The sequence below is a fragment of the Gossypium hirsutum genome, chromosome A06 (genome assembly GCF_007990345.1).
Source record: "Gossypium hirsutum isolate 1008001.06 chromosome A06, Gossypium_hirsutum_v2.1, whole genome shotgun sequence".
NCBI classification, from domain to species: Eukaryota; Viridiplantae; Streptophyta; class Magnoliopsida; order Malvales; family Malvaceae; genus Gossypium; species Gossypium hirsutum.
The window spans coordinates 16,919,313-17,063,491 of NC_053429.1; the positions used below are offsets into that span (position 1 = coordinate 16,919,313).

The window sequence follows — 144,179 nt, forward strand, 5'->3', positions numbered from 1 at the left end:
TAAGTTTAGCAAGAGTGAGTTTTAGCTTAAAGAGGTAGGGTTTTTGGGTCATATTGTTTCGGGTGATCGCATTCAAGTTGATCCAAGTAAGATCTCTGCTATTGTTGAATGGAAATCACCTAAAAATGTAACCGAGGTTAGAAGCTTTTTGGGCTTAGTCGATTACTACAGAAAATCTCCAATGACGAGGTTGCTACAGAAAGACGTTAAGTTTGAGTGGTCAGAAAAGTGTCAGTAGAGTTTCGAGAAGTTAAAGATATTGCTGATTGAAGCTCCAATTTTAGTATTACCCGAGTCGGGAAAAGAGTTTGTAATCTACAGCGATGCGTCCTTAAATAGACTGGGTTGTGTGCTTATGCAAAATGGTAAGGTGATTGCTTATGCTTCACAGCAGTTGAAGCCACACTAGAAGAATTATCCGACGCACGACTTAGAGCTTGTCGCCATTGTTTTTGCCTTAAAAATTTAGAGGCATTATCAATATGTTGAGACTTGTTGTATATTCACAGACCACAAGAGTTTGAAGTATTTGATGACTCAAAAAGAATTGAATCTAAAACAACGGAGATGGTTAGAATTAATTAAAGATTACGAGCTGATCATCGATTACCACCCGAGAAAGGCGAATATAGTGGCTGACTTGCTAAGCAAAAAATTTTTGTTTGCATTGAGGGCCATGAATGCTTGATTGGCGTTGTTTGATAATGGTTCGGTCTTGGCAGAGCTAAGGCCTAGGGCGACACTTCTTCAAGAAATTTATGATGCTCAAACTAATGATAATGACCTGCAAGCTAAAAGAACTCAATGTGAGTCGAGCATCGAATCAGATTTTCAGATCGGTTCTGATAGATGTTTGATGTTCAGAGACAAAGTATGTGTATCGAGGAATGATGAAATTATTCGGAGAATTTTGCTAGAGGCACATGATAGCCGTTTGTCTATTCATCTTGGAAGTACCAAAATGTACAATGATTTGAAGAAAATATACTGATGGAACGGCATGAAAAGAGACATCTCCGAATTTGTATCGAAATGCTTGATATGTCAGCAAGTCAAAGCTGAACATCAAGTACCTTCAGGTTTGTTACAACCTGTGATGGTCCCCGAATGGAAGTGGGACAGATATACGATGGACTTCGTGACAGGACTACTATTGACCCGAAAAAGAAAGATGCTATATGGGTTGTGGTGGATAAGTTGACAAAGTCAGCTCATTTTATCCCGGTAAGGACAGATTATTCACTTGATAAGTTGGCCGACCTGTATATATCTGAGATTGTTAGATTACACGGGGTACCGCTATCAATTATTTCAGACAAAAACCTAAAATTCACTTCAAGATTCTGGAAGAAGCTACAAGAAGCCTTGGGTACTAGGCTGAGCTTTAGTACAGCTTTTCACTCGCAGACTGATGGTCAATCTGATCGGATGATTCAGATTCTTGAGGATATGTTACGATGTTGCATCCTCAAATTTCAGGGCAGCTGAGAAAAATACCTGCCATTGGTAGAGTTTTCCTACAAAAATAGTTTTCAAATGAGTTTTAAGATGGCGTCTTATGAGGCCTTTTATGGCAGAAAGTGTCAAACTCCATTGTATTGGATAGAACTCAAAGAAAGTCAGATTCACGGAGTTGATCTGATTAAGAAAACTGAAGAAAAGGTTAAAATAATACGTGGCTTCTTAAAAGCGGCATCTGATAGGTAAAAGTCATTCGCTGATCTGAAAAGAAAAGAAATCAAATTTCAAGTTGGAGAAAGAGTATATTTGAAAGTATCTCCGTGGAAAAAGGTATTGAGATTTGGCTAGAAAATGAAACTGAGTCCGCGATTCATCGGACCATACGAGATCACTGAAAGAGTTGGACCATTAGCCTATCGTTTAGCATTGCCACCAAAACTGGAAAAGATTCACGATGTATTCCATGTATTTATGTTAAGGCGATATCAATTAGACCCCTCTCATGTGATTTCATCGATGGAGATTGAAATTAGACCGAACATGACATATAGTGAAGAACTGGTCAAGATTTTGGCTCGTGAGGTTAAACAGTTAAGAAATAAAGATGTAGCTTTAGTAAAGGTTTTATGGCATTGACATGGTGTGGAAGAGGCTACATGAAAGCCAGAAGAAACCATGAGAAGCCAATATCCGAACCTGTTTACTGGTAAGACTTTCGAGGATGAAAGTCCCTAAGGGGGGAGAAATGTAACATCCCGAAATAGGGCCTAGTCGAAATAGTGGTTTCGGGACCACAAATTCGACATTGAAATATTTGTTTTATGATTATTATAAGGCCTAGAATATGAAAAAAAGCATGTGTTGAAGTTTCCTGAAGAAATTCTATGAGTAAGGTGTCCAATTGGGAAATAAGGAGCAAATTGAATAAATTGCAAAACTTGGATTCTAGAAGCAATTTTCATGAAATTACTATAAATTATTAATTATAAGGTCTTAAAGAGCAATTTTCCCAATTTTTAAGTTTTTGCACAAAAATTGGCATGCATGGAAAATTTTGGAAGTTTAGTAAAGAGGGGCGTTTTGGTCATTTGGTAATAAAATCAATAAAAAAGGCAAAATGAAGGAAAAAATAAGCTATCTTCTTTCTTGTACCAGCCGAAATTCTCACACCCTCCATAGCTAGGGCTTTCAACATTTTCAAGCTCAATAGTAAGTGACTCCTAGCCCTATTTTTAATGCTTTTTTGTATTTTTGAGATCCTTATAACATGTTCTCTCAATTTCTACCTATATTTTAAGCTAGGGTTCATGTATGCAAAGTGACCCATGTGTGACATGTTTGTTCTTTGATGTTTTATGGGGGATATGAAAGTTGGATGTGTGTTAAACATATTTTCCTAAGTGATTTTCATGAAAAGCCCCTAAAATGACCTTTTTGTAAAAGGTACAAAATATGTGGTAGAAATGTGAAATAGAGAAAAATGTGGGCTAGTATGAGTGTATAATGCATTCGACTAGGCTTGGGTAACCAAGAAATTTCATGTATATTATTTTACCAGCCTAGGGATTAAATCGTTAATAATGTGAAAGGTTAGAGGCAAAACGGTCATTTTGTCAGAGGGTGAAATTTAGGCTCGAAAAGAATAATGTGAGATATTGATAATTCATTTTTATAGTTATAGACCTTGAGGAACAAATTTCGAAGGTCAATCGAGGAAAACGAAAGGTTTTGGAATAACTGAAACGCGAAACCAACACAAATACCAGGTAAGTTCGAATAACTTAAGGTAAACCCATAATATGCCTAAATGTATGTTTTATGAATGTGTGTTAGTTGTAGATAATGATGGCATGAAAATCCATGAAATGTGTTAATAATAATGAGAAGATGATAAATGTCCTAGTTGAAGTTAAAAGGGAAATTCGATGGATAACCATGGCTTACGTGACTTGAGATCATGTATGTGTTGTAGAAAAAGATTTAGCCCAGACAGGTAATCCGTTGATCTCAAATATAGAAGGGATCTAGCCCGGACGGGTGTTCCTTGAGTGATCGAGCCTCCCGAAAACTATGTGTGCATTAAGGATTTAGCCCAGACGGGTAATCCAATTAGGGTTTGAATTTAGCCTGGACTGGTAATTCTGACTCGAGCTCAATAAGGGTGTTTGTCACTATAAGGGATTTAGCCTGGACTGGTAATCCCGACAACACTCCATGAGTTTATCTTACGGGGGATTTAGTCTGAACTGGTAATCCCACCATAAGATGTGAGGTTCGCAGGAGTGCGTACTTGAGAAGATCACTCTTATGACTTGACGATAAATGGATAATCCATCGAGATTTTTGAGGTACTCAACGAGATTAACATGAGATAAAAAATGAAAATATTGGATGATGAGCTCATCTAAGACAAATTACATGATGAATTATTATGGGACTAACTTGATGCTTGAGTGCATGTAATAGGGAGCTATCCTATATTTATTGGATTGGTTGCCTAACATGGTTGTATGCTAATTAATCAGTAAGTTTCCTTTCCAGTTATTCGGGCTTACTAAGCATGTAAATGCTTACCCCTCTCTTTTTCCTGTCTTATAGAGCTTGAGGACTCGTAGAGATTGGAAGACGGTTGGAGTATTGTCAACAGTATCCACTTGTCCTGTTTTGGTATATAGATACTTCTATTTTGTTACAATGGCATGTATAGGTTTTTGGTTACTTGGTATTATATGTCATTGGTTGGCCAATGTAAAGGCTTAAATGTTAAACTTATTCTTTTTGTATATGGCCATAAGACATGGCTCATTTCGTTGTAGGTTATAACCTACCACCGATACATGTTTATGTTTGAAAATGTTTTTTTTTCTGATGATTAAATATGGTATATTATAAATAGGCATTTGTAATGTGGCCAGGAAATTTGGAAATGATTAGGCCATAATTGGCAATAAATTGTAATAATGAGCCAAGCCTAAATATGTTTCGATGGGATGGAATCCTTAATTACAAAAAGGGGAATATTTGAGTATGTATTTAACGGATGAGATGAGGTTGACGTACAATGGATTTATTGATGATAGCCTTTGAGTATATTTGGGTTATGTTAAATGCAATTGGGGTTCTTATATGTGAGGAAATAATAAGGGTGACCATTGGCTTGAAATTGTAGCCTAAAAAGGGTCCACACGAGTTGACACACGGGTGTGTGTCTAGGCCGTGTATGACACACGGTGCCCCATGGGCGTGTGGTACAGCCGTGTGTCCCCTGTATCTAAAAATTTTTAGTCAGATTGCATGGTAGTAAACACACGGGAAGAGACACGGCCGTGTGTTTCAACCGTGTGGAGGGCACGGCCAAACACACGAGCTTGTGTCTTGGCCATGTACCCCTAAATACTGCTGAATTCATAAACAGAATGTCCAGGTTTTTGGACACGAGTGATCACATGGGCGTGTCTAGACCGTGTGAAAGACACGGGCCAGGGACACGGTTGTGTGCATGGCCGTGTGGAAACCCTTGTAGGTTCGAAATAGAAAATAAATTCAATTAATTCCACAAGGGTTAGGGACACGGGCGTGTCCCAAAGCACACGGGCGTGTGAGTCTTAACCTAGAAAAGTTTCTTTGGTTCTCGGTTTAGTCCCAGACCATCCTTAATATATGTTTTGGGCCTTTTAGGCCCATAAGAGGGACACTAAGATGTTGTTTGATTGGTTTTAATTTGGTAAAAAATTTTATAACCCGTATTTTCAGAAAATGTTTGAGTATGCGTCTGGTAACGCCTCGTGCCTGGTCCCAGTCTTGGGCACGGGTAAGGGGTGTTACAAATCATAGACAATGGTTTCTTTTTCTTAATGATGCTAACGTTAAAGAACAGTCGATAGAATTTACCTTCTCTTCTGTCATTTATATATATACATTTTTTTTATTTTGTGAAGAAAAAAAATAAAGATATGGTATAAACTCTTATTAGATCGAGTGGTAAGAAATTTGATATCTTTTAATCAAAGTGTCAAGTTTAAGCTTTATGAATGGTGAAACATCAATAAAATAATTTTGATTAATATTTGTTATTAATTCCTATAATTTATGAAAGTTGGGAATTTAATCCCTATATTTTAATTTGGCTATTTTTAATCCTACAAAAATCAACCTAATTTCTTATTTGATATCCATTTTACAAAGAGTGTCGAAAGAGAAAAAGAAATCCAATATAGACCAACACAAAATCCACCAAAATGCCAGTACATTACTAGTCAGAAAAGGAATGACTTGTTGATAAGATAGTGACAGTGGAACGTTAAGACCAATTTTGTTTAGGACCAGCCCCACTTCCCTAGTTTTTGTACAGTACAAAACGTATATGTTTCCTAAGCTCTGTACTATCAATGGCGTTTTCAACTCACCATTGTTCTTTAAAACAAAATAAAACTACTTAAAAAGACCTCGTGAAATATATTTTGTGCAATGGATCCTTGCCCATTTGTTTGTTTAATCGTCGAGTCGTTAGCTCTGGAACTCTTACAAGCCACCAAACTAGCAGGTTCTTGCATTTACTCGACTGTGACGCTGTGTTTTTGCAAGCTCAGACTCAAGAAATTCCCTTCTCAAACTACTTGGTTTCCTCTCAACAACAGCTCTGGCGACTCTCCCTTTGAGTCCTCCACCTTCGCCCTCGACGCTCTCACACTTCGACCAAGCCCGACTTTAGGGGTTATTTGAGAGTGCAGTTGCTCATGCCTAAGGCTAGAAGGGGCCCAAAAAAATATTTTTTTCAACTTTTAATATGGGAAAAATCTCAAACTAAAATAAATTAATTAAATGCTTAGGGCTTTCAATTTTTCATTATAAATGTTTCATCTCTTATGACCCTAAAATTTTTTTAGTTTTTATTGTATTACATTTTATAATTTTTTTTAAAAGGGGCCCAATTTATAGTTTCACCTAGGCCCCCCAAAATATTAAAAATGGATCTGACTCTGACATCTATCTAACAAGCTCGTCACACTATGTATCGATGTCTACACTAGTCATATGGGTCGCACTTATGGCGTCAATTGTAGGAAACTAATGGGTCGGATTCAGGTTACTATGGACTTGGGTTTATCACAAGCCAAGCCTTCAGTGTTTCGAGATGGGCGAACGAAACTAGGTAATGAATTAGATAAAGCAAATGCTAAACTTCATTTAACGGTCCGAGCCAAACTTGATTCCCAATTTCTCTTCCGATTCGGTGAAGAAACGAAATATAGCCCCGTTTTGTTTCAAATTCAAGGCAACATTAGAAAACCCATATTCAGTTACAAGTTTAGCGCCAATCATACAAAATTTCGGTAAGTTCCTTTTTTCAGTTCTAATATGGTTGCAATGTAATGGATGATTTAAGAAATTTAGTTTGTATGAATTTTTCATGGTATTTGTAGATTACTTTGTTTAACATTTGTGAAATAGTTATAAACACCATATCATTCCCACTAGATTTTACGATCAAGAAGAGAGGATGGATGACAACATTATCAGGAGAAAAAAGAAAGGCGAGGAAGAAGGGATGGATGATAATGATATACGATCTCTCAAGCTCACCTGTTACAGTTGCCTCAATGATCACACCATTTGTACCTTCCCCTAGTTCAGACCGTGTTTCTCAATCGAACCTTGGTGCATGGCTAATACTCAACCCATATGGCTTCTCCGTCAACTTCTGGAAACCACTAGGTAATCTTGAGACATGGAGAGAACGAGGTCCAATTGATGCTTAGGCTACAAGTTTGAACTTATTGCTAGTCAGCATGGAAGTAATAATGGAATCCCCATTACTGAGGCTTTAATTAATGTGAAAAAAGGTGGCTAATTTTGTATAGATAAGGGAGTATTAAAGTCATCTGTGAAGGGATTCGTTAAGGGGTCGACTGTTGAAGGTGAAGGAAAAGGTAGCAAGCCGATGGTACAAGTAGGGATCCATCACGTAACATATATGACTGATGATGCACTGTTTGTTGCGCTTTCAACTGCCATTGATCTTAGCATGGTTGCTTCATGTAAACTTAGGAAAGAGCTTTGCCATGATGAAGAGGATCCTTCTTCTTAAAACCCCTAATTCATAGCAAATTTCTCCCCTGCGCTATTGTGATTCTATTTGTAGATTGGGCTTTTGTTAACACAAAATATACAAGGAACATATTTTTTGTTGTTAGGTTCATACCTTAGAGATTGGAATTTTATAGATAAAATGAATTCAATTGTTTTAATTCATTGTTATACCTTCATTCTCGCTTTATCATCATAGGCCATTGGGCTTTGCAGTAGACCTATCCACCGGCCGAGCCACTCAACCTTGCTCGAAGTCCTACTCGAAAAGTGAGAGGGTTTGGGTAAAAATGGGCTTAGGCAAAAAACATAAGGCTCATTTAAAAAATGGGTCGGGCTTTGGGTAAGATTTTTTTGGCCCGAGCCCAGCTTGAATATGCAAAAAAAAATTATTTTTTTATTATTTTCTCTTTTTTTTTACTGTTTTGTTATTATTTTCTTATTGTTTTTTCACTATTTTGCTACCATTTCATTATTATGCTGTTACTTTTTGGATATTGTATAACTCTTGTTTTATTGTTAATTTATCTTAGTGTTATTTAAGTATACATATTATTTTTAAATTTATTTTGAATTTGTTGGGAAACATTTATTTTAATATTTTTATTATTTTTGACGTATTATCTATATTTTTAAAAATTATATAAAAAATTAATATGATCAAGTTAGGCTGGGCTCGGGTTTTAGTATTTTTATCCGAGTCGAGCTTAGAAAAAATTTTAGACCCATTTTTTGGGCCTGGCTCAACCTTAATAAACGATTCTAAAATTTTAGTTAGATTCGACCCGGCTTGTAAACTCCTCAACTCCAATATAGTACCTTGCCTAAACAATATATAAGCAATTATGAGGAATATATTACTGTAATTATTCATTTCATGATTAGTTTATCTTGCATTTCTTACAAGTCTAACATGTATTAGCTGATGTATGGTATTTTTGAGTTTGAATTAGGGTTGGTGGGTTTTGTTTTGTTTTAGGACAAATCATTTTTAGTTTAGCCCTCAAGTTGATATTTAATGTTGCAAATCATTATACTTGTTAGTTAAATAAGAAAAAATAAATTAGTTTATCATTTTTTTGGGTAAATTACATCAACAGTTACTTAAGTGTGAGGTAGCTAACAAAACAGTCACTAATGTTATAAAAAAGTGACAAAACAGTCACTGATTAACAGTTTCCGTTAGTGCTTTAACAGAACTGCTGATGTGGCAAGTTAACTAGCTGATGTGGATAGTTAACTTGCCACATAGGATGTCCACATCAGAAATTGAAAAAAAAACCCTTAACAGAGAAGAAGAATAAGAAACAGCAGCAGAAGAAGACTGTAAAAAAAAGTCTTATTTGCCTAATTTTTCTGGGTCTGATTCTTTGTCATTGAAATACCATATATTTGCTCTTCTTTTTCTTCTTCTTAGCTTTCTTCCTCTGTAACTCTGTAACCTTCCGCCATTGTTGGCAGGGTCTTGTGGTTTAGCCAAAAAAGAGCAGGATTTCGAAGAAAAAGATACATCGAAGGGAAGTTTCATGCTAAGGAATTTGCATATTTGCTTACTCGATTTGATTAATTTTGGCATTTTCATCTTCTTATTGAAATTTAATCAACCAAATTTGCACCAAAAATGAAATGCTTTAGTTGAACGTTCATCTTCTCAATAAGAAGCAGTACACTTAAGCACGCTATTCAAATGATGCCTCTTCGGTTTTCTTCATCTCAGATTGCTTGACATTCAACGAAACACAACCATATCTTCAAGTGAACCAATTATTCTACAACATATACCACTCACTGCATATTTTGTTCTAAAAATTTTGCTAATAATATCATTCAAACACTCTAAAAATGCTTCGTTCACTAGGGTAATTTCAGCAAAATTATTGGAAATTATCATTAGTTGTTTCACTGCAGACTTTGATGCTTCCTCATTTAACATACAGTCTTATGCAAATTAAGGTTGATTGTACTCACCAATACTGATTGTGAAATACGAATGAGTTAGTTGCCACTTTTTTCCCATCATTATTGCGATTTCAATGGTAGAATGCATGGGTCCTATTTTGGATTTCTAGTGTCGAATGACCATAACTAGCTTCTCAGAATGCAAAATACTCTGGTTGGGGATCTAAAATCTGTAGAATCAAAAAACCATTTGCTTAATTTAGCGAGGTATTTAGTTTGTAACAGATTAACTGTAAACAAGTAGCTAAATATCATTCCTGTATTTGTTGCAATATGCCATCAAACTAACCTTCCAACTAGACCTTCTTGATTTCCACCATCTCTGTTAGTGATGTAAACTGGAGTTGATTTTTCTGGTACAGGGTAATATTCTCCACTTGATAATTGTACCTTATATTTGATATTCGAACATGAAAATTTAGAGGAAAGAAGCATGAGCCTTCCTTCCATAAAATAAACCAATGATTTTACTGAAATAGATACAATGGACAATAAATTATGCATGAAAGAGTTCAGTATAAAGAATTCAAGTGGCTCAAAAATGACTTGAATCCATTGATGATCCAAGACCTTCAGCTTTCCTGCACAATGCATGAAGGAACATGTATCAGTAGAGATGACATCCACAATCTCACATCACATTAATTGAGTTTCACAGAAAAGATGAATAAATTGGATTCTAGGTGCTAATGCATGAACCAACCCATAAGTCAATTTTGGTTATTAGTCATAAAATTACAATGTGGCAACATGGTATTGCCAGTTAAAGATAAACATGCCGACATTATATCAAATGATGACTAGTGAGGTTAAGGTAGGGTGAGAGTGGTCTTACCTTTCAAGGAGACCTCTCTATCAAGAAACCCAAAAATTGAGGAGACTTTGTTTCGTATAGAATCAGGAGCTTCAACAGCTTGAACCATGTCATTGGTCTTGAAGAAAAGGCGCCCCATTGTACTTCTATAGCTACCTCCTGGTCACATGAGATTCGAACAGTAAACCACATCCCAATCTAGAAAAATCATAAGACCTCGTCAACAATGGCGGAAGGTTACAGAGTTACAGAGGAAGAGAGCCAAGAAGAAGAAGAAGAGGAGCAAAGACATGGTATTTCAATGGCAAAGAATCAGACCCAGACAAATTAGGCAAATAAGACTCTTTTTTTTTACAGTTTTCTTCTTCTGCTGCTTCTTCTTCTTCTTCTCTGTTAAGGTTTTTTTAGGGTTTTTTTTCAATTTCTGATGTGGACATCCTACGTGGCAAGTTAACTGGCCATATCAGCTAGTTAACTTGCCACATCAACAGTTCTGTTAAAACACTAACGGAAACTGTTAATCAGTGATTATTTTGTCACTTTTTTATAACGTTAGTGACTGTTTTGTTATTTTTCAAAAGTTGAGTGACTGAAATGAAACCTTGGTGACTGTTTTGTTAGCTACCTCAAAGTTAAGTGACTGTTGGTGTAATTTACCCTCTCTCTTTTTTTTGTTACAACAAGAAAAAGACATGGTGGGCTAAGAAAGTGTCACGTTAATTACGTAAAATAAATTTAAAAATTTGGAAAATTTATTCCAAGTATAGAAAAAACAAAGAAGTTTTAAAAAATTTAAAAACAAAATATTGGATTTTTTAAAACAAAGCTGAATCTTTATTAATTTTGGGGCCAAAAAAGTCAAAACGATGTTACAACTTCTTAAAAAATAATTCAAAATAGAATAAGCAAAAAACAATAAACAAATGAAATCAACAAATTAAAGAACCCCCATTTTTTATACTATCAAGAATCAGTCATTGAACTAAGTTCCCTCCCCTTCCATCGAGCAACACGTCTGTTTAAAAACCAGGACCCCTTTTGATGATAATACTCCTCATCCTGTTGATCCATCTTCCAGATACCTTTCTTCTCCTTACCATTTTCTCCTGGATTTTTTAATATTATAAAATTTCTAAAAATTATAAAAAATATTTTAAAAAATACATTAATTTTAAAAAATCGTGAAAAAAGCAATAAAAAACAGAAATCAGATCAAATGAATTTGAAAAATATTTTTTTATCTTTTATATTCATATTTTATTATGAGAAAATATTTGGTACATTATCAATGTACTTTTTAAACTTTATAAACAAGGTTTGAGAATTGACAGGTATTCTATAAGGATGTATTTAAATATTAAAAATAAATTACATGACAATTTTTTAAAACTACTTGTGGAATAAAAACAATATACTGTCAGAGTACATCAAATTGTAACCCTTTTTATTATTATCAAAATATGTGTATGAAAAGTTATTTTTTAGAATAAGTTTTTTAAATAGTACCTCGACACCCACCTTTAAATTTTGTATGGATGTCAATGCTGCTAAGTTTTTCATGCTCCATCCAGGTAATCATTATGATACGATAATAGAACCTCTACATCTTTGTGTGTCAGATTCATTGTGAAATATTTAAAATATAAATAGTAACATTTAATTTAATTAAAATTTGAAACGTATGAGGATAACATTCAATCCTAAACTTGATATTTACATATGTCAAGTTATGAATGATAATTTTGAAAAATAGATAACGTAAGCAGATTCAATTTTAATAAAAATTTAAATGGGCATTGATGCCTGTGCCCCTAGTAGAAGATTTATTTTTAAACCTATAAATAGGTAATCAATTTTGCTAGTTTTCAGAGAAAGCAAAAACAAATCATCTCCCATGCTCTACCCTAAACCCTACATAACTATCTCAAAATTATATATTCTAAGCATACTATAATGGTTGCTTACTTATTGAAATCCAAATGAGGACATGTTGTTGATAATGCAACAACATTTGGGTATTCTCTTACGACTTGACTTTGCGGCAATATAAATATAGATCTCACTTATGACAAAATCCTTCCTCAATTAATGGATGCTAGTTTCTATCACCCTAGTTGGGAAAGTTAATTTCCCTATTGCCATTTGTGTCTACTCCAATTGAATAATGGAGACTTGAGATTTGTGCATTTAATCTCTAATGTGCCAAAACAACAATAACACTAGAAGATGCACTGTTGTTGATAGGGTTTCCTGTGGAACTGGAAGATCTAAAAGCAATCTAGGACAAGTCATTTATAAATAATTAAGAGGAGGTACTAGCCAAAATACGGGAAGGTTTATACAAAAGTACAAAGCTCGAAAAATGCAATCAAACAAAAATTTGAGTTCTTTTTTTATCCCAACCTTGAGTAGAATTCTTTTGACCTAATTAGAGTGTCGCTTAATTCTATATATATTAATTATTTATATAGTGGCATTGCTGACAAAGCTTCCAGTGGATGGGCATCCTGCAATTGGAAGATCTAAAAGCAATTTAGTACAAGTCCTTTATAAAGCATTAAAAGTAGGGACTACCTAAAATATGAGAAAATTTAGACAAAAGATATAACTTAAACAATGAGATAAGATAAAATTGAGTTTTTTTATTCAAGTCAAATCTTGAATAGAATTTTTTTTATATAACTTGAGCTCATCTCGAAATTTCGGTGGAAAATGATAATTGAAAGGTAATTATAAATTTTATTTTTACATAAAAGAAAATAAGGGTCATTTTACCTAAAAAGGCCTTTTTATAAATTTAATTAGAGAAATGGGTCATTTTTTGGGTTATTTACTAGATTAGGCCATTTTCCACGAACACGCGTCCACGTCAGCGCGTTTTCAGAGTACGTGTCAGCAAAATGCTCCCTCAGGGAAGCGTTTTGCCCGTGTTTTTTAGGGTTAACGTTTTTTAAGGTTTACTTGATTTATGGTTAGGTTTTTTAGGATTTAAGGTTAGGGTTTTTTAGGGTCAGGGTATTTAAGGTTTAGAATTTAAAGGTTTTGGGAAAAAATTTAATTGATTTGGGGTTTAAATTAACTATTAATTTTAAATACTAAATGCTAAATTAGAGTTTAGGGTGTTAGGGTTAATTGATTAAATTTAGAGTTAATTAATTAATTTAGGTTTAATTGATACATAATTGTTTAAACATGCTATTTTAATATTTTATTTCTTATAATATTTTAGTAAAAAACACTTAAATAACTTTTAATGTGTAAACAAAAACTTGCTAATTCGATTATTTCAGCGTTTAGGTTTTTTTCCCTTATCAATGGCTTAGATTATTTTATTTTTGATCCACCGGCTAAGTTTCTTTTACCTTTTAACAAGCTCATTTTTTTTTATTTTTTTTAATTATTAATTTCCAATATACATACACGAAAAAGAAATTCTCAAAGATAACATGATTGCAGCATATATACATACTGGTGCTATGTTAAGTTTAGGGTTTTGAGGAAAAAATTAATTGAATTAGGGTTTAGGGTTTAAGGTTTAGGGTTTTAGGGTTTTAGGGTTAATTCATTAAATTAACTATTAATTTTAAATACTAAATATTGAATTAGAGTTTAGGGTATTAGGGTTAACTGATTAAATTAGGGTTTAGTTTTTTTAAATAAATTTGTGTTTAGGGTATTAGAAAAAACATATAAGCAATATAAATTTTTTTGTCTTAGGGTTTACGATTTCTGCAAGAATAATTTTGAGTAGACGTTTCTGAAGTCAGCAAAATTTCTGAAAAAAGCTCTCATGTAGACGCTTTTTTGCTACAGTAGTTTGCAGAAAAATAATTCTGAGTAGACGTTTCTAAACAAATAGTGTCGAAAACGCTTCAAGCAGGATGCACTTTCAGCAAAATTTCTGAAAAAAGCTTCCACGTGGACGCTCTTTTGCTACAGTAGTTCGTAGAAAAATAATTCTGAGTAGACGTTTCTGAACAAATAGTGTCAAAAACACTTCAAGCAGGATACACTGTCAGCAAAATTTCTGAAAAAAAGCTCCTACGTGGACGCTCTTTTGCTACAGTAGTTTGTAGAAAAATAATTCTAAGTAGACTTTTTTGAACAAATAGTGTCGAAAATGCTTCAAGCAGGATGCACTATCAGCAAAATTTCTGAAAAAAGCTCCCACGTGGAAGCTCTTTTGCTACAGTAGTTCGTAGAAAAATGAGGCTATAAATGAGCCACATTTTATTCTTAAGTTGCATAACTTACAGTAAAAAAATTAGAGAGGCTAAAAAGAAAAGAAATTGAAGATGAGTGAACGTATTAGTGCTATTATTTACTATGATGGTGAGGTATGTAACACCAAGAACGGTGTTATTTTTTTATTGGAGAACACAGCGACACTGATTTTCAGAACTTCGTAAAAGAATTAGGCGTAAAATCTTCGGAATGAAGCCAATAAAAGTTTTGTCTATTAAGTATTGATTTTGTGCTTCAGTTGATCCTATGACATATGACTCATTCGACATCAAAGGCACTTGTAGCTTGGAGGCAATGGTGCAGACTCATCTCGCTAGTGGATCACCCTATCTTGAGTTATATGTACAATTTTCATTGCCAAATGATGCATTTGCAGCTTCAACATTTACTGCTGGTAAAGAGGAATACACGACCTTGCTCGACACTCCGTTAGTGGGTGAAAAAACATTGAAGCGCCCGTATTTAGTAGCAGTATGGAATACCTAACCCCTGCAGGACACTCCGTAAGTGGATGAGACATGTACCTCAGTGGGTCGATATTTGATGCTGGAAATACGTACTGGGGAATGACATCAACTTCTAGTGGTTGGCAATCCACATCTGATTAGAGACGTTGTGAAACGTCCATAAGGAAGGATGATGTACTCCCTACGACGTCCACCGGCAAGGGGACCTTGTACGTTGAACATGATGATGGGTCAGATGATGAGTCCGATGCAAATCCACCTCGAGAGGCCGGCCTCGATGGTGCAGAAGTTGCATTATTTTCTGAACCAGAGCCTGTTCTAACCATACCTGAAGATGTTGAAGGGGTTTCAGATGATGATGAAGAAGATTCACGATTCAGGACGTACTCGTCTCCAGCCTACATGCATAATGTCGATCTATCTCAAGATGATGCGTTGGAGTTTCCAGATCTACTACACAGAAGGTGTGACCATACAAGTTCCTCATTAGATTCGGTGATTTGGAAGTTGGTAAGGAGTTTTCTAATAAAGATAGTTTTCTTGGTACATTAAAACAACATAGCATCATGAACGGGGTTAACTACAAAGTGGTTAAATCCAAATTCGATAAGTTTGAGGTCAAATGTGCAGTGCAAGACAGTACATGTTTATGGAAAGTCATGGCCTCGTTGAGGAAAAAGATAGGCTTGTAGGAGATAAAAAAGTACAAATGTCTACATACATGTGTTACTGGTACAGTATCACTAACTGTTTAGAGTTTTTTAATAGTATTGTTATTACATGCTGTTTTATTTTTTAACATACTTCGTTGACAGGTGTTTCAGAAGATCATCCCAAGATGGATTCAGATATATTAGCTACCTTAATACTATTAACGGTGAAGGCGAATCATAGAATTTCAGTGTCGATCTTAATTGCCAATATTCATAGCCAGTTGAGGTACATGCCCTCTTACCACAAGGCTTGGATAGCTAAGCAGAAGGCATTGGAAAAGATGCATGGTGGGTGGGACGCTTCATATAATGAAGTGTGGCAGTGGTGTCACGTACTGGAGAGATATGTCCCAGGTTGCGTAACAGACCTTGAAACGAAACCTACGTACTACAACGATCGATTGCTCCGTGGATGCCAAGTATTTAAGCGTCTATTCTAGAGCTTTAAGTAATGTCGAGACGTATTTCTATATTAAAAGCCATTGATACAAATTGACGGTACCTTTATGTACGGTAGATATACCCATCGGCTATTGCTAGCTGTGACACAGGATGATAGTGAAAGAATCCTTCCAATTGTGTTTGCAATAACACCGGGGGAGTCAGCTGATGACTGAGAGTTCTTTCTTTCTAGGTTAAGGAGGCATGTTTGCCCCTAACATAATATCTGCGTCATATCGGATCGGGGCACCGGAATATTAGCCGCAATTGAGCGACAGGAAGCTTGTGGCATCTCACACACCATCAGTATTGCCTAAGCCACGTTGCGTTCAACTACTACGGGCAATTTCGATTTACAAGTGAAAAACGATAAGTGACCAACATGAGTATTTAATATCTATTAATATAATTTCGTTTGTAATATTGGATTTATTTTAAATGGAAAAGTGATAAGTAATTTTTGCTATCAACTTATATTGGCAGGGTATAAGATAAGTAAGGACCATTTTCATGAGATGTTGGCGGTTTTGCGTTCAGTAAACGGAGAAGGTGCAGACTACCTGTAACAGTCTAGTTTTGACCCTAGTCGGAATAGTGGTTTCGGGACCAAAAATCCAAGTCTGAAAAATATTTTAGTATTATTTTCTATATCTGTGATATGTGAATTTACATTTGTGAAATTTCTGTGAGTTAATTTGTTTGTTTCTGTGCTTAATTATGAAAAAGGATTAAATCGCGTAAAGTGTAAAAGTTGAGTACTAGATGCTAAAGCACCTATTTGGCTTGGCTTTTAAAATAAAAGTCCTTGCATGTCAAATTTACCATTTGCTTTAATGGTGGACAAAAATGGTCATGTAGTTGGTGAATTTAATGTTATATCATTAAGGGTAAAATGGTAAAATATGATTATAATGCTTATTATAATAAAATGAAAACAAAAATGTGGCTTATTATCATGCATATTAGCCAAAAATCAGCCAAAGAAAGAAGGGTTTGAAGCTTTTGTACATTCGGCACTATGGTAGCTAAATTGAGGTATGAAATTTGTTCGGTTTTTGATAATTTCTACGTTTTCTGTAATTGTTGCTTCGTGTTCTTCAAAACCCATGCCTGAATTTTTGTTTCTATTAAAGATTTCATGAAATGCCATTATTGATATCATGAGTTTTGTGATGTTTTTGAATGAATTATGAAGGCTTGGTAGATGGTTCATAAGTTTTGTCTTTGAGTTTTTTATGAAATTGAGCTATTTGGGTTAAATTTTGAAAATGAGGTTTTGAAGGACTAAATTATAAATTAAACATGTTGTTTGGGCTTATATAGAAGCCATGAAAATTTGGCTAGCCGTTGTTGCAAAGAAATTTTGCATATTTGTGATTTTATGAAAAATGGACTAAATTGTCAAAGTGTGAAAATATAAGGGCTAAAATGCAAAGTGCCCTAAATATGTCTATATGGATTATATTGAATGAAATGAATGATTGAATGGTTGAATTTGTATTGTATTAGATCAAGAACAAAGAAAATCGATTTAGATCGGGGGAAGTCCAAAATAGTTGAATAGTCGACTCGTTTTATCCAAAATCCGTCTGAGGTAAGTCAAATTACAATTACGTGTTAATTGAAATAAATTCTACTCATATAAACTGTAATCTGTATTGGATGGCCTTGAGTGTCGAATGAATATATTTGGAGTAAAGTAAGATAATATGCTAGTATCTGAAAAGCTCTGTATGTTTCTAAGAAATGTTGACATCTGTCTGAGACATCGTGTAAGACCGTGTCTAGGACACAGGCTTCGATTGAGATTTACGTATAAGACCATGTCTGGGACATTGGCATCGTATCTGATTTCGTGTAAGACCCTGTCTAGGACAGAGGCATCGATATTGAATTATATGTAAGACCACGTCTAGGACGTAGGCATTGCACTTGTTTATAAGCATCTATATCGCTTCTGACCCGTCTAATGATAGCGTACGAAATTTGATATTGAGTATATGAAATGTATAACCTATACAGTTACATTTGTATCGTACTAAATTTCTGAATATGAAAAACTTTGTCTCTGTGAAATATGTATGGAAATGAAGCATGACATATATGCAAACAAAGGAGCATTGTTAAGTTTATGAATTATTCTATGAAATGGTTATGAATCTATATGGGTGAATTGTATTTATATGCTTTAGTAGTTAGACCAATTGTATTTGGCTTACTAAGCTCTTTGTAGCTTACTCTGTGTGTTTACTGTCTGTTTTACAGTTATCGTAGCTACTGAAGGCTCGGGGATAGTCGAGGATTGTCACCACACTATCGATCTCATTTTGGTACTTTTGAAAGTGTACATATTTTAAAGTATGGCATGTATAGGCTAGAAGGTTTAAGTATTAAGTTTTGAATTGTAAATATAGGTTATGCAATGAAAGTTGGCTATCAAATGGTATGTTTGTGTTAAGTTCTGGCATGGTTTGAATGAGTTGTTGAATGATGATGAAATAGTTGTAATGAAGCATGTTTTAAGCATGAATTGGCTGAATATTTTGTATGAATGTTGTTTAATTTGGCTTGTAGGAATGACCCATAAAGGGGTGGCAAATTGGCTTAAACCAAGCCTGCATTGTGCCACACGACCATAGCACACGGGCCTGTTTGTTGGCCGTAGGCTTAAGTCAGTAGCTAGCTAAGAATCACATGGCTGTGGCACACGGGTGTGTCTGTTGGCCGTAGGAATAAGTTAGTATATAAGCTCTATTTTGGAACGGTTTGTTCACATGGGCGTATCTGATGCTCGTGTAGGGCACACGGCCTGGTCACACGGGCGTGTGACCTCTATAGAATTAAAATTTTTTAAAAGTTCTGAACTTTATGAATGTGTTCGGTTTAGTCCCGAATGTCTCCTAAAAGTACATTTTAGGTCTCATAGACCATCTTAGGAGATGATTGCTTATGAAATGATGTTATATGATATCTGTGATTCTGAATTGGTTTAAAATGTACTGTCTGTCTGGTAATGCCTCGTAACCCTAATCCGATGTCGGTTACGGGTTAGGGGTGTTACACTACCTTTGTAACATACCTTTCAAACAGTGGACTCAAGTATACGACGGCAGCTTACGATATGGTCATATGACCTCAAACCTAGCTGAATGCATAAATTCTATTTTAAAAGGAACACATCATTTGCCGATAACATCGGTTGTTTGAGAGACGTATTTTTGTTTAACGGCACTATTTCCAAAGCGAGCAACGAGTTATAAAGGCCAAATGCAAGGAAGCCATGTATGGTACGCTAAAGTATTGTAAGAAATTAACAAGCGAAGGCGCGGGTGAACACCATGCACACAATCTGTCACGATCGAGATAACCTATGGTTTCGTGTGACGGAGTTTGACAGACTACATAAAGGTATTATTGACGGGCAATCGTGTATACTTGAAAAATAGGACTTGCGACTATGGGTAGTTTGACGCACTTTATTATCCATACGCTTATGTAATTGCAGCTTGTCAGGATCTCCGTCTAGATCCCATAAGCTACGTCGAAGAAGTGTACAAACTAAAAACCATATACAATGTGTGGAGACACGTATTCCCACCTATCCTAGATGAACGTAAGTGGCTGCTTGTATCGCTTGCTCCGTTTAAGCTGTTACCGGAGAGAGAATTGCATCGCAAACCAAATGGTCGACCTTGCTTGACTAGAATACGTACCAATATGGATATCCGAGAAACAACCAATCAACAGAAGTTGTGTGGATGGTGTAAGAACCCAGGCCATACAAGTAGATCATGTCCAAATCGAAATACTTGATAGTTGTCATAAAAAACTATGTTGTATTATTTATATTTTATTAAATGAAACTATATTGTATTACAATTGTCTTATTCAAAAGAACTTTTATTTTATTAAATGAAACAATGTAAAAAAGTTTGTACAAATATATTAAAAAAAATCAATGTCCGTGGCGGTCGAAATCAGTGCCACATGAGGGTCGTCGACTGGTCTGTATTGGATTCCTCCTTAGATCAGCTTCTGGCGGGGGTTATGGTTCCTTCGATAGAGGATCTGGTTGCGTGTGTTAGAAGGGTGACCCACATTGATAGAATAATGACTGCGGCGATGTTTACATCACCCATGGCGGAGGTGTTTGAATCCTATAAGGTGATAGGGATTAGTAGAAAGAAGAGCTTCCCGATGGTGCCTCCTGCGATCCTTCATGCGACGGCGGCCTATAGATCGGCGGTTGACTCGAAGAAATCGAGAATGGAGATGGATCGGGCCATGGATTCCAACCTGCCATAGGACTAAGAAAAGGAAACATATAAGGGTTAGGATACATATAAGGGCTAGGATAAGCACCTAGCATAATCTGAAAAGGCTGTGATATGGGTGTCATTAGTTGAACTGTTGGGCCTAGTGATTGTGTGGGCACTATTGATAGGTCTGTGTCGTCATCCCTTCTTCTTGGATTTAAAGGGCCCTGTTGTTCTCTTTGGGCACGAATTTGTCATCGCCTTTCCTCTTCCGACAATAAATATGGCTTGCCATGGATCCTAAACCATGGTATGTATTCCGGTACGTATGCTAACTCTGAAACAATGATCATTTCCCGAATAGGTATATAATCATACTGATTTTCCCACATTTCGATATAATGTGACTAGAATCTTGGCCAATCCGTATGCAGTTGCTGTAAGTCGACTTTGTGCTCATCATCAAACACCTCGGGTGCCACGGGAATCTGTTTTCAGAATCTAAATTTCCGCAATACTCTATTTGACTGGTGCATCTCCCGGTATCATAGTTCACCAATAGGACCTTCACATGCCAAACATTTGAATTTTGAAAGAATTCATCAAGAATTATTGCCCGAATTACCGGATCATCGTACGGTGTCTATTGAAACTATATGAACATGATAAAAATATTACTTATATACATAATACTAAATACTAAATACTAAATACGAAACGACTATTTTATTATGTATATATATTTTATTTAATACTTACTTGTGCTTCTGATCGTTGGTCTAATAGAAGTCGTATATCTTCGAGAGAGGTAGGTATTCCGACATAACTCGTCGAATGGTTCCACCTAATTAAATAAATTTTTATCATACAATTATATTCTAAATCTACGTAATAATTGTAAAATCTAATATAAAATTTACCTAGTTATGAGTGGAAATGTATATGGGTGGTCTACTCGAGGACGTAAAAATGGAAAGCGAAACCGTGCCCATGATTGCAGTAGTGATAGGCAACCTCCTATTTTGGTTTTGTTCGGTCGCGTCGCCCCGCATATTTCCTTGTACAATGTTGCCAGCACGACAGACCAACTCAATTCGCCAGATGCTCTAAAATCTACGAGTTTCAGCAGCCATCTCAGATGTACGAGGTTTCGTGACAAGTCCGGCATCAGATAACCTCCAATCATCTCAGGAATGTATTCCCGAGCATATCGTATTCTTTCGAGTTCAGTCGAATCATTATTTAGCTCCGGGAATGTGTCTCGTAACCAGCCTATTTCGATTCGACCTCCGTTAATATTATCCGGTATAACACCTAAAAGCTCGTAGCATACGACTCCCCAATCAGTAGATGATGCGGACTCGATGACTGCGTACCCGTCCACCAGCAATCCCAATTGCAAATCCACGTCTTCCACAGTGATAGTACACTCTCCGCATGGAAGATGAAAAGTGTGCGTCTCGGGTCTCCACCTCTCTATCAACGTACTGATTAGTTTCGGGTCCAACTTGCATCCCCGGTCTATCGTGGCCACGTGCCAAAATCCCGCTTCCCGCAAGTAATTCTCGATCAACTGCAATGATGGACCAAACATATTACGGATGTAGCATTGCAACACCTAATCTACAAACTATTATAAAAATTTATAAAAAAATTAATTAAAATTGCATAAATTAATTAATGCAAACATCATAAATGAAAAACAAATCAAGCAGTATTGAAATTTTAATTATAATTGCATAAATGAATAAAATATCAAATAGTATTGCAAATTTAATTAAATTTACATAAATTAAAAAATATCGAATAGTATTGAAATTTTAAAATTATCACTTACCATTGTCATTTGATCAATGGAGATGTGCTTATTATCGAGATGGATTAATTCTCCGGCTATTGCTAATAAGATTGGATTTTTTTAATTTAAAAAAAAATTAAATTCAAAAAAATTTAAACAAAGAATTTTGATAGAATTTTGAGAAAATTTTAATGAAATTTGATAGATTTTTGAAGGGAATATTGAAAGAATGTTGAGAATTATGAGAGAATTGTGTGAAAAATAAATGAAGGGAAAGGAATTTTGAGAGAATTATAGAAATTGTGAGAGATTTGTGTGAAAAAATGATTTGGGGGGCCTTTTTATATATTTTTTTGGACCGTTGGAAGCCAACGGTTAAATTTTTGACCGTTACAGTGGCAAAACGCTTCTCCGGGGGAGCGTTTTGCTGATGTGGACACTAAAGCGCGCTGACGTCAAAGCGTTTTCAGGGAAAATAGCCTAATCCGGTAAATAACCTAATAAACGGCCTAGTTCTATTATTAATGTTTAAAAACAGGCTTTTTAGGTAAAATGACAGAAAATAAGCAAGAAAAAAATATTTATTATGTGAGCAATTGAGAAAGTAGAAATATATGGGAGATGTTTGGGTAAAAGCCAAGGTTGTGATTACCCAATCAATAATTCTTCCAACTCTTAAAATATTAAGTTAATTTAGATATTTAATTTGGTTATTATAATTTATGAAACGAATATGCATGTTTCTATTATTATATATTTGGAATTTTTAATTTATTTTTTATAATTAAATTCAGAACGACAAAATTGGTAAAAAACCTTACAATAGCCGCACCCCTGCCTCTATTAATTGTACGGTTGATTTCCTTTCTAAATCGAGATTTTAATAGCGTTTCTCTTTTTAGACGCCTATCCATGAGGTCCTCAACAATATTTGTGTTAAACTAATGACCACCCACAACAATGCATTTTGTTATATTTGGATAAAATATTAATTTTATATTTCAAGTTGATATCATCCATGGATAAGTTTAATATTAACATGATTGTTTGAATGATGTATTAATTCAAAAAAAAAAGTCAATTGAATTTATATTTTTTAAATTTCTTATGAATTTTTTACTAATTTATTTGATAGATGAACTGCAAACCTAACTCTGAAAAACTTTCAATATCAATCAATAGTGTCTAGGTTGCTTTTGCATTTACGGAAGCTATTGTTTCAATCTTAATAGCCTAGGATCGTTTCAAATTATTATTTGTTATGCTTCATATAGAAATCACGAAAGGGAAAGTTGGCCAATGATACCACTCGTCACACCACATCATAATTTATTAAACTCAGCACAAAATATGCCTAATTTGATCAATTTTAAATTTTAATCTTTATATTTAAAAAAGTTGAAAATTAAATCTTTTTTATCTTTTTCATTTTAAAATATCAACCCAATCACTAAAATAATAAGTATTTCAATCAAAATTTTGTCAACTTGAATTTTTTTACTAAACTATAATTACATGACATAACATATGATTGATAGGAAAATAAACATGATAAATTGATAATTTTTGACAGAAACTATCAATAGCAATAATGTTTGAATTAAAATTTTTAAATTGAAAAAGTATAGATTGAATTTTTAACTTTTAAAGTATTGGGACTAAATTCTAAATTTTATACAAGTATAGGGACTAATAGCATATTTTAACCTTACCATAAATACAAATTCTAAACAATGATTGGAAAATGAAGGGTTAATATGTAGTTTGCTCCCTAAACTTGTCCATAAGTACCTAGTTGATACTTGAGCTTATATTTTATCACTCAAGTTGGTACTTTCGCATTAATACCGTTAGTTTATACTGATGTGACACTAATGGTCAATCTAACAATGACATATAACAATTTCTCAATACGCCATGTGACGAGTATCAATTAAAAAAATTAAAAATAGATTAATTAATAAAAAAGAGTATAATTTTTTTGTCTAAGTTCATTCTTATTGTAAAAAAATATTTTTTATTAATTTATATATATTTTAAAGTTATTTTAAAATTTTAAATTTATTTATCACGGGCATACTAAAAAATTATCACATGTCACCAACAAATTAATTATCAGTGTCACGTGAGTATAAATTAACGGTATTAGTACATAAATACAAACTTAGGTGAAGGAAATACAAATTCAAAAAACAGTGAATTCTAAAAAAATTCAAATTACTAATTATGTAAATTTGGAGAAACTCATGTGGAAACTATTAACCCAAAAATGAATGGTTAAAATGTGAAGAGAACCAACAGTTTTCACAATAAATTATAGAAACTTTTTCTCACAATCAATGAGCCACTGCTTGGGAGAGGTAACGAAAAAGAAAAAAAAACACTCTCCCTCCTCAAATACTGAATTCAACTTCCAATGGCGTCTCAGCCCCTAACCTTCCTATTCTTACTCCTCGTCACCACCTCCGTTCTCGAATCTTCGGCTTCTTTTGAACCCAATATCCGCCTCCCGACAACGGCAACGAGCGTTCCTCGATCCAACATTGACGACGACCTTTACTGTGCCAGCTGGCAGTTAGCCGTCGAGACCAATAACGCAGGAAGTTGGGCCGCAATCCCCTCCCGCTGCGTTCCTTTCGTCAGAGCTTATATGACCGGTCAACGCTACGCTTCCGACTGCGAGGTCGTCGCTAATTACTCCCTCGCTTACGCTTCCACCGTCCAGATCGCATCCGACGGCAAAGACGCCTGGGTCTTCGACGTCGACGAGACTTTGTTGACCAATTTACCCTACTATCGGGATCACGGGTTCGGGTATGTACGTCAACCCTGCCCTCTTTTTTTTTAACACCATGAATCGGATAAGATTCGAATGAATGCGCTTTCTTTGCTTTTGGTAGGATTAATGGTATAGAAATCACGGGTTCGGGTATGTACGTCAACCCTGTCCTCGTTTTTTTTTAACACCATGAATCGGATAAGATTTGAATGAATGCGCTTTCTTTGCTTTGGTAGGATTAATGGTATAGAAATCACGGGTTCGGCTATGTACGTCAACCCTGTCCTCGTTTTTTTTCTTAACACCATGAATCGGATAAGATTCGAATGAATGCGTTTTCTTTGCTTTTGGTAGGATTTATGGTATAGAAAAAAAACACACGCCCAGATTTGTCTTGGCTTGGAAGGTTAGATGGCCTTTCTTGGTCAACCATAAATGAGGAAACCAGTCGCAAATTTTTAACATTAAATAATGCTAGAGTCCCTATCGGATGCATGATATGCTCTCTTCTTCTTGGCAAGATAACTTTTGATATGATTATGAATCAGGCGATCATTAAGTTATGATTATTAAGGTAACCTCAACCATTGTCCTATTAAAATTGGATATTTGAGTAAGGAAATTGAAAATTATTGTATACTCTATTCTTTTTTCTTGAATATAATGACTAAATTTAGAGGTTAAAAAAAGTGATTTTGCTACTTAATATCCTTTGATATTATTTAAAATTAGTTAAGACTTTTTTTTTTTGAAAGAAAAATTAGTTAAGACTTAAAGATTATATAATATGTTATTTATACTTATGCATTTGTATTGAATACCCTTCTTGGCAATTTCGTTCTCTCATGATTTTCAATGCATTGGTTTGAAATAAGAACTTTATATGGGGTTTTACTTATGCTAGAATTTTCTTATTGTAACGTCAGTATTGTAAACTAAACAATTATTGATTTGTTCATGATAAAACAAAACAAAACAAAAACCTTGGTTTGAAAGATTTTGGGTAACATTTGCCGAAAATGAAAATTTGACATCTAAGTTAAGCTTTTTGCCTATTGGCAATTTGTCATGTTATAGATGATTAAACTGTGTTGGGTGCTTTTGAAAATGATTTCATCCGACTTGGTTGTGTTTTGGCATTGGAGAAAGAATCTGAATATACTATGATCCTAGTTACTAGTTTTGAATGTGCTTATGGCTTGTGCAAAGTTCAGTGTAGGGAATCAAAGGATTCCCCTGAACATTTGACACTTCATTGTGCAAAAACACGAGCACGGTGAATCATGTTTAAAGAAATTGCTTAATCTGTTTACTTTGTCCTAAATTTTTATGCTTGTGTTCATTTGTTGAAGTTGCTTAGCTATCTTGTGATGAATGTAGATCAGAAATTTTTAACGAGAGCTGTTGGGATGAATGGGTGGCAGAAGCCAAGGCCCCAGCTATACCATCGAGTTTGAAATTGTATAATGGCTTGAAGCAGATGGGGTTCAAAATATTTGTGCTTACCGGCCGGAGTGAACATCAGAGGAATGACACCAGAAAAAATCTTGAGTTAGCTGGGTATACTGGCTGGGAAGGGCTTATCTTGAGGTCTGTCTAGTTTTCAAGCAAGCAGTTCCCGTTTTGGTTCTTTTTCAATGGAAAACTACGTAGGACTAGTTTTTAATTAAACAAAATTACTTGGTAAGAAATGGGTGATGAAATTTTTGGTTATGGTACAGGGGAGCCTCAGATGGAGGGACGCCAGCGACCATATTCAAATCTGAGAGGAGATCAGTTCTGGTAAATGAAGGTTACAGGATTCATGGGAATTCTGGAGATCAATGGAGTGACTTGCTGGGTTTTGCAGTGGCTAAACGTTCCTTTAAGCTGCCAAATCCAATGTATTACATTGCCTAAACAAGCAATCCTTTTGTTGTAATTCTTCACTTCTAGCATGCAAATTTCATGACTAGTTTATCTTAAACAAGTGTTTTTTTTTTCTTTTATTTTCTGAGAATCTTGGATGGCTTACAAGTCTAAGCGGGCCTTGCAGATCTATGGATTTTGCCTGTCCTGAAAATCTTTTCAAATCATCTTTGTCAAAACAAGAAAAAGGAAAAAATTTGAAGCATGATGCCGCTACACCAGAAAATAATAATCTTAAACCAGAATAAACGTTGAATTGCTGAGTGAAAAATGGAATTAGTGTTTGAATGCGCGCAAAACATTGCTTTGGATTTATGGCCAACCTGTTATACTAAAAAACTAGTAACGTAAGGAGATGAGATCATGGAGATGTTGAGGTTACATTAACCTCCAAGTTCCCAAGCAATGCCCCACAAACCAGAGGCTGTGCAGAAGGAATTCTCAGACAACTCAACCCCCCACCAGGGATCACCAAGCACTCTGGTTGTGGTCTCTGCATGTCTCTCCCGGGTAAGCAATTCAACGAGAAATCAAACCCTCCCTTCCTAAACGACAACTTTGAACATTCCTGGCTAAACCCAGAGAAGAAATTGTATGCTACATTCAAATTCATAAGGCTCCCTAAAGAACAAACCAAATCGGGGAGTACCCCGGATAGTTTATTGTGTGCCAAATTCAGAACCTCAATGTCACTCAGGCAAGATACCGTGTCTGGCAAATGACCCATCGGTGAGTTGTGGCTCACATCGAAAACTTGCATCTCTGAGAACAGTCCAATACCTTGTGGAATGCAGCCTGTTAACTGGTTGTTAAGCAGTAAAATCTCCTTCAACTTGGAACTGGCTATGCCAAAACTAGCTGGGATGTTCCCACTGAATCTGTTGTTAGCCAAGTTGATCATAGAAGCTGGGGAATTACCCAGATTTTGAGGAAGTTCACCTTCAAACTGGTTGTTGTTGAGGAAGATAGCATCAAGTCTTTTGTTGAATAGGTCTTCAGGGACTGGTCCTGAGAAGCTGTTGAACCTAAGGTCTAAGTAAACGAGATTGGGAATGTATAAAGTAACTGCAGGGAAAGGACCTGAGAAACGATTGTTACTAATGTCCAACTCTTGAAGTGACGAAAGGTCTTTGAAAGTATCGGGAACGGTGCCTGAGAACCTGTTGCTGTTAAGGTGGAGGATTGAAATATCAGTGAGGACTGAGAGTTCCTTAACCAGAGTGCCTTGCAGATTGGCATGGTTGAGATCTATGCCTGCAACAAATGGTCCAGGGCCTGCACAAAATACCCCTTTATAAGTACACACATCTGAGCCAACCCAAGTCTTCAAAATCCCCAATGGGTCATCTGTGATTGCAGATTTCCATGCTTGAGAGCAGTGTAAGCAGTGGTGAGCTTTGACACTGAAGGGCTTGATGGAGTTGGGCCGTTGTTGATTCCTCCACCAATCCAAACACCTGCACCGCCACCACCAGCATTGCCGATATTAATGCCAACACCACCACCTCCCACAGTGATAGCTGCTTGTGTCGGAATTATCTGCCAAAGGATAAAAGCAAGGAGCCATAACATCCCCATTTTTCCCCCTATGTTGAAGACAGTAAGATGCTTATTGTGATGGGGTTAGTTTGCTTGTAATGTCGTGCAAATGAGGCTGTGTTGCATTGAAGAGAGTACATGGTGGGGTTTATTTCTCTTGAATGCTTTCTTTATTTATTTTTATGTGTGGTTGGTTGGTTATAGGGTTGGACCTATTGTATTGTACGAGTAACTTTTTCCCTGTGCAGAAGTTGACTTGAGAGACTAATGTTGCAGAAAAGGGTGGCTGTTGCTGCGCTGAGCTCATGAATATGATGAGTTGCTTAGCCAACATCCATGGCCATGCCTATAGTGTAAGACAGGCCAGAGCGTTCTACAGGCTTAACGCCATCAATAAATTATGCAAAACAGATAGAACCAATTTTGGTCATCATTTTCAGGTTTGGGCTCAAACCAACCAGTACACACGACCGGATTCATATGTAAAATAGTTCACATGTAATGGTCCCTTCCGTGTGTGATGACTGATGAGTGGGAGTGTGGTTCACAAACATTTATCCAAAGAAAGAAAAATGGAGAATTCCATGTGAATGTGAATGACTAAAGCAAAATGCATGCACCATTTGTTTCCATTTTGTATGGCTAGCTTACATTCAAATCTCAAATAACCAAAAAGGGAAAAACAAAACACTATTTATTGAAATGTTGGTAATAACAACAGCGGCGTGGGTAAGTTAATTAGTAAATTTTTTTGTCGTCTAAATTAAAAATTACAAAATAATTGTCCAATTATTAGTATTATTTTGAGTTATCTAATTATTCAATTTTATTTTTTCTGATTATGAGCAAATTAATAGCAAAAATTTTTAAAATTGACATATAAAAACTTTAACCTTCGATATGTATACATGAAACAACTATTTTGTTACGATTGATAATTAGAAAAGAAATAAAAGGAGCGTAGCTTAGATTACCATCCAGTCCAGAATACCAATAAGGTGGCAGCAAATTGTTTGAAACACATTTACTCAAGTCGCCTGGATTTGAATAATGGAGATGGGTGATGGCTGCAGCTTTACATGCTTGTTGGTGGAAAGCGGTTAATTGGAGTTACGGCACATGGCTCAATAAGGTGGGTGCAAGAAGCATTTAGGTCATTGCAGAGGATTAATACATAGATATTACTAATCTAATCATTCACATTTAATGTTTCACACCAAATATTTCCATTTATTATTTGATATTACCATTTTTTTTTTAAAGTTGAATGAAAGATTAAAATCCAGTGATATGAATTATTGTTTTAATGTCTTAATATAATTTTATTTTAAATGTTTTTAGGATTATTATTCATATTTCTAAAAATCTCGAAATGAAGAATAGAAAAGGTTCAGCTTGAATGTATTGTTGTTCGATGGCTGGCAGGTTTAATATTAAATGAATCTATTGCTTATGGATATAGTTAGTTTAATCATTAATAAAAGAAAAAGGCAGTTGGGTTTGGTAAAACAATGGGAATGGCTACTTTTAAAATTTTTTTTCCTGAAATAAAATATTTAGTAAAGTAGTCATTTTTTTTCCATATTTAGATAATAGGTGGATTTTAAAGATAGAAACAACAAAAACACTTCTTGCTAGAATAACATGATACATCAACTTTTTTAGTTAGATGGTTGAATGTTTTAATATTATTTTCAAAATTTTTAATTAATAAACTCTTTTGTTTATATAAATAAAATAATAAATATGTAACTATATATTTTTATATTTATAAATATATTTTATTTTTAATTAATATTTTTTATATAATAAATATTTATTGGTGATTTTTATTATTTGAAATATCATTATGTTATTATGTTATGGGTATGATAAATTCTAATATTATAAAATTAAAATTAATTTTTATTATATATATAAATAAAGAAGTTATAAATTGAAAATATTATTAAAGAGTCTTAATAGGAAGGGAATTGCATGGACCAGTTAAGGAAAACAGCAGGGAATTACTGGAATGGGCCACTTACCTTCATTTGGGTTAGGCCATCTTAAATATTTGGGATGAAGAATTGCCCTTTTTGGCCACTAAATTTTGTTTATACAATGAATCATCGATTTTTAAATCATGGTATAGTAATAGAGTTGAGCAGTTGAGGCATGCATGCATGGTTAGACAGATGAGTTCAACTAAAATACCAAACCCAATGAATCTAATGTTCTATTCTTCTCCTACAAAACGTGCATCACCTACCATTATTACATGTCTACTTGTCTCCATTTCCATTCCTCTCACTTCCCTCATTTTTTGTTTTTTTTTTGTTTATATGTATTTCTAACTTGATTTTTAAATAATTTTTTTAGACTAAAATTTTAAGATTAGAGAATAAATACTAAATTTATTATTATAAAACTACTAGTACGGATTAATTTAATGGATTTAATTGCTACCTTTTATTTCATAATTAAAAATTAAAAAATATAAGAATTAAAATACAAATATTAAATTCATAATTTACGCATAATACCAAAATTAACTATTATAGTATTTTTGACGCTAATTTAATTAAAAATAGGTTGTAAAAATAAAAAATAAATTGTAGTGGTGGGTTTTTGGTAATTAGCAGCATGAGTAGTAATTACATGAACATGAATGGGGTTGGTAGTTGAAGGCTTATGTTTGTCTCAAGTGGGTTGATGTTATCATTTTCATAACATAACTTGAAGGCATGTGGTTTTAATGAGAAATGAATTTCACTATACTAATATTTATTTCCCTTTTGAAAGGAAGCTGAAGCCTATCTATTCTTCAAGATTCATCAGTCAACCCCACCAATTGTATGACAATATATGTTCTACGTTTAGATTGGATTATATTTTCTTAAATTAATTATTGTATATTAGATTAAGAAATTAATTAATTTTGTTGTTACAAATTTTATCTATTTATACTATTAAAAATTAATCAAAATACATCAGAATTAGGCACACATAATATACCATGTATTATTGCATGTTTTTCCTGTAAACTATATTAATTTTGAACAACACAAATAAATGAAATTTTAATAAAAATAATCGATTTACTCTTTAATTCAATGTACTTATTTTTATACAAAAAGCAACTTGTGGATTGGATTGAATTTTAAATTTAATATGAGTCGAATACGGAAGGATCTGAACTAAAACAATAAAATGAAGTGTATATTAAAGCAATTCAAAGGGCTTTTATAATTCATTATAATTTATACATGTTATTTCTTTTCAAATTGGTTTTATTATTAAATTAGCCCCTAAACTATATCCAAATTCTCAAATTGGTCTTCACTTTTGTTTTTGGCCAGAAATGATCTTAAACTATCAAACGATATCACCTAATAAAAACATAATATGCGATACATTTTTATCAAATTCCATATATTTATAGGTTTTTAAGAAACACTTCTTTAAGAAAAAAAAAATTAATGACCAATATGAACCGAAGGGTCAATTTACTATTAGAACTTTTTTAATTAGGGGTGAGCAAAACTCATTTCAATTCAAAAAAAATTAAAAAAATTTTAAATTTTGAGTTATTAGAATCCATTTATTTGAGTTTTAAGTTCGAATTGAGTTGAATTTTATAGTTCAAATAATTTGAATAATTTGAAAAATAAGTTGGTGTAAATACCCTTTTGGTCTCTATTAAGTTTGAAAATGAGTAAATTGGTCTTTTTCTCACCAAAATTACTAAAAAAATTCCAAATTATATTTTAAAAGTTTCAAAAAGAATTCTAAAAAATATATAAAGAAAGTTAAAAAATTAAAATTTTTCTAGAATAGTAATTTTGGAAACCTAAATAAGTTAATTAATGATTCAAGTTTACCTCTCTTTTTTTTCGAAATTATTTCCTCAAATTTGGTTAAAATTTGCTACTAGTCTTTATACTTTTTGTGAAAGTTGTGGATTTTGTCATTGTACTTTAATTTGGTCATTTTTAGTCCTTATACATTTTAAAATTTAAATCTTCAATCCTAACCAAACAATAATTATTAAATTCATTAAGTTATATTCTTGTATTTCGAAAATCTAATGCAGTAAACATGTTATTAAATGTGTAATGCCATGTCAACTTGTTATTTTCACAAATTACTCACTAAAATTCAAATTAATGGATTAGCGGATGTCATTTGTGTCAATACTAAAATTTCAAAAATCGAAAAGCATAGGGACTTAGAATGATCCAATTGGAGAATATGAACTAAATCTATAATTGTTCACATATTATAGGACTAGTAATTGAATTTAAACAAATGGATTTAACAACTATTTTTTGAGACAAGACTAAAATTGACCAATTCGAAAAGTACAGAGATTAAAATTGATCAAACTAAGTACAGGGACTAAATTCACAAATTTGACAAAGCATAAGAATTAACAGCAGAATTTAACCAACAAATTTATAATAGTTTTTTCTATCGACTTTTTTAAAAATAAAAATAAAAAAATTATTATTCGCATCAAAGTGAGATAGACGCTCTCTCGTATATTTCTCAAATTCCCAATAAATTGGGATGTTTGATTTCATGCTATTAGCTCTCAATACTTGCTAGTTATTTTTTATTTGTTCAAGTTTACCCAATTTCAGTTCTATCTAAAGAGCAGAAAAGAAAATTGGGTTGCCGTGAGATGAAGATCGAGGATTTGGATGACGTGGAGAATGAAGACGGCGATTACGGCGCGAAGCAGTTGCAGATAGTCAGAGTGGACGAAGCCAAACGACTCCTAGTCGGAGCCGGTGCTCGTATCCTCTTTTACCCCACCCTTTTGTATAATGTCTTCAGAAACAAAATCCAATCCGAATTCAGATGGTGGGACGAAGTTGACCAGGTTTCTCTTTTCATCTTATCCTTAAATTTTTCTACTTCTTTCATGATCTTTTAAAATTTCTTACTTTCTTTGCTTTTCCTCTTCTATTCAGTTTCTTTTGCTGGGGGCAGTTCCATTTCCCAAGGATGTTCGACGATTGAAGCAGTTGGGCGTTGGCGGGGTCATCACTCTCAATGAGCCCTTTGAAACTCTGGTTTCCACTTCCTTATATCATGTAACCTTTTCTTCTTTTGAAATGTTTAACTGAGGTTTTTTTAAATTCATCATAAATAGCTTGACTTCACTAAGCATGTAAATGGTTTCCAATTTTATTTATTGGGTATAGATGTTTACTTTTATTGCTCTATGGTTTATCGACAGGCTTATGGAATTGATCACCTTGTAATTCCAACAAGAGATTATTTGTTTGCTCCTTCAGTTTCAGATATTAGTAGAGCTGTGGACTTCATTCATAGTAAGAATATATTTCTTTCAACTACCTGTGTTAGTCGCTGTGGTCTAGTGGCCGTCTCACTCACCCAAATTTGGCTGCAGACAATGCATCTTGCGGTAGAACCACCTATGTACATTGTAAAGCTGGACGAGGAAGGAGTACCACCATTGTGCTTTGTTACTTAGTAAATGTCTATCTATTGGATACTGCTTGTTGGCACACTGTTGTCAATTAATCTTTTATTTGATTGTTATTTTAATGGTTGAATTTGTTTTAAAACTCTGACAGGTAGAGCATAAGCAGATGACACCTGCTGGTGCCCTCGAATATGTTCGGACTCGAAGACCTCGAGTTTTGCTTGCCCCCTCACAGTGGAAGGTAAGTTTTGTGGTGATATCATTTGCAGAGTGTGAAACCTTCTTAGAAATCATGTTTTCTGTATGTTTCTCGCCTGTATCCCTCCGCAAGACTTTTATTTATTTTCACTAGTGTCTCTGTTTCTGTTAGTCAGTTGTAGGTTATGCATGAATTGGCATCATTCTCTTGTTGCAAAAGATAAAACCTCATGTCTCCATTGCCATTTACTGTTTGCTCGGGAAAAGGAACAAGATTTTACCAGTATTATATATGAACTAAGAATAGATCTATATTTCCTAATAGAACTAATCACCAGATTTCTTCCAGTTACGGGCAACAATGAACTATGTCTGTCTGTTCCCGCTTGTTAATTCCTTGCTTGTTAATGGTTATGAGCAGGCAGTTGTGGAGTACAGCATGCACCGACAACCGGCTACTATACACTCTCCTTCAGTAGATGCAGTTATGATTACAAAAGCCGATCTTGAAGGTTACCATAGCACATTTGATGATATTACTAGTAAGGAGCTTGTAATCGTACCGAGGATGGTGAGGGCCAGGCCAATTATAGCAAGATTGTCATGCCTTTTGGCATCATTCAAAGTCTCTGGTGTATATGGACATGTAAGTGGGAGGCTTCATGAAGCACGTGCTTGCTGACTGCTGCTACTTGAAAACATTTTGTTGTTGTTATTGCTTGTATAGAGAAAAGCAAATAAGCATAAGATTGTAGAGGTCTGCTAAATATGTATTTAAGTGTGTATGACAGAAATAGGAGGAAAACTATGAAACACAGAAACCTAGAAGACTTCTTCAATGGTGATTGATGTGTAGCATATGTTCAATCATACAATCAGCTTTACTATTTTATATACTCAAAGTTTAAATTGTGCAAAAGTTTCCATTTGTGAAAAGGCATATGCTTTGCATGTTTTGTGGGAATGGACTAACAAAAGAGAGATTCTAGCAGTTTCAAGTGTCCTGATTAGCCTGGTAAGAAGTAGCATGATGCTTCCCTGTTTTTATGTGGTGCCTTTTTCTTTTGTCGTTTAGCTGAAACTGTTCAACGAAAGCAACTTTGCACTTAGGTCATTTGGATCCTTGCCTGTAGTTCCAGACAGGTCTCCAAGGGAGTGAGCAATGTTGCATTATACAGTACCCTGTAAGTTGCCAAAACCTTATCCTATTTTGATGTGACGCCTAAGGTACCATGGTCTTGTCAAATAGCTTCTGAAGTTTCCAGGCTGAAGTGTTTGTGGACTTACTCCAAAAGCAAAGATTCTTTGCATGACCTAGTCGTACCAAAAAGGAGATTTAGCAACAAGATAGCTATATATGGAGCATTGTCATACATAAAACCAACTTGATGCAGACCATTAATTCAAGCATTAGACCTGAAAGATTGACCTTTGGTGCATCTATCTATTCCCTGTTTTATACGATCCTGAGCCTGTTCAAAGAGACTTTAACATTCATTGAACAAATTGATGAAAAAGAGAGGAACTGATTAGGGAAAGAAGGAAACTTCATCATGGTGAGATGGAAATAGGATTATCCTCTGTTTGCCAGTTGTCTCATAACAAGTAGAAATGGCACCTGCTATACGGATAGAAAGGATCCAAACAAGTCTTTATTAAAGGAAGCTACTCGCAGGTATACTGCAAGATTTGATCATTCTTTGTTGGCTACCATTCTAATACTACCATCTTCTTCCCCTATTCACTTTTGCTTACTATATTGATTGGTTTCCATAACTTATCTTACTGTTCCTTTTCCAAAAGGTGATTCATTTTGAAGGAAAAAAAATTGTCTGGTATTGTTTGTTTATATATGAGCTGACGCCTTTTTAAAGACTATTATTTGGTGCAACATCACATTAAAGAATTTACTCCCATAAAGTCATTTTGGTATTTGCATACATTTTCAAACATCTAGATGAAAGGAGCTGGATATAATTTTATACATTATTCTCTACCTTATCTTCATCCCACAATATTATACTTTAATTCAAAACTTTGTTTTGTGCATCTAAACAAGGTGTGAAATTCTAACAGTCCTTCCAAAACCCTCAAAGGAAAATGATATATTTATTATAATACTTTAAGAAAGAAAATGGTTGATGAGCATTTGCCATCCCAGTTGATCCTTTCAACTTTGCTGCTTCAATTACTTTTCTTTACATAAAGTCTGATTCTGTTAGGCTCTATAGCATCAGTTACTTGTTACATCATTGATTGTAGTACTATATGTATTTATATATATGTAATATTACTCTATGTTTTGAATTATTATTTTATTTGTTGTCTTCGATTAAACTATTCATATATGCATGAAACCCTCACCAAACTTTCCTAAGTAAAAACCAATTTATACAAGTGATTTGACAGGGAAGACTGTTACCTACCATACATCAGCAATTGAAGAAGTTTTGCCTACAGCCAAAAAGACCATGTCAAGAGTACAAATCAAACAAAAGGTACAAAACAGGATGATTACTTTAGTGAACTTAGCTCTCTTCAATAATACAGTACAATTCCCTTATATATATAAATATTCATGTACAAACAGAGAGATGGCCGGGATGACAGGACCTTAACCCTAATCATCTACGTGCCAATGAAGCCAATGAAGAGCTTTAACCACTTGCTTCAAAAAATAGCTCATCACGTAAAGTAGTGATATCTAATAGGTCTAAGTGAAAGCAAAAATGACTAAGTCTCTTTGAAGTACATAAATATTAATCTCGAAAAATAAACGTTTAAGCTGAGATGAGAATGGAGAAGGGTTGGATTTAGTATGTAAAAAGCATGGTTGGCCTCACCGGGCTGGAGCGGCCATCCATGACGTTGGTGTTGGAGAATCCAAGAAAGGCAAGAAATGGCATGTTGTGATATTCCTTATTGCACTACACAAATTCTACCTGCAACTTCTTTATGGGACCAAATCTTTGCAAACTCAGAAACCCTAAACAGTACTGCTAATACTGATTTCTTTATTTGTCTTTTAAAAGCATCCGAAATCTTCAGCAAAAGCGAAAGAAATTGAATATCACCTTTTTAGGTTGAACAAGACATGTCAATATTCTTTTTCTATTTTCCTTGCATGTGTAACAACACATTCTTTTATATTATATACTAACCTCAAGCATCTTTGCACCACAGTATTTGGATTCTCCCAACCCTCAAACCCCTTTTTTGCAAATATAATATAAATTTACTTACCAAATTATATATAGTTAAAATGGGGGGAATGTATGTCATTTTGGAATAGTATAATGAATTTTTGCATCCTTTTTTAGGTATATCAGGATATGCTTAGTGCACAAGTTGATATTTTATTGGCACTTATAAATGGGTATATATATAAAATGTACTAAGACATTCATGTTATGGGAATAATTATAATACCAAATGGATATAGATCATATAGTATAATAGTACAGTATATTTACATATATATAATATGACAAGAAAAAAGAATCTTTCCAATAAGATATGAAGGGTCCTTTCAAAGCTTAAAGGTTATAATTGTCTCTCTGCTCATTCCCTTGTATTCCATGCTTTATTCCCCTCTCAGAAACTGCAACGAAGCTGCCTCACCTCTCCATCTTGCATTTCATGCACGTCCCTTGAAAGGCAAAGATAACATTTATGTACGTTACTCTCTCTACATATATGTGTATACAATAGTAGTATAATATACAAAACAAAGAAAAAAAAAAAGGAGCTCGAATCTAGGATAAGAGCAGTAAAGAAGTTTCCCAAGTAGCAAAAAGACAAAGAGAGAACGGTACTTTAAAATGTGATTTATGCTGCTGTCCTATTGAAAGATTCGAAGATTCCAATAAGAGACTAAAGAAACCCAAAATTCTCTTCTCTCCTCCTTTTGATATTTGTAAAATCCACAGAACCAAACAAATTAACTCCTTTATTTGGAGGATGACAAGCACTTACGGAAAGAAAAAACCATGGATAAGAACACATGCAAGTAAAATTCATCGTGGCAATCACCCATTTGTCACCTCAAAATGATGTTAGTGAAGGCTACTTTTTAAAGGGTAATTGGAATTGTTAACAAGGGCAAATTTCCATTTAGGCAGTATTTTTTTTTTTGACCTTTAAGAAACTGTTTGGAATGTCTTTTAGTGTGAGGACCCAACATTTAAACCCCAAAACCAGGTAAAGTACATTTACTTTTGATTAGGCTAACATCAATACCAATACAAGCTCCAAAGGAAAGGAGTTCTCATTTAAAGCTCCCCCCCAGAACATCTCCACCATTTGTCATGCTAAAGGCAGTCCAAAGCATAAAAAAAAAAAAAGAAAGAACACTTGACCTGATAAAAATCAATTGCACCAACTTTCTTCATGCATCATTAGCAATAGTAGTTTCTTTTTTTTTTCTTTTGACATTGATTTGGTTAGCATATATAATGGTAGCAGTAGCACTGCTGTCCCCATAGGTGCTTATATTGTAGGGAAAAAGCAATGGAAGGAGCTAATTTTACTTCAAATAAGGGATTTGACTATGGAAAAAATATTTAGATAATGAAAAGTTGTAATGATCATGGTCTACAATTTCTAATTATTGAAGGGCTAATTCTCTTCTTCTATAGGCTATTTGCATACATATGGCCTGCAGAGACAATTCATAATCCCTACCTACTTGATCTAATTATCTAAATCTCTCTTTAGAAGTTAGAACCATCTTTACAATTCTTATTCATTTCATAATATAACAACTGGAGAACAAAAAAAGAAAAAGTGGCACAGCAATGAAATAAACAATTCTGAAATCGATATTTTTCATTTCTCTATATATGTAAGGGAATCCATACATATACTTACTAGAAAAGCGACTAACAACACAACATAATCAACAAGTAATTGTTGCAATTTGCACAAACTCTTTGGTATTTTTGTTTGACAAAAAAAAAGATAGAAAAGAAATAATACAAGAGTCTTGAAATAATAAAATAATAAGAATAGAGCCAGATAAAGATGATATTGTCATCATAATGGTGGTGATTTTCATGCAGGAAGGATATTTGCTTTGGGTCTTTGGTTATATCCTTCTATTTGTCAGTATAGAGACCAGCCTTTTTTCTTGCTTTTTTTTCTTCTTTTCTTTTCTTTACTTTACTTTCTTCTTCTTCTTCTTCTTTTTTTTTCCCTTTTGTTCTTTCTCTCTTTCCAACATGGACTGTTTTACAGTTAGTTCATTTGAGACTTGAGAGCCTTTGAAAGTCATAAACCAGGTCCCTCTGGTCCTCCCCCATTAGAAGAAGAAAAAAGAGAAAGAATAAAAAAAAAAGGAGTAAACTATAGTAATAGATGGTTTTGTTGGCCTCTCTCCTTGAAAAGAACTTGACCAGAGCTAGGCTTCAAGTACTAATAATGATGTCCGTAAGGAATTTCCTTTGTTTGTCTTAAAATTTTGCTTCTACCCATGATGATCCTGGTTGTCAGGGTCAGGCCAGAATGAGGAGTACTTCAACCATTCAGCTTCTTGTGGGTTTGTAATGGATGATTCCTGCCCAAAAAAAAAAAACACCCATGTTTTAAAAAAAAATTAAAAACAACCACCGCCTAGACTTAGGGTTTTTTTTTTTAACCACAAAAATTTCACCTATTATATAAACACAACAAATGAAGAAGCTGCCTTTTCTTTGTCCTCTCTCTCCCACTCCACAATCAAATTGTTTGTTTGCTGTATCTATCATAGGCTACACATATGATAATAAGGATTTTCATGCATATGTTGCTATCATTCACTCTTACAAGTCTCCTTTCCTTTCCCATGAACCCAACCAAAAGAATGTTATCACTGACTACCTCTTTTCTTTGCTTTTTACACTTTTTTTCCATGCTGAGATGATTTCCAGGATTTACAGCTCTTCTCAAAAACATATATTCAAATTAGACATAACAAAGGAGGTGTAGGGAAAGTGGCGTAGGCTTTAGTTTTCCAACTACTTTTTCTTTTTTTGTCCTAAAGAGAAATATAAAAGAAGATTCTATTTTGTTTTCAGGATTTGATTTAATTTGAAGGCTTCATGGTTTCACATTCTAATATATTTGATTTAATCTTTCTAATTGAATCTTATGACAATGATAAAGGAGAATTAAGGAATTATTGTTCATTTCAAGAGGCAGTTTATGTTTTAATTAAATTTCCCATGAAGAAAAAGCTGTGCACTCTATTCAACAACACTTTATTGTAGTGTGATAGCTACGTGCATTTCTTTAGAGGATGCTGAATGCCATGCTAAACTCTCTGATCAAAACATGAAAAACAAAAAAGGAAAAAGAGATAAAGAGAAAAAGAAAAGAAACTATGGTCGTTTCTCTCTTTATTCATATATATATATTACTAAAGGATTTGGTATATGTATTCTCTTCTTTTTATCCTTTTTTTTTAATAAAAACTATCCTTCCCACACTTTTTCTTTCTTTCTTCCTTTCTACCATTTGCTTAGTTGGTATTATGAAAAACAATGTTCATGGATTTCAGGGTCAAAAAGTTCATACTCACTTCTTTGATATCAGATGAAGTGCAACCCATTATTAGTTCCTCCAAACCTGATACAGACCTTCCTCCCAGTTTATAATGTTGCTGCTGCTGTTGTTGTTGCTGCTGTTGTTGATGCAGCTGCTGCTGCTGCTGCTGCATTTTATACAATTCAACTATATATTATGAACAAAAAAGGATTTAAAAGTGAAAAAAGGCTGTCCATTGTTCCCAACTTAGCTGACACATGGCTAAAAAAGTAGCATGACTACATTGAGTCTGCCACTACCTACACCCCTCAAGAAACCAGTGAGTCAGTTTCATGGTCGAGTTGCTTCCATATATTCATTTATATTTAAGGTCTCATTTAATTAAAAAAACAATAAACGAAAGTTGGGGGAAAAAACCTTCAGCTTAATAAGTACCGTACTTAATATGTAAATGTGGCATGCATGTGTAAAACACTGTGTCATTTTGTTCCTGCTGAGTACATAGACATTATATCAGAAACTGGAATTTTTTTTAAAATAAAATAAAATACCACTTAAAATTGTGGTTTCTAGAGAAAGTTATTGATTACAATGAATTATGCATAAAATTTATTGTTCACACACAAAGTGAGCTTGTTTAAAATATTGATGGATTATTATATCGAGGGAGAATTTATGGAGTCTAATTTGAGTGACAAAGATATACACAGTTATATACATTACCTGGAAACTTTCATTTTGAAGCATTATTCTGGAGACATGAAAGGAGTCCTCGTCGAGAATGATAGAAGTGTGATGGAGGGGAGGTGGGGTTATAATGGTGGAGATGGGATGTGAAGGCCTGCTTATGTGGAAGGCCGTCGTAGCTATCTGATGATGTGCGTGATGCTGATGATGTTGCTGTTGCTGTTGTTGCTGCTGCTGGTGCTGCTGCTGTTGCTGATGATGATCATGTGCCATATGATGTGGCCGTGGATGCTCGGGTATCTCTTCGCAAGTGCCTTGAACTGGAGCTTCCCTCGCTGCCGAAGCTTCTCCGACCCCCACCTGCAAAATACATCCCCCGGAACCATTTTCAAACACAACCATTTTCCATTGCTTTATTCAAGTTTTTCTATAGTTTTACTCTCGGTTTAAATATTGGTCCTATTGGTGGATTAACAAAGTTTTGTTTAGATAAAGAAGTGAGGTCCATATAGATATTTCATGTCGTATATCAAATTAATTTCCATTGTTTGTTTTTGACTTAGAACTTGTAAGTTGATAGATATTATACAACATTTTTGCATAAAATTACAAGGAATAAAGGTCGATGTCAGTTTATGCTTTTATTTCATGGTCGATGATGAATGTTAAAAGTAGTGGTCATATGAAAAGTTTTTGGAAGCTGTAGTGGGAAGGAAACACAATGCATAAATTGACATTATAATAATATGAACAAAATTCTACCTCATCGAAGCTTTTCCTGAATGGGGTGAAACTGAAATGATCAGATTTTAACTGTTGGATATCCATGGCACCGGCGGCATAACTCGATAAAGCAGCGGCAACCCCAGCTCCGGTAACTTCATCTCTGAGAGGGATTACTTCCTTTGAAGAACAACTCCCACTGCCACTGTCTCTTCGGCTATTAGGATCATTGGCATTGCTTACTTCAACCGCCGTTGCAGTTCGATCCGACCAGTTGCACTGCCTCGGTTGAGTCTGATAAAATATCTTCGACACCACAAGCTCCCCTTCTTTCTCTTCCTCGTGTTGACCCAGATGGTATTGGTGCATCACCCAATTGGTCTTTTCGGGTTTTCGGTTCTTGCCGAAATTGGTGTAAAGAACAAGGATTTTCTTGCACCCTTTTTGTTTACCATTCAACATCACCGGCCTTGTCTTGCCGGTTTTATGCCACCTGGTTTCTCCGCCTTGTAAGTCACATTCGGTTTGTATTTTCCTTCTTTTTCTTGTCCCGGTAGTGTAGGCCTTTGATGGTCTGTGGAAGAAATGCCTGCTCAACCCATCTGTGGTCACTCCTGCAAGTAATGTAATAAAAATCAAAGTTAGGTTCACTTAGGTGCAACAAACAATATGAAACAATGTATATATATTTATGCATGTATAGTTATAATATAATATATATATATGTATGTATGTGTGTATAGTGAGCTACCTGGGAGTTTCTCAGGATGGGTATAACAAATCCCATCTTCACCTTCAATAGTAGGGATAAACTCATCAATCAAAGGGTGAGACTTCATGTCTTTGGCTTCAACTTTAGCTTCAAGGTGTTCTATCAGTTCTTGATCTGTGGGATCAAATTTCACTCCAGCTGGCAAACCTAACCAGTCCTGCAATTTTTCATACAAGTTTAAACTTTTTTTTTCTTTAAAAAGGGAAAAAGAAGGCGGCTTTAATAAAAAAATCCTGGTGTTGAAGCAAAGAATATGTTAAAGAGTGATTGGGTACCGGCTTTCCTTCAAGCTTGTGACCGCAGCCAGGGCAGTGCTTGGATCCGCACAGCTGATGCTCTTCAAGCTTTGCATCGATGAGATCAGAGCTGCTGACAGAACCCAAATTACTCTTATTCATTGCTTCTTTAATTCTCCTTTGTTTTGTTGTGGCAGATGCTTCAAGCACTTAAAATCTTGTATCAGATCACCAACTTCATACACCAGCCAACTACTCATATCCCAGTTATAGCTTTCTCTATATAACAGAAACCATAAAAGCTGTTTTGAGATCTGATATTCCTTAAACTAGAGGGAAAAAAACACAGAAAAAGACAAATAATTAAACAGTGATGGGTCTGAATAAAAAAGTAGTTTGGTTTCCTAGTGAACAAAATGATTGAAGAAGAAGAAGAAGAAGACAGTGGGATTTTTATCATCAACCAAAGGTGGTATATAACCAAAAACAAGAAATTTGAGGAAAACCCAGATGAGAAGTATGGTTCAAAAGAAGATATTTTTCATGTACTGTGAAGGAAGAATAGAGGAAGAAAAGAGAGAGAGAAAACTGTGACACAGTGGGATAGAGAGGATTATAAAGAAACCTGCTTTAACCAAATGGAAAAAAACACACACCAGAATTCCCTCACATAGCCTTTACTTTAACTGAATCCCCCAAGTGAGCAAAAAGGAAAAGCAGCCTGCCCCTTCCTAATAACACCTACACACTCCACCTTTAACCCTTTGCTAATTTAAGTGAGCTCATGTAGCTAGGCGGTTTAAGAGAGAGAAACCAAGCCAAACAAATATAGAAAAAAATAAAAGAATAAAATAAAAACACCACCCCCCAGTTGGCTGTTTTAATGCATATTTTTGGGTGCTTTTCTTCCTTCTCTAAAGCTTAAGGCCTCCCACACCTTTGTTTTTTATTTTTATTTTGAAGGTGTTGCTTGACTGCTAAAGCAAAATAAAGGAAGAAACGGTCTTCACAGCTGTTACTTAAGGCACACATCCAAAAGCATGGCAAACCCTATCTGTATCTCTATACTTAAAATATACATCATCTTTTTAACCCCTCCTACAATTAAATAAATTAATATTTTTATTCATATATGTATGTATAGGTATATATAAAAGTAAGCCATGATGTTAGACGTGGCACTGAAAAAACTTTGAGTAACGAAGACGATATACGGGAAAATTACAGTGTTTTCTTTCTTTCTTTCTTTCTTTTTTGGTTTTTCATAATATTTGTGAGTACTTAATTAAGAGATTAGAGTGAGACCATATCATGAAAAAAAGGGGCAAAAAATCTTTATGTTTATAGAAGGCGAGATTGTGGAAAGATATATAGCGTTAGAAGAGAAGGGGGGGGGAATAAAACGAACTCACATGGGTATAGAGATGGAGTTGTGATGATTATTCTTTTCGCCATTAGTGTTGCAGAGAGAGAAAGAAAGAAAGAAAGAAAGAGATGGAGAGAGAAAGAGGAGAATTACGGAGTTGCTTGATATACAAGGCAAATGAGCAGTGTGTACTCGATGGACCACCACCACCCCTCATTACTATATTTAAATCATATACTTTAATCTTATTCATATACATACAGATATATATATATATATTGCTTGCAATTCATACATATATTTATATAAAAGAAGAAAAGGAAAAAAAAACGTGTAGGAAGTAAAAGATTCAAGTTTTAAAGGTAATGGATTTTTTTTTAGTTTAAATTTCGTAGGGAGAGAATATAATTAGAAAAAAAACTGTTCTTAATTTATAAGTTTGACTTAATTCAACTCTGAATTTAATCTATATTTAATGGGAATTTCAAATGAAAAAATAAAGTTTTGTGGAAATAACTAGGAAACTAATTTTTATGGAAAAAAGGAAATTAATTATTTTTTTATTAACGAAATTTCTTTTTTTGTTATTATTAAAAAGCATAGTAATTTATTTAATCTTTCAATATTATAAAAAAAAAGTCATTTTAACGTCTATTTATTCTTTTTATCTTTTGAATTTTCGTTGCTCGTCAAATCATCTCAAAAGAGATGAAAAAGTTAATATCTATTAACTTTGCTGATATAGCAGTCCACGTGTATGCCACGTAAGCAATTTAATTAAGTTTTTAAAATTTAAAAATATTTTTTATAATTTTAATATTTTAAAATATTTTTTAATTTTAAAAATTAATTAATTGCTATGTGACATCATCATGGCAATTTAATGTATACTAAGTCAATAAATTAAGATAATAGATGTTAATTTCTCCATCTATTTTGAGGTGATTTGACAAACAATGCAAGTTCAAAGGGTAAAAGAGATAAAAAAACTTAAATAGAAAATTAAAATGAATTTTTCATAAAGTTGAAGGACTAAATAAGTAAGCTAAATTGTCTAAATATACCTTTTTTTTGTTAATTGGCAAAATAGACCCTTTTTTTAAAAAAAATTTAAGGAAATAGGTCAGTTTTGGAGAGAGATTGTATGAAAGAGCGTCTAGCTGGGCGTGCTTTCTGTATAGATGGCAAAAAAGCGCGTCCAGTTGGATGCGTTTTTCCTTTAAGCACATTTTTTTACTTTATTTAATATAATTAATTTCTTCAGTTAGATAGTTAAATAAAAGTGGTTTTGTCTTTAAGTCTTATGTTCAATTCTTTTGCCACTCACATTTGTATTTTTTTATTTCATATTGTTTAAGTTTTTTATTATACTTAATTAATATTTTTAACTCTCTTGATCAAATGGTCAGATAATAATAATTTTATCTTTGAGTCCTATGTTCAATTTCTCCTCTTCTAAACACATTTGTAATTTTTATTTCAAGTTTTTTTTAATTTTTAATTAATAAATGTATTATTTTCAAAAGTTTTATTTTTAATTCATCTTTTTAATTAATAACTCTTTTATTTATAAAATCAAATAATTATTAAAAATATAATTATTTTTAGTAAATATAATTTTTAAATATGTAATATTTATTTTTCAATTCATATAATGAGTAAAATTTTAGTATTATATATTTTTGTATGTGTATTTAAAATATTTCACATATAAACATAATGATATTTGAAATAAATAATTAAAATATTTTAAATATAAAAATATTTGAAATATCATACCCACAATGTAGATGAAAAAAATTAGATTTGAAATATTTTACATATAAAATAATAATTATATTTGAAATAACTATTTCATTTTAATACTATTAGAAATTACGATACCCACAAAATACGTGGAAAAAATAAATATTTGACATATAAATATTACATATGAAGAAAAATATATCAAAAAATTAGTTGATGTTTATATTATATATAAAGGAGTTATATTAATTTCAAATATTTTTGACATAATGATATATGTAAAGTATATATTTTTATTATATAATACATATTTATTATTTAATTTTATGAATAAAAGAGATATTAATTAAAAAGATGAATTAAAAATAAAAAAAATTGAAAACAATATATTTATTAATAAAAAAAGAAGAAGCTTGAAACAACATGAAATAAAAATTAAAAATGTGTTTAAAAGAGGGGGAATTGAACTTGAGACTTAAAGATAAAATCAATATCATCTAACCATTTAACCAAGGGAGCTAATATGTTAAAAATAAAAAGCTTAAAAAAATGAAATAAAAAATACAAATGTGAGTGGTAGAGAAATTGAACCCAGGACTCAAGGATAAGACCATTAATATTTAACCATCTAAAATTAAAGAAACTGATTATATTAAAAATGTAAAAAGAAAAATGCAACTTAAAGAGAAAACGTGTCCAGCTGAACAAACTTTTCTAGTACTTGTTTCTAAATTTTATTTTAAAAATGATTTATTTAAACAATTAAAAATGAGACATATATGTAATAATTATTCTTCATTTGAAATTTTTGTTTATTTTGGTATGAAAAATACGAGTCTCTTATTTATTTGTTTGTTTAATTAAATAGAAGTTATAAAAGAGATGGCTATAAGTGAGAGTTTAGAGTGGTAATTAAGGTTGTAAAGTAGAAAAGAGAGATGATGGTTTATAACATTCATGTTTTTTTGGGTTTAGTCAAGGACGAAATCATTCCTTCCCCTAAACAGTGAATGATGATGGACCCAATTTTATGTTTGCAATTCATTCATTGCTTCTTTCTCTCATTCTTATTTTTATTTTTTACTATTTTTTTAAAAGAATACATATTTTAGGTAATTATTTTATATATTGTTATTAGTGTAAAAATTTAAGTTTAGAATGTTGTTAGTTAATTTTTAATGGAAATTGAAATTTTTATGACATTTTCACAGTGGCTAAGGTGTTTTTGGCTCCCATTAAGTTTCTTGTCGGCTAAATTTTAGATTTGTTGGCAACAGTATTATTGTTAATGCAAAAATATGTAAGTTTGAGCAGAAGTGAATCTAAAGGGGTTAGCAGGGGCCTTGGCCTCCCCAAAAAGTGATTTTTTTTAATTTAATCCTATAAATTGATAAATTTTAAATTAATATAGCGAAATTGTACTTTGCCTCCCCAAATAAAAAAATTTTCAATTCAGTTCTATTATAAATAAAGAAATTATAAATTAATATATAGTAAAATTTCACTTTAGCCTCATAAAAATAAAATAAAAAATTTTCTATTTAGTCCCTTCAAAAATGATGAAATTATGAATTAATACATAATAAACTTATATTTTGATCTATGAAAAAATTATAATTAAACTCCGACCCCTACTAAAAGAAATTCAGATTCGCCCCTGAGTTCAGGTGTACTAAGGTGAGTTTATCTTTCTATTTAAGAGTTGAAAATAATTATGAATAATTTCAAACATTGTATAAAAAAATAAACGATATTCTCTAGGAGTGAAACTTGGTGTTGTTGGGTGGATGCAAAACGACTTTTAATGAGGAAAGAAAGTGTGGAGTAAGCACAATCATTTACAAACAATGTTGGAAGCGTAATGAAAAAAAATTACTAGCTGAGATACTAATTTTATTTCACACAAATAACTTACAATACAACTATATTTTGATTCTATACTAGTTGCTGCTAGTTTAAAACTCTCATTTTTTTTTTCTTTCTTTTTCTTCTTAACACTCACTCACTTTTCTTTTCTTTTTTATCTCAACATCCACTCACTTTTTTTTAGCTGCGATTATACTAACTCATAAACCATATTTATAGACTTATTAAATCGATTTAAAGTGTTGCCGCCACAATCCATTCTTATCATTTAAGCTTCATGAAATCCAGTTGCTTATTGATGATGCTTATGCATTTGCTTAAGGTTGCCACTTTGCAATTATTTTGAAGCCACGTTTTGCAGAAACGTATAAAAGCTTGCTCTTGTTTTTATGTTTTTTCTGACTTTAACATTCCCCCTCAAACCGATCTTACATTCCAAGCTTTTCTTTGAGTTTGTGGAATATGTCCGCTTTCAATGACTTCGTAAAAATGACTATCAATTGATCTTCTATTCTGTAGTAGACTAACTCCACATTTTTATTCTTCACTTACTCTTGAATAAAATGATACTTTGTATCGATATGCTTGCTTCGACTATGAGATATTGGATTCTTTGCAAGAGATATTGTGGACTTGTTGACAACATAAATTGTAATTGGATTTTCATGTATAATAGATAATTCACCCAAAATATTCTTCAACCAAGTTGCTTGACACGTTCATGTTGTAACTGTTGAGAAATATGTCCATATTGTAGTAAACATGTAATTATTTTCTATTTATTTGAACGATGAATAAATAAATAAAGTTAATTTCACATTTCACTATTATGTCTTTTGTATTTCTGTCTTTTATATTTTGCATATATAGTGAAATTGTGGCAAGCAAAAATTAGCTCATTGATTGTCTAAGTTCAAATTGAAGATAAATGGCATTGTAAGAATGTTTACATTGCGAGAAAGGCAACTTACTTCAGTAGATAATCTAAACAAGTCGTAATCCTGTAAAAGAATCAAAGTGGGTATTTGATTCAAATAATGAGAATGATTATTATGTCATCTACAATTCCAATTGAGGAGATGGCTAGTCTTGGCTATCGGAGCAGTTGACTCCACGGGTAGAGACGTAGATGTATTCATTAGTAGAATGATATATTGGACTAAACCTAAGATGAATTAATTCTGAATCTGTTTGTGAATTAATTCACTTATGACGTTAATGGTGTGATTTATCTAAATCCTAAGATAGTCATTGACCATGCATATGCAACTCATGTGCTTTGATATAAATGAAGGCTTATGCTATAAAGATGATTGAGCCTATAGCCGGTGTGTTGGGTACATAACTTGTATATGGCATGGCGTTACTAGCAACAATGGAATTCATAACTCAATTAAAGAGTTAATGATATCCTCTCATTGGTATTGTGTGGATTGATAAATATGGAACGTGGCCACGGGTTACTTGTTCTCGAACGGACAATTTATCACAGTCATTTGTTAATAGTGATAATATTAATCATTAAGAAGATACAATGGTGACAATGAGATCAAATAGGATTGCATTGAGTGAACGGATTTAACTTAAAGAAATTAAAAATATCATATGAGGGTAACACACACATGACGAGGTGAGGGTAACACACACATGACGAGGTCATTGGACAAAGCAGTTGGATGAATTGCTTTCGTAAAGATTATACAATAAGGAGTTTTCAATCATGGTACTTCTTGTAGATTGACTCCATGAATAAAGTAATTGTGAATTATCGGAACGATACTGGACATAATTGCAATTACTAAGTCTAATTGTATGTCTGATTGGTCCATCTGTTAGCTCAACAAAAGCTCGATTGGACTGTATTTGAATCAGAAGAAAATTCTATGACTTTGAAAATAATTTAATTAAGTTGATTTATTTTATGTGAAATTAAATTAGGTGGTCATGAAAATTGTTTAACTAGATAATTGATTGAAGAATTTTCTTGAAAAATTAATTTGGAAAATTTAAGTGATTTTTGAGAAAGTTAATTTTGATCAAGTAAAATTGAATTAACCAAATTAATTAAAATTAATATGATATTTTTGGAAATTAACTTTCAAGTCAAACAATTGACCCAATGTGTAATTAAACTTGAAAATTAGACATGAGATCATAAATTGGGCTTGGGAGCCAAAAACCAAGACTAAGACCTAAAAATTGGTTGAACCAAGCCCGATATGTGAAATCGAGCCGACGGTCCAACTAGTGGCTAGACTAGACCAGTCGGATTGTCATTGACCCAGACCAAACCGGCTTGAGGTGCCGTAAAGATGTTGCACCTACATCACCAGACACGGAGGTTCCGGCGGTTGCGATTGCCGCGTTCCAATGGTTGGCGGCGGTTGGTCTTCGGTGGTTGAACAGTGGAAGAGTTACACTCCTACTAGGACTCTACCAAAGAATTTGATTTCAGATTAACTGTTTCAAAAATAATATTATTTTAATAGTTTAATATTAAATTTAATTTCATACTTATCTTAGTAGTATTCTATTATTTTAATAAGATTTAATATTGAATTAATATAATATTTATCATTGTTGAACTCTCTAAACTCTCCCTATATAAAGAGAGCCTTGGGTCATTATTTTTCACACACTTGAATTCAAGATAAAGTTGTAAAGAGAAAATTCTCTAAAGAGATTATTTCAGAAAATTTTTAGAACTATTTTTCTGATTTGCAACTTAACCCAAAAATTTAAAGAAATTACGAAATTACCTCATTGGTAATTTTTGTGAATTTTTTTCTGATTTAAAGCGAATCCACATTTGGCATATCTGAGCTTAAGAATAGCAGAGAAAATTACTCGATCGAAGTGCTTATCTTAGATGAATCGAAAAGGTACAATTTTGATTAAGTGTTTATTACTTTAGATATCACAACCAAGATATTATTTTAGAAAAAAAATTTAAAACTCTGTTTTCCCTAAATTTATTTTTCGCTGCGTTTTTCAAACTTGTATTTTCCAACAGTAACAACCATGTATTCTGCTTCACACATTGAGATGGCTATTGTTTGTTACTTTTTCGATGACCATGAAAATGTCGCGAAGCCAATATGGAATAAATATCGGAATGTGCTTTTACAATCATCCAAATCACCACCATAATCACTATCTGAATAACCAACCAATTTTGAACTTTGTGAGTGTGTATAAAATAAACCATGATCAATCGTACCTTTGATGTATCTCAAAATTCTCTTTGCTGCAATCAAGTGATCTTGTTTTGGCTTCTCTATGTATCTGCTAACTATTCCCACTGCGTACATGATGTTTGGCCTAGTGATAGTCAAGTACCTTAAACTTCTAATGATATTTTTAAACAACATTGGATTTATCGGCTCTCTAAATGAATCAACACTTAATTTCATGCCTGGTTCTGCTCGTGTGGCTACCAATTACAATTTTTCATTCCGAATTTTTTAAAAATCTATTTTGCGTACTTCTTTTAAGACATAAATATTTCATCTTTCATTTGTTTCACTTTGACTTTAAGAAAGTATGACATTTCACCAATATTTATCATTTCAAATTCTTTAGTCATAGCTTTTTTAAAGTAATTGAACATACTTGGATTGTTTCCTGTGAAAATCAATCATCCATGTATAAGCACGCGATCATGATGTCGCCAAATTCATTTTTCTTCGTATATAGGGCGCGCATGCTCGTATGGGCTTTTCATAAACTTGTTCTTTTGAAAGTATTCATCTATTCTTGTGTTCTATTCTTTCGGGGCTTGCTTCAGCCCATATAAAGCTTTCTTCAAGCAATAAACTTTGTCTTCTTGTCCTTGTTTGCTATATCTAGGTGATTGTTCAATGTAGACTTCTTCTTCTAGGTATCCATTAAGGAATGTTGACTTCACGTCCATCTGATAAATCTTCCATTTATTTTGTGCTGCAATTGTCGTGAGAAGCCTTATAGTGTCAATTCTGGCTACCAGAGTAAATACTTCATCATAGTCCACTCCATATATTTGCTTGTAGCCTTTTGCAACTAGTCTTGCTTTATATTTCTCCACTTTTCGTTCTTTGTTGGTCTTCGTCTTATTGACTCAAAATGGACTATGTCTTTCTAGTAGACTTGTTAACTCCCACATGCCATTTCTTTTTATTGTTGTAATCTCTTCATCCATTGCCTTCTTTCATTTGCATCTTCATATGTTATTGGATCACGTTCTGACATAAAGCAGAATGAAGAATAATCGACTGTTATTTTTATGGGTTATATGATATTATAAACATCGTGTATACTACGCATTCTTGCATGTGCTTCCTCTAAGTTACTGGTACATCTGTTAATTGGTGATGATGATGATGTTGTAGGAGTTGTTGCAACAAGACTTCGTGGAAGGCTTTGATCATCACCTTATTCTTAATTGATAAAGTCGTCATCTTTTTCATCACTGAAAAATAATCCTTTTTCTTTCTTCTTCGTTCCATCTCTAGTAATCAGCTTCATCAAATTCAACATCTCTTGAAATAATAACTATCTTGGTGAGAGGGTTGTATAACCTATATGCCTTACTTCTTTTTTCATAACAAATGAAAATATATTTTACTCATTTATTGTCGAGCTTTTTTCTCATCTGGTCAGAAACATGAGCATATGTAATGTATCTAAAAATCTTAAGATGTCTAACTCTTGGCTTTTGATTACTCCGGGCTTCATTTGACGTCTTGTATTTCACACTTTTTGTTGGACACTGTTTCAACAAATAAACAACACATTGAACAACTTCGACACAAAAAGTTCTTGGTAAATGCTTATTGTTTGTTTCCATTTCAAGAATAGTGCAATTCTTTCTTTTAACGACTCCATTTTATTGTGTCCTGTACGCAGTTGTCAACTGGTGAATAATATATGCTCCTTCCAAAAGCTTTCAAATAGCTTTGAAGTATACTCATCACCTCTATCAGTTCTGAGTATCTTAATATAATGTCCACTCTATTTTTCTACCACAGCTTTGAACTCGACAAACTTGTCAAATGCTTCTGATTTTGTTTTAAAAATATATATCCAACTTTTTCTACTAAAAATCATCAATAAAAGTAAAATAGCATCTATTCTCACCAAGTTATGGTTTATCAAAAGGACCTACATGTCAGAGTACACAATCTCCAATGGTCTCCTAGCTCGTCGAGATTTTCTAACTTCAAAACTCTATCTATGTTGTTTTCCTTTAATGCAAACTTCAAATAGTTGATCAGTAGGATTAATTTTTGGCAATCCATTTATCATCTTCTCTTTTAACAATAGCTTTAGGCCAGAAAATCCAAGATGCCCGAACCTTAAATGCCACAACCATGAATCATCTTTTATTGTATTCTTCATACACTTCACTTCTCCAGATTCAATATCAATAGTAAACAGACGATTACGTGTCATATCAACTTGGGCAATTAATTCACCACTCTTATTTTTTAGAATGAGCGTGCAATTCTTCATATGTACTTTATATCTTTATTTTAGAAGTCGTTCAAGGCTAATGTTGTTGTTTTTCAAAGTTGGTACATAATAAACATCTGATATGTACTTCTTCTCTCCGTTCTTTTGTGTAATAGTAACTTTGCCTTTACCTTTGATTGTGGCGTATGATTCATCTCCAAGTGTTACTTGCCTGTGAATATTCTCGTCCAACTCTGAAAATAAGTCTTTTCAACCACACATGTGATTGTTGGCGTAATTATCAAGATACCAAATGTTTTTACTTGATTTTTCACTTTCTCTATAAGTGAGGAATACACTGGACTCTGCATTTTCTTCTTCTTTAGCTACTGCTACATGATTTCTCTCTTCCAGCTTGGGAGTTTATCTACACTCATAACTAAATGGTTATATTTATTGCAATTATAACATTGTATCTGAGATTTATTTCCTTGTTGAAATCTACCTCTTCCTCAACCTCGGCCTCAAACTCCTCGTCCACGACTTGATGTCTGATATTCTTCAATTGTTTAGCCTCTACCATATGATTGATTGCCTCGTCCACCTCTATTTTTGCCTCTATATCCTCAATGATATCCTCAATGATTGCTTGTACCCTGTCCAGAACTATTGCTAGCTCCATTTTCATTGAATGACAACTTGCTTTGCAAGACTTTCTCCAAATTTTCAGTATCATCATTTTGTTTCATTTTATGCTCATGGGCTTGGAGAGAACTCACAAGTTCATCAATTGATATTTGTGACAGATCTTTTGATTCTTTAATGGCAACTACCACATAATCAAATTTGTGTGTTAATGACCGCAATTTTTTTCCATTACTCTTACGTCATCAAATGTTTCTCTATTCCTTTTCATTTCATTTACCACCACTTTCACTCAAGTGACATAATCATCAACACTTTCTGAAAGTTTCATTTTCAACTTCTCAAATTTGACTTTAAGGGTTTGTAAGCGTACTTTTTTGGCCTTTTTCCACTCCTTAAAAGGATTTTTGCAAAATTCCCCATGCTTCCTTGGATGTTTTCGCATCAAAATTTTTTAAATGTCAATTCATTAATACCTTGGAAAATAAAGAACAATGCCCTCTTATCATTTTTACAAGCTTTTCAATACTTTTTTCTTCATTTGTCAAAGTTGTTTCGACAGCTACATTTTCGGGCTCGAGATATCCTTCTTCAACAACGTCCCAATAGTCTTGAGAGCTGAGCAAAGCCTTCATTTGGATGCTCCAATTGTCATAATTTATCTTTGTTAATTTTGGAATTTGCGGTTGAATCATGTTTGCCATCGTGACGTTGACACGAATCTAACTCTGATACCACTTGTTGGAAGCATAATGAAAAAAAATACTAACTGAGATACTAATTTTTTTACACACAAGTAACTCATAATACAACTATCTTTTGATTCTATACTAACTGCTGCTAGTTTAAAACTCTCACTCTTTTTCTTTCTTTTTCTTCTCAACACTCGCTCACTTTTTCTTCTTTTTTTTTCTCAACATTCACTCACTTTTTTCAGCTGCTATTATACTAACTCATAAACCATATTTATAGATTTATTAAACCGACTTAAAGTGTTCCCGCCACAATCCATTCTTATCACTTAAGCTTCATGAAATCTGACTGTTTATTGATGATGCTTATCCATTTGCTTAAGGTTGCCACTTTGCAATTATTTTGAAGCCACGTTTTGTAGAAACATACAAAAGCTTGCTCTTGTCTTCATGTTTTTGCTGACTTTGAAAGTCAATTTGACTTTAACAAACAGGATAGTTCTTTCGTTCAAGCAGGTGAAGGGACAATCTTTATAGACGCACAAGATGTGTTCTTCAGAGTCGGATTGGTTTGAGTGAGTTTGAGCGATATTAAGCTTGTATGAGGCAGCTCATAGGCTTATCGAAAATTATGTTTTCTTTGACCGATATATGACCTATGATGTTGTTCCTAGTTGTATTGCTGATATTATCTAATAATATGCAAATTTAAAAAAAAAAACACTCTAAATAGACTTGTGTGAAGGTTTTTTTACGCCATTATCAGTCAACAAGATAATAGTTGTTTTTTTTTATATAATTTAGAAAAATAAGGTTAGGAGAAAAAGAAAGAAAGTGGCCAGATAAAATTCAAGGAAAGCTTAGAATAGGTTTTCCTTTTTGTCCCAAATTAAATTTCAATAGAAAGAATTAGATTATCCTTTATCAGTAGCTTGGGTTTTCAATAATTAGGATATTTTTCTTAAAAATACATAATAATTTTTATGATCATATAATTATTTTTTAGTGTAAAATTTATGTTGTCATTTTATTTCTCAAAGTTTGACCTTAATCAGAAAAAATAATCATTTCAAGGTTATTGTAATTAGAAAGGGGTGGTAGGGTTGTTAGGCAGAAGAGAAGGCGACATTGTACGGTTAGTAATCAACTAGGTACAGTGCAGTATGAATGTTTAATTAATTAAGATGATTATAAAAAAAGAAAAACAGTGCAACTTTATTAATTAAATTAGGTTGACATTCCTATATGCCTATGTCCCACTTTCAAATTTTCTTTTTGACATTAATAATACATATAAAAGAGGCCAAATATTGTTGAGAATCCATCTTTTATAATTCAGACATTTCTAAAGTGACTCTCTTTAGATTGATTAGAGTCCCAACTTCCTTTTCTTTTCTCTTCGGTAGTAACTAGAAAAGGAGAAGTCCATTGTTCAAACAACATTAAACCTTTCTTTTGCTATTTTATTTTGCATAAGTAAAATTTTTTTTTTGTTATTTTTCTCATGCGCCTTTATATATTCAAGTAGATTTGAATCTATAGAAACCTATGGCAACAAAACTAAATTTTTTTTGCATTTGAAAATGTGAGTTCGAATACATAAATGTATATCGATTACAAAACATTGAGAATGCTAAAAGGAAGATATTTCTAGATTATACGCATTCATGACAAACGAGTCAAGCTATTTTACAACAGACAATAGCACTTTAAGTGAGTGAAGAATGAAAAAAGAAAAAAAAGGAAAAGAAATACCTTCCAAGGAAAAAACTTGTAAACAAACAAGTTTGAAAATTAAAGAAAGGATATTAGCTGCTGCTTACCAACCTCGTTTGTTTTCACAAGAATGGAATACTGCCACAAGTGTGTTAGTATCATTTGTCGCCAATAAATAAATAAAAAAAGAATTCTCCGTTCCATAAGGAAGATTCCGCCAGTGGAGTCGGGTTTTTAAGATGTTAGGTTCATCTAATTTCGGCCCTAATTGCTTTTATTTTGTTCCAATCCAATTTCATGTTTATGGTGCTTTCCACCCTTCTTTCTTCACAACTTCCTCACCTTTCTTATTTCATTTTTGGGAATTAGAAAGGATTAAGCCAGTGTATGAACTACATTAATCACAAACTTATGCAAAACAGAGTTTTTGTCCCATCTATTGATAATAAATCTAGGGATTTATGAATAGTACAAAACTAAACTATTTGGGTTAAGACTTAAAATTTTAAATTTTAATAAATACAATAACTAAAACAACTAATTCTAAAAGTATAGGGACTAAAATTGACCAAATTAAAATGACTAAATTCACAAGTTACACATAGTACAGGATACTACTAGCAGAATTTGACCAAAAAAATTCCAGTCAAAATGTATGTTATCTAAGGATCATTGGTAGAAGTTGTGGGTAATAGGCAAACCATAAGTGTAAAAGAACATGGACTTTTATCCCCAACCATGACCGAGGTCATGAAATTCAGCAGAAAACATGGGAGTCCCCCATTGTTTTCAGTCTTCAGAAGCAATGTCACTATAATATGTTCCTTGCCTGGGTAGGGGGATAAGCAATTTTTTGTTAACAATGAAAGCACCTAAACTCCCTATTTTCAAACTTGAGGAAAAAATGCTTGTCGAGTTTAACACAGGAAAGCAATTTTGATTTTCACTTGAACTTAGAGCTAACTGAATAGTAGCTTGGGACATCGATGGCTGCAAAATGTGAACAAAACCAACAAGTTAATCTAAAATGTGTTCCAATAAAAGAACTGAACCCAGTGTTTCGAGTTAACATAAACTGAGAACTACCAACACACCAACAAAGGAAAGATATTGAAGTCTATGAGAAGCAACTTACTAGCAGTGTCATAGCCCTTGCAATAAAGGAAAGATAAGAACCTTGTAAACAGCCATACCTCTCACCATATGTCGAGACTTGCTTAGAGATGTCTTCTGAAGCAACCATCTGCAGAAAACATCTCATAAGTAAACGGCAATTTTTGGCCATTGAGCATGAATCATAATCGAAGGTGTCTACAATAAAAAAGAGAAAGAAAATATAATACTCCGGATTCTAAATTCATCAAGATGGCAGACTTGATTGATTGTTTATCACGATCTAGATATTTCCAGTCAACTGCAAAGAACATCATGAAGAGCATTTCAATAACAAGCCATTGAGTGAATGTTGCTGCAAAGAAAATAATTGCAAAAATAAAGAGCAGCCAACCTTGTCCAGGTGTTGCAACAGAAAAAAGCTCCTTGATAGCAACATTAATGGCAGTTGGTACAAAATGAGAACACTGAGTCAAAAAACATATCAAGAGTAGTACTATTATACGGAAATTATCAGAAGATGACTACATAATAATTGGAAATTTGGAATAATTAAGGATCAAGGAAAAAAAAAAGAGTAACAGGAAGGTAACAAATATGCAGGAAAAACTTCAGCTAAAAAACTTTTCAAATGCAGGCCATTTAACCATGCATATTACTAGCATTAGCAACAGAAGAGATGACTTGCATGAAAATCAGCTAGCAATGATTTGGAGATGCCAATTGCCATCTAAGAAGAAGTTTGCAATTCATTAAAAATTTAGGCACAGGAAGAACTACAACATAATTCAGCTATGCCAGTATGACTATTACAAGACAACATCATTTTACATGGAAGATGCCAACATGAATCTCCCACGGATGTCATGAATCTTGACCTTTTACTGTGCAAGAAATTTCATAATTCAAATCTACCAAAGGAAATATGAACTCCAAAATCCTGCTGTCCCATAACACCATCAAACCTGACCACAATACATAACTGACCTATAATTTTGACCACATCTACAGTGCCAAAGGAAACAGAAAACAAAGACAAAAAGAAAGGAAAGAACCTAAAAGACCAATAGATAGGAAAAATATCCCTTCCCAACAATTCAAAGAGAAAAACAATAAAAGTTAAGATATCAACTTGAGTTCCTGCTACATAAAAACATAAGGGGGCTGGACAAGATAGAGATAGAAATAGAGAAATTCATAAGAATCAGTTATGAAAGTTTAAGAGCAGACTTACAGTGGTAGCTTGCATTCCAATATGCCACTATGATTGTAAATGCTGATAATGACTGAACTTTTGGATACTCATCCAAGATTTGCTCTTAATATAACCAATACACTTTCATGCTGACTGGATCAAATTAAATAAAATAGTAAAGACACTAAGTGTATAATTGCAAAAGAAGTTTGTAAATAAAGAGATACACAAAAATACAGAATTATCTCCTCATTTATCGTTGTTTTTCTTCTCTTTTCTTTCTCTTTTCCTTTCCTCTTTATTTCTCAAGGCAGCAGCCATTCCTGGCAGCAACCTCCCTATTTTGGTTTTTTTTCTCCTCTCTCGAAATTCAGACATTTAATCTGAAATTGCACAAAACTACTTAGCACAAAAACAGGAAGATTAAGACTTACCTGTTCATTGACCTCTCAATCCAAGAAAACAGGGTTTCTTACACAGTCAATCAGGAACATATGTCCTTAATGCATCAAAGGTATATCCAAACTGCTCCTAAGAAACTGCAACAATCACATTACCACCAATTGCCTCTACTTCCTTCACAATACACAAATGACCGCAACTAGTTGTGCTCTTGAAGGCCATATGCTCAAGAAGCTGTGAGACCCCAAATGAGGCTGGTGACTTTTAGATTGAACCACAGTCAAGATATAATCCTATAGATGCTGCAGGATTCTGCCTGGCATATTTTAAAGTCATTTGGCAGAGTTGTAATCTTAGTTGTACCAGGTTCAACATGATCGTGTAATAAACGAGGTAAGGCAACACCTGGTAGGGTAAAATCTAGTGAAGGTATGGACTTGGACTGACTTCCAGAAAGTCAACTTAAGAAGCCACCTAGAGAAGCTGTTGCAGCAACGACACTTGAACTTGCAAACTTTGAAAGTACTCTATGGTATGTGAGACGCTATACTAGCATTATCATTCACAACATAGCACATTCCCAAGCAGTCACATCATCAATAGATGAAAAAGTTTACGAGGTGAATCACAACTGAAGAATCAATTTTAAAAATGCAAATAAAACAGCTTAACATCAATACCCTATTACAATGACTAACTTCAAGTAACATCCCTATTGAAACTGATATTTCTTAACTTCTTGGAGTTTTAAAAAGAAATTGTTCCTGAACAAATAAAATGATTATAAATGAAACAAACAGAAGAGGAAAATAGCATAAAGAAAAGCAAAGATATTTGGCAGGCCACCACCCTCATAACTGTAGCTAGAGCTAGAGGAAGCTGCCAAGAAATGGCCAAACCATTTGGTTTAGGTATAAGTTAGGCTATAGACAAACACATTTTTACAAACGTCTTTTGCCACACAGGTTAAACTGTTTGCTATATTTTTTTCACCTATTATTAGCAGCTTACTAAGCAATTAATTGGATAAAATTATATCTTAGAAGTTTTCCCACTCTTTCTTTAAGCAGTTCAAGCAAAAAGCATAGCAAATCTCTCCAATGTATAGACAGGTCAAGGATTGATCCTAGGAATTCCAACAGAAGAGAAAAGATCTAAAAGGAAATACACCACAAGCTGTGATCCTTGAAGCTTAGACCAAAAGACTGCTTATATCAAACTTCTTTTGTAGGAAGACCAAAAATAGGGAATGTGGCAAAGCTAAACAATCCACGCCTGGCATAGGTTGCTTCATGACAAACATAGCGACATTTAGATATTATTAGTAAGTGAATTAATTAAGTGCTTTATATGAATCAGGATTAGGGGGGGGTGAATCTAGCTCACAACTCTCTTTTTGTTTCTTAATCCTTACAGAAATTTACATTTCAGGACGTGTAATTTTTTTTCGCAGTTCGTACCTCTAACAGGGTTTTCCACTAGCGGTGGCTTCTTTAGAATTAATAAATTTGAATTATAAAGAAAAAGAAGTTAATAAAGCTAACAGTCTTCTGCAATATATAAATTTGTTTTCAAACTGGAATTCTATTATTCTGGCCACCAAAACATTCATGAGAAGCGTATAATCTTGAACTAAACGAAGCAGAGGTTCATAAGCTTTGAAGAACTTCAATTCTTAACCAAGAAAAGATAAGTACATTTTTCAAATAAGAAATGAGAGTAAAAGCTATGCATAGTAAGTGAATGAAAGAACAGATGTTTTGACTGAAATCGAAAGCAATCGCAGAATGAAGGATAATAATTAAAGAAGAATCAAATTGAAGCAGCTTAATAATATTCCAGAATCCAGATAGGAGACCAAATTGAATCGTCAGCAATAGCGAATCAGGGGTTTGCTGAATCACTGAACTAACCTTGAGAGCTCGGAGGCGAGAAGCCGCGGTTCGGTACAATATGATCGGGTGGTCACTGAGGGGCCGTACGGAAGCGTTTCAAGCGTCATTTGGTTTGGTGAGACTGGTTTTGAGCGTTCGACTGTTTCGGTATTGAGGAGTCTGGTAAAACGACGTATGGAAGGTGAGAGAATTAATCAGTGTTATTAATGGTGAATACCCTGATTGCAAGTAAAATTTTAGTACACAATGAAACTGTCTTTAGATGAATTATTAAAATTGTCTATCGGAAACTTCGGGAATGCTCCTGGAAGCCGAAGGAGGCTGTTTGGAAGAAACCTTGAAAGTTTCAAAAACGGTTTAGATTTTTTTTAGGGGGTTAAATTACACCAACAGAATTCGTAGATGACTAACACTCATTCATGTTTTAATTCAATCACTTTTAACTTTTAAAAAATTTATAAAACAGTCACTACCATTACGGACCTAATAGAAAGCGATTACAGACCTAATAGAAAGCGAGGTGGTCCATTAACACATTTTGGTGGCAAGTTAACTTGCCATGTTGACGTTTCATGTGAAATCGATGAAAAAAAAAACTCAAATCTAAAAAAAAAAAAAACAATAGAAAATTTCTTTTTTCTGTGTGTTGAGTGTTTTTCTTTTTCACCTTATTTGCTTTCTCTGTCTTATCACTTTGAATTGAAAGAAAAAGACAGTAAAAAGAAATTGAAACCAAATTTAAAATTTAGAAACTGGAAAAATACTAAAAACTTGTATCTTTCTCTCTTTCTCCTGCTTTATTCTTCTTATTGTCCTTCAATATTTGTTTTTTTGTTTTGGTTATTTATGTATTTTTATGGACCAAAAATAGGTAAAGATGGCTTTTTTTTTTTGTGATTTAGTATTTTAGGAAGAAGTTTATTTGTGGGACAAAGTTTAGCCTTCGAAAAATTAGTGAAGTATATATTTAGTTATACAAGTGTTGGCGGTGCAAGTGGTGGTGGTCAGAGCATTTGTTGTCGGTGCTGCTAGTTTATTTGTGGGATCGGTTGTATTGGGTCCGTTGGAGACTTTGAGAGGGATTTTACAGTCTCTTCTTCTGTTATTAGGTTTCTTTTTTCATTTTCTTCTTAAATTTAATGGGTTTCCACTGTGGATATCCAAACTGGCCACGTCACCTATCCCATTAGGTCTGTAACGGAAACTATTAGTAGGTGACCAATTTGTCACTTTTCGGTAATGTTAGTGACTGTTTTGCTAGTTTTTGAAAGTTGAGTGACTGAATTGAAACTAGATTGATTGTTTTGTCAGCTACCCCGAAGTTGAGTGACTGTTGATATGATTTACCCTTTTTTTTTCTTCTTCTTTTTTGGATTTCGATCAAGCAAAGGTTGCTTATTGACATGGCAATTTGGAACCTTTGAATTTGGAAATTTGAATTTTAAAAATAATGTAATTGAGTAATTATTTTAGAGTTGTTTGGATCCGATCAGATTGGTTAGATCGGAATTCAATTAATGGATTGATTTGAAAAAAATTTTTAAATTGGTTAGAGGGAAAATTGGTACGAACCAAATGAACCGACCATTGAACTACAATTTTTTTTAAAAAAACAATATTTTTTATTAATTTTTTAATCGAACAAATTAAATTGATAAACTAATAGCTTGAACCAGTTTGATCATCAGTCTACTTTAGAAAACATTGAATCATATATAATTATAACATTTACAATTATTTCATTAAATTAATGGATTTGTTAAAAGTTGGTATTTAATGATAATTTTAGAACTCTTACACTGTGTTTGGTTCGCCGTATTACCCAATCCATTACGCCCCGATTACGTGCATATTACATTACGCCCCTATTTCGGCGTTTGGTTTGCTGTAATAGGTATTACGCGCGTAATCGGTTACGCCCCTAATCCCCAAATTCCCGTGTTTTCCAATCCCTTCCCAAATCGCTGTATTAGCTATTACTTCCGGCCTCCCTCCCCATCTCTCTGTTTTACCCTCCCTCCCTACCCGACCCTCTCCTCTTCCGTCCTAATCATTTTCTCCTCCCATTTCCCACTGCTTCCGTTGATTATTCTGTCCTCAGAAAAAGCTTCCATCTCATCTGGAAACAGATTCATCTGAAACTAGTAGCATTCAGGACGAGCCAGAAGTGTCTGAGCTCATTCCTCCACCAGGAAAGATTCAAAGAGGTCTGCATCATGAAGCTGAGGATGCTGATTCTAGGGATGTTACAGTGATGGAAGTGGGAAGCTCTAGTGTAGTGTCAAACGCGAGACCAAGGAGAAAATTTATTCAGAGAGCTGGGTTGGGCAACCAGGAGACTCTGGCCAGTCCATCTGTTACTTTGGCATCTCAAAGTACTTCCCAGGCATCTCGTTCCAACACAAGCAAGTATGGTTTGAGAAATCTAAGATGTAGCTCTATTTCTCATGTTGTCCTGACGGGTTGTTCGTCCTCAGATTCAAGCCTTAGCAAAAAGAAAGACATGGTAAAAAAGAGGAACTCTGATGAAGAGGCTAGTTCCTCAGCCAGGGGGAATAAGTTGAGTGGGTCATCTTTGGAGGGGCGAAACAACAGTTCTGGCCATGGTGTTTCTATTTCTGATTCAAGACGAGCCAGGAATTGGCCTCCTAACAGGGACAGCACTGTCGCTTCTTCAGTTAGGACTCGGAGGTCAAACAGTAGTTATGTTAGAGGCAGACCTCCTAACCAAACAAATGGAAATAGTTTAAGTTTGAACCAGTCCTCCGTAGTCATGTCGCTAGTTCCTCAATCTGATATACCTAACGATTTGAATGCTCCTGTTTCCACAGAAACTGTCTCCACTCTTGTTAGTCCTTATAGTCAAGCAGGTAGTATAAGTGAGGGTTTGCACAGTATCATGCAGTCTAGTCCTTCAGAAGTTGGCGTTAACCGCACCTTAGTGAACCAAGATAGCTTCCGGCACTACAATATGGATGGTATTGCAGAGGTATATTAACAGTATATCTCAGCCTGCAGTCCTAGCTCAGATTTAGAACTTTCTCATTTTTCATTGTTTCTTTGTTGCAATTAGCTTTTACCCATTAATATGTCTCAAATCATCTGTTCCATGTTTATGCAGGTATTATTAGCACTTCAGAGGATCGAACAAGATGAAGAGTTGACATATGAGGTACCTAGTCTCGAACCATCGTGCTTTGCCTGGTTCTTTTGCTGATTTCTGTTCCTGTGTTGCAGCAATTACTTGTTCTAGAGACCAGCTTGTTCCTTAATGGCCTAGACTTTTATGACCAGCATAGAGACATGAGACTGGATATAGATAATATGTCATATGAGGTTTGTTTTTGTTTTGCTATGTCAGTGCTAAGTATATATGTTTTATTTTCCGGGTTACATGCTTGTTAAAGTTGAACCACACCGTAAGCTTTATGCTGCTATCATGACAGGAATTACTAGCTCTAGAAGAGAGGATGGGTAATGTGAGCATTGGGCTATCGGAAGAAGCATTGTCGAAATGCCTCAAAAAAAGCATCTATGACACGGCATCTTCGGAGTTTGCAAATGTGAGCTATGAGGGTGAAAAGGATGATGTAAAATGCAGCATATGTCAGGTACTTTTCCTTTATTACTTTCCACTATCATGCTTTTTCATTTCTTCTACTCATCTATGTATGGAATGGGATGATTTTGCACATTTGCAGGAAGAGTACGTGAATGGAGATGAAGTAGGGAGGTTGCAGTGCGAGCATAGGTATCACGTGGCATGCGTACAGCAGTGGCTGCGGGTGAAGAACTGGTGCCCTATCTGCAAAGCATCAGCAGAGAAGCCACACAATCTTCTTCATTCACCTCATGATTGAGCAACAGCCAAAGAAAGAAGGCAAAGAGGCTCTTCTTCTTTTGTACAAAAGAAGAGCCACAAATTGATGGCTCTTCTTTTGTACAAATATGATTAAATTATTTATTATTGATATTAATCTTATTAAAATTTAAATAACAATAACAATAATAATTTACCAAAACAAATTTATGCTAATTATTAAGAATTTTATTAAATTATATATTTTAATTAAAATATATTTAATAATAATTATGTTTAAATATGATTAAATTATTTATTATTGATAATAATAATCTTATTAAAATTTAAATAACAATAACAATAATCATTTACCAAAACAAATTTCTGCTAAGGGTATTCTAGTCATTTTAGTTTTTTCATTATGCTATTACACCTCTATTACACTCAACCAAACACAGGATTACTATTACGCCTCTATTCCATTACATTCAACCAAACAGTTGATTTGCTATTACACAGCTTTTCCATTACACCTCTATTCCATTACACCTCTAATCCAATACACCTCTAATCTAATACAGCGAACCAAACGTGCTGTTAAGGTAACTTTGGAAATTGGAATTTACAACTAGATTTAGATTTCAAAATTTTAGATTTGAAATTCATTATTTATAAATTTATATTTCCAAAATCTTTAAAAGTTATAAATTTCAAAATTTTGAATTAATTCAAATTTAATGTTTGGATGATTCAAATTTAAATTTAGATTTTATCTACTTTTAAGCTTTAAAAATATTTATTTATAAATATTATATATAGTGAGTTAGTGACCGAGCTACATTGATAAAAAAAATTGAAAAAAAAGATTCCAGAATTTTTTAATAAACTTTTTCTAAAAAATATTTTAATATTTATCACTTTTCTCTTAAATTTTCTTATTTTGTCTCACACATTCTAAAATTTTTACAATATTGACAAGGGAAGTTAATTCAATTGTTTTAACAAATGAGAAAACAACTTCCACAAATGTACAAAATGTATGAGCTATTGAAATTTATTTGATTTACCTTTTCTTCTACTTATTTTTAATAGATATGTATTAGTATTGTGCATTATTTAATATAATTTTTTTAGACATTTTAATTTTTCAAAATTTTATTTTATAATTTAATTTTTCTAGTTGTGACTTTATAATTTTTTTTTATATATACATATAAAATCATTTTTGTAACAACTCAAACTCGGCTTAGACATTATAACCAGATTTGGAGATGTTACTGCAAATTATTTAAAAATGCAGGATTCGTTTGGTTTGTAAAACATTTCTATTTCTTGTTGCGAAAAATTCGAGTTTGTTTGGAGAAAATACATTTCTTAATTATTTTGATAAATTTATCGATTATTTACTTGTATAATACTCGCGTTGCAGTGGAAAATCTTAGTTGAGTCCAATTTTGAAAAATGCGGTTTGATATTGAAAAATCCAACATTTTGCATTTCTAATTTTAACCAAAACCGTTAAAATGAATAAAAATAGAAAACAAAACCCAAACTTCAAAATAGTCCCAAAAGCCTCTAGAATAGTCCATCAAACCCAAATCATTATAAATCAAATTAAAATAGCAAAAATAGTTAAAAGTTGAATAATCGAGCTACTGTCGCATCGATCTGCCTAAGATTAAGGATTACCTAAGAATAAAAAAAACCGAGAGTGAGCTTACAAGCTCAGTGTGTAACCTATATAAGCAAATATATCAAATATAATTTTCAAACATACTTTCAAAAGTCAAATATATTTATAAATATATCATATCCAGATACAGAATTAAAATCAAAACAGATCATATGCAAAATTGTATTCCTACCCCCATCCGCTACGCACCATCTCCGACCATTCCATCACACCATATAGGGTAATAAGTACCTATCCAGCCCTACATATCGCTTAGTGTCAATATGACACTTTTCAGAATATTTGTAACTTAGTTGTCAGATCAATAGGCTATTAATCGCCATGTACGTATATCATTGTGGCTGTGCCACCAGAATTGGCAGGTAATTATACTACCTACACTTCCTCCATAACACAGATCCCAACCTAATGCACATATAGAAATAACGAATGCCAAAATTTATATATCATACATGCTCATATAACATATACAAAACATGTTTGATGAGTAACAAATCAAACAAACCGTATCATAGATCATACATATCATATCACACTACATATTAATTACACATACTTTACACGTACTTATATCAAGTTTTATGATAACAGATTAACAGGAAGCACATTTTATAGCCTAGATTATAACATACAGACCCTACAGAAGGTCCACGTTCGATCCAAACGACGTTTACGACCCTAAAGGAAAATTTTAGAACTTGGGCTCACATAGCTTACATGGCCAGCCCATGTGGCCCACACGGTCTAGCACACGATCTCACACATACTCGTGTGCCCCATACATCGTTGCGACCCAAACAGCACATTTGGCCCAGACTGTGTGTCTCATACAGTCTAGCACACGACTTGGCACACAATCATGTGTCGACGCCACAGTCCCCCCTTTTTCGACTTTCATTGTTCGTTATTTTCTTGGGTTTTTGTTACACACCTGAATAATTTTGATGCAATACCAAAAATTGAGTATTCCATTACCTAAAAGCATCAAAGACTCAGTGAATTAGCCAACAAAAGCAAGTCGATTTAAGAGGATATACTCCTCAGTTTTCCTAAATTATCAACCCAACTCACAAAACAATTAACCCCACAGCCACCATAGTTCCAAATTGACCAAAAATCCTTACCCTTGGATTTAAACAACACCTTCTCAAGCCTAAATCCTCTGGTGGATTAATCGTTCCGTGACTTTACTTAAATAACCTAGAAGATTAATAATAGAAATACAGCACCAAAAACCCCCCAACTTATCAAAATAACAAATAACAGAAGAGAAAACTTTAGTTACAGAATAAACAAATATTAATCATGCTTACGCGAAAATCAAGTTACCAACAAATCAAACAACAACCACCATCGCAATTAAGTAGCCCAAAAACCACCAATCAAGAACACAAAGAAATTGGGAACACAAAATCAAGAAAGAAAAGGAAAAAAGATTGAAGACCTTTCTTGCTATAATCCACGTGAAAAGAAAATAAGAATAACATGAGCAGAATAGGGGAAAAGAAAGAATGTGCAAAGTGGGCTAGTAGTTTTTTTTTTTAAGAAAATTTTTTTAATTCAAAATAAAATAAGATAAAAAAAAATAATATCTAAGCTGCGCCCAACATTTTGATTTTCTATCAAATTCTCCAAAGCTAGAATTAGATTAAAATATAACCACTACATGGTCAACTCAAACGGAAATAGAAAAAATATTATCAATTTACTCATACAAGGATTCAAATACAAGACTATAGAGTAAGCTAAAATCTTTTCACTAAACTAGTAGACTCATTCTATTACAAATTGAACGACAATAATATTTAAACCCAACAAACAGAGATAGTCCTAGGAACAAAAATAATTGAATTTTCTCAAAAAATATAACTTAAACCCATGACCTCGAACACAGATTAATTTAACTAAAAAGGCCCATTTCTAAGTATATTTACGGAAATGGGCTAATTTCAACATTATTTACTGGAAAGGGCCAGTTTTGGCAAAATGCGTCCACGTAAGAGCGTTTTAAGGGCAAACTTCCAACAAATCGCACCCCTGGGAGAGCGTTTTTGCCATGTCAGCACAAAACGCGCTGACGTGGACGTACTTTGCTGACGTGGCAGAAACGTTCCCCCAAGGGCGCAATTTGCTTCGTATTTTTTCTATGTTAGGGCTTTTTGCATGTTTAGTCCCAAGGGTTTCTTGGTTTAGGATTTTTAGGGCTAGGGTTTTGCTAAAATAATTTAAATTTAGGGTTTAAGGTTTAAAGTTTAATAATTTAGGGTTTAAGATTTTAAGAATTTTTAAAAATAAATTAGGATTTATTGTTCTTTTTTAAAAATTAATTAAATTAGGGTTTATATGTTTTAAATAAATTAATAAATTAGGGTTTATGGGTTTTAAATAAATTAATTAAATTAGGATTTAAGGTTAAATTTAATCAAATTAGGGTTTTTAAAATAATATTGTGTTTAATTTTTTAACGAAATTAACTATTTTTACGCTGAAAAATAATTTTGAAAAGACGTTTTTGAATAAATAGTGTCAAAAACGCTTCAAACAGGATGCACTGTCAGCAAAATTACTGAAAAAAGCTCTCACGTGGACGCTCTTTTTCTACAGTAGTTCCTGAAAAAATAATTTTTAGAAGATGTTTCTGAAAAAATACGCGGGCCAACACCATGCACACAGTGTCTCACGATCGCGACAACCTATTGTTTCATGTGACAAAGTTTGACAGACTGAGCCAATGTATTACCGGCAGGCAATATCGTGTACACCTGATAAATAAGACTTGCGACTGTGGGACATTTGATGCACTTCATTATCCATGCGCTCATGCAATTGCAGATTGCCAGAATACCCGTTTAGATCCCATGAGATATGTTAATAACGTGTACAAAATAGAATACATGTACAATGTGTGGAGACACGTATTCTCACCGATCCTAGATGAACATAAGTGGTTGTTTGTATCGCTTGCTCCGTTTAAGTTGTTACCGGATAGAGAATTACATCGCAAACCAAAAGGTCGACATTGCTCGAATAGAATATGTAATAATATGGATATCTGGGAAAGAACGAACCAACAAAAGTTGTGTGGATGGTATATGCAACATAGTTTCATAACAGCAATTATCAACTATTTCGGATATCCACACAACTTATTCAAAAGAATTTCTATTTTATTAAAAATATAAAAATAATTTACTATTAAAATATTAAAAAATAACTTTTATTTTATTAAATGAAACAATATAAAAACAATTTGTACAAATATATTAAAAAAATTCAATGTATATACCTGTTGGAATTAGTGTCACATGGGGGTGGTTGACGATTACACGCTGGATTTTTCCTTGGTTCAACTTCCGGGCGGGGTGGTGGTTGCTCCGGTGGGTGTTGTGGTTACTCCGGTTGTGGGTGTTGGGAGAATGACCCACCTTGATAGAATAAAGAATATGGAGGTGTTTGCATCACCCACGACGGAGGTGTTTGCATTCCATAAGGCGATGGAGATTGGTAATGAGATGAGCTCCCCGACGGTGCCTTGTACGATCCCTCCGGCGACAATGGCCTATATATCATCAGTTGAGTCGAAGTCATCGAGAAAGGAAATGCACTGAACCATGCATTCCAACCTGGCATAGGACTGAGAAAAGGAAATATATAAGGGTTAGGATACATATAAGGGCTAGGATACGCATCTGACATAATCTGAAGGGGTTGTGCTGTGAGTGTTGTCAGTTGAGGCATTGGGCGCAGTGATTATGTAGGCGTTGTTGATAGGCTCGAGCCATCATCCTTTCTCCTTAGATTTAAAGGCCCCCATCGTTCCCTTTCGACACAGATTTGCCAACACTTTTGCTCTTTCGATAGCAAATATGACTTGCCAAGGATCCTAAACCATGGTATGTAATCTAGCGCAGACGCTAACTTTGGGACGATGATCGGTTCGCAAGCAGGTATAAGATCATACTGATTTTCCCAAATTTTGATATATTTTGAGAAAAATACAGGCCAATTCGTATTTATTTACTATAAGTCGATTTTGTGCTCATTATCAAGCACCTTAGGTACCTCGAGAATCGGTTGTCGGAATCTAAATTGCCGTAACACTCTATCCATCTGGTGCATCTCGACAGTAGCATAGTTGACCAATGGGACCTTAACATGCCAAATGTTTAGATTTTAAAAGAATTCTTCTGGAATTACTGCCCGTATTACCAGATCCTCATATGGTGTTTATTGAAACTATATGAACATGATAAAAATATTAGTTATATACATAATACTAAATACTAAATATTTAATATGAAGCGACTATTTTGTGTATATATTTTATTTAATATTTACTAGCGCTTCCGACCGTTGGCCTAATAGAAGCCGTATATCTTCAAGAACGGTAGGTATTCCAACATAACTCACCGGATGGTTCCACCTAATTAAATAAATTTTTAGCATATAATTTTATTTTAAATCTATGTAATAATTGTAAAATCAAATAAAAATTTTATCTTGTTATGAGTGAGAATGTATATGAGTGGTTCACTCGATGATATAAAAATGGAAAGCCAAACCGAGCCCATGATTGTAGTAGTGATAGACAACCTCCAATTTTGGCTTTATTTGGTGGCGTCGCCCCGCACATCTCCCGATACAATGTTACCAACACGGCGGACCCCCAACTTAATTCACTAGCTGCTCTAAAATCAACGAGTTTCAGCAACCACCTCAAATGTACGAGGTTTCGTGACAAGTCTGACATTAAATAACCTCCAATCATCTCAATGATGTATGTCCGAGCATATCGTATTCTTTCTACTTCAGCTGAATCATTCCCCGGCTCCGGGAATGTGACTCGTAACCAGCCCATCTCGATCCGACCTCTGTAAATATTAATTCGAATTGCACCCAAAAGATCGTAGCATATAGCTTCCCAATCAGCAGATTAAACGGACCTTGTGAGTGCGGACCCATCCACCGGCAATCCTAATTGTAACTGGACGTCCTCCAAAGTGATAGTACAATTTCTACATGGAAAATGGAATGTATGCATCTCGGGTCTCCACCTCTTTATTAACGCGCTGATGAGTTTCGGGTCCAACTTGCACCCTCGGCCTATAGTGGTCGAGTGCCAAAAATCGACTTCCCTCAAGTAATTTTCTATTAACAGTGATGGAGGACCAGACATATTACGAATATAACATTGTAACACCCGATCTAAAGACTATTATAAAAAATTATAAAATACAAATTAATTAAAATTAACTCTTACCATTTTTATTTGTTCGACGGAGATATGTTTATAATCGAGACGAATTAATTTCCAGACCATTGCTAACACAATAAAATATTTTTGAAATTATAAAAAAAATAACACTAATTTAGAAAAAAAAATAAAGTAAATAATTAATTAAAGAGAGTTTTGAAAATTTTAATGAGAAATTTGAGAGTTTTTTTCTAAAATTTTAAGAAATATTGTATGAAATAAAAGGAGGGAGTTTTATTTTTTTTATTTTTTTGACCGTTGGACCCCCCAACGATAAAAAAAGCGGTTGAGGACAAAAACACGGAGCAAAACGCGCCTCTGGGTGATCGTTTTTGCCACGTCAGTAAAGCGAGTCTATGTCAGCGCATTTTGTGCTGACATGGCAAATACGCTCCCAAGGGGCGCGATTTGCTAGAAATTTCCTTTAAAATGCTCCTACGCGGACGCGTTTTACGAAAACCGACACTTTCCGATAAATAATGTTGAAATTAGTCTATTTCCGTAAATATACTTAAAAATGGGCCTTTTGAGGTAAAATAATCTTAAAAGCACACTCAAAATACTTAACCTCTAAAACAAATACTTATTAATAGCAAAATTTAAAAAATCAAAAATTAGATTTTTGGGGGTTACAATATTACTTAAATAACTTAAAAAAACATTTTTCTAGATTTAGATTTTTTTTTTATAAATAATTCTTGGACTGGAATTTTATTAACAAATAAAAGTAAAAAAAAAAATTGGAGGCCCAAAAAGAAGCAAAACAGCTTCAGCCCATAAACGAAAGCAAAAAGAAAAGTAAAAAACAAAATATCTTTAATTTAAAAAGAAAATCCTGTCCAGTCCATACAACCACTGTATAGATTTAAATCCCTTAAAAAATTAAAAATAATAAATTGATTATAATTAAGAATATAATTATTTAATAATAAGAAATTTATTTCATTTACAACTTTAGTAACTAATGTTAATTCATATTTTATGGTAAATTTATTTGAGTTATAAAAAAATTTCTACCGTATAACACTTATGTTTTGGACATAAAGTTATTATTAGTTATTAAATAGTAACTAAAAATTAAAAAAGAAATGGTTGAACACCACTCTATAAACTTATTTCCACATTAATTAATTTTTTTTACTGTTTCACTGAAAATGATTTTTGGAAAATAATTTATTTTTTTAGAAAAGTTAATATTTTCTGGTATTTGGATGAATCTGTGTAAAATATTTTCTATTGATTGGTAGATTTCTTAAAAGTATTTCATAAAAATTATTTTTAATTAAACAAACATACATTTGAGATTTTCTTATTTTTTTCATTGTTTAATTCAATTTACTTTTATCTATAATTTTATATTTTACATTGTTTTTGTATATATTAAAAATATTATGTTAAATTCAAATTCATTATAACGTCATTTTTTAATTATATGACTACTAAGTGAGTATTTTTTATTTAAAAATGTGACATCAACAAAATTGACAAATAAAATTAACGATGTCAACAATTGGACTTGATTTTTAAATTTAAAAAGTAAAGGGACTAAATTCTTGAAAATAAAAATACAAAGACTAAATTACAAATCTGTGAAGTGTACATAGACTTATGACATATTTTAACCTTTATACTACAAAACATTTATTATTAATATATTTATAATTGTAATAAATATTTATTATTAAAATATTAATATTGAATATTTTCAATAATATGTCAATATTATTGTAGGGCCCAATTTCAGCCCAGCCTAAACCACCAAAAACCAAAATCAAATACAAGCCAATTAATGCTTAAATACCTACCTTTAAGTCCAAATCACAGTCCAAATCAAACACTTAAAACAAAATTACAGACCAAGCCCAATTACCCAAACCCCAAGCAAACCCCAACAGCCCAAAAAAAATAATAATAACAAAAACAAAAGCCTAGCAGCCAACACCATCAGCCGCCACAACCCAGGGCAATCTCCAGGCACCGCAAGTCTTGCGCTTCCTCCGCGTCGTGCGCTGCTCCACCATGTCACATCAATGATGCACTCACGCACGTACTTGAAAACGTGTAAAATGGGTTGTAAATATTGGCTATAAAAGCCAATATATGATTTGGTATAGGGAGAGGTTTTTTTTTTTTTGAGAAATGGGAGATCTAAAAAACAACAGTTGTACAACATACAATAGAGAGCACTTCAAGAAATACAAACAGATCAAGGGAGTTATTCTAAAGTTTTTACTTTCTTTTGTTTGCTCTATTTATTTTACTTTTGAATCTTCTATATATATCTACACATATTTTGGGAAATATATAAAACGAAGGAGATACTTTTCTTCGCCTGGAAAAGGAGCTCCGGCCGCCATGCATGTTGGTCACTGATGACGAAGCCGACGGTGGTGATCTACTGGAGTTTGGGTGTGAATCACAGGATGAGAGGGGGATTGAGAGCCTTCTCTATGTTTAAAAAAAAAATGAATGAAGAGTGATGTTTTAATTTTTTTTGGATTTTCTAAAAAGTTTTTTTTAATGTTAAAAAAGGGGAAACAAAATATGGTTTCAATTAATAATAAAACAAAACAGCATTGGGTGAAATCAATACGCGTTTTGCCTGGATCCATGCGCATTTTACCTTTAATTGGGTAATTTGCGCAATCGGTCCCCTCCTTCGCGCTAGCATTCAATCATGCCACGTTTAAGTTTTTTAAATTATTTTAATTTATCCCTGTAATCTGCACGCTATTTCAATTTGGCCCTCCCCTTAGAACAGCATTTTGAGATTTGGGGCAACTTCAGTTTTAGTCCTCGAACATTTGTGCACATTTAATTTCGGCCCAAAATTCTATTTTAATGGTTTATTATGTTTATAAATTATCTCTTGGGTTTTGTTTTTTTCTCTTAATTCGGTTTTAGTTATTTATTTTTTTAAACATGTTGTTTTAATATATTATTTAGAAGTATTTTAATTTCACACTCTTTTATTTGTTTTATTTTCATGTGCATACTTGTCTATCTAAAACACATTCATGTATTATTATTACTACTATATATATTATTTATATTAGGTTTTTTCCAAGTATATATGTATTGCTTTGTATATTTTAATTAATATTATTAATTTTGAAATCCCATCTACGAGTTACACATATTATCTATTCTTATTTTTTTATTTTTGATACAGTTCAAGCTTTCATTCAAATTATTTACTTTATAATATTTATTTTAAAATTCATTCGTACATTACTATTTAATATATTATTTCTTTTACTATTTTTCTATTCATTTTATTTTATTTTAAAATTTGTTATATTTTATTTGTGTGATTTATTTGGAACGTCTTTTAAAATAGGTTTCTTATTCATTAGCCATTGGTTATAAATGGTGGTATTTGTATAATATATGATGTGCTGCTATTGCATGTATTCTGAGTTGTTCCCTTGCATTTCCTTATTATTTTAGATTATTCATGAAATGTTATTGCCATGTGTTTTATTCCTTATGTTATCGAATTATCCTTTTTTAATAAAAATATATTTCATTTATTTATTATATTTTATTCAAAATTTTAAACAAAGCAATACCTGGTACTTGGGAGCTTTGAAAAAATTGTGCCCTAACTTACTGGGTTCCAATTTTCCTCGTTGAACCTAAGTAACCGAGTACCCTTTTTCAATCAAAACGTATAAGTTTCAAATAAAAGCTTATTCTCAGAAATTCGAGGTGTTGTGTCATAACTCACTGGATATGACATTTTGTATCTCGAGATAATGATTTCTAAAAACATAAAGGCAATATTCTATGTTTGGAATTATGAGAAATCGTGCCCTAACTTACTAGGTTCCGATTTTTCATTTGACCCAAATGATTGAATATTCCTTTTTTTTTAAGCCCCACTGCATAAGTTTTAAAAAAAATCAAAAGACAAGCTCAGTTTCGAAAATATGAAATGTCGTATCCTAACTCACTGGGTATGACATTTTATTTCTTCGAAATAAGAGGGTCTTAGCATCCCATTTAATTTATTCAAGTGTTCTTTTTTTGAAAAAAATAAAAGGATCGTATTCTAAACTCTTTTCCAACGTTCGACGTTAAGGCATTAATTAATCAATTCGGTACCAATTTTGGACGTCACGAGCGTGCTAACCCTTCCTCGTGTGTAACCGAATCCCGAACCTTTATTCTCGAATTTCGTAGATCAAAATCATCGTTTTAATAAATCAAAATGTTTTATTAAAATGATCAAACTCAAGGTGATCCGATCACACCTCGGAAAAGATCGGTGGCGACTCCATTTTTTTTGTTTTTAAGTCGACTTCCGTTTTTTTCAAATTTAAAAATGGTTTCGACAATTATTATTTAATTTATTATTTTTAAAATTTATTATTAAAATAAAATTAAAATATTAAATAATTTATTAAAATAATAAATTATATTTATTATATTAATAATTTATTATATAACTAAATATGAATTATTAACTATGTATGTTTAAGAATATTGAAAAATATAATATTTTAAATATTTTTAAAAATAAAAATAAAATTTATTATCAATATAATAATATTAAGCTTGATTTAAGTTAATTTTTATAAAAAAAATAAAATTATTTATAGATGAGCTCTTTTCTAGAAAATGACTTACGCTTTTCAAAAGGGTAAGTCATTTTACAGGAAAAAACGGCTTATTTTACCTTGACCTGTAAGTAATTTTTGGTTGATCAAACTATTTTTTATGAAACAAACATAGGAAAATATAAAAAAAATTTCCGTAAAATCTTTTACATGTAAACAAACAGACCATTAGTACTAATTCAAGATGAGAATGAGTATTAGAAAAGTTTGTGTTTCTGGACCATCGTAATTGGTACCGTATTAGTACATAAGAGCAACCAACCAAATAGTTTAGATTTTGTAATTATTTTTTATAATTATATTTAAATTTAAATTAAGTTATTGAATCTAATTAATAATTTTAAAACATATATTTATATATTTATATGCATATAATTGAAATATATTTTTGTATCTATAAATTATAGATTTTATAAATTAATATATGGTAAAATTATATTTTATTGATGATATTGTAATTTAATTTTACTAAACATTATAAAGTTATACATTTTTAACTCAATTCAAATTTGAATCTATTAACAATAATTAAGAAAGAATGTTTGAATGTTGGAAGGAGGAGCCCCAACCAAGTGTGAAGGTGAGAAAATGAATAGCAATCAAAAGAGGGAAAAGAATCTCATTCCCATACATGATGCAATTGCAACTACATGCAACTAGTTAGACATCTCATTAGCATAGCCTCATATCGATATCAGAACACGTAGTAGTGGAGTTATAAACTTTTTTTTTTTGCGAAATTAAATTATATATTTTTTAAATAGTAGAATTAAAATTTTACCAATTTAATAGTCTTTATTTTCATAATTTATGAAAGATTAAATCAAATTTTTATTATTTTTAGAAGGTAAAAGTACAATTTTATCATTATCAATTTAAATTTTTAAAATTTATAAAAAGCCTAAATAAAAAAATTTCTATTTTAAAGGTTGAGGACAATGAATAATGAACTCCCTTAAAAGGATTAAACCCTAAATATGAAGTCCATGGTGACCACGTTCTTTACCATTTCTATCCACTATACTATATTAATAGTTCCAAGTTGACGACCATATAGCAGAAGATGGTAGCGGTGAAGGAGAAATGCACATGCACATGCTGTGGGGTATGGAAATGGTCACATCAATAAGGTGATGTAGAAGTTGTAAATATTGAATCAATTATGTTTAGGAGAAGTGAAATTGAAAATTGCAATAACAAGATCCGATACTTTTGTGGAGCTGTAAGGGAAGTGACAGAAGAAACTGGTCTAACTTGTCTCTCTCTATATATATGTACGACCTAACCTTATCAGCGAATGGCTATATATATAATGGAGCCAATCACAAACGTCTCTTCATGCGGGTGGATACAGTTTTCCTGGAAATGGTTGCTTTTAGGTAAACTACTCTGCTTCTAATTATTTCTTCTTTTTACTTTGTTTTCTTAAAAAATTCTTCTAATTTAGTTATCATATTTTATAAAAATTGAGAACTTAATCCTCATTAAGTTGGAAATCAACAAGTTTATACGCAAAAATTAGCAGTTTATATGCAATAAAAATCAATGATTGAAGGCTATGTTTTTGCAAAGAAATAAATTAACTTTTTGGTTTTTGTAGAATATAAATACCTAAATTCCTACAAATAAAAAAATTTTGAGTAAATTTTTTGGATAAAAAATAAAAATAAATTTGAGTCAATTTTTTGGATAAATTATATTATTAATCATTCGGCTATGAGTAATTTTTTGTTTTGATCATTTAACTAAAAAAGTTATAATTTGACCACTAATGCATTCGAGATTATTTTTTTAGTCATAGAATGGTGACACATTTTTAGTTGGTATAATAATAAATTTAGTTCTTAAATTTTATACTTTTTTTGTTAATTTAACCCTGATTCTATATAAACAAAATAAAAAAACTCAAAATTATTTAAAAAATTAAAAAGTTGTATATAAAAATTCAAGTTTTTACTAGGTTATTACAACAACAAATCCTTAGTATTGCCATAAAATCATGAAAAATAAAAATGAAAAAAAAAGAGATCAAGTTCAAAATCTTAACATAATATTCATATGATATAAAGCTTAAATATGATTAAAAATTAATGTTCATATAAGAAAACAAAAGATTCTATTGCAGTAAAGCTCAAGATCATTGACTATTGAGACATAAAAACGAAAATAACCATTCAATAAAATTCAATAACAAATTGAAAACAAAATAAAACCAAATTAATAATATTTCTAAGTCTCGAGAACTTCTTTCAGAACTGATATCATAGAAACTTATGAAATTAACTATAATGTCATTATTTGTTTAGCCAAAAAAATACATAACATATAAAAAAAAATCTTTTTCAAGCTCAATTCAAAATTTAAATTATTTTTCATAACACAAATCATAAAAGCAAATTATATTCTAAATCTTTTTTCTTTTTCTTCTCTTATAATGAAAAACAATTTTCCCTCATTTTCTCACACTTCATCTATTTTTCAAATTTTTGTCTATTTTTATTCAAATTTTTAAATTTTCTATTTATTTTTGGAAATTTCTAAATTTTTAAAAAGAATTATAATTTTAAAATTATTTTATATATAATCAAGGTCAAATTAACATAAAATATAAAAGTTGACAATTAAAATTGTTATTATACCAATTAAAAATGTGTCATCGTTAGTCGCTTAATGGTTGGGTGATAAAAATAGACAATTTTGAAAATGTCAATGACTAAATTATAACTCTTATTAGATAAGTGAGCAAAAAAAAACTTAATTTATCCTAATTTTTTATAATTATTACTAATAAAAATATACATTATCCCCAAGTATTAGTCTTCTTTTTTACAAACTATATGTAACAATCTATTATTTAGTGGTGTCTGAAACGGTGGTTTCAAAACCCTATTTTCAATATTCGAGTTCGTAGATATTATTATTTAATATTGACAAGGTTAGTATAAAGTTTAATTAAAGTTTAGTCTCTTAATTTTGTTAATCGAATAGTTAATTAAAGTACAAAGGTTAAATTGTAAAAATGGTAAAAATTAATCACTATAAAGTTTTAATTAATTGAAGGACCAATTGAGCGATTGGACCCTTCCAATTATGTTAATTGGTGGTGGGGAATAGTTGTAAACCACCAAAATTGTTAATTAAACTTAAGGTTAGGTTAATTAAGTTAATTGTAATTAATAACTAATTAAACTATATAAACAAAAATTTAAAAGAAATTAAAGCCATTTCTTATCAGCTTCATCTTCTTCACGGTTAGAAAGGAGAAATAGGGTTTTATGTTTCGAAGATTTCAACCATCCATAGGTAAGTTTGATTTAGTCAATTTCTTGTAATATTTATGTTTTTGAGGTCTTAGAAACTTGATTTAACTAGTCTGTGTGCCAATTTGTAAAAATATTAAAGTCTTTAAAAGTTTCTATTGTTGATTTCTTAAAGTTTTTGGTACTAAATAGTTAGATTTTAAGTTTAGAAGTGAAAAATGACTATTTTGTAAAGTTTAACCGCTACTTTTTAAATATATAGACTAAAATGCATGAATTTCTAAATTAGTATAATATTTCTATATTTTTTTATAATATAAGGTTATAGAAGGAATAAATTGATATTGGTTTAGGCCCAAACAGTTACTGATACTGAAAGGGGCTTAGTGTGACAGCCCTAATTTGACCCCAGTCGGGAAGTGGTTTCGAGACCACTAAACCGAGTCGTGAAAATAATTGAATGATAAATTTTGTGCTTAATTTGTGTGAAAATGCATATGTGAATTTGTGGTGCTTTGATTTTTGCCAATTAAGGTGAATTTTATTGAAAGGGACTTGTGTGAAAAATTTAAGAAATGTGCTAGGTATTTATGTGATGGCTTATTACTATGGTTTAAAAAGCATAAGGATGTGCATGTCAAATTGTCATTTTTTTTATAGTGGCCGGCCATGTGGTTGAGTAATTGAAAATGTATAAATTTTATATGTATTTATATATATAAATGTATTATAATATGTAATAACAATTTTATATTATAATGAAATAAGTAAGTGGGTGAAAAGAACAAGGTTGATAACTGTTGTTCTTCATTGCCGAAAGGGGGGGATAGGAGAGACCAAACTTTCGGCTATGTTAGCATCAAAATTAAGGTATGTTTCATGTGCTATCTTCAAAGTCTTGTGAAAATCTAGTTAATCACATAGTTTCCTACATAGCCCATGTTAAAAACTTTAGTTTTGGTTGAGGATATAGCATTCGGCCATTTACCTAAGTTTTTGCTAAATTATTGATAGTTGAATGTTAGTTTTAAAGAATGAATAATTGTGATTGTAATGGAGTTTCATGTTGCTTAGGTGGTGAATTAAGCATATATGTACATTAGATGCTAAGTAGGAAATCGGCTAATGTGTTGGGTGTACTATGGCCGATTGTGACTTGGATAAAATTTAGTAATGTATGTGCTTTAAATGTGTTATGAACTATTGTAAGTTCTTAAGTGTTTAAGCTTGATACCTTTTTATATGCCTAAGAGTTAAATTAATATGGCAAAGAGAATGTAAATTTTATTTAGTTAATGTGCCGAATATGTAATGATTTAAGGCTATAACCCGATTATGGCTATTATGCTTAAGTTGAATTGGATTTGGAAATTTGATGCACTAAATGAGTGTTACAATGAGTAAACTATGTCGTATATGTGTTGGTAGAGATATCACGATTTGTGATTATTAAATATCTAAAGGAAACCATGATGTGTATAAAATTATTATTATTAGTCCTTTGTGGTAGCCAAATATGGCTTGGCACTAAAGTGATTAAATGTGAACTTCGATGAGGTAAACTATTAAAAGTGTGGTGCTTTAAGACTATGGGCTAATACGATATGTGGATTCGTTCCGTAAAGTAAATTATTCAGGTACGAATAACCTAATTAAGTATATGTGAATTAAATGAATTTGATGATTGATGTGAATCGAACATATAAGAAATGGTTTCATGTTTATGTTCAACTATGAGACCTTGTGTTAAATCGACAATCAATTTCGTTCAATACATTAAGTTGGTCAGGTATGCGATATGTACTTATGCATGTTAAATCGATTGGAATTGAATCATGAATGTGAATTGAGAAGCATAGGTAAAAATGCCTATGTCATATATGTGAGTAAGGGTAAAACCATCGTAAATTATCGATAAGGATGGGCTATGTGCGGAACCAACTTATAATTGCTAATTTGAAAGGTTGTGTGCGAATCGGTGAGCAATATGTATATATTAGGTGAATTGTGACCTTTTGGTTCTACTTGAATTAAGTTGTGCGATAAATAATTTATGTATATGACTTATAGTCGAATGGTCACTATGGATTAAGTTTGAATGGTGAAATGGATATGTGATATTTATGTATGACTTTTGAACCGAAATGTAAATGATGGTGTTCATATGGAGCTTATATCCGAATGTAGCAAATGACTACTAATGTGATATGTTGAATGTGATGTGTTAATATATGATTAAATATGCATGATATTTGATGTGTATCCGGGCTTAAAGACTCGCAGGCTTCGTGCTGGTATTATATCCGGGTTAAATCCCGCAGGCTTCGTGCTGGTGTTATGTTTGGGTTTTATACCTCGCAGGCCAAGTGTTAGTGAATTTGATAAAGTATATGACTACGAGATCCTATGCTAAGATGATAAATTGAACTCGTATTACACATTAAGTGATTCAAGTATGTGATATATATATTATATGAGATTGATCTGACGGGAATTAAGAATGTATAATGAGAAGCATATGAAAAGATGTTGTAAATGCATATGTATATTTGTATATGCGTGCATTCAGTTATTATGCAAAGTTACAAGATAGTTTTCGATATGCTATTTAACTATGAATGTTGAAAGTAAGTGTGGGTAAGAAATGATACACTAGTGAAATTTGAAAGAATTAAAGTTAATCCGGAAGCTTGTAAATACTATGTTTATATGAGTTTAAGTATAAACGGAGTAAAATGATATGTGTTTGTGCATAATCAACCAAATAGTATTGTACTCAGAAAGTGTTATGTGATTTCGAATATTTGGTTTGTTTTTAAGTTCTACTGTTTAAATTGCTTAAGGCTTACTAAGCTTATGAAAGCTTACTTTGAATGTTATGTTTCTCTGTTTATTTTTGTAGATCGTTGACTCTTACTATTAGCTTGGGGATCGTCAGCACTTCGTTACACTATCTACTATTGTAGTAATCATGTGATTTGGACTTAGCTTATGGCATGTATAGGATAGACTATAAATAGAATGATATTTTGACTATTGTATATAAGCCATGCGAATATGGCATCTTATGGAAGTTTACTTTTGTAAGTTTTAAATTCGATCTTTGTTTGTGTCTATTAGTTATATAAATAAATGATCTTTTATTTAAGAAAAGGTTCAAAGTTTTACTGTTCTGATCCGATTCCTAATTTCTGGTAATGTCTCGTCCTATTCCGGCGACGGTTACGGGATAGGGGTGTTACACTTAGGCCCAAAACTGTACTTGGTTGTGTACTGTATCTACTATTGTTTGTTTTCTATGGGATTACACACTGAGTTTATGTAAACTCATCCCTCTCTGTTTAATGTGCATAGGTAATCCCCATACCTAGACAGATCGGTGCGGCAAAGAACTTGATGGTGACTACAGTTTCTAGACTTCACATTTTTTTTTAATTTATGTTTTATGGTTTTATTATTATTGTGATGTAATTTGAGGACTCTTGGGACTTTTGCTTAAATTTGGTTTTTTTTTTGTGGAATTTTAACTGCTAGTCGTAGGAAGTTCAGTTTTCAAAAAGCTAACGTATTTTCTAAACTCACGATTATTTAAACTGCTTTGTTTTAAAAGCTTCCGCAATGAGAAACGTTTTAAAGCAAATGTTTTAAATAAGTAAAACGATTCCCTTTAGAACTAATAAGAAATAAAGATAGGTACTAACATGGAAATAATTTTATAGTAATAATTTAGGTTTCGAACACACTATCATGTGACATCACCAAATTTAACCATAATGTCTAGGCCGGGTTTGGCGTGTTACACCGCAAATTATCCGACTTTTAAAATTCAAATCTGAATCTAAATTAAATATCATTATCTGCCGAATATCTGAATTCGCATTTGTTTTTTGGATAATGAATTTAAATATCTGACTCCACAATGAGTATAAAATATATAAAATTTTGCTTCTTACAAAATTTGAACACGTGATGTTTCATATCTAAAGCTATAGTTTAATCATCAAAGCTAATCCTAAACTTTAATTAAAATTTACACAAACTAATAAATAACATATAAACATCAATAAAATAATTTCTACAATTAAATAAAATAATTAATAATAAATTTAAATACGTTTAATTTTTTTTGTCAAAAAGATATATCTCATTTATCATCTCATCCTCTTAAATCTCACGTTGTTTCTCTTAAATCTTATTCTTTTGTATTTATAAACTTAACAAAACAATAAAGTAAAGTCATCATAATTTCTAGATTTGCGATTATCCCTTTTACTATTTGATCAATTCAATTACTTACTTTTTTTAACAAAAATATTAATTAATATTTATATAATTAAAATAAATATTATGATTTGAATTTATTTTGAAATGTGACATAATTATATTTAGTACATATTATATTATATAAAATAGTATACATACACACTTAAGGACATATACTATATTAATTGTTATATAATTAAATTATGAATATAAAATATTTATTATAACATTATCACATTACAATTAATGTGCATTCTTCTATTAATGATATGCAACCTAAACATTAAATATGTAACTAATTGTATATAGGCCAGGCTCCTCTATTACATCAACTAGACCCACTCTCACATATTTTTTTCTTTTACCAGCCAATCCTAATTTCGACTGAACCACTCTTCCTCATTTGTTTCTCTTTTCTTACTTTTTGTTATTAGTAAAGGGTATCCACGAGAACACTCCTTAGCTAATCTGGTAGAATTTGGCGTATGGCGATATTATTTCCAACCAAAAAGAATTTGATCTGTAATCCTATATATAATTATGTTATTATAATATAAATAACTAATATACATTAGTTATATAATACTAATTTTATATATTATAGTATACCATAAAATTAATTACATGTTTAAGGTTTAGGTTGCACATAAGAAGAATTCACATTGTAATATCATGATATTATAATAATTATTATACATTCACAATTTATATAACAATTGATATATTATATTTCTTTAAAAGTGTATGTATACTATTTTTGTAATATAATATGTACTAAAGATAATTATGTCACGTTACTAAATAAATTCATATTATAATATTTATTTTAGTTATATAAATATTAGGATTTCAACTAATTGAGTTGATCAAATAATAAAAGGGATAATCACAAAACTAGAAATTTTGATGATTTCATCTCATTGTTCAGTTAGGTTTATGAATACAAAAGAATAAGATTTAAGAGAAAAAGATGACAAATGAGATATATATTTCTGACAAAAAAATTAAATTGTTATGAATATCTTATTAACTGGATGTCCATCATGATAAAGATAAAGTTTTAATGTACTTTAAATATTAGATCTATACTTCTTTTATACTTTTTATGCCTATAAATAAAGACTCTGATGAAGCATTGTAATCACCCATTTGATCAATAAAGTAAATTCTCTATTACTTTCATATTTTCTTTATTCTTTATTCTCTTCATCCATCTTTATTTTATAACATAAATGTATTTAAATGTATTATTAATTATTATATTTAATTTTATTATTAATTATTTCATTTAATCTTAGAAAATATTTTTGTTGATATTTATTTGTTTTTTATTAGTTTGTGTAAATTTTATTTGAAGTTGAAGATTAGTCTTGATGGTTGAAACTTAGTTTTAATTGTCAAAGGTTGTGTGTTTGAACATTGTTGGAATCAAAATTTTAAATATTTTGAAAAAAGCTTTGCGGAGTTGGATATCCAAATTTGTTATTTGAATAACAAATTCAGATTTGGATAGTTGATATCTATGATTTTAATACCTGTATTCGAATATTATTTAAATCTGCAATTAGAATTTTCATCCTAATTCTATTAGTCTAGCCATCACTTTCATTATTAAATGCTGTCTTGGCTATAATATAGTTTTCTTTTTAAATACATTATACATATAAATTAGTAAATATTTTTAAACAGTTTTTATTAAATAAAATTAAAATGTTGAAAAGTTTAAGAATTCTTTTTTATTAATTCTATGATTGAATTTTTTTTTATTTTTTAAAAATAAAATTTTGTTGCATTTCTAAATTTTTGATTTGAAAATTGAAAATTTATAATTTTTAGAGGTTAAACCGGTAATAGGACAAAAATGTAACCATAATTGTAAATTGAAAAATAAGTAGGAAGAGTGTAAGAGGGGATGATTGAAATTTGATATCCAAATTGGATGGAAGGACAAAGCCTAACTAATGTTTTGTCTTCTTCTTTCAATTCTACAACTACTTTTGTATTTAATAATTACAATTAAATAAACTAGTTACAATATGATTATAATCAATTTAAGAATATTCAATATTCAATATTCAATAAACAATAAACAATATATCTTTAAATTAATTTAAGAAACTAAAGTTTACATTTTTCAAAACAAAAATACAATTTTGTTTTAATTTTTATTTTTTTACAAACTGTACTTAAATTAATCAATATAATTAATTAAAAAAATTATTAATATACAAATTTGAATTGCGTTCTGATAATTTTGTAGAAATATCTTAAAAGATTTTTCTTGTAAATTATAAAAAGATATTTAATTATTTTTTTACACTAAATTAGTTTTTTTAACGATTTCTTAAATTTCATTAATGTTTTATTTAATTTAATAAAGGGTTTTTAAAAACATGTTTTTAAGAAAACATTTTTAGATTCAAAATTTTAATAATTCAATATTTATTTGATTATTATTAAATCTATTTTCTCAAAAAATAGTGAACATTTTTTTCTTCAAAATTTAATTATAAATTTTTCTTTAAAAAATAATTTTTAATATTTTAAAACAATTAAATTGTTTTGAAATATAAATTAAATTTCTTTTAAAATTAAGTATAATAAAAACAATATATGGTTAACATTTTTAATAAACTGATTCTTTAAATAATTTGGTAATAAAATATTTACTGATTTAAATAAAAAAAACTGTTTGTGATATATTTTATTTTAAAAAAAGTGTTTTTCCAATTTTTTTAATAAAAATATTTTTATCATTTTCTAAAAATTAATTTAAATAAATTATTTCCCCATATTTTTAAAAATCAAATGAAAAACTTGAATCATAGTATACTATGAATTGAAAGTCAATATATAATATTCAATTATATAAGTATTTATGAATAAAAAAGATTCAAAAGCAAATGATTTGGAAAAATATATTTAACCAACACTTCTACATATTGTATTAACTTTACTCATTTGGTGTACATATATTTAACAAATAACTTGGTATGCTTTTCATTTAAATTTGTAGTTTTTGTCAAATCACTTCAATAAAAAATTAATTTTATTGGCTTCGCATACAAATGGATTACCGCGTGAATGATATGTCAACATTTAATTAAATTTTGTTAAAATTTCAAAATATTAATTTTTTTTATAAATTTAATAATTTTTAAATAAATTTAATGATTTTTAATTTTTAATTTTTTTGAATTTTTAAAATTTAAAAAAATTATTTAAATGTTGACTTGTTATTCACATATATGTCACACCAACAAAATTTTAAAAAAAATAACTTTTTCATCTATTTTGAAATGATTTGACAAAAAAACACAAATTTAAGAGCTAAAAAAATAAAAAATTAAATGAAGGGATAAAATAATTTTTTATAAAGTTGGACAGTTAAAAACATCATTATGCCTTAAATAATATGTAAATGGATTCCAAATTAGATAAAAAGTAAAGAGAAGGTTAAATTTCATTGTTAGTTTTTATTAGACTTGTTCATCAGTCGGATTACCCAATTCAGCCCGAAAACCTACCCGAAAAGTGGAAGGGTTTGAGAAAAATATAAGCTCAAAAAATGGGCTAGGATAAAAAAAAAGACATATTTTCAAAATGGGTCAAGCCTCGGGTAAGTTTTTTTAGCCTGGGCCCAACCTGAATTTGTAAAAAAATTTCTTGCTATTTTTTTTATTATTTTGTCACTTTTTTTCATTGTTTCGTTATCATTTCACTATTATATTGCTACTATTTTATTATTATTGTTTGAATATTATATAACTATTGTTTTATTATTAATTTTACTACTATTTTAGAGCTAAGTTGCACTTATTTTATTATTATTTAAGTATTTGTTTTAATTTTTATTCCATTTGTTGGTAAATATTTATTTTAATATTTTGAGTATATTTGATATATTATATTTTTTAAAATTTATTTTTATATTAAAAAAATATAAAAAATTTAATATGGGCGGGCCAAGTTCAGAGTTTAACATTTTTATTTGTTAGGCTTGGGCAAAATTTTAAGCCTATTTTTTTGGGTTGGGCCGAACCCGAGCCTAAAAAATAGGCCTACATTTTTTACTTGGCCTGACCATAGGCAACTCTAGTTCTTACATTATGAATAAATTGAGAATAATTTGGTTAATTTTAATTTTGTACATTTCAACTTGGTTGAGTTGTTTTATTTTCTAAATTTTGAATTTTTAGTATTAATTTCAAGTGTAATAATTAATTTAAGTTTTGTAATATGTGTAAAATATGAATTTAATTTTTATATTTTAATTTGATTATTCATAATTTTATACTTTTAAAAATTTAAATATTAGACTTAACTCAACTGATATTTATTAAATTTATTAATTAAAAATATATAATTTTTTATATTATGTCAAAATAATATATTAACATAACATTACATATGAAACAAAATATACTAACTAAAAATTACTAAATTAAATTCGACTAATAACAGAATTGTACTTAAAAGGAATATTAATAAAGAAATTAGTTGGGTTAGTAGCAGTTGAAGTGTTTCACGTGGCAACGTTGAGAACTAAAACCGCAAAAACAGAAGGCGCATGTGAAGTAGTAAAACGGTGGACGGAAATGGTTGCCACCGATCAGGGAAAATGCCCATAAAAGGCATAGACTTGTCCATCGGATCCGTTCACTGTGCAATGACCGCAATTTTTAGATGGGTCCCAGCCTCATCCCCTATTGCGATGCAAAATTAGGAGTAAATTTCGATTTTATGAAAAAAATTAATATAAGCTTAAATTTTGATTATTTAAAGGAATAGGTTTGATTTTTCGTAGACTTAGAGAAAACTTAACTTAAAAAAAGTGCTTTTTTGAAAAACACAATTTTTTTTTAAAAAGCGTTTTTTTTACATATTATTTTCTCTGGTAAATTCTTATCTCGGGCATATTTGATTTTGTTTTTATTTTAATTTACGTTGTTTCGAGCTTTTCTTTTGTTAGTTTTTTAATATTTAGTTAATGTTTTTAATTAATAAACATGTTCTTTTCAAATTCTTTTATTTTATTTTTTAATTAATATTTTTTTATTTATATAAATAATATATTTTATTATATTTAAAATATTTTTAATTAATAACTCTTTTATTTATATAAACAAAATAATAAATATATAGTTATATAATTAAAAAAATATATTTTTGATATATATCATGTTAAAAATACTTTATTTTTGAAGAGTATCAACTAATTTATTTATTTTTTCCTTTTATATAAATTTATATGTCAAATATTTTTTTTTCACCTACAAATTCGAATATTGTAAAATTAAATAATTATTATCCATACAAGTAAAATATTTCAAAATATCATCATATTTTCACTTATATTGTGGGTATGATAAATTATAATATTACAAAAAAATGATATATACTCAAAATATTTCAAATGCACATACAAAAATATATAATACTAAAATTTACTACACTCATGATATGGATTGAAAAATAAATATTTCATATATAAAAATTATATTTACTAAAAATAATGATATTTGAAATAATTAATCGATTTTATAATTTTAGAATTTACAATACTCACAATGTAAGTGAAATAACAATGATATTTAAAATATTTTACATATAAAAATAATAATGAAATTTAAAACAATTAATTAATTTTATAATATTAAAACTCATCAAGCCCACATTGTAAGTGAAAAAAATAAATATTTAAAATATAAAAATTATATGTAAAATGTTTTAAAAAAATAAAATATATTTAAGATAATGATATATATTTTCATTATATAATTACATATTTATAATTCTTTTTATATAAATAAAAGATTTATTAATTAAAATAAAAAATAAAAAAATAAAAAATACGCTTTATCTTGTGTGAAAAGAAAACACATATTTCAAAAAATTGACGTATTTTAATCACGATTGCGAAAAATAACCTATTTCTTATGATAATAAAAATTTCTATTATATCTTAAAATTTGGTTGAAATTCGCATATATTACTAATTTTCCTCTGTAATAACTGGTCACGTTACTCCTGGGAGGACTGTCACCTCTATTTAGTTATGTAGAATGGACAAAGCCAAGCCAGCATACCACCATGGAAAATGACTGTCTTCATTCTTACATGTCAACTCCCTAGAAAAAAAAATAATCAAGGCAATGAGATTTGTCTTTATTTTAACTAATATTCTGAATCATATTTTATTTAATTCGGAAAATATGTTATTCTCTACAATTTCTTGGATTTTAAAAATATCTCCGGTCAACGGAATCTTCTATTTTAGTTTCACGGCAAGGGAAAAATGTAATCCAAGATGGCGGGCAGGCTAAAAAAGACATGGTGCCGAAAGGGTTAAAAGTGTAACAAAGAACCCCCCAAGTCCAACTTTGAAAAATTATCATCATAAATCAGCTCTTCTTTTTTCTTTTTGAACATCATAAATCAAGCACTGTTCTCAGGTTTGGAAAGAGATGCCATCATTGTATGGACAAAATTTAGACACACATGTGGTTGGTCATAATTTGTCATTTGTCTTAGATTCTATTACTAATTCTATTTTCAGTCCCTCTACTCCTTCAATCCTTTTCCTTTTAATTCCATAAATTAATTCTCCTCTTATCTACAAGATACATTTTAATTAATAATACTTCTAATTAACTTCTCTTAAATTTAAATAGTTGGTTATTACTTCCTTTCTTCTTTTTTTTTCTTTTTCTTTATAAAAAAAATCAGATTAGTAGATGGATTAAATTATTGGAAGTAAAAGAAAAAGGATTAACTTCAAAAGTCCTAAGAGTACAGGGACTGAAGGGGTGATTAAACCTATAGCTATTAGCTTCATTAGGTTCCTCCAATGTGCGTGGTAACCCTGGTATTAGCTTGTCCAGCCAAAAGACTGAAAAACCAGACCCTCGAGCCAATCCGTTGTTTTCTCTTTTTGACCAAGTATCACCCAAGTTTAACGAAGAAATAAAAAACTGAAGCTTCATTTTCCTTCCGACTTCCCTCGCTGTGAATGGTACAGTAAAACAACCCAAGTTGGGAAAAGGTTCCAAAAGGAATAACCGAGCCCGTACGATCCCTTCTCTTCTCTGCGTCAAAAACCACATAAATATTCAACGAGGGCGGAACCAGGTTTTCCACCCTCTTCCTCCCGCTATATAAAGCCATTTTCACGAAAGCCAAGCTCGTCCAGTTTTCATTTTTGTAGTCAAAACAGTGCCTTTCTCCTATAAATATGGGCTTTTCTTTCCCTTCCAAGCACCCTGTTCCATGTCTCGTTGAATGGATTCCCTTCTCGCCCCTTCCTCCACGTCGTCTTTCCCTTTTCTGAACAACAATAGCAACAATAGGATTGAGCATAAATCGCTGCCATCCAGTTTGTGTTTCTTTAATTTGAGAAAGTTCAGTACGGTTAGTTTCGGTTATAATCGCCGTTCTTGTCGTTTAAGGTTGAGTAGTTCCCGTCGTTCGAAGATCAAGTGTTCGACATCTCCGACGATGTCTTCCTCCGCTTCGCCTGAGATCCCACAGCCTAAGATCGTCAACGGTCCAGGTGGTTATGTTCTTGAAGATGTCCCTCACTTATCGGATTACATCCCTGATCTTCCTGTACGTATAATTTATTTTCCTCTCGATTATGTTATCGTTTTCCCTGTTCTGATCAAAAGGATTGGAAAAGCAAAAGTAAGGTGTCTTTTGAAAAGCTTTTCCCATTCTCTTTTCTGGGCAACAAATCACAGTTTCAGATTCCATTTTTTAATATTCATCTCTTCTTTTCATAGTTAATTGATAATAAATTAGTTAAAAGTAGTTTCTGACAGTTTTGAATCTGATTTTGTGTTGCCTTTTTCATGTTAAAGGTTTATTCGAATCCGTTGCAAGACAATCCTGCATACTCAGTTGTTAAGTAAGCCCATTTCACAACTCTTTTTCTTTTTTTAAACAAATTTATTTGATATTAATTGTAAAAAATTTGTATTAATTGGAACGATTCCCCTGTTTCACCAGGCAATATTTTGTCCATGTAGATGACACCGTTCCTCAAAAGGTTAGCTCTCTCATATTTTCCTTTTGTAATGCTATGTTACCGTGATTCTTTATTTATTAAAAGTGATATGGTTTTTATATATATATGTATATCTTTTCGTCTTTATAGATTGTTGTTCACAAGAATAGTCCAAGAGGAGTACATTTCCGACGGGCTGGACCACGTCAAAAGGTATGCGTTTAACATCATCTACCTTGTGTATAAAATGTGGAATGATGAAAACTCTGACATGTTTTTATGATAATGTGTTGGGGCATTTGACGGTTACCTAGATATTTTTCGACTCTGATGACGTTCATGCCTGTATTGTAACGTGTGGTGGTCTTTGCCCTGGACTCAACACCGTGATTAGAGAGATAGTATGCGGCTTGTTCCACATGTATGGTGTGAGGAAAGTTTCGGGGATAGATGTAAGTGATCATTCCACCTCGAGTTTGTTCGTAGTGGAGTTCTTTTTAATCCTTTTATTTCCCCTACATCTATTAAATAAAAAAAATAAAAAAAAAGAAAGTTTTTCCTGAATCAATAATAGTGTCTGGCTCTAAGTTTTGCTAATAACGGCACCCCATCTTAATGACTTAAGGAAAACATATAAATGCTTATTATATGGACTTCTTCATTAAATGTGTCAACCTAACATTTTTCATGCTGGTATGATTTTCCCTTGATGAGAAGATGTTTCGAAATATGTCATCCATCATTTATTGAGTTGGTGCATCACCAATTAATGAGTTTTTTGCATTTGTAGGGAGGATACCGGGGCTTTTATGCTAAAAATACTGTGCATTTAGATCCCAAGGTTGTCAATGATATCCATAAACGTGGTGGAACTATCCTTGGCACATCACGAGGTGGCCATGATACCTCTAAGATTGTTGACAGCATTCAGGATCGTGGAATTAATCAGGTTTGTGTAAAAATACTATGATATTTGTGATTGTTGCCAATAAAGAATAATTAGTTATCATGATCAAGACTTACCGATCTGACATATTGATGGAACTTAGGTTTACATTATTGGTGGAGATGGAACTCAGAGAGGTGCATCTGTTATATTTGAGGTGACTCTTTAATAGAATATACAGACATTGATGTGCTATGCAATTTTGTACATACTAAAAAGAAATATATTCTGTACTTTACAGGAAATTAGAAGGCGTGGTCTCAAAGTTTCAGTTGCTGGAATCCCTAAAACCATTGACAATGATATCCCGGTAATCTTCTTGGCTGGCTTGTATAGAATCTTGCTGAACCAGAAGTATGCTAGAAATTGCCACTATTTTATTTGGTTTTGACATGGTCTTTTAACTTTTGTTTCTTTTTCATGCATGATAGGTTATTGACAGGTCCTTTGGCTTTGACACTGCTGTTGAGGAGGCTCAACGTGCCATTAATGCTGCTCATGTTGAGGCTGAAAGTTTTGAGAATGGCATTGGTCTTGTGAAGTTGATGGGTCGCTACAGTGGTAAGTTTCCTGTTTGGTCTCTACTTGAAGTGTTAATTCTGAATTTCAAAAGTGAGAGTTACAACTATCAATTTATGACATTTAAATAAATCTTTTCTATTTGAAGTTGTATCATTTAGAATTATACTGGTTTTGTTCCTTTATGCTTTTCTTCTTCAGATGAGTTTACGTTCCCTCTTATCATGCATCTCTGTTTCCTGAAACTCTGTCAGATTGTTCCTTCGTTTTTTTTTTTTAAATGCAATCTAATCCCGCTACTTGTGCAGGTTTTATTGCAATGTATGCTACTCTTGCAAGCCGAGATGTGGATTGTTGCTTGATACCAGAGTCTCCCTTTTATCTTGAAGGACCTGGAGGACTTTTTGAATACATTGAGAGGCGACTTAAAGAAAATGGGCATATGGTTCTTGTGATAGCAGAGGGTGCAGGACAGGAGCTGCTTTCTGAGAGCTTGCAATCAATGACGCAGAAAGATGCTTCAGGAAACAAGCTTCTCCAGGATGTTGCGCTATGGATATCACAGAGGATCAAGGTATGTTATGTGGTTCCAACTTAGGAACAATTCACAGGCACGTAATGATATATAATATGGAACTTTTGGATGTGACATTCATCGGTTTTTGACTGTCATTTGCAGGACCACTTCTCAAAAGAAAGGAAGATGACAATAAACCTCAAATATATAGGTTCGTAGAATAAAATATTTAATACGCTTTGGAAGGTTTCTTTTCGCAAGAGGGAAAGAAAATTGTAGGTGTTTTTCAGTTTGAGTTGCTAGTTAATGGAAGAATTTGAGAAATTTTCTTCATTTTATGGCAGATCCTACTTATATGATCCGTGCTATTCCAAGCAATGCATCTGACAATGTTTACTGCACACTTCTTGCTCAAAGTGCTGTGCATGGAGCAATGGCTGGGTACACTGGCTTCACAAGCGGTCTTGTGAATGGAAGGCAGACATACATACCATTCTATGTGAGTTTGAAATGACGTAAAGTGTTCTGATTTGGAAATTTCATTTAAAAAATCATTGTTTTTCTGTTGCATGCTTAATGCCGTAGTATTCAAAGATGGTGTGATTTTAGTATCCCTTCTGCATTGAAGAACCTTTCTGGTTATTTGCATGCATCACTTCTGATGGTGATCAGTTAATCATGTGTCTTGCCGATGTTCAGGCTATTTACAGAATACCTTAAAGCTTCTATTAGTCCTTGAAACATATCAGGCAACTCTTTCTTGTTACATATGAACTTGGTGAATAGATTAGATTAGATTATTTTTCTTCGGCAGTAATGCATATGTATGTAACACCTGAAAACTTGTTTCATATGGGGTTTTAATTTTGGATTATTTTGGTGTGCAGCGGATTACTGAGACACAGAACAAGGTAGTAATAACAGATAGGATGTGGGCAAGGCTCCTGTCTTCGACGAATCAACCAAGCTTTTTGTGCCCCAAAGAGATCCTTGAAGACCAGGGCCATGAAGAATCCTCAAACGAATTGTTGGATAATGGAAAGTGTAGCCCTAATTGAGGTTATGCAAATGTGTAGCGCATAGTTATAATAGCCATCTAGGCAGCTGCCTAGTGTTCTTCCATAAGGTCCTCAATAATTCTGTTGTATGCCATTGGGCATGTTGATTTTTGGGTTTTAAACTTGAGTTTTAATTTATTTATTTTTGGGTTTCTGGCAGAAATTATGCTCCAATGCTTTATTGGATTTTATTTTATTTTATATTAATAATGCTTAGTTTGCTTGCTAATGGAATAACATTAGTGAAAGTTACATATGCTAATAAATATTAGCACATGACTTTGTCATGCTTCTCTGTTGTATTTCAGCTTGATATAAAACATTTTGTGGCGAATGAATATATAAAACATTTTGTGGCGAATGAATAAAATTATCCTAGTCTTCTTTTATTTGTTAAATTTTTCTATGGTATCAGAACTATTAATTAAGAGTGAAGGTTCTTTTTTTCCCAATACCGAATCCCATTAGTCTTGGTCTTCTTGATTGTCAACAATGATAATACTTCCTTCACAATTACTGTTGTTTAAGTGGCGTTAACAATTTCTCGACATGGAAAGCTCAACTCTCTATGCTCATACGAGGTCATAATATTTACAACCATCTTCATGGCTTTGTTCTTGTACCAACCTTCACTAGATGAAGGGATCCTAATCCCGATTATACATACTTGCAATAGCTTTCATCATTGTTGTTGTTGTTGCCTCAAATGCTAAACAAGCATGAGACTCCCTTCACGCTACATATGTTATTAATAAATCTCAAACTAGAATATTCAGCCTTAGATACAAACTCGCAAGACTCACAAAAGTTACTATCTTCGTGATGTTCACTCGCTCATGGATGAACTGGCCACTATTGGTGCACCAATGTTTAATGAAGAACTGATTGTCAAGATCCTCAAGGATCTTGGCTCAATATATAAGATCTCTACTGCAATTAGAGCACGTAACTCCACAATCTCCTATGAAAACTTTAAGAAAAATGGCTTAACCATGAGGCCTTTCTACAACATAAAGACATGAAAAGAAACCCTTTAATACAATACACCGTTGTTGTGCAAGAAAGCAATCTCGCTTGCACCATTCCTCGATTAAACACCAATCAGCTATGGCGTCAATCCAACAATCGTAGTGTCACCCCAAACAATATTCGGTTCCCATAGAGATCTGCTTACATATCCGATATTAGCTTGGCAACAAAATTGGCCATATTGAAGGTCTTTGCGGCTTTTGCTCCCGTGATCATCTTAAAGCCAAAGCCAAAGCCAATTATGTTGCTAGTTTCCCAACAAATGCTTATCCATGGATACTTAACTCTGGTGCATCACATCATATTACAACGGAGGCACACAATTTTGAGGCAAAATGGGTGATGATAAAAAAATTCCTTTCACTCACATTGGATCCACTCATTTGAAAGCATCAAACAATGTTTTTTGTTCAAAGGTGGCAACTACAGCAGCAACATGCATGCAACCATGCAATCATGCACGAGCATGCAAGTGACCGAGCATCGCAGCTGAAGCATGCTATTGTCCAAGGAGTAATTCGATTGGCATGTCCATGTGACAGTTGACTTTTGTTGTTTCAATGTAACCTTTTGTATTTGTTAAGGTTTAGTTAGATACTTAGCTGTTTTAGTAGCTGTTTAGGAAGTCATTATGCTGATTTAACAGGTTATTTACTTGCTCAAGAAAACTTTGTTTTTTACCAATGTAATCCATCTACTTATGTACATGTAATTTTGAACTTTTCAGGTAACAAACATAGCCAACTTGTTCTCTTAATTTGTTCATCCGATTTTGCTTCTATTTTGAGCTTTCAAACACAAAGTTTCTTTGCTTTGTTTCATTAACACATACTTTATCCGGGTTTATTACTTTGCTACTCCAGTTTCAACAAGAGGTTCATATTTTATCCGGGTAAAATAGATTTGTTTCTCTTCCTGTGTGAAAAACCCTACAAATGGTATCAAGAGCCTGTTGTCTTTGAGGGCCTTAGTTGTGCACAGTTTGTGGCTGACTCGTGTTTGAAAGAAAGAAGCAGGAGCTGTTGTTGTTGGCCGATTTTTTAGTTGCTGCAAGTATGAGCTTCTCACCACCACCACCACCTGTTTTTGCTGGTGAAAATTACAGCATATGGGATGTGAAAATGAGGACATACCTGCAGGCACATAACCTGTGGAACGTAGTCCAAAATGACACTGAGCCACCTCCCCTAAGAGCAAACCCAACCATTACTCAGATTAGGCAGTATAATGAAGACTGTGCAAAGAAGTACAAGGCCATGTCATGCCTTCAAAGTGGAGTTTTAGATATGATCTTCACAAGGATAATGGCCTGTGACAGTCCAAAGCAGGCATGGGACAAACTCAAGGAGGAGTTTCAAGGATCTGAGAAGACTAGGCAACAACAACTAATAAACCTGAGAAGGAACTTTGAGAATCTGAGGATGAAGGAGTCAGAGACTGTCAAGCAATATGCTGACAGGATAATGGCCACTGTCAACAACATAAGGTTGCTTGGGGATGATTTCAGTGACCAAAGAGTAGTTGAAAAAGTTATAACAACCCTGCCAGAGAAGTATGAATCAAAGATATCTTCCCTGAAGGACTCGAGGGACCTATCAACTATTCCATTGACAGATTTGATAAATGCTCTCTATGCACAAGAGCAAAGAAGAGCAAACAGAATGGAGGAGTATTCTGAGGGAGCTTTTCAGGCCAGAGGCAGAGAAGGCTCAAACTCGAGCTCCAGTTTCAAAGGCAATAAGCCTTGGACAGAAAAAAAGGACAAAGGCAAGAAAGAAGCCACCAAAAGAAAGTTTCCACCTTATGCTCATTGCAAGAAGACCAATCACCTTGAAAAATACTGCTGGTACAAGCCTGACATTCAGTGTAGAGGGTGCAAACAACTTGGACACATTAAAAAGGTGTGTAAAAACAAACCAAAACCACAGCTACACCATCAGAATCAAGCTCAGACTGCTGAAGATGTTGAAGCATAGGAAGAGCATGTCTTCACAGCTTCTTGTTTTGCAAGCTCGAGCAAGGTGAGCAAGATGTGGTTGATTGATAGTGGGTGTACTCATCACATGGCTTCAAACAGAAGCATGTTCAAGGAGCTAGACACCACCTTTGTGACCAAAGTCAGAATAGGGAATAGTGAGCTCATAGAGGTCAAAGGAAAAGGCAAGGCTGTAATAGGCATAAAGTCAGGAAACAAAACTATCTCTGAGGTTCTCTATGTACCTGACATTGACCAAAATCTGCTAAGTGTCGGTCAGTTACTTGAGAAGGGCTACTCTTTTATTTTTGAAGGCAAGGTGTGTGTGATCAAAGATGCTGTCGACCAAGTGTTAGCAACAATAGCCATGAGTGATCGAAGTTTCACTTTGGATTAAATCAGCTAGAGCCAAAGACACATGTGGCTCAGGCTGATGAGTCAATTTTGTGGCATAGGAGGCTAGGCCATGTGAACTACAAGTCACTTGGCCTATTGCACAAAATGAGCCTGGTAGAAGACATGTTCTGCATTGAGCCAAAGAAGGATGTGTGTGAAGTCTGTCAGCTTGGCAAGCAGACTAGACTGCCCTTTCCTACCAACCAAGCATGGTGAGCTCAAGAGAGGCTCCAGTTGGTTCATACAGACATCTGTGGACCCATGAAGACCACTTCCCTAAATGGGAACAGGTACTTTGCACTCTTTATTGATGATTGCACTAGGTTCTATTGGGTAACTTTTTTGAAGCAAAAGCCAGATTTGCTGACTTCTTTTGCAAATTCAAGGCTTTGGCTGAAAACCAAGCCAACTGTAAGCTGAAATGGGACTGAGTATGTGTCTCAAAGGTTCCAAAAGATATGTGATGATGCTGGAATTCTTCATCAGCTAACAACCATCTACACATCACAGCAAAATGGTGTCTGTAAGAGGAAGAACAGAACAGTTCTTGATATGGCCAGGTGCCTTTTGTTTGAGGCTAAAATGCCTAACAATTTTTGGGCTGAGGCAGTAAACACTTCAGTTTACTTGCAGAACAGACTTCCAACTAATGCAGTGAAAGGAAAAACACCCTTTGAACCTTGGTTTGGACAAAAACCATCAGCGTCACACTTGAGGGTATTTGGTTGTTTATGCTATGCACTAGTTCCAGCAGAGAAAAAGACTAAGCTTGAAAAAAGGTCCATGCCAGGGGTGTTTGTAGGCTACAGCAGTGTGAAGAAAGGTTATAGGATCTTTGATCCATTGACCAAGAAGATCATTGTGAGCAGAGATGTAAAGTTTAATGAAGAAGGGTATTGGAAATAGGATGGAACTAATGCAAGCCCACTTGAGGAAGATCAGAATAGTCCTGACATGCAGCCTACTGAAATTGAAGTTGAAGCTGAAGATGACTATGATGATGCACCTATTCGAGGCACTAGAACTCTGGCAGATATCTATGAAAGGTGTGCCATTACCATAGTTGAGCCATCTTGCTATGTTGAAGCTGTAAAAGAGAAATGCTGGCAAGAGGCTATGGAGGCTGAACTGAAGATGATTCAAAAGAATGATACTTGGGAGCTGGTCAATAGGCCAAAATAGAAAAGTCATTAGTGTTAAATGGGTGTTCAGGACCAAGAAAAATTCAGATGGGTCTCTGAACAAACACAAGGCCAGGTTGGTTGTGAAGGGCTACAGTCAGCAGCAAGGGGTTGATTTATTTGAAACCTTTGCACCTGTTGTAAGGTTGGATACCATAAGGCTGCTATTTGCCTTAGCAGCTCAAAAACAGTGGAAAGTGCACCAATTAGATGTAAAATCAGCTTTTCTAAATAGACTTCTCAAGGAAGAAATCTTTATTGAGCAACCTGAAGGATTTGAGGTCCTAGGTGAAGAACACAAGGTCTTCAAGCTCAAAAAGGCCCTATATGGCCTGAAACAGGCTCCAAGAGCCTGGTATGATAGAATTGATGCCTACTTGTCATGGCTCAGGTTCACAAAAAGCATAAGTGAGCCCACTCTTTATGTCAAGAAGGATGAAAAGGAGACCCTGCTGATTGTGTCATTGTATGTTGATGACCTGCTGGTCACTGGCAGTAAAGATGAACTGATTGAAAACTTTAAGAAGCAAATGCAAGACATTTTTTAGATGACTGATCTTGGTTTGATGACATACTTCTTTGGTATGGAGGTAAATCAGGAAGAACAAGGGATTTTTATAAGCCAGCAAGCCTTTGCACTAAAAGTTTTAAGCAAATTCTACATGTCAAAGTGCAAACCTGCTAGCACACCAGTTGCACTAAGAGAAAAGCTGTCAAGCACAAGTGAGCACAATCGAGTTGATGAAAGGGGGTACAGAAGTTTGGTTAATTGCTTGCTCTACCTAATAGCAACAAGGCCAGACATCCTATATGTTGTTGGCTTACCCTCAAGGTTCATGCACTGCTGCAATGTTGCACATTTTAAAGCAGCAAAGAGGGTCCTAAGATATGTCAAAGGGACTTTGAATTTTGGTGTGAAGTTTGGAAGGTCAAAGGAGCTGAAACTTGTTAGTTATTCAAATAGAGACTGGGCTGGTTTAGTTGATGACATGAAGAGCACATCAGGCTACTGCTTTAGTCTAGGTTCAAGTGTTTTTAGTTGGAGTTCAAAGGAGCAACAAACAGTAGTTCAATCCACTGCAGAGGCTGAGTATATTGCAGCTGCTACTGCTGTTAACCAAGCCATTTGGCTTAGAAAGTTATTGGATGACTTAAATGCTAGACAGATGGAAGCAACTGAAATTAAGGTTGACAACCAGTCTGCTGTTGCTATTGCCAAGAACCCTATGTTCCACGGCAAAACAAAACATTTCAAGATCAGGTATCACTTTGTGAGAGAAGCTGAACTTGGTAAGGAAATCTGCTTGGTACATTGTTGTTCGAGGGATCAGCTTGCTGATGTTCTGACCAAACCATTGGCTACTGGAAGGTTCGAGTGTTTAAGGAAAGAGATGGGAGTTTGCTGCCTTGTAGCCAAGGAGGAGTGTTCAAAGGTGGCAACTACAGCAGCAACATGCATGCAACCATACAATCATGCACGAGCATGCAAGTGACCGAGCATCATAGCTGAAGCATGCTATTGTCCAAGGAGTAATTCGATTGGCATGTCCATGTGACAGTTGACTTTTGTTGTTTCAATGTAACCTTTTGTATTTGCTAAGGTTTAGTTAGATACTTAGCTGTTTATTAGCTGTTTAGGAAGTCATTATTTTGATTTAACAGGTTATTTACTTGCACAAGCAAACTTTGTTTTTTACCAATGTAATCCATCTACTTATGTACATGTAATTTTGAACTTTTCAAGTAACAAGCATAGCCAACTTGTTCTCTCAAATTGTTCATCCGATTTTGCTTCTGTTTTGAGCTTTCAAACACAAAATTTCTTTGCTTTGTTTCATTGATCATTTGATTGAAACTTAACACATACTTTATCCGGGTTTATTACTTTACTGCTCCAGTTTCAACAAGAGGTTCATATTTTATCTGGGTAAAATAGATTTGTTTCTCTTCCTGTGTGAAAAAATTTACATTTTTTGTTTTTTATGCTTTTTTAACACCTTATGTGCATTGAATATCAAATAAATCATTATCTTTGTTTTTAAATTCTGTCAAGATAATCTAACATCAACTGAATTTTTTCTTTTTTATTTTCTCGCGGAGGATTTGCACTCCTAGAAAATGCTAGCATGCAGCCAAAATAAAGGCAAAGTGGCCACAAATTCATCCATATGAAAATTATTCTGCTTAATTCACAACAGTCACATGGCACCAATGATTGAGTTTGGATAACATTTTAATATCACGTGGGAAACACCATCGTCCAACGACATCGTTTCGAATCAACCTCCTCTGATATCATTGCTTCCAAATCCCATCCTAGTTCACATGCCATTGGCCACTTACCCACACTTGTAGTTTGTCTCCTTTAATATCAGGTATGTCTTCTGTTTAACTACTTTCTACTCCATATTCTCCACCACCACCTCAATTACAACCAATCCCAACTCCCTAAGCACTAAAAAAAATCTAAAACAATTATCCAATATTATCACCGATCTACAAATAAAACCATTCCCAACCCCTCCTCCAACAACCAGTCATTCTCACCACCAATCGTGCTTATCCATACTCCTAAATTACCCAACCCACCACCTTCTATCAACTTTCTACCACCCTCTAATTTGACCAACCGAGTAACCACATGATCACAAACTAAGATATTCAAGCTAAAACATATAGTTGATTGCCTTGCCCATCTATCCCTATCATCCATACCTACTACATTTTGGTAGGCTAATAAGTCACTTGATGAAGAAGTGTTCCTGGCCCAACCTGAAGGTTTAGAGCATTCGGACCTTCCCTCTCATGTATCTTCGCAAGGTTATATTTGGCTTCAAATAGGCCCCGAGGGTATGGTATAATGAGCTCAAAACTCAACTACTTCATGTAGGGCTTGCCAAATCCGAGTCTGACACTTATTTATTCTTCACAATCTGAGTTGCCACAGTTTATATCATGATACATGTTGACAACAGTATTATTGGGAGCAATGACACTCTTATTTCTTAGGTTATTTCTTCTATTAACACTCTCTTTTTCATTAAATATTTTAGTCATATTAACCACTTGGCATTGAGGTAGTTTAAATGGATCATAGATTGGTGTTGTTGCGAATTCAGAAATTTATTTGGGACGGGAATTAAATTATAGATTTTTACAATAGTAAAAGTATAATAATATTATTTTAATACCCTTTTTTTTATAAATTTTAAAGGTTAAAATCAATTTTTTATAATTTTTGGATCAAAATATATTTTATTACTACTAATTTAAATTTTATAAATTATAAAAGGACCAAAACAAAAATTTACCAGTTTAGGGGGTCAGGCCTGCTACCAACCCCTTGGCTCTGCCCTAATTGGTTTTGTGTCAATCCAAATAGAAAATATATACTCAACGAGGTTAATATGAAAGAGAGTAAGGGTGTATCAACTTGTATGAGCTCCAATTTGATTTTGTGCCTAGACAATGGCTCCTCTCCAACTGATGCCACTCAATACAAGCATATACTTGGCAAAACTAAAGTATCTCTCTTTCACCAGGCCATATATTTTTTTAAATTCTATCACTAAGCTCTCTCAATACTGTTGGTGTTTTGAACTAAACAAGAAAGCAAAAAAAGAGAATTAATAGTATATCTAGTCTACTCTATGTTTCATTATCTTCAAACTTTACAATATATATGAGTTTCTTTACAAGAGTACTCAACAAACCCCACTAATACAATCGTGAAACTTGAAAAATATTTCTTGTATACAAACTAAACATGTCATTCATCACTTAAACATATAAAAAAATCTGCCAACTAAGATTTGTTTTACTTAAAACACACTAAGAACAAACATGCACTTGTCACTGGTGGTGTGCACCAAAACATTTTCATTCAATCTGCGGATACAAATGTAGGCACATTCCATGAATAGACTGCGATTTTTTTTAAAATATCAGCGAGTTGATAAACAGAGGATACATATGCAACCCGTAGAGTACCATTTTGCACTTGATCACGAATGAAATGAAGGTCGATAGACACATGTTTCATTCGTGAATGAAAAATTGGGTTAGAGCATAATTGGTTTGCCCTAATATTGTCACAGTATATCACCAGTCATGTAGAAGGTTGAAGACTAAGATCATTTAACAGAGAACAAACCCAATTCATTTCAATAGTAGTATTAGCAACATAGATATTTGGCCTCGATGGAGGAACGGGCAATGGTTTGTTACTTTTTGGAGCTCCAAGAGATGGGGTTACGCCTAAATAGATTATGTAAGCATTGGTGGAAAAGAAGTCATTGGCGTTTCTAGCCTAATCAACATCAGAGAATGCATGAAAAGAAGTAGGAAAGTCACAATAGAGCTGAAGACCATAATAAGAAGTGCCATAAAGATATATGGGCAATCGTTTAACAAGGGCCCAGTGTTCGGTGGTTGGCTCGTGCATAAATTGAGACAACTTATTAATTGCAAACGCAATGTCAATGAGCGTAAGTAATAACTATTGTAGACTACGTACTATTGCTCAAAATTTTGAAGGATCATATAAGACAGGCCCAAAGTGTAATGATAGTGAGGAGCTTATTGGTAGTATGTTTGAACTGATTTAGCATCCAACATCTGTGCACGAGTAAGAGTTTTCAACAAGTAACACAGTTGAGAAAGCAAAAGACCATGCTTGTTGGGAAAAACTTCAACACCAAGAAAGTAAGAAAGCATGCCTAGGTCTTTAAGTGAAAATCGACTTACTAAGAAATGAACAAACTGATTTAACATGCATCATTATCCCAGTGAAAATTAAATCGTCAATATAAACAAGTAGATACAATGAATAACCTTTAGATTTGAAGGCGAATAGAGATGTATCAACATGTGAATTTTTGAAGCCTGAGTGAAGTAAGAATTTGTAGAGTTCTTGATACCAACCTCGGGGTGATTGTTTTAGGCCATAGATAACTTTCTGAAGCTTACATACATATGATGAAAACTCTAGATCAATGAACCTAGACGGTTGACTCATATACAAATTCTCACTGAGATGGCCTTGTAAAATGGCGTTGTTGTCACCAAGCTGACGAAGGGACAAATCACAACTTACTGCAAGACTAAGGACAAGGTGGATGGTGGTTGGTTTGATTATCGGACTAAAGGTGTCTTGATAATCAACTCCTGGAAATTGATGAAACCCCTTTGCAACTAATCGTGTAACACCTCTAACCCGTATCCGTTACCGAATTAAGGTTATAGTGTATTATAATACAAATCAAAACATTCAACATCATATAGAAACAATTATTCAAAATTAAATACTAATATTCAATTTCAAGTTTCAATCATAGAATAAATATATTTGCGGGCCTTAAACCAAGTTTACGAGGCCTTAAAAATAGTTTGGGAACAATAAGAGACTAATTTGAAACAAAACAGAAAATTGTAGAAAAATCTGAAAATTTTGGAAACAGGGGTCACACGGCCATGTGAAAAAGCCTACGCCATGTGGCTCAGAAACATGGATGTGTGGTCAACCGTGTACAAATCAAAATATGGGACACAAGATCTTGTCCCAGTCTGTATAGGTATTCGAAATAACATCACACGGCTGTGTTGTAGGCCTTGTGACAAATCGTGTATATATTCGAAGTAAGGTCACATGGTCGTGTCGCCAGGCCGTGTAACTCTTTGTGACAGTGTGGACCAACTTGCACTTAAAATTAAAATGATATATGACCATGTGTTGTGACCTTGTATGGCACACAGCCGTTAGTGTCTTTGTCCCAGGCTGTGTGCTTCCGAGTTGACCCTTAATGCAAGCCAATTCAATAACCCTTTCTTAAACACCAAGCTAAACCATTTCTAATTATTTTCATATGTTAAAAACACATTCAAAGACACTAAAAACATGCCAAAATCATTCAACTTATGTGTTTAACCAATATGCCATCACAATTCATACACCAAATCTGTAACACCCCTCACTCGTATTCAACGTCGGAATAGGGTTACGAAGCATTACTGGACATATTATACAATTACACATACATTTCACATACATTTTCAATTTCCAAACAAACATTATTCATAATCAATCACAAACATTTATATTGTCCCTAATACGAGCCTACGAGTCCCAAAACATGCATTAGGAATCGTTCGGAACTAAACCGATAACTTATGAAATTTCTGGAAATCTTAGAAAACTTTTCAAAATATAGAGGACACATGCCTGTGTGGCTTGGCCGTGTGTCTCACGCAGCCAAAGACACGCCCATGTCACAAGTTGTGTGGACATTCGAAATGGGATCACATGGCTGTGTCCCATGTAATAGCCCAAAATTAGGTCTAGTTGGAACAGAGGTTTCGAGACCACAAAATCTGAGATATAAATAATTATTTTATGATTATTTTGAGGTCTATGATATGATTGCATGATTGTGAAAATTTTGTGAAGAAATTCTATGCATAAAGTGCTTAATTCGAAGTTAGGGACTAAATTGAATAAGTTGCAAAACTTGCATTCTAGAAGTTTCTAGTATGAAATTGATTTGAAATATTAATTAGGAGGTCTTAAATAACAATTTGACTAATTTCTAAGTTATGGACAAAAATTGGACATGGATGGAATTTTTGAAAAGTTTAGTAGTAAGGGTATTTTGGTCATTTAGTGATATCAGAGCAGGTTTAGTCGATTCTCGGACTAACATAGCAAGTGTAAGAGTTTAGTTATACATGCCACAAATATGTGATAGTGTGATGTCTCCCGACACTAATAAGGACTATTTTGTTTAAAATGAAATATTCTCCAACCGAGCTACATCTGACCATTTGATAGCGATATTGAAGTATTTGAATAAAGTGTAGCTATGATGTGTTAAACTCGGAAAGGTATGAATAAGAATTCGTGATATATGTATATGTGATAATATGTGAGATGAAAGTTTATATAGTGATATATTTATTCATATTTGTTTGGCCATATGCTGTTGCATGCTTGACTAAATTAATTAGTAAATGTGATGATTAAAGTTATTCAAAATTCATAGAATGTATGAGTGAGTGCACTTGTTTGAAATGAGATAATTGGAAATTTTATGTAAGACAGGTATGAATAATAAATTGTTTGAAGTGGATAGTATGATTATAATGACATATGTGGATAATGAAAAAAATGTGTCATATAGATATATGTCAAAATCGAGTTAGAGACTGTACGACCTCACCCCCTTACCGATGAGGTGTATATAATGGAAATTCATGAGAATCATGTTGACTATGTTCCTAAGTGTGGAATCAAAGAGTTCAGTGATAAAATAATTATAGATATGACCAGAGTCTGAGAATGGTTGACAAGTGAAGGACAGAGTTAGAGAAATATCAGAGTTTACTGAGTTATCTTGGGATTCAAATTGATGACAGAGTGTTTCTGAAAGTATCTTCTTGAAAACAATTAGTTATTAATGCTGGAAATTATGAGAAAGATACTAAACCTCACTCCGGTAAGATGATAATCTTGGTATAAATGTATAAGTGGTACTATAATAAACAAGGTAAAATGAGTATGAGAGACACATGTATGATGACATACAAATGCTATTTTTGTGGTTTAATTGAGGATGTTTAATCATTAAATGAATACCATGTTATATGCTTTTGATTTTGTATAAGTGTGTAAGAGATCAAGGTTGACCAAAGCTTGGAAAATAGCCTAGGTATATTCCACACAGGCAGAGACACGACCATGTGTCTCAGCCGTGTATGGAACACGACTTTGGGACACGGGCGTGTGGAGCCTTAAAGCATGAAATTTCCAAGATTTTTGTAAGTTCTCGGTTTAGTCCCAAACCCTTTCTAAAGTATGTTTTGGGCTCCGTAGACTCAAATAAGGGACTATGTGTAAGAGAATGAACGCTTTGAAATACGAATAAAATTTTATGGCTCGTATTTTAGTTTAATGTTTGTATGTTTGTCTGGTAACACCTCGTACCTTAGCCCAGCCTCGGATACGGGTAAGGGGTGTTACATCCCAGCCCGTGTCCAACCCCGTGTAACTCTCTGACTTGGGTCACATGGCCAACCACACGCCCGTGTGACCAGCTCGTGTGCCATTTGAAATGGCCACACAAGCCTGTGTGCCAGGCCGTCTACTAAGCCGTGCCAAACCTGTAGGGTATACTGACCTATGCCACACGGCCAAGTCACACGCCCGTGTGTTAGGCCGTGTAGAGTATACTGACTTGGTTTTTAATTCAACACCATGGGAGGCACAGCCGTGTAACCTGACCGTGTGTCACACATGGCTGAGACACACGCCTATGTCTCTGCCAGTGTGGACAAAAATAGGCTATTTACCAAGCCATCTTGCCACCCAATTTTGTATACACCTACACCAAACCAAATGGCACCAAGCATGACATAAATAGGCATTCATCCAACCTCAACCAAGCATAAATCATACCATTTCAATACCAACATATACAAGGTACACAAATATCCCAAAATACCATTCAATTTCATACCAAACTTCACATTCATAATTCATTTAATGGTCACTTTCAAACATGAATTATTTTGTCTAGATTCACTAGTATATCAATATTCAAAACTTAACCATTTGATATCCATAAATGCCTATTCATAACAAGCATCTTCTATCACTAATCAACCACACATCACAAGATCAATTACACATATATATACATGAGCAAAACATGCCAAATAAAAGCCAAATCATATGGCTAAAATTATAATACATCCATCATCATTTACAAGACAACTCAAAAGGTTAAATCCATTACTAAAATATATCAAAAAGACCAAACTCCTATACATGCCATATAACTATAAACAGAGATTCAAAAGTACCAAAGTGATAGCTTGATAGTGTGATGAGATCTCCAATGATTCTCGAGTCTGAGCTAGCTTTGATCTCACTATAAAACACAAAAAAAACAATGTAAGCTATAAAACTTAGTAAGCTCGTATGAAAATAATAAGCAAAGTTCACCATTCAATTACCTTTCATAATATGAACATAACATACTATAAACATTTAACTACAATGTTAACATATATTCAATCACATAATTAACTATAAACTCATAACTTCCATGGATTCGATGTTTACGTAGTTTCCGTACTGATACTTGTCTAGTTCTCACCATTTCATATCTTCGATTTACCCGTTGAACCATTCAGAATACTATCGGATACCCTGGAAACTCACACCCTAAGTACCATATATATAGTCGAAGCTATCTCAATCTTATATCACATATAATGCTCACTCTCGAGCTAACAACGGGTCTGCTCACACAAGCTGACGGTCATGGAAAAGTTACACGGTGCTGCTCACACAAGCTGATGAGTATCTGCAACACATGCTGGATAACTCAGCCACCAATAGGATGTATGGACCAGCACCCAAATCACATAATCCCTAATGACATGTCATTCGTATCATAATCTATTCTTAAGGTTCAACTAGGATTTCTCAATGCCGAATCTTTGTCGAATATGTCTGCAAGGTTGTATTCACAATTTATGCAATATTAAAGAATTTAAAACACAAATATAACAATGCTTATTACATACAAACTTAGCTCGATTGCAAAAAATGGCAAAATAAGTCGATTAGTTCGATACTTTATTTTTCCCACGATCTAAATCCGAATTTTGCTTTTCTTAATCTAAATGTAATCAAAATTAACTTATTTAATTATCATTATATTCAATTTAGTCCAAAATACACATTAAGGCAACTTTACATTTTTGCCCCAAATATTTCAACATTTTTACAATTTAGTCCTTATCTCATAAAAACACAAATTCATGCAATTCAACCTATACCCATGCTAGAAAAATTTCAATTAAGTCCCTAGCAACCCATATTTTTCATTTATTTCACAATTTAACCATAAAATTTCAACATTTCTCAATTTAATCCCTAAATGATAATTTTGTCAAAAATCACTTTACAATTGTTGTTTATTTAACAACAAACATACATTTTCTACCATTAAATATCAAAACGCATCAATGGAAAAACCCTAAACCTTTAACAGTTTTGAAAATGATTCCCTAGGCTAGCTAGATTAAGCTGCAACGATCTCAAAAACATAGAAATCATTAAAAACGAGACAAAAATCATACCTAAATGGACAACAATGCTTTGGCCGAATATCAAACCCTAACCATGACTTTTTATCTCCTTTAAATTCAAAAATGAAGAAGATGAATACACCAATTTTTTTTGTTTTATTTAATTAATCTTTAATAACCAAATTACAAATATAACCTTAATGATAAACTTTTAAAATCACCTAAATAATGTCCATTTTTGCCCACTCATATTAAAAATGGTATAATTATCACATAAAGACCTCCACTATTTAATTTTATAGTTATTTAATACATTTACCTAATAGAACACAAAATTTTCACTTTACGCGTTTTACTCCTTTTTATCAAATTAATCACTCAAACGATAAAATTTCTTAACGAAATTTTCACACAATCATACAATCATGCTGTAAAAATTAAAATAATAATAAAATAAATATTTTAACCTTGGATTTGTAGTCCTGAAACCACTGTTCCGATTTAACTAAAAACGGGCTGTTACAACTCTTCCCCTTAGGAATTTTCGTCCCTGAAAATCTTACCAGAAAAGAGGTTAGGATACTATTTTCTCATAGCTACCTCGTTTCTCATGTGGCTTCTTCAACTCTGTGTCTTTGCCAAAGTATATGTTTTTATTACTCAACTCTTTAACCTCTCTAGCTAAAATTCTGATTGGTTCTTCGTTATACGATATATCAGGTTGAATTTCAATCTCTGTTGGAGAAATTACATGCGATGGATCTAATCGATACTGTCGTAACATCGACGCATGAAATACATTGTGGATCTTTTCTAATTCTGACGGTAAAGCTAGCCGATATGTCATTGGCCCTATTTTTTCAACGATCTCATGCGGCTTGATAAATCGCGGACTCAATTTGCCTTTGCGACCAAATTGAAGGATTTTTTTTCCACGGGGATACTTTAGAAATACTCTATCGCTAATCTGAAATTCAATTCTTTACGTTTCAAATCCACATACGATTTTTGTCGATTTGAAGCTGCTTTCAAACTATCCTGAATTACTTTCACTTTATATTCAGTCTATCTAATCAAATCAACCCCATGAATCTTTTTCTCACTAAACTCAGTCCAATACAACAGAGTCCGGCATTTACGACCATACAATTCTTCATAGGTGCCATTTTTATGCTCGATTGAAAACTATTATTATACGCAAATTCAACCAATGGTAGATATTTCTCCCAGTTGCCTTCAAACTCTAAAATACAACAATGAAGCATATCTTCGAGAATCTGAATTATTCTCTCAGACTGACCATCGGTTTGCGGATGAAAAGTAGTACTAAAATGCAACCGCATACCTAAAGCTTCTTGCAATTTCTTTCACAATTGCAATGTAAACCTTGGGTCCCTATCTGAAACATAGAAACTGGAACCCCGTGCAATCTAACGATGTCAGATATGTACAACTCAGCTAGTTTATCAATCGAATGATCTGTATGTACCGGAATGAAGTGTGCAGACTTCGTCAGTCGATCAACGACAACCCAAATAGCATCTTTCTTTTTTGGAGATAGGGGTAATCCCGATACGAAATCCATCATAACTTATCCCATTTCCGTTATGGTATCATCATTGGTTGTAGCAATCTCGAAGGAACTTGATGTTCGGCTTTAACTTGTTGACAAACTAAGCATCTCGACATAAACTTTAAAATGTCTCATTTCATGCCTGACCACTAGTACAACTGCTTCAAATCATTGTACATTTTTGTACTCCCCGGATGTACGGATAAACAACCACTGTGTGCTTCGTGTAAAATTTTCTCAATGAGTTCGGAATTCTTTGGTACAAAAATTCTACCTTAAAACATTAAACAATCATCGGATTCGATTTGATAGTCTGAATCAGAAGTCAACTTGCACTTCATTCTTTTAGCTTGCAATTCATTGTCACACTTCTGAGCTTCACAAATTTGCTGAAGAAATAAAGGTTTAGCTTTTAATTCAACCAAAATAAAACCATCATAAAAAAAAGTTAACTGTGTATTCATTGCTTGCAAAGTAAATAAAGATTTTCTAATCAGAGTATTTGCGACTACGTTCTTTTCTCTCTAATGATAATCAATAACTAATTCATAGTCTTTCAACAGCTCGAGCCATCTTCGTTGACGCAAATTCAAATTGTAACACCCCCTACCCGTATTCCGAGCCTAGAATAGGATACGAGGCATTACCGAACTTAATATGATCAATCATGTAAAAATCAGCCATAAAATTTCTTCTAAATTAAAAACTTTCATACATATGTTTAACGTCCCTTATATGGGCCTACGGGGCCCAAAACATACATTCAGAATGGTTCGGGACCAAACCGTAAACATATGAAACTTTTGCAACACTTAGAAAATTTTCACACTTTGGAGAGTCACACGCCCGTGTTTTCAACCCGTGTAACTCTCTGTTTATAATTTCATCACCCTTGTCAGTCGTACACTTCATATAAATAACAAGAAACGTATATGGGCTCAATTCTCATTAAAATTCTCATATATATACACAATTTCACGTTATGTAATCATACAACATATATCAGCTATATCTCTGTAATCTAAATATATTTTCATAACAACTTATCTTGATTTCATACTATTTCATATTTAAGCTTAAATAACCAAAGTATCTGAAATATCATCTTTATGCAAATAGTACACATGAGGTATATAATTCCATAATTATGAATAAACACATTTATCAAACATTTTCCATATTCATATCTCAATGTCTCATGTCTCCATATATCAATAACCGTCATTTTCATGAATTTCTAGTTCAATTTCATAATTATTTGTCTCGTGTTCAATTTATTCCATGTCGGAACTTTATTCATTAAAACATTTGAATTATCAATACATATGGACAGTACATTCAAGATGAACAATTATAGAATCACAAATGAATTCATTTTTCAACCAAGTTCTATACTCATATCTTATCAACTCGTACTTCCTTGTATCACATAATTTCATGTAACACTTACCAAACGTTGTCAAATTAGTGAACGCCTTACGGAATTGAGTACTTTGTTTTCTCGATGCCATAGTTCAACTATGGTCTTACACATCTTCACATAATGATGCCATAGCCCAGCTATGGTCTTACACATATTCATATATCGATGCCATAGCCCAGCTATGGTCTTACACGTAATCACATATCACATATCGATGCTGTAGCCCAGCTATGGTCTTACACGAATCACATATCTCACTAATGCCATATCTCAGATATGGTCTTATACAGTAGCATATATCACACTGATGCCATATCCCAGATATGGTCTTATACGGAAATCACTTGTCAGTTGTAGCCGAAGCTACCACTATTCACTGATCAGGTAGCCAGAGCTACCATTTTTCACTGATTTGGTAGCCGGAGCTACCACTTTTCACTGATCAGGTAGCAGAAGCTACCACTTTTCACTGATCAGGTAGCCGAAGCTACCACTTTTCACTTGTCATTTGTCCTTGATCAGATAAGTGTAGCCGAAACTATCACTTATCACTTACTTGTCCTTGATCAGATAAGTGTAGCCGAAGCTATTACTTATCACTTTCATTTGTCCTTGATCAGATAAGTGTAGCCGAAGCTATCACTTATCACTTGTTGCCATGGTCCAACCATGGTCTTTTCCTTCAATTCATCTTGTCACTGAACTGAAATGCTCAATTTGATCATTTATTCAATTTTCATGCTTTTACATTATTCACGATTTTAATCATCAATACATATGAAATAACACATCATGAAATTCATAAAATTAACAAATAATCACTAAAATTTAGCCATATAAACTCACAAGTTCAATTTTTGTATTATAACGATAATCATAATTTCATAATAAATGTTCCAAATAAAACATTATATCATTTCTAATCCTTGATACACGAGTCATGTGATCAATTTATACTCGGGCATGTGATCGATTATAATCGGGCATGTGATCAATTTATACACGAGTCATTCATATATTTTTTCCTCCTCCTCCTCCCCATCCACATCCTTGATATAAATAACACACTTGTAAGTAACCTTATCCATAATTTTCACTAATTACTTATGTGAATATTCAAGCTATCCACTCGTGTCATAGTCACTAAATTATTTATATTTGAAGCTACAGAACTCCAAATTAAGATCCGATAATTTTTCCTGAAACTAGACTCACATATATTCTTACCATAAAAATTTCATAATTTTTGGTTGGTCCAATTAATACATTTTATTCATTGAATTCTCCCCTGTTCTGCTATCTGACAGTTCCGACCCTTCTTAACTAAAAATTAATTATCTCCTCTTGAAAATAGACTCATTCATGATTCTAAAATTATAAATTTAAGCCCCTAATTATTTTTATACAATTTTTGATGATTTTACAAAGTCAGAATAGGGGAACCCGAAATCATTCTGACCTTGTCTCACAAAATTTATCATATCTAATGATTTGCAATTCCATTGCGTACATCATATCTTCTATAAGAAACTAGACTCAATAAGCTTTAATTTCATATTTTATTCATCCTTTAATTCCATTTCTAAAATTTTTGGTGATTTTTCAAAGTTATACTACTGCTTCTGTCCAAAACAGTTTTAGTGCAAAATGTTGATTTCCATTTTGCCCCAAATTTCACAATTCATACAATTCAATCCTTACTCAATTAACCCCTCAATTAAGATAATTTTCTCAATTAATACTTTTACTAGACATTATAAGTTATTTCATAACTATTGAAATTCAGCATTTCCACATAAAACTCTAACTTCAAACTCTTTTACAATTAGGTCCCAAACATTCACTTTCTATTCAATTCTTTCAATAAAATCAGCATATAAACAATTTAAAGCTCTAATTTCCATGCCAAATCATCATATACTTCTAGAAAATATTCATAGCAACTTTCAATTTCTTTTATAGAATAAAAAACTAATGAATTCAACAAGTGGACCTAGTTGTAAAAGTCACAAAAACATAAAAATTTTAAGAAATAATCAAGAATTGAACTTACTTGAAGTAAAAATATGAAAAAACAGCTTAAGATAACTCTTCCATGGCATTTTTGCTGATGAGAATGCAGAAAAATAAAGAGAAATCTAGATGATTCCACTTTAGTCCTAGCTTTATTAAGTAAATTTTGCAATTTTGCAATTTTTCCCTTAATTCTCCTTATTTTCTTACTGATTTCATACCCTTGCCGTCCAGCCCAAAGAGACCTTGGGTCTATTTTCCTTTTAAACCCTCTTTCTTTTATCATTTAAGAAATTTAATCATTCCCCACAATTTTGCATTTGATACAATTTAGTCCTTTTTGTTCAATTAACTATCAGAACTTTAAAATTTCTTGACGAAACTTTAATACTAACTTATTAACACTCCATAAATATTTATAAAAATATTTATGGCTCAATTTAAAATTCTCGAGTTCTCGATACCTCGTTTTCGATTCTAATTATTTTAATATTTATTTTTAGTATACTATTCACTATTTCAAAATTTTTCTTAACTTCACATTAACTTATACTCACTAAATTAATAATATTTCCTACTCATTTGTCGGATTTAGTGATCTTGAATCACTGTTCCGACACCACTGAAAATTAGGCTGTTACACAAATCTTTTTGAGCCATTATATACTTCAAGCTCTTATGATCGGTAAAGATATGTCACTTTTCATCGTATAAATGATGTCGCCAAATTTTCAATGCGAAAACAATAGCGGCCAATTCTAAATCATGCGTCGGATAATTCTTTTCGTGTGGTTTCAATTTTCTGGAGGCATAAACTATCACTTTACCCTCTTGCATCAAAACACAACCTAAACTGTTCAATGACGCGTCGTTGAGAATCACAAACTCTTTACCCGACTCAGGCTGAACTAAAACTGGTGCCTCAGTTAACAATGCTTTCAACTGTTCAAAACTTCGTTGGCATTTCTTATACCACTTGAACTTCACATCTTTTTTTAGCAATCTAGTCATCGGTGTAACAATCATCGAGAATCCTTTAACAAAACGCCGATAATAGCTAGCTAGTCCCATAAAACTTCTGACTTCAGATACATTTCTTGGTGGTTTCCAATTAACAACTTCTGAAATTTTGCTCGGATCAGCTTGTATTCCTTCCGCGGAAACAATATGCCCCCAAAATCCAACCTCTCATTCCCAAACTCGTATTTTCTGAATTTAACGAATAGTTACTTGTCTCTCAATATTTGTAACACGATTCTCAAATGTTCATCATGCTCAGACTCATCTCGGGAATAGATCAGAATGCCATTAATTAATACAACAACAAATCTGTCTAAATACGGTCTAAAGATTCGATTCATCAAATCCATAAAAACTGCAGAAGCATTAGTTAATCCAAAAGGCATAACAAGAAATTCATAATGCCTGTACCTTGTTCTGAACGCAGTCTTCGGCACATCCTGAAACTGTATAACCTCTAATGGCATATCATTTGTATCCTAAGTATTCACAAAGTTAAAACAAGACATATTACATTCTCAAACCTTATAATTATTGCACATTGATTTATCACTATCAAACAAATCATGAATTTTCACATTTTCAATTACAACCTTCAATTAAACTAACCTTACAACTTAATCCAAACAACTAATTATCATTTAACAATCAATTAGAGCTATATAAAAACACAAAATTAGTCTAAAATTCAACCAAGACAATAATTAATAAACTTAATCATTATACGAACTTACCTATACCATAACGATTCTTAACACGAACCAACAACTACTCTGCTACTTTGGCCTTTCAGCAATTTGTGTCCATTTGAGTTGTTTCTTGATCTACATAAATATTTTTTTTCAATTAATCCAATTATAATACTAAAATAATTAACTTATACTTATATACACCTTTTATTATCAATTTACAAAATTACCCCAATATTTTATCCTTTGTACAATTTAGTCCCTAAAACCAAAACTTACAATTTAACTACAATTAACCAAAATCCAAGCTAGCCAATTTTCTTAAGGTTCCAAATCAGCCCATATTTATCATTATTTCAAAATAATTCCGTGAAATATTACTTTTTTAACAATTAAATCCTTAAACATTAAAATTACCAAAAATCACTTAACAAAATATTTATATTTAGCTATTAAACTCAAGAATCTATCAACTAAATTCATAAACACACTTAATTCATTCATGGTAAGTCCCTAAAATTTTAAAATTTCTATAAATTAGTCCCTGGACTAGTTTTAAAGCTACAACGATTCCAAAAACATAAATTTACTAAAAACGGAAGCTAAAATCACTTACATGCATAGGAGAATATCAACCTAACCTTCAAGCTTTCTTTCTAGGGTATTTATGTTGGTAAAAACCATTTGGAGAAGATGATAGCCATTTTTTCCTATTTGATTTATCATTTATTTACTAAATTACTCATTTACCCTTATAAATTAATAGAAATTTCTTTAATCCTTAAGCCAAAATCGTCCACTACATATATATTTGGTCTAATTACTATATAAAACCATTAATTTACCTTTCCATAGCTATTTAACACATTTAACTAATAGAGACTATATTTCGTAGCTTTTACGATTTAGTCATTTTTCCTAAATTAACTATTTAAACATTAACATTTCTTAACCAAAATTTAGTATGACTTTAATAAATACTCATAAATATTAAATTAATAATATTTACTGACTCGTTTCTCAGAATCGTGGTATTGAAACCACTATCTTTGACACCACTAAAAATGAGTTGTTACAAATCGTGCCTTGTACATGTTAATGGAACCATAATAATTATGTTTAATTCGAAAAATCCACTTACAACCAAATACATTTGAATACAATCAGGTGGCAATAGCTCCCAAGTTTCATTCCGAACAAGAGCATTATATTTTTCCAACATGTACCACATCATTTTGGTTCTTTCAAAGCTTGAGTTATTGTGGGGGTTCAAGGTTAGGCAATTTGGATAATTGGGTATGAAGGTTTAATTTTTTAATAGGTTTATGAATGTTGGCTTTTGCTCTAGTTTGCATTAGATTGTTTGGTTATGATGTGTTTTGGGTACGTTGAGGGACAGGTGGTGAGGGGTTTATAGTGGGGGTCAGTAGGATGGATTGGGTTTGAGAGTCATTTATGGAGTGGTGATTAGTGGTTGTTTGGTTTGTCATGGGTAGAGATTATGTTGAAGCTTCACATTGGGGCTGTTGGATACCGACTTCAGATGGTAATATGCATGATGGTGAATGTTGACTTTTATTAGTGGTGGAATCCAAGTGGAAATAGTGGTAGAATATGGACGATGAGCTTGAGTAAGTAATGATGTAAAAAGAAAGATGGAATCTGGACGAGGAGCTTTGTAAGTCATTGCTTTGAGGTAATGAAGTTTTTGCTAAAGGAGCTAGGATGAGTTGGTAGAAGATTTTTCATCCAAAAAATGATGAAGTGTTTATGACTAATCTTGATGAGGGTTGGATCATTATGGTTTGGAATGCTCAATTTCTTTCATGGCATAGTTGGGCTTGGAAAAAACTATTGAAGTTAAAGGAGCTTATGCCACAGGTTGGTGAGATATAAGGTTCTTACAAAGCTAGTAAAGTTTAGGAGACTATAAAGAACAAACAAGACAAAGTTCCTTGGCATAAAGTCATATGGGGAGGGCTTTCAATTCCTAGGCATTCTTTTATTTATTGATTAACAATTCAAAATAGGCTACCAACTAAAGATAAGTTAATTTCTTAGGGTGTCATTTTAATTTTGTTAGTGTTCTTTTTGGTGTTGCTAATGAAACTAGGGATTACATTTATGTTGATTGCTTTTATTTTAAGATTCTCTCAAAGTAAATTTTGTAGGCCTTTTTTTCATGAGAAACATGATTCTTAGCAAAATATGTTTGATAGGGTTCTTGGGAATGGAAGAGGAAGATCTTTCTTCAACCCTTCTTAGGCTGGCTTAGTGTGCGTTTCTTTATATGATATGGAGAGAACGGAATAGAAGGCTTCACCAAAGTTTTCCTACGTTGGTTCAGGTTCTTTCCAAAGAAATTAAAGAAGTTGTAAGGAACAGATTATCTAGATGTAAGTAAATTAAATATTTTTGATTGCTTGACAAAAGAATGGTAGGGCAATAGTTCTATTATAGAGAATTTTGAGGTTGATATCTCCCCTGAATTCCATCACTTGACTATTAAGGACATGGTCGTGGATCCTAGTTCTTATAAAGAGCTAGTAGCTGCTTTGCCAGTTGAAGTCTGGGAGCAATTATCAATGGTGTATGTTTTGGAAGGTGTGAGCGATTACAGTTTTTTGACTGTCTTTTCCGATGGTAATTTTTCTATCTCCTCTGCCTATAAATTGTTGACATCTAACGCCTCAATCAATGGGTCTTGGATGAAAATTTGAAAGTTGGATGTCCCTCATCGTATTCATTTCTTTTTTGTGGTTGGTCACCTATGACCATTTACTGACTAAAGCAGTGTGTGTTCGTCGACATATTACCAATGACGCAACTTATTCTAGATGAGAGTATCATGAGAAAACTACGTTGCATGTGCTTCAATATTTCCCTTCATCTTAAACATTATGATCACATCATCTTCGTGGTGGAAGGTTCGTGCATTTTAACTCATGCAATTTGAGTGAATGTCTACGTGTGAATTGTTCTAACAACTCATTCTTAGTGGAAAATTTGATTGTTTGGTCTCAATACTTTGCATTTACTTATTGGTTGATATGGTGGTGGAGAAACAATGTAGCATTTTTAGCAGATTATCAATGGCCAGATAATGCTTCCCACTTACTAGCTACTAGTACTGGTAATTTTAATAGTCATAAAGTCAATCTGCAATTGCCTAATCGCCGAATTAATTCTATTATTGCTTGGTCTTGACCACCTCCTGGCTTCGTCAAAATGAACGTGGATGCTACGGCTACTTTGAATCTTGTTGATCTCACTATGGTTGGTTTATGTTGGGATACTGATGGTTTTTTGGCTATTTGGCTTTATTGGGAAATTAGGACATACACATCACCAAAGGTGAGCATTATGCTATTTATAATGGCCTTTGTCTGGCTTGGGAACATGTCATAAGGAATCTTGTTATCGAGTCAGACTCGCTTGTGGCTGTTCATAAGATTTTGAACCTGTTGTAACAACATGATCCTCTCTCTTTAGTGATTCAGAATTGTAAAGCGCTGCTTCGCCGCAATTAGAATTGTAGTCTTGTTCATATTTATCGTGAAGCTAATGTGTGTGGATTTTTTTGGCAAGCTGGGTATTTCAAGGGCCTTTTAATGTCACTAAGTTGGTTCACCCTCCAAGAACCTTATCAACAATTATCCAAAAGGACATGATTTGTGTAGTTAAGCTTAGGTATAACATCCTGATTTTGGGCTTAGTGGAACAGTGGTTTCGGGACCACAAATCCGATGAGGAAGATTTCATTTTTATTATATTTTTATGGTCTACGATTTCAAAAAATGATTTCATGAAAATTTCGTTCGAAAATTTCGATGTTTGGGCACTTAATTTAGTAAAAAGGACTAAATTGTAAAAAGTACAAAAGTTGAGTTCTACATGTTAGAGGTATCAAATTGTTATGAAATTTTAAATGGGAGGTCCTTAAATGATGATTAAACCGTTGTATAACTTTTTTGACAAAAATGGCCTTGATTGGGTAAAATTTGAAAGAATAGTAAAAAGGGCATTTTAGTCATTTAGGGGTAAAATGAATTAAAAGACAAATTTTAAACTCCAAATGTGTCCCTTTCTTCTTGCTACAGTATAATGTACCAAGATCAGCCATGGTTAGGGTTTGGAAAAGCTTCCAAGCTTAATAGTAAGTGATTCCGAGCTCCGTTTTTAATGTTCTATGTATTTTTAAAATCCCGGTAACATGATCTGCTCATTTCTACCATTATTTTGAGCTAGGATTTATGTTTAAAAATTTACCCATGAATGATATGCATGTATTTTGATGTTTAATTGTAGAATATGAAGCTTGAAATTGTGTTAAACAACTTTTGCTAAGCGATTTTACGTAAAAACGAGTAAAACGGTATAATCGGTAAATATACCTAATGTTCATAAGTACATGTTAGAGTGAGAATTTGATGTTTCCATAGAAGGGAAAAATGATCAGCATGTCATAAAACATAAGAAAATAGGAATAATTTTAATTTCCGAACCTCGGGGCAAAAGTGCAAATATGCAAAAGTTTAGGGGTCAAAATGTAAATTTGTAAAAATATGATTTTTAGACTCATAGGAATAGTGTTACTAATTAATAGGCTAAATGTGATATTATAGATCAATGAAATCGACATTTGGGCTTAAATCGGGAAAATACAAGGTTATGGACTAGAATGGTAAATTGCCATTTCTAGATCCGAGGTAAGTTTGTACGTAAATAATTTATCAATTATTTTTATTTTATTATATTTTGTTGTCATATGAAATGTGGCTGCCTATAGAATGATTATTTGTTGTAAATTGAAAATTGAAAAAGGACTATGAATAAATTGTAACATGTTGGAAAGTGAGGAATTTCCCGATTTAGCCTTCGGAATAGAAATGATACGAATGATCTATTGTGATGTCACGTGTGTCGTACTAAGTGCAGGATACTATGTGTACCCGATAACTTCGATCACGTGTGTAGTACTAAGTGCAGGCTACTACGTGTATCAGATGGTTAGGTCACGTGTGTAGTACTAAGTGCAGGCTACTACATGTACCGGATAACTGGTCGCATGTGTAGTACTAAGTGCAGGCTACTATGCGTACCAGATAGCTTTGGCTACAAGTGTGAAAATATGTGCAAGCAACTGAGTATCAGTTATTATTTCGAAGAGTTCAACGGGAAAATTGATGAAGTAAAAATACATGTGAACATGATTATATGATGAATAAGTGCAGGTATACGTTTAAGAAAATTTTGAGCAATATGGTCGATATTTGAGTGAACTTCGATAAGACAAAATGGATAAGTGAAATTATGTAAGAGTGAATTTTAGTAGTAAAATAGTGTTGGACAGCAGCAGTTGTGTGAATTTGAAAATTCACCAAAAATTGTGTAAGTTGAATTAAATTTCAAATAAATTATGGAATTAAAGCTTAATGAGCCTATTTTCATATAAAAGAAATAGAGGGAGAAAAAGAGTTGTATATTATGTGATAAGAACATTATCCCAGTCTCATATTATGAGATAAATAAATTTTAGTGAAGAAAGGTCGAAGCTGTCAAACAGCAAAATAGGGGAGAATTTGAATAATAAAATTTACTTATTTACTAAACCAAAAATTCTGAAAATTTTATGGTGGAAAGATATATGAGTATAGTTTCTAGGAAAATTTACGATCTTAATTTGGAGTTCCGTAACTCTAGATATAAATGATTTAGTGACTGTGACTCAAGAAAGTAGCTTAACCAGAACATGTGTAAATGTACAATTGGGTTAGTTTTACTATGGAAAGCATGTTAGTAAATTGCTTATTATTATTTCATGCGAGCTTACTAAGCATAAAGCTTATCTTCTCCTTTCCATTTCTTTTAGTGTTGTCAGGTTAGCTCAGGGTTGGAGATCGTCGGAGGGAGCATTACACTATCAAGCCAACACATTGACAGTATAAACACATATGCTAGAATTATCAAGTGAGTGGCATGTATAGGGACCTAGTTTTATAACATGTGTTATTATAATTTGGCCAAATATATTATTCTTTAGTGAGCTAATGATTCTGACTTATAAATCTAGCTATTTATGTTATGTTTGATATTGGTGATGTGCATATGCTTGTTTGCCATGCATGGTTGGTAATATGTTATGTGTTGTTGTGAATGTTTAAGCCCGTTAACACCTCGAACCCTGTCCCAACGTTGGATACGGGTGAGGGGTGTTACATTAGGCCTGTTGTAACACCCCTAACCCGCCTCCGACGTCGGATTAGAGTCATGGATCATTACTAACCAATCAGAACATTTAATTTCAACATAAGCAATTGTGCAAGCTAACTATTATCATTCATTATTATATAGAAATCAGGAAACATTTATTTAGTATTCCCATTTCATTAGTTTGAACAACTAAGAATGAAAACTTCTATGCAATGCTAAACTTGTTTTTTACACAAACTACACTCTTATTACTATTTATCCCCTCTTGAAAGTTAAAAGTTGGGTTTGCAGCAATACTATTCCAATTATTCGCATTAGTGCATTCGATTATACTCTGCCTACTATCATCGATGATATTACTAGAATGACCTACTTTACCTAATTTAGGTTCGCTACTTCATTTAAAATCATAGTAAAAAATACTTTTACAGCCAACTTGAGAACGAGAACGTTGTTGGATGTTAAATCGACAATATGTTGAAAAGTATCTAACATGTGCGCGGAAAACCAAACCGTACTGATGGTCACTAAACTAACTAAAAATTCAACTAAGGCAAGCGCACCTATCAAACATTAGTATAGTTATGGTGAGACCAGAAATATCGTATCCACAAGGACTAAAAGTACTAGTAATTACTATCTTTTTATTATCTAGCCTAAAAATTAAAGGAATGTTTTTAACTAAAACTAATTATCTAATTAACTAAGAATGCGACAGAAGTATGAGTTGAAAAATACTGTTTAGAAAACCGATGGAGAAGACAATACCCAAGGAAGAATCCACCTAGACTTCATTTATCACTTTTGAATTAGACGATTTATTCACTTGACTTAATCCGTAGAAATCATTGATTTATGTTAATATCTCTCTCGAGACTAAGAACAACAGACTCTAGGTTGATTAATTGAAATCTCTTTCTAATTAAAACCCCTATTGTCGCATTAACTCGACCTATGGATTCCCTTATTAGATTTGACTCTAATCTGACAGATTTATGTCATCCTATCTCTAGGATTGCATACAACTCCACTTAATTATGGAGGATTTACTCTTAAACAGGGACTTTTGCTCCACTGAATAAGCATATCAAAACCTGAATTAATATCTTGGAATATTAAAGCAAGAATTAGAACTCACAATTAAGAAGAAGAATAAGTATTTATCATTAAATTCAAATAGTAATAAGATCCGTTCTAGGTTTCATCTCCTTTAGGTATTTAGGGAGTTTAGTTCATAATAATGGAAAACATCTCAAGATTGGGAAAACAACAAAACATAAAGAACCCAAAGAACTTTTAAGGAAATTGAATGGAGATCTTCAGTCTTGAAGTAGATCCTACTTCCGAGCTAATTCCGATGGCTGTCCTTGAGTATTTTCTCCTTTCTACTCTGCATCTCCCATTTGATCCTCTTTTAGAGTGTTTATATAGACTTTGGAATGCTCAAAATAGCCTAAAATTAGCCTTTTCGGAATAGAATTAGACTTTGGCTCGACAGGGACACGACCGTGTGCCACGCCCGTGTGAAGGTGCTCAGGCCGTATGCAATTCTGACTTGGTTTAATGTCGACATGGCCATGACACACGGGCATGTGGCCTGCCCGTGTGTCATGCATGGGCGTGTAGATTACCCGTGTGGAAGTGCCTAGGCCGTGTGAAACACTGAATTAGGCCTAATTTTTCTGTTTTTGGCTCGTTTCTTGCTCTTTTCACCTTCCTATGCTCACCTAAGGATAAAACATGAATTTAAAGGATTAGAAGCTTCAAATTCACTAAATCTTGCCAAGCATAGGATAAAAATATGTATATATTATGGTTTATCAAATATCCCCACTCAACTCACAATTAAAATAAATCATTCTCAACTTATAATTCTCATCAATAATGTTTCAAAGTAATCCACAAGTAATCATATACTGAGAGTTTAACTAAAAGAACATTAAAGTTTCACACAATCCAAGTTGAGCATTTTAATCATAAAATTATAGGTTTCCCCCTTTATCTAAGTAATTATCTTTAATTCCAAATTAAAAAGGGTCGACATCCTCACTAAAGATTTACTCAAATCACTCAAAGTGTTTAAGGTTCAATAATTAAGCGCTCAATAGTCAAACATGAAAAGGTATTACCATAGGCTTGCATGAAAATCAAATCTCCACCACTATAAATGAGATGATACATAAATCAAAAGGTCTTTAACAGGGTTGTAATGGGGCTTGGGTTAAAGGTGTGGATAATGGCTGAAAAAGAGGTTAGAATCGAGATTAATTTAATAAGTTGCCAAACTTAGAATATTAAAGCTAATTACTGAATTACAAACAATTTCCAGAATTAAAACTATCCAAAACTAATGAAATGAGCTTTCTTTTCTCGGAACAATAACTTTAACTTATCCAAGCTTTTTATAACAATACGTAATTATATGAATATAAATATACAGTTTTTTTTTAAGAATAAGAAAAGTTACAATAATGGAAAGTACATAATAAGAAATAATTCAGCAAGTGGAATGAACGAACATTAGTTAGGTAGCTAATCAAATCAAATCTCGATAAAAAGGAGTCAATGAAAAGGGAGAAATTCTTAACGAATCAAAAAGGGTTAAGTTGTGGATTAACATTAAGGGGGAAATCAAGAAACAATGGTTAAGGCTCAAAAGGGTTCACTAAGGGTCAATTATGTGGGTAAACTTTTTATGGGCTAAGTGGGTTAAAGCCTAAGTGCCTTTATCATCTCGGTATATCAAATCAATGGTGTGGTCTATACATGTATAATCGAAGCAAGTTCTAGAATAACAAATCAGTATTGACACACTCATAAGCAACAATACAAATGAGTAAGAAAGGATATATGTTCTAAAGGTTCAAGATCTCAAAAAAATTATGGCTTTTGATGTCAATCCTGTGAATTTAGAATTTTCAAGATAATACCTCAATACAGGGAAACAACTTAGCAATTTTAATTCTCAAAAGTCAACTTATCATGCATGATTCTCTAATGTCTTAAAGCTAAACAATCAATGTACAGTTGCCTATGATTTGATTCAAAACATATTAATAAAAATTATAAATCAATTAGAATTCACTCTAATAATAATATGAGAAAATTATTTGAGAACGAACTAAAAATTCAGGAATATAAATAACCTCCCCACACTTAAGATATACATTGTCCTCAATGTACAAAGATAGATAATAACAATAGAAGCATAATATCATAAGAAAGGGAGAGAAGCGAAACTGCCTTTATTTTTTGGATGGAATCCTTGGAATAATGAAAGCGAAAATTGTAGATATGGCTAATGATGTGCATGAGTCTAAGCTACTATGAATAAAATAAACACAACTGTGAAGAGAATTAAAGGGTTACTCGATAATAGCCAGAAAGATAAAAATATTTTAAAAGTATAAATGACAAGTTTGTAAAATAAACATAAAATAAAAATAAAATAAAAGATAAAAGAAAAGCGAAAAAGATAAAAATAAAAATAAAAATAAATAGACTCAAAAGTCCTCATCGGTGGATGGATCTTGAGGTGGTGGTGGTGGAGGCGAGATGTTGAAGTGCTGGCAGATCTGCTGCAGAGTCCCCTCGATGCTGTCGAACCTCACAAAACACTGTTGCTCGAAGCGAGTAAGTCACTCGGATATATCGTTCATGGTGGCAGTAGGAGGTCGGTGACTCAGTGGTGGTGGTGGGTGTGGTGTGGGCCGAACAGAGGTTAGCATTTTGTGCAGGAGGAAAGGGGGTTGACAGGGTGGTAGGTGGTTGGTTGAAGAGGAAGAAGGAGGAAAAGGGAAAGGAAAGGGGAAGAAAGAAAGAAGAAGAAAGAAAGGGTGGGGGGTAGGGAGGAAAGGAAAAAAAAGAAAAGGGAAGAGGAGTGTGGTGGCCGGCGGTTGGTCGGAGATAGAGGAGGAGGGACTTGCGGCGGCGACTGGTTGGGAAAATTTAGAGAAGAAGATAAAAAATAAAATTTTAGGGTTTTGGAGGGTTAAATAGGGCACGATTGTGTCACACGGCCATGTCACACACCCGTGTGGCTCGAGTATTGCCCGTGTGCATCATGAAAATTTAATGACCATTCGTCACACGGCCTAGGACACGCCCGTGTGTCCAGGCCGTGTGGTCTACATGGCCGTGTGCTACGTTGTTCGCTTCTCCCACGCCCGTGTGGTCTCCTACACGCCCGTGTGTCCGAACATACGGTCGTGTGCCTTACCCGTGTAACTTTCTGACTTGTTTAAAATTCAAAAAGTAAGCTCCAGGTTTCACATGGCCTAGGACACGATCGTGTGTCCAGGCCGTGTAGTCCACACGACCATTCCGCACGCCCGTGTAGATTTATCGCAGGCTGTGTGCATGTCAATTTTTGGGAAATTTCAGCCCTGTTTCTACACGGCCAAGGACACCCTGTGTGTCCAGGCCGTGTGGGTCACTGTACTGTAAAAAAACACAAAAAATAGATAAAATAAGTGGGTTAGTGGTGTTAGTGCTCAGGTTGCCTCCCGAGAAGTGCTTATTTATAATCTAAGCTCGACTTACCTCATATTTACACAGTAATGGTGGTTCGAGGAGTTGAAACTCCTCATCCCTGCTATCCATCTTATCAAAAGGAAGTTTTAGATGAGTACTATTTATTTTAAAAATATCAAATTTGGGATGAGTTACCTCGACTGCACCGTATGGAAAAACGTTGAGTACCGAAAAAAAGTTGCTCCATTGGGTTCAGAAATGGCAACACGAGGGTCTGTTTCATTTAACAGTACTTTGTCTCTAACCTTTAGTTGATTCGATTCATCTTTAGGTTTGTCATAGCACTGCCTTGATTCATCGTGTATCCCCGGTTTCTTCTTAACTGTTGTTCGTCATTCATCTAGTTCCTTGATTTGTAGTCTTCGTCCCTCAAAAGTTGTTCGTGGCTCCATCACTTTATCCCTAGGGATTTCTTGCACAACAATCTGAGCCAACATGTTGTTCTCATGGAAAGAACTCGTAATATCATCTCGATCACTAGATAGTCTAACAGAGTCATGAGCTTGAAGTTTAATCGTGTCATCACCTACACGAAGCGTTAATTCTCCTGTACCAACATCAATAATAGTTCTAGTAGTTTCTAAAAAGGGTCTACCTAGAATTAAAGGTACGTCATTATCCTCATCCATGTCTAAGACAACAAAATCGATTGGGAATATAAATTTGTCAATTTTAACAAGCACATCTTCAATTATACCCCTAGAAATTCTAATGGTTTTATCAGCCAATTGAATGCTCATCCTAGTTTGTTTGGGTTTCCCTAGTCCTAGTTGTTTAAATATTTTATAAGGCATAACATTAATACTTGCCCCTAAATCAGCTAAAGCATTGTTAACATTCAAACTACCAATTAAACAAGGAATTGTAAAACTCCTTAGATCTTTCAGTTTGTTGGGTAGCTTGTTTTGTAGAATAGCTGAGCAGACTGCATTTAAATTCACATGTGATGACTCATCTAACTTCTGTTTGTTTGATAAAAGCTCTTTTAAAAATTTAACTGAGTTGGGCATCTGCGAAAGAGCTTCAATAAATTGTAAGTTAATATGTAACTTTTTAAGCAGTTTAAGGAATTTACCAAATTGTTCGTCCATGTGGTCTTTCCTTGTCGCCTTAGGGTATGGCACACGAGGTTTATATTCTTTACTTACCAGTTTCTGTTTATCTTTGCTTACATCAACCTTACCTTTATCTACCTTATTGTCTTGCCTCGGTTTTGGTTCATCTTCAACTAACTATTCATCATTGTGCATAGTAATGGCATGAAGTTGCTCCATTGGGTTAGTTTCTGTGTTACTGGGCATGCTACCTTGTGGTTGTTTAGAAATCAACTTAGCAAACTGTCTTATTTGAGTTTCAAGACCTTGAATCAACGCTTGCTGATTTTTAAGCATTGTTTCTGTGTTTCGAAAATGTGTTTCTGACACCGAGATGAATTTTTTTAACATCTCCTCGAGGTTCGGCTTCTTTTCCTGCTGGTAAGGTGGTTGAAAACCTGGAGGGGGTTGTGGTCTTTGATTGCCTTGACACCCCAAGAGAAGTTGGGATGGTTCCTCCAGCCTGCATTGTAAGTGTTACTATAGGGGTTATTCTAAGGTCTAGAATTGTTACCCATATAGTTGACTTGTTCGTTTGTAGTGCTAGGGTCGTAGGCTAGGCGTTCTATATTATTCATTCCTCCTCCATTTGTACTGTACTGCATCACCGGATGTACCTGCGTAGAGACACATAAGCCATCAATATTTTTATTTAAGAGCTCTACCTGGTTTGATAACATGGTGACCGCGTCGAGGTTGAAAACATCGGCTGCTTTATTAGGCTTTACCCTCATGACTTGCCACTAATAATTATTCAGTGACATCTCTTCAATAAACTCATAAGCCTCTTCAGGTGTTTTATTATTTAAGGTTCCATCGGCCGCTGCATCGACCATCTGTCTCGTTGAGGGAATCAAAACATTGTGGAAAGTTTGAACCTATATCCATAAAGGTAATCCATGGTGAGTGAACCTTCTCAATAAATCCTTGTATCTCTCCCATGCATCATATAGTGTTTGTAAATCCATCTGCACAAAAGAAGAGATATCATTCCTCAATTTAGCTATTTTAGTCGGCGAAAAATATTTGAGTAAAATTTTTTTGGTCATTTGCTCTTAAGTAGTGATTGATCCCCGTGGTAACGAGTTCAACCATTGTTTAGCCTTATTCTTTAATGAAAAGGGAAATAACCGAAGGCGAATGACATCGTCAGAAACGCCATTGATCTTAAAGGTGTCGCAGAATTCCAAAAAATTTGCTAAATGAGTGTTTAGATCATTGTCCTGCAAACCATCAAACTGAACAAACTATTGTATCATTTGAATAGTGTTAGGTTTCAGTTCAAAATTATTTGCAGCAACAACAGGTCTAACTATACTCGATTCAATTCCTATTAAAGTAGGTTTAGCATAATCATACATAGTACGAGGAGCAGGATCCTGATTTACTGGATTTGCAGCAACCACAGGAGTAGCGGATTATTTTAATTATCAGCCATATCTTCAGTTGTTGTATGGATATCGTCCTCTCATTGTTCCTCTATGTATTGTAAACTTCGCCTTATTTCTCTTCGGTTTCTACAGGCTGTGCTCTCGATCTCACTATCAAAAAGCAAAGGTCCTGACGGGTTCCTCTAGTTATAAACTAGAGACACCTGTTAGAAGCAATTAAAAAGAAAAATTTAGAAAAGAAAAATTAAACTTAAAAAAAAAGTAAATTGCAATAAAGGTAAAAATGACTAAAATAATAAAAATCAAGCGTTCCTAATAACTTAGTCCCCGGCAACGGCGCCAAAAACTTGATGGTCACTAAACTAACTAAAAATTCAACTAAGGCAAGCGCACCTATCAAACAGTAGTATAGTTATGGTGAGATCGGAAATATCGTATCCACAAGGACTAAAAGTACTAGTAATTACTATATTTTTGTTATCTAGCCTAAAAATTAAAGGAATGTTTTTAACTAAAACTAATTATCTAATTAACTAAGAACGTGACAGAAGTAAGAGTTGAAAAATACTGTTTAGAAAACCGATGGAGAAGACAATACCCAAGGAAGAATCCACCTAGACTTCACTTATCACTTCTGAATTAGATGATTTATTCACATGACTTAATCTGTAGAAATCCTTGATTTATGTTAATATCTCTCTCGAGACTAAGAACAACAGACTCTAGGTTGATTAATTGAAATCTCTTTCTAATCAAAACCCCTATTGTCACATTAACTCGACTTATGGATTCCTTTATTAGATTTGACTCTAATCCGATAAATTTATGTCGTCCTATCTCTAGGATTGCATGCAACTCCGCTTAATTATGGAGGATTTACTCTTAAACAGGGACTTTTTCTCACTGAATAAGCACATCAAAACCTGAATTAATATCCTGGAATATTAAAGCAAGAATTAGAACTCACAATTAAGAATAAGAACAAGTATTTATCATTAAATTCAAATAATAATAAGATCCGTCATAGGTTTCATCTCCTTTAGGTATTTAGGGAGTTTAGTTCATAATAATGGAAAACATCTCAAGATTGGGAAAACAACAAAACATAAAGAACCTAAATAACTTCTAAGGAAATTGAATGGAGATCTTCAGTCTTGAAGTAGATCCTGCTTCCGAGCTAATTTCAATGGCTGTCCTTGAGTATTTTCTCCTTTCTACTCTGCGTCTCCCCTTTGATCCTCTTCTAGGGTGTTTATATAGACTTTGGAATACCCAAAATAGCCCAAAATTAGCCTTTTTCCAAATAGAATTAGACTTTGGCTCGACAGGGACACGGTCGTGTGCCACGCCAGTGTGAAGGTGCTTAGGCCGTGTGCAATTCTAACTTGGTTTAATGTTGACACGGCCATGACCCACGGGCGTGTGGGTTACCCGTGTGGAAGTGCCTAGGCCGTGTGAAATACTGAATTAGGCCCAATTTGTCCGTTTTTGGCCCGTTTCTTGCTCTTTTCACCTTCTTATGCTCACCTAAGTATAAAACATGAATTTAAAGGATTAGGAGCATCAAATTCACTAAATCTTGTGATAAATCATCAAAAATATGCCAAGCATGGGATAAAAATATGTATATATTATGGTTTATCACGTACGCTGAGTATAACTCGGTGGTATTTCTATAATTTGAACATTAAAATGAGATATAAATACTTAATATGTAAAAATACAAATAAGTAATATTATATAATATATCATGGCAATAATACTAATTTTACTCATTCCTTGTTCACATCCAACTAATCTTGCAAGTTCTAATACATGACAACAACATTTCATAAGGCATTTGATAAATCAATTCATATAATGGCATAATTCATCTTCATTTCCAATTCATGAATTCAATGCTCATAATTCATCAATATTCTCAACAAAATCTACCAATTTAATATTCCATTTCACATCTCATTTCCATTTCTCATCCTTTGTCTTTTTAGTATCAAACACATCAATTTTTATCATTTATTTTCCCTATTAATAAGACTCGAACTTGGACGGATACACGGATCCAACCAACACACCAATTTGGCACCTAGTGCCTTATTGGATAATTCTGTAGCAAATAATCGCGCTCAGCACTATAATAAGTTGATGCCCATTGTCTCATCGGTTAAACCGAAGCAAATTTGGCACCCAGTGCCTCATCCACTCAAAGTTGAAGTAATCCCTATACTCTTCCTATCCTATGGCATGCCATCGATATTCAACTTAGCCTGGAACAGTTAATAGGGTTTCATTTTACTTTTCAATACAACCAATTTCTCAATTTCATATATGTACAGTATTACGTATAAGCATATATTCAAATTGATAGCAACTACATTTTCTCAATACATATATTCAAATCAACAGTCATAAAAATACACCATTTCTTGATTTTTATAATTGGATCATTTTAATTATTATTTTATTAAATGCAACCCAAAATGTATAAGAGTTCTCAACCCAAATACTTACCATACACAAACAATTCAATATGCACTAACTCATAATTTAGTTTAGATTATAGAAACACAAACCATATATTCCGAGCTACTCAATGTCAACCTTGTTTTTCCCCTTCTTACTCGAGGATTCCAGAACAACGTTCGCTATGGAATAAAATAGATTAATAATACACAACTCAATTCTCATTAAATTTCAAATTTTATACTACATTTGCTTAATCCTCAATTTAGTCCCTAAACCAACACTAATTTAATATCCAGATCTAACCTCAAAAATTTATACTAATTCCACTCTAAGCTAAATTTAGCTCCAAATTTTCAATTTCACCCCTTAATTTTGAAAATTTCACAATTTGGTCCTTTTCCACTTCTAACTGAAAAATCTATCAATTTAATCCCTAAAACTCTAACTAATCAAAAATGGTAGCATCTTCAGTCTTAAACCATACTAAAAATTATAATATGGCTAGCTTTAAGTACTGGGATTCCAAAAATATAAAAATTATAAGGAAAGAGATTAAATTTACTAACCAACTTAAGCTTGAAACCTCAAAATTTCTATGGCCGTTCGTGAGCTCTTCTCCCTTTAAGCTTCGAAAGTTTGCATGAAAAAGAAAATGAAAGTTTTCTCTTTCTTTCCACTAAATTATTATTCTTATATATTATATTTAATAACATATAATTAATAGTTTAGTTAATAAATTTCTAAGACACCCAACCCAGCACCGTCAATCAACATTTAATTAGTAGTGTATTTACTACTTTAGTCATTTTAATTAATTTCAATTTATAATTTAACTTTTAGTACTTACGCGATTTAGTTCCTATACCTTAATAACTCCTAATTCCTGAAAATTACTTATTCAAAATTTAATTTGCCTCTATTATAGGTTCGTAAGAAAATATTCACGAACCCAATTTACAAAAGCGGAGTCCCAAAACAATACTTTCCGTACCCCTAACTATCGGGTCGTTACACCTGTTATGCATTAAAGTGGTCTTGGACCACTCCTATGTACCAAAAAAAATTTGTTTTCTATTTTGGACGAATAAAAATTCTTACTTATCTTAAAAAAAAATGATATGGACCTTTGGAGATCCACACTCCAAAAGCTAAATATTGAGGTTGGCCTAAGTCCATGTAAACCCCACTAGAAAATTTCTTATTTTCTTATACAAGATCCAAGTCTATACCTTGCAATTGGCACGTAGCAATCCATCATGCTCAATAGCCTTGTCATCGACACGAGTTAGGACAAACACTGCAACGTCGACATTACCACCCGTGCCACACGATTACAACTAAGATACATGGTGAATGACTCTAATACCAATTGATACGATATTTGGAGAACCACACCCCAAAAACTAACTATTGAAGTTAGAGAGTCCATAAAAATTCCACTAGGAAATCATTTATTTTCTTAAGTGGGATCCAAATATAAACTCCACTAGGAAATCCTTTATTTTCTTATGTGGGATCCAAGTCCCATATCTTGCCATTGGCACATAACAAAATCTATATACAATTTAGGAAAATAATGGAGCTTGGTTCTTGTCTACAAGAAATTTCATATTGACAATTTAGGAAAATAATGGAGCTTGGTTCTTGCATACAAGAAATTTCATATTGACGGTGACGAAGCTAGAACAGACTCGTCTCACCGAAAGTGTCCGCAACTACTTAGCCTGCTCCATCTAACACCTCATCCTTCATTTCTATACATTGCACCTTAAACAAAAGAAAAGGGAATACAAAGCTTTGCATTTTAATTTTCTTTAACGGCTTATTGCTTGAATGCTTCTCAACTTATTCAGACGGCTGCTGGCTTTCCATCTTAGCCTGCTCCATCTAACACCTCATCCTTCATTTCTATACATTGCACCTTAAACAAAAGAAAAGGGAATACAAAGCTTTGCATTTTAATTTTCTTTAACGGCTTATTGCTTGAATGCTTCTCAACTTATTCAGACGGCTGCTGGCTTTCCATCTTTTCTAGGGTCACTAACAGCAGTTAATGTTCCATGAAATATATATGAATCTTTTCCAAATTTTCGGCCCCTTTCTATGTCTTTCTGGAGGGCTTGAACAACAAACTGGACGATAGCCCCACCTGACTTGGCCCGCAGCTCATGCCCCTTCTCTCTCAGGAAAATCTTTGTCTCATCTGCAAGCTCGATGTGATCCCCATCAATCACTGTCCAGTTTTCGTAATAAACTAGGTTTGGTATTAGCTGCAGCAAACCAAGATGAACTTCATTGGATGCTCTTTCAAATACAAAGAATACCAATTACACGACCTATTATTACTATCTATCCAGTCCAATGGAATCATACCTTGTGGTAGATCCTTGGATGTTGAACTGCAGCTAAAGGTTCCATCCCCAATACAAAATGATTTAGGAAAACCTGGGTTACTGCTGGTATTATGTTCATTCCACCACTGCCACCAATCACTCCTGCCAGCTGATTATCCTGCCAGTCGGGTACTAAGGTTAGTGAAACTGATCAAGACATCAGAAGGTTACTGAAACAACTAAAACGTAAGTGCTGCATTTAATTTTGTAAACCTTGGTAATAATAAGTGGTGTCATGGAAGATAGAGGTCTCTTGTTTGGTCTAATAAAATTTGCAGGAGCAGGAGGGAGCATGTCTGGAGATATCTCTGTTGGTGCTGAGAAATCACCCATCTCATTGTTAACAATGATCCCAGTGGAAGGCGATAATACTCCAGCTCCAAAAGGGTAATTTACAGTGGTGGTCATCGATACGGCATTACGTTCTGCATCTACGACGCAGAAATGGCTAGTTCCATGGTCTCTGAGTTGACTCCATCTGGCAATGGAAAGGATTACAAAGCTCAGAAACTTCATTGTAAAGACTCTAAAGGTTTGTTCGTATTACCTTGTTTATAATGCATACCTGTACATATAATAGTTTGCAGGGAAAGTGGCGTTGTCAATTATCTTTTCCTGAATTTGCTTTGCAAAAGTAACAGAAAGCATTTCAGATACATATTTGGTAATGTCAACAAAATCAGGATCACCCAAGTTCATTCTTTCAGCAAACATGTGTTTCAATGCTTCAATCAGGCGATGCACTCCAAGAACGCCCTTTGCTGCATCGGCACTTCCATAGCTGTCGAAGATGTTCAAAACCTGTTTCATGTCATGATGTTTAGAAAGACTTGAAGTTTGAATGCTACTAGGGTCTAAAGCATGAAAAATGCAGTTAATATATACATTTTACCCACCAGAGACAGCCCAAGTGTTCCACTTGAAGGAGGTGGCATCCCATATATAGTGTAATTCATCACATTTGCAGCCATTGCATCTGTAACCTCTACCTTGTAATTCCTTAAATCCTCCATTGTCAAAATCCCACCAACCTGTGTCACATCTTTTACCAATTTCTCTCCTATAGTTCCATTATATAAAACCCCTGGTCCTTGTTCAGCCACTTCCTCAAGGGTGTGGGCTAGCTCTACATTATAGCACTTGTCACCTGCTTGTAACAGCTTCCCCTCTGGTGCAAACACCTGCTTTAAGCCGGGATCATTCATGACCAGCAGCTCGTGCTCAGCAATACTTAATCCAAGATAAGGAGCAATCAGAAATCCCTCTTTAGCTAGTTTTATTGCAGGCTCAAATAGTGTCTTCCAATCTAATCGACCATATCTCAACCAAGCTTCATGAAGGCCAGCAATTTCACCAGGAACTCCCATTGACAATGGACCATAGTACTTGGTTCTCATATCATTCTCGTACATGTTCTGCGCGTTAACAATTACCAACAGGCATAAGCAAGACAAAAATTGAACCTGTGATCGATAAACTTGTCTTAGAAATAATATAAACTGAAAGAGAGAATTGGAAACCTGTGAAGCGGCTAAGGGAGCTGTTTCTCTGGCATCAAAGGCTTGGACTTGTGAAGTCGATAAAGACCTAACCACCATGAAAGCTCCACCTCCAATTCCACTAGCCATTGGGTTGACGACTCCAACGCACAATGCCGTTGCCACCGCTGCATCCATCGCGTGCCCTCCTTTCTTGAGCATAAGGACACCGATTTTAGAACAACGAGCATCATCAGCGGCAACAACGCCCTGATCTGACTCGACGCTGTCGGGGCCACCAACTTCAACCCTTTCATTGTACTTGTTTCCTCCTTTAACCAACAAGTAGCTAAAGTCGTCTCTGAATATCAGGCCTACAACAGAAACACACACCATATCCCAGCATCAAATAAAGCAGAAACCCATGATTATAAACTATATGAAACAAGAATAATCTTAGTATATTCACTTAAAAAGGAATTCTTGAATGCAAATCAGGATTTGTTGAAAAATATGAACCCAGGATTTGCAGCAGGAACCTTTGCTAAATGGTAACTTTTGGCGTATGTGCAACTGACAATAACCATATCGTATCAGATCAGAAAGAATCCTTCAGGTTCATAAGGCTGTAATAGAAGTTATTATTACAAAACCGTTGCTGTAAATTTAGCAAATGAAAATGTATCTTATCCCAAAGTCATTCAACTATTCACTGAGAGTCACAAAATATAGAAACTTTGGGTATTATTCTATAAACATTAGTCGAGCAAATGAATATGGAAGTATTCTTTTGGTTTTTCTAAATTCTCATGTAACAGAAAGTAACAGAAAACCGTTGACTTTGATAAAATAAATGGACAAAAGCAAGGAAATCGATCCTGGAAACACAGAAAACAAAAAGAAAAAAACAATACAGAGAAAACCAGTCTTGATGGGAACATTAAAAGCAAGATACAAGAAAATAGGAAAAAAAATTAAGGAACTGACTTGAAAGGGTTAAAAGAAGAAAGAAGAAGCAGAGAGCAGTGTTCCGAATAATGTTTCTGTTGTTGTTCTTCTCATCTAAAAGAGGAGCTTCCATGTTATGTCTCCCCATACATGAATCCCTTGTTTCCACTGGAACAGGAAGAGATATTTTTTTGCAGAAGTTAGGTGGGTGGCACTGGTAGAGAGATGTCATCATTTTGAGTTGAATTATTTACTCAAAAAAAAATTTGAAAATGAAACATAAAATATATCCTGATTTGGAATTTTTTTTAGTAATTCTCGGTAGGATTAGGTGGTAGTGATATATTATATAAAATATATAAAACAAGGAACATGCGTAGAAAAACTAATAAAAAATAAAATAAGGACTTTGAGCTTTAAGTTAGTAAGGATTTTCATTCAAATAATATTATTTATATATACCAAAATGATATAGGTTGATTTTTATTTACAGTGATGATATGTTTTCAACAGTTTTTTTTTTTCCAAGGCTCAAATAAGAATTGCTAAAGGTGAATCGGCCTTGAAATTATATAAAAATCCAGATATTAAGTGACTAAAGATGTGTCTTGTTCTTGCCATGGTGTCAATTTGGGCCTCCTCGAGGCTTGCACACCTTGCAGGGATGTCAGGAACAAGACACGTCCCTGCCCACTTAATACCCCACCACTTTTCCTGTAGCGATTCTATTTTAGTCGATGTCAAAAAGTGCGAGTTCAGAATCAAATTTTGTAAACCAATTCAGTGAAATTAAGAATAAAAAAATTTTCGTATTTAAAGGAAAATTTATTAATGGACAATCGAGTAATTTAGTCAAGAAAACTGTTAATGTAACACCTCATACCTGATTCGATTGTTGAGTCTAAGCTACAGGATGTCACATTTGTTGAAGAAGCAACTACGATCAAATACAATTTATTTTAACAATTAAGACATATTATTAATATTAAATCCTCATTTCAACATGTTAAACAACCATATATGAGCCTTGTATGAGCTTACAAAAGCTCTTAATATGACTTAAGGTCGAATAAGGACGAAATTGTAAAATTTTCAAACTATCGAGTTTACGTCGTGACTTCAGGGGTTCAAGTCACTACGTAACTCACTAACTTCACTTCATTGCAAATCTAAAAGTCCAACATTGCTACGTGACAACCTATTTTCAAAAGGTCTAATTGGTACTAATTCATATCACTTAATCAATCAAACCTATATCACAATTCAACTATTTCAACACTTTTAACCACTTTTATATGCTTAACTTTGATCATTACCGCCATATATGCATATATTTATTTATATTAGACAAATCATCATTTCAAATCCAAAACATATGACTATTTAACCATTTCAACCTACTTATGCCATGTGCATATATGTATATTAAACAAATTGTAACTGATTTAAACCACAATGCCAATTCAAAATTTCAATTTCCATTTCAATACAAAACCAACTTCAAAAATCCTAGGTACATGCCATATATCAAAATGAAAAAGGGACTACACAAACTTTGTCGAGTCGAGAACTGCAGTTTGGATGCTAAATCACTCCTCAAGACTTTAAGATTCCTTAATACCTACGCACGGAATAAACAAACCATACACTAAGTGATAACACTCAGTGATACTTTCATGATTCAAGCCATATAACTGGCATGGTAACAAGATAAATATATGCCATTGCAAGTTCACGTTCTAACTATATCATATCAAGTGTTTCAATTTCACACAATGGCATCAATTACAATCTAATTTATACACATCATGTTATCAAACTATTACCAATCATGCATATATTTTAATCTAAATTTTCACCAATTAATCTTATCAATATAAAATATCAAACCTTACTTTCTATTAGCATTAATACATTCAATTTCATTTCAATTCATTCTATGTAATGTATCATTATCCCGATTCCGTATCGAATCTAGTGATTCGCTATATCTTCATATCGGCCATCTGGGCTTGTATATCGGCTCGCATGGTCTTTTACATGCTATCAATAATTACAGATCACATACATACTTTTGTAATATCATTCTATATTATCAAAAGATTGCAAATATCATTTAACCAATACATGTTTCATATTCTGATTTCAAATTTCAATTTAACGTTTAGCCCAATGGAACCCTTGTAAAATAGACTCGAACACGTGGGTGAGCTACACCATACCAAGATAGCTTGTATGAAGATAAACTACACTGCACTAAGGCATCGTAGTACAAAGCCCGTAAGCATCACATATTTAAACATATTCAAATACATCCCTCCACTACACAAAGGTTTCTGTAGAGGTAGTGAATACTCAATGATCAATAACTAATGTTGGATCCCTAAATAATATATCATAATTTCCATATTGTTAACTAACCCGTACACAAGCCCGCATATGACCCTAATGACATGCCAACTGTGTCCTAGCATTTTACTAAGTTCACATAGGCATCAATCATCCTTATATCATAGTCTCATTTCATTTCACCATCAATTCATAAACATATATAAATATCAAATATCATATAGCATATAGCATAATTCATATCACATATCATATATCAATAATATCACACTCTTTTATACTATATTTAGTTCAGTCCATATTATCGATATTCAATATCATTTAATATTATTAACGCAAATAAATTCATATAACTTTTTTATATCAAATTCATATCATCACATATTCAACACCATTTTTTCGTACCATTTCTATCACCAATTCATAATATAAGATATTTATCAATTTATATTTTTCTTATTCTATTTTATTCAATTCAGTCCAATTTCTCAATATTCAATATCAATCACAACGAATCAATTCCTACGACAATTATATACTGACCTCGATTATTAATCATGCAATTAAAATGAATAAGCAAACAACTATATTGATCTCGAATCATAAAGTACAAATTGGTTGTCATGGTAACTCGTCTACGACTCTCACTTTTCCTTTCTCTTGCGACAATCCAACGTCACTTTTTGCTACAATTAATAATTAAATAATGGAACAATATCAGAATTCATCCAATTCTCATTCAAATACAAAGCCAATCATATTTTATTTTTTATTCAATTTAATCCCTAAACTCGGGATAAGCATATATGCATTAGAATTCAACATTTTCTTGGAAATAATTAAAGACATGTTTTGGTTTTGAAATCACTGAAATGTTAAGGATGACCTAAGACATTATTTGTAGAGCCTAGAGCCTAAACGACCAATCTATATGCTACGTTATCCCTAGTTCCCGTGACTTGAGCTTTTAATTATCCTTTTTTAATGAACCTACTTTTTTTTAGACCTCAAGCCTAAAGTGAGTTGAAAACTCGACCCTTCACAGTCCTTAATATTGAAATACACTATAAATGGATGTTAGGGCACAAACATTGAGGGTTAGATAGAAACATTTTGGAGGTTTTAAAAATGAATTGAGTGAATAGTGAAGAGATGGTTCATTATGGCATGTATAGACTCTTACAAAATGTGCATAAAATTAAAAATATGAGCGAAAAAAAGCAATGTAAGGGTCAAAAGCAAAGCGAGCAAATAAAAAGCATGGTTAGAGCTAAAAGCATTGTGAGTGAAAAGAGAAAATTTGAAAAATATGCTCAAAAATGAGAAATTGATTAAGGAGCATAAAATTAGCTTTTTACTTTGATTGTTGCCAAATGTGTGAACGTTTGACTAGAAAATACCACACCAGAAATATATAAAATTAAGCAATGTCCGCAAGTTGACATGTCGTCAAATGTAGTAGTCAATTCAGGTCAATTTCGTACTTAAGGAGGTTGTTTTCTATGCAATTTAGAATTTTATATTACATTTTTGGTATTTAGGCCTTAGGATTAAATGTTAATAAAATAAGTATTTTTAACACATTTTATAAGTGTTGTGACCCAATAGGTCGACACGGTCTTTAGGTAATACAAAGTTTTTAATTGAGTGTGTAGGATGACGAATTAAAGGCCCAATTGACGTGGAAGTAAGGGTTGAGTGATGCACAAGATTCCTAGGACGTCAAAGCACAAAACAAACAACATAAGGCGGAAGTTGCATGTCAAGTCATGCCATAGACATGGTGTTGCCCAAGAATACCGAGCCTATTTTCATTTGCACAATCAACTATACATGAAGACTTAGAATGTGCTGAAGACCTAATTTGGGCTGCCAACACTTCTATAAATAAGACATTAGGTGTTTGATGTAACTAAATGATTGCCTATAAACGTGTTATCGTTTATAGTTTAAATATCACACCAAAATATAAGAATTAAGAGTGGTGGTGTCGACAAGTGCACAAGTCAAATTGTAATATAGTTTGTACAACAAAATAATTTGGAAGTATCCTGAGTACCCAATGAAGGATTGAATAAATAATGAATATAATTTTACAACAATAAGTCTAAGTAGTAATAATTATTTCCTATATTAAGATAGATCATAAAAGAAATTGATGGAATAAAAATAAATAAATAAAGAAAGAAAAATAAATAACGAAATAAATCAATAAACCAATCAGAAAGATTAACTCTTTTCAGGGTTTGCAACTAACTTTAGATTATGGTTCTAGGGTGGATTAGTCATTGCTTAACCAAGTATTATATCCTGACCTCTAATTAGTTAATTGATTGGTGTTTATCTCCCAACCCAACTTTCTCAAACAAGATAAATTACGATTTACTCGATTCGACTTATCTCTGACCTCGTCTAGCCTATGGTAACTTATTAAGGTTGTCAAGTCTAACAGTTTAAGAACACATAATTTATACCAACTAATTCATCTCGAGAAACTCTAAATCCTCTGTTAATCACATCCCCATCCACTCACTAATCTCCCCTAAGGGATTTTGTAACTCATGTTAGTCATGGTCTTTCTCTCAATTGAATAAACAATGTAAAGACAAGATCGATTCAAAGAAGAAAAGAGAATTGAATAATCGTGGGTTGAATATCGAATGGGGAACGGAGAAGTAAATCTCATAATTGGAATAACAAAATAAAATAAATGCAAAAGAACATAAACTGTAAATACTTTAATAATATAAATAAACTCTTGAACCAAAACTGATTCAAGAAGAAAAACAAGAAAGTTATGAAAAGGCAAAAAGAAAATAAGCTACAATTACTTCTAAACTACGAGGGTTTTTTAAGGCATCTAAGAAGACTTATTTACATCAATCCCCTAATGTCTTATTTATAGTGGTGTTGGCAGCCCAAATTAGGTCTTCGACAGGTCCTAGGTCTCCGTATAAGTTTGATTGCGTGCATAAAAATAACCTTGATAGACTTAAGGAGCACGTCTATGTGTGTCGCGCCACAACCCTTGCATGCCACAACAGGACACCAAATTTATACCTTGTGTCATTTGTTTGGTGCTTTGACATCCTGGGAAGCTTGTACATCACTCGAACTTTGCTTCCACGTCAATTGGGCTTTATATCTCCATCCTACACACTTAATTGAACCAATTAGCACAACCTAAGGCCCATGTCAACCTATTGGGTCACAACACCTACAAAATCTGTTGAAAACACTTATTTTTATTAACTTTTATTCCTAAGGCCTAATTACTAAAAACATAAATTAAAATCCTAAATTGCTTAGAAAAAAAACTCCTTAAGTGTGTAATTAACCTCTTGTATGGCTTGTCATAATATAATTGCTTAGTGAGTAGTTAACTAGACTCATTTAATTGCATGTTTGAAGTTTAGAAACCACTTAATCGCCAAATCCTATGGGTTCGATCCTTGGAATACTCCAGTGTTCCATTGAACATTAGAAATATTACAATTGACTTGTCACACTTGCAAATACCACTTTATATTCTGATTGCGTTAGTGTTGATTTCTCAGCCTCGGTGTTCACATACCGACAATTGAGGCAATCAAAATGATAAAGTTAGAGAAATGGGAAAGATTTAGAAATGGATGTGGTTTTCTCTAAACGAAAATGAAATTGAAAATGACCTGAAAATGAATTTATGATTTTTTGAATAATTGAAGATCGAAAATGGAAATAAATTTATTGGTCATGGTGAATTCATTGAATGTAGAAATATTAAATATATTTTCTCATAGATTCTTTTACGGTAAAGTCTTTATAATTTTAACAGAATCAAAATTGGGTTGAGAAAATTATTTATTTGGAAAGTTAATTTATTTAAATTAATCTAAGATTTTTATTTTGAGAAATAGAAAAACAAATATTGGGTTGGATTGAATAATAAAGTACTAAGTTAAATGCCTAGGAAATACTTATAATTGGACCCGATATGGAAGAGACTCAAAAGCCCCTCATGTTTAAAGCAATGGATGGCAAACCCTAGTTTGTTTAAGTAGGATTGTTGCCCCATCTAATCCTAGTTAAACTAAAAGTTCATTTTTCTATTGAATAGACTTCTACAATTCAACAAGGGTTGCACCTCTTCTCCATATAAATAGATGGCACCGGTAGGGCTAAATATACAATTTTAAGATATTGTTATTCTGCCTAAAAATAGTTAGAGTTTATTCTCTGAAGTTTTAATTCTATTTTCCGGAATAACAATTCTGTCGTTTTCTATTGAGAGAGAATTTGATTTCCCAGTGAAAGTAAAGAAAAACTATTTTTGGTTCAGTGTTTGATTCAAATTCGTTCGATCCCACACTCGAAGCAGTTCGTGGCATGAGAATAACGAAAGTCATTTGGTTGAAAGTCGGGAACAACAAGGATCTGTCTAGCTGAAAACACAGGTGTGATTTCAGTAAGGGTTTTATTGTTATAAATATCAAAAAGCTGCTCAGTTTTCAAACTTTTAATTTTCATTGTGCAAGAAAACTGTTTTCAAAACAAATATTTTCCAATAGCGACATTCTTTGTACGTGTTGCAACATTAAGCTCCCTGTCCTTGAAGTCGCGACACTCTTTTGTCGAAGTTGCGATGTCGAATTGCTATCTTCATGGTCGCGACTCATTCATATTGAAGTCGCGACATCAAGTTATTTCATTTAGTGTCGCGGTAGTCACCCTTCGATGTCACAATAACAACATTAAATTAGTTAATTTTTACGTTTTAGTCCCTCATTTGTTATTGAAGTTTCATAAGGGCTTTCATAAGCCTATTTATAACCCAAATTTGAATAATTAATGTGAATAAAAGTTTTAAAACTCAGACGGTTGCACGAATTGTCTT

General features: G+C 33.1%; 8 protein-coding genes, 1 non-coding gene and 2 pseudogenes across 21 annotated transcripts; 7 read left to right on the forward strand and 4 right to left on the reverse strand.

The window, feature by feature from the left end:
- Window positions 1-5,928: 5,928 nt before the first annotated feature.
- LOC107963288 (uncharacterized) lies at window positions 5,929-7,549 on the forward strand (annotated as a pseudogene).
- Window positions 7,550-24,416: 16,867 nt separating this feature from the next.
- On the forward strand, window positions 24,417-26,986 carry LOC107962707 (acid phosphatase 1). The gene is made up of 3 exons (XM_016899187.2): window positions 24,417-25,055; window positions 26,401-26,610; window positions 26,742-26,986. The coding sequence occupies exons 1-3, from the start codon at window positions 24,658-24,660 to the stop codon at window positions 26,917-26,919; spliced, it is 786 nt and encodes a 261-aa protein (XP_016754676.1). The 5' UTR covers window positions 24,417-24,657; the 3' UTR covers window positions 26,920-26,986.
- Window positions 26,987-27,162: 176 nt separating this feature from the next.
- Window positions 27,163-29,098, reverse strand: LOC107962706 (leucine-rich repeat extensin-like protein 4; annotated as a pseudogene).
- Window positions 29,099-32,921: 3,823 nt separating this feature from the next.
- LOC107962705 (phosphatidylglycerophosphate phosphatase PTPMT2) lies at window positions 32,922-34,996 on the forward strand. The gene is made up of 6 exons (XM_016899186.2): window positions 32,922-33,334; window positions 33,426-33,548; window positions 33,695-33,788; window positions 33,869-33,951; window positions 34,056-34,145; window positions 34,524-34,996. The coding sequence occupies exons 1-6, from the start codon at window positions 33,134-33,136 to the stop codon at window positions 34,782-34,784; spliced, it is 852 nt and encodes a 283-aa protein (XP_016754675.2). The 5' UTR covers window positions 32,922-33,133; the 3' UTR covers window positions 34,785-34,996.
- A 3,903-nt stretch (window positions 34,997-38,899) lies between these two features.
- LOC107962703 (NAC domain-containing protein 75) lies at window positions 38,900-44,472 on the reverse strand. Of its 6 annotated transcripts, none has more exons than XM_041115242.1 (7): window positions 44,455-44,472; window positions 43,082-43,321; window positions 42,786-42,963; window positions 42,074-42,648; window positions 41,348-41,671; window positions 40,659-40,790; window positions 38,900-39,656 (listed from the first exon to the last, which is right to left on the reverse strand). In XM_041115242.1, exons 2-7 carry the CDS (start codon window positions 43,202-43,204, stop codon window positions 39,567-39,569), a joined length of 1,422 nt encoding a protein of 473 aa, XP_040971176.1. In that variant the 5' UTR covers window positions 43,205-43,321; window positions 44,455-44,472; the 3' UTR covers window positions 38,900-39,566. The 6 variants fall into 6 exon arrangements, with proteins under 6 accessions (XP_040971176.1, XP_040971177.1, XP_016754673.1 ...); XM_041115243.1 differs by lacking the exon at window positions 44,455-44,472 and adding an exon at window positions 43,699-44,154 and having other exon boundaries at window positions 40,659-40,787; XM_016899184.2 differs by lacking the exon at window positions 44,455-44,472 and adding an exon at window positions 43,699-44,153.
- A 12,572-nt stretch (window positions 44,473-57,044) lies between these two features.
- On the reverse strand, window positions 57,045-61,872 carry LOC107962702 (mitochondrial-processing peptidase subunit alpha). Of its 6 annotated transcripts, none has more exons than XM_041115248.1 (6): window positions 61,127-61,781; window positions 58,851-58,964; window positions 58,011-58,083; window positions 57,847-57,917; window positions 57,697-57,746; window positions 57,045-57,493 (listed from the first exon to the last, which is right to left on the reverse strand). In XM_041115248.1, exons 2-6 carry the CDS (start codon window positions 58,863-58,865, stop codon window positions 57,463-57,465), a joined length of 240 nt encoding a protein of 79 aa, XP_040971182.1. In that variant the 5' UTR covers window positions 58,866-58,964; window positions 61,127-61,781; the 3' UTR covers window positions 57,045-57,462. The 6 variants fall into 6 exon arrangements, with proteins under 6 accessions (XP_040971182.1, XP_040971181.1, XP_016754671.1 ...); XM_041115247.1 differs by having other exon boundaries at window positions 57,639-57,746; window positions 58,011-58,041; window positions 61,127-61,764; XM_016899182.2 differs by having other exon boundaries at window positions 57,639-57,746; window positions 61,127-61,760.
- A 1,325-nt stretch (window positions 61,873-63,197) lies between these two features.
- LOC107962701 (E3 ubiquitin-protein ligase MBR2) lies at window positions 63,198-64,993 on the forward strand (the record flags this gene model as incomplete). Its single annotated transcript, XM_016899178.2, has 5 exons — window positions 63,198-64,097; window positions 64,230-64,280; window positions 64,346-64,444; window positions 64,555-64,719; window positions 64,810-64,993. Coding segments are annotated over 5 exons (1,374 nt in total), but the record flags the coding sequence as incomplete, so codon positions are not given.
- Window positions 64,994-90,814: 25,821 nt separating this feature from the next.
- LOC107887310 (ATP-dependent 6-phosphofructokinase 3) lies at window positions 90,815-95,417 on the forward strand. The gene is made up of 13 exons (XM_016811505.2): window positions 90,815-91,610; window positions 91,862-91,908; window positions 92,010-92,049; window positions 92,158-92,220; window positions 92,322-92,459; window positions 92,798-92,956; window positions 93,057-93,110; window positions 93,195-93,263; window positions 93,385-93,514; window positions 93,781-94,046; window positions 94,152-94,200; window positions 94,334-94,488; window positions 94,877-95,417. Exons 1-13 carry the CDS (start codon window positions 91,284-91,286, stop codon window positions 95,045-95,047), a joined length of 1,668 nt encoding a protein of 555 aa, XP_016666994.2. The 5' UTR covers window positions 90,815-91,283; the 3' UTR covers window positions 95,048-95,417.
- A 1,714-nt stretch (window positions 95,418-97,131) lies between these two features.
- On the forward strand, window positions 97,132-98,052 carry LOC107963287 (uncharacterized). The gene has a single exon (XM_016899846.1). It carries the CDS (start codon window positions 97,132-97,134, stop codon window positions 98,050-98,052), a length of 921 nt encoding a protein of 306 aa, XP_016755335.1.
- Window positions 98,053-129,172: 31,120 nt separating this feature from the next.
- On the forward strand, window positions 129,173-129,279 carry LOC121231635 (small nucleolar RNA R71). Its single transcript, XR_005929691.1, has one exon. It is a non-coding gene; the product is annotated as a small nucleolar RNA R71 (small nucleolar RNA).
- A 4,446-nt stretch (window positions 129,280-133,725) lies between these two features.
- LOC107962699 (glutathione hydrolase 3) lies at window positions 133,726-137,533 on the reverse strand. 3 transcript variants are annotated; one of them, XR_005928471.1, is made up of 8 exons: window positions 136,994-137,269; window positions 136,049-136,380; window positions 135,425-135,943; window positions 135,094-135,329; window positions 134,742-135,006; window positions 134,509-134,646; window positions 134,014-134,405; window positions 133,726-133,859 (listed from the first exon to the last, which is right to left on the reverse strand). XR_005928471.1 is itself a non-coding variant. In XM_041115251.1 (8 exons), exons 1-8 carry the CDS (start codon window positions 137,187-137,189, stop codon window positions 133,985-133,987), a joined length of 1,953 nt encoding a protein of 650 aa, XP_040971185.1. In that variant the 5' UTR covers window positions 137,190-137,228; the 3' UTR covers window positions 133,726-133,984. The 3 variants fall into 3 exon arrangements, 2 of the variants coding, with proteins under 2 accessions (XP_040971185.1, XP_040971184.1); XM_041115251.1 differs by having other exon boundaries at window positions 133,726-134,007; window positions 134,162-134,405; window positions 136,994-137,228; XM_041115250.1 differs by having other exon boundaries at window positions 133,726-134,405; window positions 136,994-137,533.
- Between the last annotated feature and the right edge of the window lie 6,646 nt (window positions 137,534-144,179).

Bases quoted from the DNA above. Each gene is read 5' to 3' on its own strand.
- LOC107962707 (XM_016899187.2), top strand. From the start codon at position 24,658: ATGGCGTCTCAGCCCCTAACCTTCCTATTCTTACTCCTCGTCACCACC. The intron at 25,056-26,400 runs GTATGTACGTCA...TGATGAATGTAG, and splicing joins TATCGGGATCACGGGTTCGG to ATCAGAAATTTTTAACGAGA. The intron at 26,611-26,741 runs GTCTGTCTAGTT...GTTATGGTACAG, and splicing joins TGGGAAGGGCTTATCTTGAG to GGGAGCCTCAGATGGAGGGA.
- LOC107962705 (XM_016899186.2), top strand. From the start codon at position 33,134: ATGAAGATCGAGGATTTGGATGACGTGGAGAATGAAGACGGCGATTAC. The intron at 33,335-33,425 runs GTTTCTCTTTTC...TCTTCTATTCAG, and splicing joins GGTGGGACGAAGTTGACCAG to TTTCTTTTGCTGGGGGCAGT. The intron at 33,952-34,055 runs GTAAATGTCTAT...AAACTCTGACAG, and splicing joins CCATTGTGCTTTGTTACTTA to GTAGAGCATAAGCAGATGAC.
- LOC107962703 (XM_041115242.1), bottom strand. From the start codon at position 43,204: ATGAATAAGAGTAATTTGGGTTCTGTCAGCAGCTCTGATCTCATCGAT. The intron at 42,649-42,785 runs GTAGCTCACTAT...CATTACTTGCAG, and splicing joins CCATCCTGAGAAACTCCCAG to GAGTGACCACAGATGGGTTG. The intron at 39,657-40,658 runs GTGAGTATGAAC...TTTTTTGGGCAG, and splicing joins CTTCATCTGATATCAAAGAA to GAATCATCCATTACAAACCC.
- LOC107962702 (XM_016899180.2), bottom strand. The intron at 57,918-58,010 runs GTTGGCTGCTCT...TGTTCTTTGCAG, and splicing joins TGTTGCAACACCTGGACAAG to TTGACTGGAAATATCTAGAT. The intron at 57,494-57,638 runs GTAAGTTGCTTC...CACATTTTGCAG, and splicing joins CAAGGGCTATGACACTGCTA to CCATCGATGTCCCAAGCTAC.
- LOC107887310 (XM_016811505.2), top strand. From the start codon at position 91,284: ATGGATTCCCTTCTCGCCCCTTCCTCCACGTCGTCTTTCCCTTTTCTG. The intron at 92,221-92,321 runs GTATGCGTTTAA...ACGGTTACCTAG, and splicing joins GGGCTGGACCACGTCAAAAG to ATATTTTTCGACTCTGATGA. The intron at 93,515-93,780 runs GTAAGTTTCCTG...CTACTTGTGCAG, and splicing joins GTTGATGGGTCGCTACAGTG to GTTTTATTGCAATGTATGCT.
- LOC107963287 (XM_016899846.1), top strand. From the start codon at position 97,132: ATGAGCTTCTCACCACCACCACCACCTGTTTTTGCTGGTGAAAATTAC.
- LOC107962699 (XM_041115250.1), bottom strand. From the start codon at position 137,189: ATGATGACATCTCTCTACCAGTGCCACCCACCTAACTTCTGCAAAAAA. The intron at 135,330-135,424 runs GTGGGTAAAATG...GACATGAAACAG, and splicing joins GAACACTTGGGCTGTCTCTG to GTTTTGAACATCTTCGACAG. The intron at 135,007-135,093 runs GTATGCATTATA...TTCCATTGCCAG, and splicing joins GCAAACTATTATATGTACAG to ATGGAGTCAACTCAGAGACC.